The sequence below is a fragment of the Pimephales promelas genome, chromosome 23 (genome assembly GCF_988280905.1).
Source record: "Pimephales promelas chromosome 23, fPimPro1.hap1.1, whole genome shotgun sequence".
In the NCBI taxonomy this organism is placed as follows: Eukaryota; Metazoa; Chordata; class Actinopteri; order Cypriniformes; family Leuciscidae; genus Pimephales; species Pimephales promelas.
In genome coordinates, this window is record NC_142791.1 from 21966045 (window position 1) to 22092791 (window position 126747).

Sequence of the window (126747 nt, forward strand, 5' to 3'; positions counted from 1 at the left end):
CCTCATCATCACACAAAGCTCACTTTATGGCTTTGGTTACTTTTCTACCTCACAAGCAAACCACAATGAAATCAAATATTGTTTGTTCAGATAAACACACAGTATATAAACCACAGTATACATTTCTGAGAGAAAAGTTTCTAAACCACACAAACTATTCAGAGATTTACGTGAGAACAGTCATAATCATAATATCCCACAGTTATGAGTAGCATACTACTTACGGCATCCTGCACAATAATCTCACAATAACACCGTGATTTTGCTTAAGACTTTGTTGATCCTGGAACAACATTCCTGTCAAAAAATCTAGTCATAACCCATAAAAAATCCCTAAAATCAGAGAGAAATGATAGGTATGAGCACTTAAACCTGGTTATAAGCCTAAACATAAACTGTAAACTTGTCCCTCAAATATGATTGGATGATTGGGATGTTGATCCAGGAACATGTTGTACTTGGTGAGATCAGGTTCAGCTCTCCGGTCAGTCATAAGATGATCTTCAAATAGGCCTACTTAATTCAACGATCAAAGCTCTGTAGTTCTTACTGTGGGGGGCAAAACATATAATGCGACACAATATAGTGATGGTTAAGAGATGGGACAAATAAATATTCCTCAAAAGCCTGATGTGCCATATTTGATAGTCACATTTTACCATGTCTTTTCACCCTAAAAATGGATGTCAAGTAAACCTAAGTTGCTTCAGTTCAGTATGTGTTCATCTTGACATATAACCGAAAATTATTCTTGTTTATAAAAATCAGTAAGACATCACAGCAAAAAGCATTTTTGCATATTTACAATTATACTAAAAATGGACTGTGTGCAAGTCTTCTGTTGTTCTGATTATGATTCAGAGGTCTTAGAAATTTGCATATCAAATGTGATATAGTAGGCTTTATAGGGTTAAGAAAGTAAATAAGACCTCAAAATGACCTCAATGATTTTTTTATGAAAAACAATCCCCCCAGAGCTTTTGCCAGGATAATGTCATAGTGTTTAACAAGAGTCAACATTTGAGGCTGACTTTTACGCAACAATGAATTATATAATTTAGTTTGTGCACATCATGAGTGCCAGCATTTCACACACACCACTTCACGAGCCCTAATTAGATAAATGAACACTGTCAGCGTGTGTGATACTGGCTCTATTCAGAAGATCTCTGTCGCATTATTCAGCCAGTCATCACATGCAGAGTCCTCACCCACCAAAAAACACAATGCAGCCTTTAGAAATAACTTGAGGTTTATTAGCTATGGAGTCTTAGGAGAGTCACACAAACAGGGTTAGGAACAGGGTGAGGTGGTGGTACCAAAAGAAAGAAGTCGAAAAAATAAAATAAAAAACAAGAGAGAAGAACAGAAAGCAGTAATGAAGAAGAAGAAGAAAAAAAAAAAAAAAAAAATCAAACTCCTAACTACCAATAGATTGAATTGAACTAAAACTACAAATTGTATTTTGTCAAGTACGGCTTTAAAAAAAAAAGGAACCTTTATACATTTGTCTTTTATACAAGTAGCAACATTGGAGAATCACACTGAAAAAAAAAGCAATTTACAAAAAAATACATTTTTGTTTAAAAGAGAAAAGCAAAATAGAGGGGTGATCAAATATTGACCAATAATCATTCCTTTTCATTCTATCTTAAAAACTTGGTCTAATATCTATAAAAATGTAAAAACAAAGCAATATACAGGTGTAAAAAGTTTGTTTTTTTTTAATCAAAATTTTTTCACTCCACTGATTTGGTGACCAAGGAGAGAGGTTGTGTCTGCAGCAAGGCATGATGGGAATGTAGGGCTGCCTGGTGGTAGGGTGAGGATGGGGAGAGTAGGGAGGGAGGCAGGGTGGTGAACGGGATGGGACGGGAAAGGAGGCTCGCCGACTGGCTGTGGAGAGAGATGTTCGGATGAGAGGAGGTGGACGAGGAGGAGGAGGAGGAAGAGGAAGTGGAGCCTGAGGCTTTCCCTGGCAGGGGGAAGTGTGAGTGGTGGGATCTCCCCTCCGGTTTGGTGGTGAGGGACAGGGGCTGCGCCTGCTCCGAGTGAGTGGCCGCGGGGGCCGCTGGCGATGCCAGGGCGGCCGATGGCGTGGCGGGCGAGTCCAGCATGCTACCGTGCGAGGAGGTAGGGCTGTCGCACATTTTCTCGGACGGCAGGTACGGCATACACTGCTTCTTGGGCTGGGGCGAGAAGTTACCTGCAGATGAGGGGGAGGAGGGTTAAAAATACACCCAAATTGTGTCAACCAAAATGTGATTTGGATGCAAAATTGAACTAGTTAAAGTAAAACACTAAAACAGTAAAAAAAAAAATGTTAATACATATTTAAATTGGTGGTGTTATAGCCAACTAAAACTGTTCCATTATCGTTGATTGAAATAAAAGAGTTTTTTTAAATTATTATTTCAGTTAGTTGTCAAGGTAATTTTTTAATTTACAAAAATAAATTAAAAGGTAAATATATAAAAAAAACTAGCTCAAAATACTAATATATTCTACTTAAATTAATATATAAAATGTTTGAATATTTAATTGAATTAATTTATTTTGCATAAAATATTTTTAATGACTTTAAATAGTGATTAAATGTAAAGGATATTTTCATAAAAATATAAAAACTAAAAATGACTCCAAATTGCTCATAACTGTTGAAAACAATGTGACCATGAATACATACATTTTTACTTAAAAAAAAAAAAAAAATCCAATATACAAAGAAAAACAAAACCCCAAAACGTTCACCATCGAGTCAAAACTGAACTGAACATGATCTATGAGCCGAGAGATCGGACTAACATAGGTGCTGGGGAAAAAAAATCTGCTCTAGTTCACATACAGAAAGTGAGAAAGAAATACAGATGGCCAGTGACACTTACACTCTGGTGGGGAATCAGGTTTATTGTCTCTCTTCCGTTTCTTCCTCTTTCCCTGTGGAGAGACATGATTTGGAGCAAATTAGATGTGTGTGATTAAGCAAAACTCCCCTGGTCGCCAAAACCAATGGAAGAATCCGAACCCCACAAGATATGCGTTAAACTCTGCATTCTGGGCTTACTCACATAGTTGTCTCGCGCAGACCAGCCCGGATAAAGCTGAGAGTGCAGCTGCCGTTCTTTCCTGGCGAGTTCGTAATATTTGGCCTGTTCCTCACGTGAAAGAGAGTGCCACTGCGGGATAAAAGAACATATGGTCAAAATTCCCTCTTGATAGTTCACCAAGATATTTGCAATTTCAGTCATGTCATTTCAAACCCATATGTGTTTATTTCTTGTGCACAAAAGAAGAGATTTCACGCAAACCACTTTTATGATATATATGTGTCCTTTTTTTACATTTGAAAGCTTCAATGCGCATTCATTGTAATTGCACGGAATAGAGCGACCAGCACAATCTTCAGAATATCTCCTTTTGTGCTTCATACAGGTTTGGAATGACACGAGTGTGAGTAAATCACACCAATTTTCATTTTTAGATGATCCGTTCCTTTAAGACAAGATGAAGAGAAACACACTAATGCATCTCAGCTCCTCTCATAATGGGAGTTGTAAGCACTCACCCTCCTGCCCAGGATCTGGTTGATGGCTGCGCTCTCTTTCAGGGTGCATTCGGCCACTACTTTGGCCCTCATTTCCTTCATGTAGAGCATGAAGGCATTTAGGGGCTTCTTGATGTGAGGCTTCTTCTCTTCCTCTTTCTTCACATGCATCGGAGACTTTCTGTACGGACACAGATGACAGATGTAAAGATGTCGGTCGCAGAACAGCAGAGGAATGTCTGGGAGAGAGAGACTCACCCGTGTGTCGAGTTGCTGGCGTTGTCGCCGCTGGGCTCCTGTTTGATGGCAGGCGACACAATGGCAGGGTGAGGGATGCCCGTCTGGTGCAGGCCGTGAGAATGATGAGGCACCATGTGAGGAGAGAAACGACTGGATACCAGACTAGAGAGAGAGAGAGAGAGATCGGTTCACAGTCAGCGATAGATGGTAATAAACAGATGGACAAAAAAAAATGCAGACAGAACGATAAATAGATGGATGACAATACAACAGACAGACAACGATAGACAGATAAATGATGAATAGACCAAATGACAGAGATAGACAGATGTCTGTCTGACAGAAAGACAAACAAAACGATAGATGGATGGAAAAATAACAGACAGATAAATAGATACTATAGACAGATGGAAGGATGAATAAAATGACAGACGGATAGACAGATGACAAAAAGGAAGAAAGACAGACAGACAGAACAATAGATGGATGGAACAAATGACAGACGGATAGATAGACAGACAGACAGAAGGACGGACAGACAGAGGGATGGATTAAACAGCAGACGATGAGATAAAAAAGATGGAAGAATAGATAAAATGACCAAAAAACAAATAGATAGATGTCTGTCAGAAAGACAGAACGACAGATGGATAGATAGACAAAATGACAGACAGATCGACAGATGTTTGTCTGACGGAAAGACAAACAGAACGATAGATGGATGGAAAAAATAACAGACAGATAAATAGATACTACAGACAGATGGAAGGATGAATAAAATGACAGACAGACGACAAAAAGAAAGAAAGACAGAACAATAGATGGATGGAACAAATGACAGGCGGATAGATAGACAGACAGAAGGACGGACAGACGGAGGGATGGATGAAACAGCAGACAATGATAAGATAAAAAAAGATGGAAGGATAGACAAAATGACCAACAGACAAATAGATAGATTGATAGATGTCTGTCAGATAGACAGAACGATAGATGGATGGAAAAAATGACAGACAGATAAAATAGATACTATAGACAGATGGAAGGATGAATCAGATAGACAGATGACAAAATGAAAGACAGACAGAACAATAGATGGATGGAACAAATGACAGACGGATAGATAGACAGACAGATGGATAAAACAGCAGAAAATGATAAGATAAAAAGATGGAAGGATAGACAAAATGACCAACAGACAAATAGATAGATTGATAGATGTCTGTCAGATAGACAGAACGATAGATGGACAAAAAAACAGACAGAAAGTCAGACAGACAACGATAGATGGATGGATAGACAAAATGACAGATAGACAGACAGACCGACAGATGTCTGTCTGTCAGAAAGACGGAACAATAGATGGATGGAAAAAATGACAGACAGATAAATAGATACTATAGACAGATGGAAGGATGAATAAAATGACAGATAGACAGATGACAAAATGAAAGACAGACAGAACAATAGATGGATGGAACAAATGACAGGCGGATAGATGGATAGAAAGAAAGACAGATGGATAAAACAGCAGACAATGATAAGATAAAAAGATGGAAGGATAGACAAAATGACCAACAGACAAATAGATAGATTGATAGATGTCTGTCAGATAGACAGAACGATAGATGGACAAAAAAACAGACAGAAAGTCAGACAGACAACGATAGATGGATGGATAGACAAAATGACAGATAGACAGACAGACCGACAGATGTCTGTCTGTCAGAAAGACGGAACAATAGATGGATGGAAAAAATGACAGACAGATAAATAGATACTATAGACAGATGGAAGGATGAATAAAATGACAGATAGACAGATGACAAAATGAAAGACAGACAGAACAATAGATGGATGGAACAAATGACAGGCGGATAGATGGATAGAAAGAAAGACAGATGGATAAAACAGCAGACAATGATAAGATAAAAAGATTGAAGGATAGACAAAATGACCAACAGACAAATAGATAGATTGATAGATGTCTGTCAGAAAGACAGAACGACAGATGGATAGATAGATGGACAAAAAAACAGACAGAAAGTCAGACAAACAACGATGGATGGATAGACAAAATGACAGATAGATCGACAGATGTCTGTCTGTCAGAAAGACGGAACGATAGATGGATGGAAAAAACGACAGACAAAAAATAGACAAGATGTCTCTCAGTCAGAAAGACAAACAGAACAATAGATAGATAGATAACACCAGGAGAACATTTCATTTTAGCTACATCTGGAAAACTGTTCACCGTGTTTCCAAATTCATAACAGCTAATACAATAGCAGCATTATCATTTTCACATTTGATAAAAAAAAAAAAAAAAACTGTTCAAATCTGTGATTTGCACACTCTTGTTAAACACATATTTCCACTGGACTTCAGCACTTTACCGTGTCACAAAATGAACACAAGCAGAAAAAGATCTCTCTCTTGCTACAGAGCAACAAAAGGTGCACAGTCATAAGACAACCATGAAAGCAATAGAGGGAGATTAAAAGCCATGGCAATTTCAGGTTGATGTGCGACAACTGAACTCATCCAGCAATCTTATTTAATTTTAAGCATTGTGTGAATGGAAAGAATATGATAAAATCATGCATTAGAGAAGTTTCTATTCAATATGAGTTTTAGGATGTGCTACTTTTTGTATAATGGCTAGCATATCTACAGTAAAATGGTAGAAGGGTATTGAGGTAGAGGTATTGTTATCTGCAACAATACCTCTAGATAAATACAGGTTTTTATCCAACTGAAATAAGTTTGGTCAGGTTTCCTTGCTTGGAAGTTTTCCGTGTGACATTTGGATAATATTAATAAAACATATTAAAATAAGACACAAAATTATTCTTCCCCAGATCCAAAAAGTTCCAAGTTAATCAGATAAGCACCATTGTAATTGCATGGTATTTTTAAAATGATCCTATACATTTTTTAATGCCATGCTAAAAACATTTCAGCCGTTTCCTGTACTAACTCTTCTCTGAGCCTTCAGGGAGGAATCATGCTGTTTGCTTCTCATGTCTAACAATAGACGCGAGTTTAACTTTAAACCAACATGTTAGTGCAGAGGGAGGGTTCTGCCCTCCGTTACATACCTAGACATGGAGGCGTTCATGGCGAGTGCAGGGTAGGGGTGTCTGAAGCCCCCAGGAGGGATGGAATACATATGCTGGCCTTGCCTGAAGATAGAAGAGTAACAACTCAAACAACTTGCTACAGCAAAATCAAGGGCAAACAGATGGTCTTTTCCAAGGAGAACTTACAAAAAAAATAGCTACAAACTTGATTATGCCATCTGCATGGGTAAAATAAGGTTGATGTTATGTATTCTAAGGCCACGTAATTCAGACTTACTGAGGAACCAACCATCCTAGAGGGTGAGGGATCTGTCCAACTGCCCCAGGAGAGAGAGGGTAATATGGGGACAGCTCTGAAGGGTGAGGGGTCCTTGGTATGCCTGAGGAAATAATTGTTGATTACGAAAACTGAAGATGACAAATATAAACATAAGTCAATTTAAGGGTGAAGTATGTAACTTCTGCGCTGTTACTGGCACCTAAATGAATTGTAAATGTAGTGGCTGTCTTTAGAGGGGAAAAAACAACACTCCAGACTGGCAGGGCTCCAGACTGCGACCAAATAGTCGCATTTTGCGACCAAAATTTGAGAGTGTGCGACTGAATTTTACATCCAGTCGCACATGTGCAACCGGTAAATTTGCCACACGTTAAACGCATGGTAAAGCGTGGAAGGGACGCGTCAATGAATCCGTGACAAGAATAGCGCGAATAACCGTCTGTGGGAAGGAGACGGAGACAAATATCACAACCTGCAATGTGCGTCTGAGCAATAAGCGATCTATCGCCACGTTACCTAGCAGCGAATACAAACAAAATGAAAGTGGAACTAAAATACGCAACTCATGGACGGACCGTTAGCGTTTTTATTAGGTTGGACATAATAGACAGAGCTGTCAGAGCAGCGCATAGTGGAGCCCCCCCGAACCACTGACAGTAAAGCCCCGAACTTGCCAGTCGCGGGCCGATCTCGATCACGCGACACTGTTACTAGCAGATCCAGTGAATAAATCCATTGAATTCACCTCAGAATTAATAACATCATCGCTACGAGATCCAGTGAGAAACATTCGATTCGGCACAGAGTTCTGTTATAAACCACAGATATCAGATCAAACAGCGCTGACGTGGAAACCGGGAGAAAGACTTACAGAAGGCTTTCAGTCCACAAATCAGCAACATTCACCATGAATTTAGGCTAATGTAGTAAGTTAATTCTAACCATAAATATGATGTCAAACGCTTACAACGTAGCCTACACATCTTTGTCCTGCTCTTCAAAACGATAATATCATATATAAATGTTTTATTTTTTGTATTTTTTTTTTTGTGATGATCAACACATTTTTTTGTTCATTCTTCAAAGATTGTCCTAAAACGAAAAATTTTAAGATGTTGGAAAACTCTTATTTAAACATTAAATTATTATTATTATTTAAAAAAAACAAAAAAACATTGTAAACAGTAAGATGTTTATTGGCTATTTTCACTCCAAGTCCTTATATGCATACATGTTTTCTCTCCTTTTGTTTTTAATTAATATTAAGACATTATAAGTGATAATAACTAAATTAATCTAAGTGATTTATTGTCAGCCCCAGTGCTACCAGTTTTTTTTTTTTTTTTGTATAACTCGAGTTCTGATTTGAGGTGGTGCTGCCTTCAAATTTGAGTCTGGAGCCCTGTGAACTTAAAATAAAACAGCATATCATAATGTTAAGTCTATTTATTATTAAAGAATTTGTCAGTATTACAGTTATGTTGGGGGAAATTTGAATAATTGCATTGCGAGCTGATTTAAGGTGTGCCCCTAAATTTTCTGCTTGCGCTCCTAAAATTTTCAGTCAGGGGCAACAGCACTCCTAGTAAAAAAAGTTAGTCTGGAGCCCTGACTGGTTTAGTTGCAATTCCATTTAGTGCCACTAGCTGCATCAAAATAACACGCTTCACCTGTAACTACATCCAATAAACCCCATCAAAACAATGAAGTACTCTACGTTTCTGGATTGCATTAAAAGCTCAAAGCGAATGCATCTCAGATTGCTGAACCAGTTGGTGGCGCTTACCTGTCTTTGGGTCGAGAATCTCCGGTGAGAGGTGAGAGGGAGGCGTCCCCGGGGAAAAGTGTTCATTGCTGTAGGTAATCAGCGGTGTGAGGGGATGAACGTGATGGGGGTGTTGTACTACCGGCACCTTATTGGACTGGAAAACAAAATGAGAACACAAAAGAAGTGAGGGAGGGGGGGAATGAAATGATTATGCATGTTTAAACAACCAAAAAGGCAAGCGAAAAGAAGAAAATAGACATTAAACCTCATTACTCATGAGCGGCGCCAGAGTGTTTTAAAGAACAATGGGTCTCAGCAGCAGGGTTTACTTTTCCCTACTTCTACCAAAGGAAAATAAACACCAGTTGGGCATTTGACCGGCTGTGTGGAGAGTGGGAGAAATAGCACCTTACACCCCTAGCAGGCAGCGTTTCTCTCGTTTTGCACACTAGCGACAAGAGAGATGATTCCAGCTGCCACTCGCCATAATTGACGCTAGGAAAGGCCTGGCATTTGAAGGGGAAGTGGCAGTCACTACACTCTTAGGGATCAAGAAGCACCTGTTGTAACAAATCCTTCAATGCTTCTTTTGGCAAGGTGGCAAATCAGGACTACATCTGCTAGGCCAGGGGTAGCAAAACCTAATCAAATACACCATAAGCAGCTAATCAGGGTCTTCAGTATTACTTAAAAATAAGAGGCAGGTATGTTGGAGCAAGAATGCAAGTGAAGTCTGGAGGAAGGTAGCACTCCAGGAGTAGGGTTGGATACCCCTGCGCCAGGCTAATGTGATTGCTAAATAGATATGCAACCTTTGAGTTAAAACCTAATGACTTTCTGAAGAGTGTTGCCTAAAAAGTTCCCTATATTTAACCCAAAACCAATCATAATGGCTATTTCAGCTTTTTTTAATGTAAAAAAATACTCTATGCAAGTACATGAACACAACTGCTAAGCTAAGCAAGCTTAATTTCATGTTTCACATTCTAAGAATTCCAGCATAGGGTGCGCTACACTAATGCTTGCTGCATTAGCATAAACTGTCTAGTCAGGTGAATTACTGTCATGGTAAACCTACAGTTTTAAGAGAATCTCACCAAACAAAAGTAGTTTAAGTTGGTCTGACTTCAACTCACCAATTTTAAGTACACAGTCCCACCCCCACAATACTTAGGAACTTTTATTAGCATATAATTTACTAGCAACCCCCAACTACATAAATATAGCAGTAGCACTATAATAATATCAGAAGCAGCACTGCTGTGATGTGTACATAAGCCAATGCAAGGTGGTGAGCAGTAGACTGAATGGGGTACTTGTTGGCTCAGGACGTCACAAGGGAGCGAGAGTGGAGAATGCCGTCTTGTTTCCTCCATGCTAACCTTCCCCCCACCTCTATGTAGGCAGTGGGTTTGACCTCTGCTCCAACCAGCACTCTGTGAACATGAACAAGGCTTGCATTGAGACAAGACTAGCTCTCATTTCCCACAGTCCAAACACATCCAGATCTCTGGGTTGCCTCTCTATTCCTCGGCTATCTGTCTGACTGTCTGTCTCTGTGTTTGTACATAGTTTAGCATTGCATTTGCAGAGACAAGCTGTGCCTGACTTCTGGAAACCCTGCAAGGTCCATCAAAGGATTGTTTTAAAGATCTGTCAGTAGGTTGATTGAGAAAGAAAGGAATAGGACAACTTCCACTTATCCTTTAAGATGGTGTATGTCCTCTGCACTATGATATTAGCTGTTGAGGCTAATGGTCTCTCTTTCCCACTATCCTTCTGCCAAGAATCCCTGCTGTGTCAACACGCCAGCCGTTTTGCCTCCAACACCACCATCCCAAGCATAGAATGCCGCCAGACTGGGCCCCTCGCCTCCATTAAAAATGGACTGGATGGGACTGGCTGACTCCAAGCATCCCAAGGATCCATATCAGCACCTGGTCAAAGTACTCCTATTTGTTGTTTAAGTGGGTGCTTTCCAGCTAGCGGAATGGAAGTATCCACCGGATTAACCCAATTTAAGTCTTAAATGAGGAACTGGGGGAAAACACAGTGTGACCACAGTTCGGTGAGCTTTGAAAATATATGGAAGCCGAGTCACTGAGTTTAAGGACAATGATACAGCAACAATAGCACTTTCTCAGCAAAACATTCTGGTTGCAATTTGCTGGAATCAACCTTTAGATGGCAGAAATGGGTTCTTCTTCAAATGTGGTCTGTTAACAGGTACCTGGCTTTTTTACGTTTTGTCCAAACAAGTACTGCAGTTCATCAAGGGCAAAGCCTGATAAATCTTCCTAAATCCACTTTAGTAAGTTGGCCTGTAGGAGGAGAAGACGCCTGACCAGCAAAACAGTGAAAAACAGCTGACAAAACACCTCTCCAAACAGAAAAAGTGCGTCATTGTGTAAACATTGTTCCGCCTTTTGTATCACACAGTTGCATTACATTGACTCAAGAGTTCTCAAGCACATATTTACCAATTGTGCTAGGTCAGACTTTCATTTAACGGACATTATTTTGAGACGCTTAGAATTAAAGACGTTCAAAGACGTACAATGTTATCTTCAGAATTATTTGGAGTGACTTCTCCACAAGGTGTTGCAGCCATTTGAAAATGTCAAAAGTCACAACAGTGCAGGGTCAGCGCTCTACACCTGCTGATTAATCTGTTGCTTTTCTCCGCCTGCTACCGAAGGAACCCGCCCAAAGACGACTTCTGGTGCCACCACATGGAGCTGTTAAAACTGGAGCTCTGCTAAAACAAGCACATTGTGGCATAAGAAGCAAATGTGGCCTGTTTTTTTTTCTTCTTCTTTTGGCTTCACCTCCTCCATCTCTGACTTGAGTTACTGAGCAAACAGGCGTTTGAGCAAGAGGGATCAAGACACAATGAACCGCTTTAGTGCTGGAAGAATGAGAGGCTAAACACAGATTCAAATGAAGGATAATAAAATAGTGCAGAGGAGAGGACAAGCCAAAACTAGCAGTATAAGCCAAACAGTATGATCCCTAACAATGGGGCACAATTTACAATAATCACCATCTAGCGTCTAAGGGGTACAACATGGTTTTGAATTACATTTTAGCATCTCCATTAAGTACAATTTTATGTATTTTAGCGATTGTGTTTCACATACTCATACTTAACCAGGCATTGTAAATGGAGGCCACAACAGCTTTAATAGAGAAACTAAAATATGATCATATGACACATCCATCTGGTTTTTGCATGAACATGTAACTTCCCATCAGCAAAAACATCATGCCTTCACTAAGACATCAATTGTCAATGTCATTAGCAGGCAATTTGAATGGAATTTCCATTTGTAATCCGATTTTTGAAAACAATTTGAAAATGGCTGGTGGACTCATGACTAATAAACTTTATTCGTTTATAATAAAGTATTTAAACCACAATTTCTTGACTAGTCCAAATGCCTTTGAGACAGACAACGGCTAAGGTGGGGGCTAGACAAGTGCGATTGCCCTGTCGACTGTTGCTAATGTAAAGCCCCGTTCACACTACATGCGACCAAGCGACGCGATACCATTCATTATCAATGGTGAGCGGGCGACTTCCGGCGACATGCGCGACCGTTGGGGCGTGTACAGCGACGCGACAAAGTTGAGAAATGTTTAACTTTATGCAAATGAAGGGCGATTTTCACGAGCGACAACCAATAGGAGTGAAGTCATTGGAGCGCGTCACTCTTCAGTGCTGAGTCTGACCGAGGCAAGTTGAACGAGAAGCTAATTTTAGCAGTCAGAAACTGTCCTATAATTCATGATATATCTCCGTGTACATACAGTGGTGTTCATCGTACTGACTCCGTGACTGAATGGTTTCAGGGAACCCAGATAGGCCGGTATTTGCCCGTTTGCTGCAGTTAAATTGCCGCGATGGCAAAGAGCACTCACTGTTTCTCGTTCATCTTTAATATTATGCATTTTATGTACCGATTCCATTTATATTTAGACTTTTCCTTACAAAATATTTGTTTGTAGCGGCAATAAAATGTATTTGTTGTCTAACATATAGAGTAACTTCCGTGAATGTCACTCACAAACATTACTAGGCAACCAGTGGGGAACGCCCTCCGGCGCAGCCACAGGCGACCTGCAGCGACAAAGTCGCGTGTAGTGTGAACGGGGCTTAAGTGTAAATACAGTGACTGAACCTGGGTTTTAAGAACCAGGGGCCGGATTCACAAAACATTCTTAAGAATAAAATTACTCTGAAGTGAAACTGATCGATCATTAAAACAGTGATCAGATTAACTTGGCAAGTTGGCACAATACATTAAAAACAGAATGCTGAGCAATGGGCTATATGCACGCATAAGTTCCGCATTTGACGTAAGGATGCTCGTCCATTTCCGGTTGTGTAGATTAAAGCGGAGGAAAACCGGAGAAAACGGGATTATGGCAGAGTCTTCAATATTTACTGTCCTCTCGTCTTTGAAACGAAACGTACATACGTTTAGATGTAATTTTATATATAGTTATGTTTATTTAATATAATTTTAAAAAGAAGCATAAACACAACGAGGGGTGTCTGTTTTATCTGTTTTTGTGACTAACGTTTCATTAGTATAACCATGGAGTATAAAATTCAATATAAATTCTCGGTATTGCATTGGACTCTATGATCGGCGGAAGTTATCGAGCATCCTTAATCCTTCACCGGAAATAACGCCGTGCATAGAGCCCATAACTCCGATCAAGACAGTCCCGACTAAAATAGTCTGCGCGCTTATGATAACTCCGGTAATCTGCAGGCAAAAAGCAAATAGACAGGTTTTGAGTGTTTTCATTCAGCGAGTCTTCAGCAATACCCAACTCTCAATCAAATAACACCAACACCTGTCATTTTTTTCTAAAGAAAATGAAAAATGAATGAAAATTAATGAGAGCTACTGAGGAATTTAAGAATTGCACAATTTTACATACTTTTTGTTATTGTTTTCTTTCTTCTGAAGATTTACGAAATAAGAACTTCTTTCTTAAGATTTTCATGAATCCGGAAAAGATCTGATACAAAACGGAGCTTACAACACATTATGTTTTTTTTTACTGTGTCTAAGTTCGAGAAACCAGAAATGCTAAAACTAATTTAATTAGACTACTCAAAAAAACACTTTAGGAGTCTGGGGGTAAAGAAAAGTACGATTGTATTACCATAACAGACACTGTGTGAAAATACCATGGTTTTTGGACTTTAGAATACTATGGTATATATGAATATGCAAATCAAATTGTACCAATTGTGTTATACTTCAAACTACTATTGTATTACTATTTGATACAAGAACTATGGCAATGTCACAGGATTTTTAGATCGAATTTAACCAACAAAAATCTCACACACAGCTTACAGAGGAGTGGACAAAGCTGAAGTTCCCACAATGCCTCACACATCACCTGTCCCTCTGTTCTGGTTTGATGTATTATTCATGTAGCCTGGGTCCAGATGCATTGTATGGCAGGCAATGTGAAGAGGTGGGCTTGGTGCTGCAATATCAAACTCACACATGCTCAGAGGGATGCCACTGGAATGCTAAACAAACCCGGTTCCTGAATAATTGAGCCTTTCGGACCACTCTGGCTCACCCTATTAGCATGTGTGCCTTCTGGACCCAATCTGTGCAGCCACAGTTTCCACAGGTCACTCACACACTCTCTGCAGCCTGGTGTGAATTCAGCAGCCCCTGCCATTCATTAGAAACACAATAAAACCTCCTGCATGTAACCTAATTATTTACCGACTCTAATTAATCCTCCAATCACAAGAGATTCCCCAAGATCTACATGCCAGATGAGGTAGCGAAGTCTGTTTTCCTGGCGGGAGAACAGTAGCATTCAGTGTTTCTTCGTTCTGTCAGGACAACACAATACTGAGTGTTAAAGCAAAGTCAGCATCAACAGGCTTCAATGGTCAACTCATCTCCGTATAATTGGATTGAAATTCCCCCGCTGCATATTTGCAGTCTGTCTGGAGTCCCCAAGCATGATAATAGGTGCTTTATGAAACGCATGCTAAGTAAATAAAGACAAGACGGCAGACACAACAGACCCAGTGTACCGGTGCTATTATCAGGTCATCGTAATCTTTGGCCTGAGAACTTTAAATTGGATTCTCATTTAGACAGAACTGACCCAAAGGTCTGTTTGGGAATCTCTTGGGCAAACGCTCTAATCTTCCAGTTAGGACCACAGTCAGTGATCACTTTGTCACCGTGGCAAAACCTCATTCGTTCTGAGCTGACTACCTCCATGTTTGGAGGGTGAAAAAAAAAAAAGTGTCTCCGGAATGGATTAGCTGCCATTTGGAGCGAGCATTCCTGAGGTTCTCCGCCGTGGTGTCTGGAAAGGGCAAAGCAGGTCAAAAGTTGGGTCGCATGAGTGGCCGGAGGGGGTGGAATGGCAGGAAAATAAGTCTTTAGCTTGTTGACACTTAGTACGACAAGCTTAAGCCCTTGGCCTTAGCCAGGCTTCGGCTAAAAGCTAGTCGTGCTTGTGTGGGCAAACATATTTCCGCTTGTTCACTGTGAAAGAGTGTACCAATGTACCTTTGCTCTGAAAACTAGTTAAACAAACCTAGTGAATTAAATCTCAGTACAATGTTTGAATGGTTTTAGATCATAATGTTGCCTTTCAAAGTATTTGTTTCCCAAGATCGCATATCACGCAAGAGCACAAGATAATGGACTATTTTCACAAAGGTTAGTCTATACCCAATTTATCTTCAGACTTTTTTGATTGCATTGTGTACGATACAGAATATGAAGTTGCTGGTGGACTTACTAAGTGCCCTGGTGTGGGTGATCTGGAGTCTTTGAGGGCCGCAGCCCCAGGAATGTCAAGAAGAGGCCATTTCATTTGTAGATACTGCAGAGAACAAAAGAGAAAATCACAATCATTAACACATTTGAAAGGTGGTCTACGTCATTGCATAACCAAAAATACTCCTATTAATCCAAATGGATATAATGATTTTAAAAAGTTTCCACCTTCAACGGGCGGGTTGAAAAGGTTTTTGTACTGCATTAAAGGAATAAACCAGGATATTTTATTTGCCACAGGAAAAAATTAAATCGGACACCTTCAATTTATGAACTTGGTTGAAAAGTCCATGAAGGTACAATTGACTATTAAGTGTAGCATATAGACTAGTATTTCTATACACAAACACAGATCTGTTTTTAATCTGGAATATTCCTTTAAATTGGAATTAGTCTGGTAGGGAGATTCAATGGAAGAAAAGAAATCAACTGAATGGACCAATGAGTCATCAACGAGTTTTAGCAATCCAGCTGTTCTTTGTCTTAATTCATTTGAAAGCTGTAGAGATGAACTTCGAGTGCTGTTTAGCACCTGGGAGCGTTAGCTGGAACAGTTTGCAGGGCCGAGACAAGAGCAGTCCGGCCCAGGGGAGGGGAAAGTTAAACATGATTTGCACTGCAGGTCCCAGCATAGTAAATGCCCAGCTGGATGGATAATATGGGTGTATGTTAGTTTGAGGAACAGCTGGGAGGAAATCCCATAACGTACTGGGAGAATAGGAAGGGGCCTTACAGAATGCATAGAGCAGAATCAGAGATCTGCCTTTGTCGAATTTTACCCATCTATAAATCAATGAGTGTGTATGAAGAACGCAAAAGCGATGCTGCTAGGGTGAGCGAGGTATGGAATGAGAGAAGGAGCATGGAGGAGACACACAGTGATGAATGACTGGACTTCCTATACAGTGGGAGACATTTATTGTGCAAGCCCTTGTTGCTCAGTGCACTTGTCAAAGTTTGATGCCTTTCAGCTTTTCTGGGGCCCCTCGCATCCAGCGCTTATGATTTTCAGGAGCAATTTATAAAATCGAGTTTTTCAACCCTTCACGGAGCAACCCCGCCTGGCTCGGTCATCTGGTTTGTGTAGAAGTCAAACCATATCAGATGTTCCTGTGGAGTCATCATTCCTGTATCTAAGCTCTTGAGTCTAGGGGCTGAAAGCATCTGGGGTTATAGTGAACATATACCTCAAAAACTCTTTCCAATTTATAGTTCTCCTTAAGGGACACCATAAATGTAGACAAATCCTTATACATCGACATCCAAGCATATATACTAGGGGTGGGCTATGATCAACATCTCGTATCACAGTCACAGTTATTTTTGCCTGAAATGCAATGAATTATTAGCAGTAATCTCTTGTATAGGCATAAGTTGGATATTATCCAACATCCCAACACCAAAACTCCAGCAGAGTCCATCGTTAAAACAATAAGATATCATAGTAAACAATACAGAGCCGCTGCAAGGGCTGTGCGAACTGTGCAACCGCACAGGGCCTCGCGGGTTTTTCATAGGGCTGAAATCTCCCAGTCAATTTATTGGTCGAAACGTTCCGGATCAACCAAAATTCTGATTGGTCGTTTTTTGACGTGTTAATTTCATCAGGTGGAAAGCAGTAATTGCTAATGGGGGTGTTTTCAGAGCACCCCTGTCTTCAGAACACCCTCCTTGTTAACACTTTTTTGGATTAGCCCAATCTACTGGAGACAGATTGAAGAAAGTATAAATAGCTACAAATGCTATATCACCTAAAAACGGTGCGCTAACTTGTCTGCGTTAGGTTGCCCCGTCTGTTTTGAATAGGCTATATGAATGAACATATAAGAATTGGCCTAAACATTGAAATATTCCAATTAGTAATAATTGTTTTTATAACTGTAGACACACCCGCATGCAACGACTTTATTGGGCAATTGAGCTGTATATGTTTTGAGCCAGTAAAAAAAAAATAAGTTAATGATCTCCATACGGGTGATTATCTGCTTATCGTTATTTAATCTACTTACGAACTAAATTTACACTCTATTCAACAGATTTCAATGTACTACCTTTTAAAGCAACACCAAGGAACTTTTCCTCTGCGGTCACCCTACAGGTTGGAAGCGGAATTGTCCAATTATGTTGCATATTCCTCAACAGTTCTTGTGCTGATATCACTAGTTGACAAAGTACTATTTTCGGAAATCATAGGCAGTCATATTGCGCAGGTGCACGTGATGCAACGCAGTCAGAGACGACAGAGTGTGTAATTTCAGTGCCACATAATTAAGTCAGAAACGATTTAATATACTGCAAATAGCCTATTCGTTTTTATGTTTATCTAAAAATAAACATTTATCCTTGCTTGGGGGACCTTACATTTCAAGTTTGCACAGGGCCTCGCACCCCACCTGCGACGGCACTGAAACAACCTAAACATGTTCTACAACCAACCATTGTGGTACATAAGGGGTTAATAAGGCTTTGTTTCTCCCTTTAAACTTCATTCATCACAAGTGGAATTGTTGTGAGGATGTTTGGTTAAGACTGTGGGCTAAAAATGGAAAAGACATTATGGTCCGGTGGACGGGGTTGCAGGGTTAGTTGGAGCGGAAAACAAAAGTAGTTCATGAGCAAGGATTGGTACAGTTTCCTTACAGCTGGCAGGATGAATCGAGACCTTGTGCCTTGTTTATTAAAGATGTTGGTTCACTTTCACCTTCCCTTGTCTGTAGTACAGTTGATAAACGGCAACTGTAACTAAGTTCAACTTCTAATTTGGCCAGACAGTCAAAATGAATGTCCTTTAAGAGACAACTGACCTAAAAATGAACTCCTCCTTGCGTTTTGTTCCAAACCTGTATGATTTTCTGTCTTCTGTGGAGCATAAAAGATGATATTTTGAAGAATTTTGGGGTCCAAGCAACATAAAAATAGTAATTCCCATTTGAAATGCGTTTCAGTAAATAATGACAGAATTTACATTTTAAGGTGAGCTATCCCTTTAAGATCATGGCCTGCTTTCAGTGCGCATCTGTGAACGGTTCTTGAGAGGAACCACTCTGAGAAGCATCTAGTTCTTGTCCGAGGCCTACCAAGTTTCTGGTATTTGCAGCTGCAGTTAAAGTGGACGGATGACTGAAAAAATACAATCTACCTTCCCCATCATAACCGCCATCACTTGACTGAAAACTTAACATACTATCTTGAAATACAATCTCAGTTTTGCCTTCCCACACAAACACACAGACTACCGGGCTGCAGGGACCTGTGCCCTGCTTTTCTGGAGACACAAAGGGAGATCGGCCAAAGTAAACAATCATGGGGTCTGGGGATTTGTATTTGAAAGCCATAATTCCAGGAGCAGATGCTTAGCAATATGCAACATTGACTTCTTGTTGAGAAGAGAAAAGAAATGGTGCGCAGACATGAACCCCTCAAAATGTATGTCAAATGAGGCGACGACCTGCTGACCAACATAATCAATCAAAGCCTCACGAAGAAAAACATCACAAACAAATACTATGCAAGAAAAATACATTCTATATCTGCAAACTGTGGTCGAAAATATGTGGTCAACCAATAATAGTTTCAACACATAGTGGCTGACATGCATGATATTTATTTATTTAAATTTTTCTACTCTATATTTAAATTTATTTTATATTTATAAATGCATAAAAAAAACTGTGGATCTCAAAATGGCCAAATATCCACAGAATAATCTGCCTGGCTGATATTTAAAAAAAAAAAAATCTTGAGCATGCATACTGATTATTAAAAATACTTTAAATAATCACGATTAATCGCATCCAAAATAAAAGTTTGTGTTTACATAATATATGTGTGTGTAGTGTGTATAATTATTTTGTATATATAAATACACACATATGCATGTATATATTTAAGAAAAAGATGTTATTAATATATCAAATATTTATTTACAATATTAATTTTGTATAAATAAATATAAAGTACATACTTGCAAATATTTCTTAAATATATACATGCATGTGTGTGTATTTATATATACAAAATAATTACACACACTACACACATATATTATGTTAACACAAACTTTTATTTTGGATGCGATTAAACGCGATTAATTTTTTCACAGCCCTAGAAAAAAGATACTGAATTATTAAAAAAAAAAAAAAAAAATCAATGTCACTCATTGCCCTAGGCAGGCTAAGCCCGAAGACATACTTCTAACCGGGTTCATGCGGGGGTTTAATTTCATAAACACACCTAGAGTGGGTTTGTAGCTGTCTACTTGATGTCAAGAGGTCACAGAGAAAGATTGAAATGCTGTTTAAATACTTTCTGCACCGCTGAGCGAAGATGATTTGGATCTTTAACAGGATTGTGACAACTTAAAACTTCACAAATACACTCTTGACAGTCATATGCTGAATGAAATGAAGACGACACATCTTTAAGGGGATATCTCTCTGGAAGTCTCAACATGTGTTTCTGCAACCGCAAGCTTCGTTTTGGACACCGGGGATTTTAAAACGCTGTACCTCAAACAGCAACAGCTTCCAATAGCACAATGTTCTTGGGGGGTGGGGATTGGATAAATCCTGAGTGGGGCGGAGCCAAGTAGGTCATGTCAATCACTCAAAGCATGGCCTACATTTCCCCCCAATGTTTTCACCCATTCCACACACACCCTCCACTAGAATGGAGCAGGACGTTGGCGGAGCACAAAGGAATCCATTACATCTTAGCATCAGAACAGTCAAGACAGACAAAAGCTCTGGATTACATGCATGTATGCCTATAGGGCAGTGCCCTGATGCGGCCAGAGGGGTCTGACATCACCTGACTCATTTATTTACGCGAGCGACACCTCTTGCTGCTCTTTTCACTTGCTGCCAGAGGGAAAGACAATAGAGACGGCGGTTTCCAGCCCTCCCTCACCGCAGGTTGGCATTCAGGCCTATTGTTTGTTTAAGAGCTGCAAGAGTTTCCGATAATTAAGTAAACAATTCATAGGCAAACGACACCCCTATCTGTGCTAATTGGAAATTAATTTGCAGGGAAAGGAGAGGAATTCTTGACCGCCTCCAAATATGAATTAGGAGATCTGAGCCTTTCTATTGATGGGAAGGAGAAAAAATTTGAACAACAAAAGCAACATTAATAAGCAAACAATTATGTAATTATGAAGTCGGAGTTGTTCAGAGATTAAACTCTGGAGGAGGAGAAGCTCATTAAAGCAGACTTATCTTATTACAGGAACATTAATCGGATGGATTGCAGTAATTTAACCAACAAATCGCCTATTCATCCACCGATCACATTAGGAAGTAATTCAAGGTTCTGGGAACTTTCATGTACAAGGGATCAGCAGATACTAATTTTGTTTCAGGAATTGGATCCAAACCTGTGTGCATATAAACAGCCACAGCGTAAAATAAATTTCTTTGAAATAAAATATTACTTTGATCAAAATAATCTGCAATGTCATTTTAGGGCAAATAAGTCATTTTTATTTATTAGGGATGCACAATATATAATTTGGTAGAGGCCAAGATTATTATTATAAATGATCAGAATCAGTTTATTTAGGCCAATTTTCTTCTTTTATTTCAATTTAAATAACATATCTCTGGTTTAAACTGAAGAAAGGATAAGATATATATTTATTTTTATATTTAACATATATAATCATTATTTATTAGTCTCATTTGGACAGTATAGTAAGGTTACAAAAGTACTAAAATATTTTACATACTCTTGTAAATTGTGATTTTCTTAACTGTCAAAGTGTCAATACAATATACATCTATAATATTAGTCACTATATCAATTATAGGCCATATTTTAAATTAAAAATCAGCTCTTAAATTTTAAATAAAATAAATGTTTAAACAGAATACAATTTTTCTACACCATTAATATCAGTCAAAACACAAAATTATCTGTTATTGGCAACAACAACAAAAAAAAACCTTCTCTTATATATAATAAAAAAAAAAATAAAAAAAAAAATCAAAGATTTGTTCCAGTAGTTCAGTGGCGCTGACTGACCTGCCTACATTCGAAGCGTTAAAGTGCTTCTTTTCATCAAGCCAGTGTCTTCCACACAGAACTGGGCAGGAAAGACTCATGACTGACAGTTGCTCTCCGAGTTCCCATGGATACTATTGTGACCTCACTGATAACACTACTCCCTCCATTCACTGCCTACTTAAAGAACTGGTTCAGAGGTCAGCCATCCGGAGACCAGGGGTTTCCATGGCAATGTGGCCCATTTAGGGACGGCAACAGAGACCAAGTTTGTATTCATCAACCGCCCGGTCGCAAAAGAAAAAAAAAAGGAACTACCTTTGGGAGACACCTTCAGTTTCTGATCACAAACACACACTTTAGGCTATCCACATTAATCAGAATCATTTTGAAAACGCCTTTTCATTTCAAAACACTCTCTTGTCCACACTGAAACATCAGAAAACGCCAAATTCGCCTTACTGCGCATGTGTAAAACCACATAAAAGCTCACTGAGGCGATACATAATAAAGTTCTCATGCTATTCTTCTGGCAGAATCATTTTATTTAGCACGACATATCTCGGCATTATATGTTTGGTCTAAAGCGTAACCGCTCTTATGTTTTGCCGCAGGACAGCAAATGCCAGTAAATATTCTATCATCTTTGCAAGATTGCGATATGAAGAGTGTACAAAGTAACATGTTTAGCAACAGAGTGAAAGTGAATAGCACATAACAGTAGGGCTGGGAGATAAAAAAAAAACAAGTAAAAAAGTAACATCTCGATTTGTTTGGAACAATTGACTGATTCAAGACTTACTAGTCAACTTAAAAACGTAACTACAATATGATTCAAGTACTCTTTATTAACCATCTGGTTAAAAAAAGTGATATTCCAAGTGCACCACACATGAAGTGATCAACGGTGTAAATGTAAAACAGCATGCAATATTGTACAAACTCATCTTAAACATAATATCTATATACTCAGAAATAATATAAAATAAAATGCTAAGTATTTCTAAACAAAAAAGTAATAGATAACACCAGTAATGTTGTTATTAATAATATTATTATTAGGTAAAGCCTTTATCTACAATGCATGTCATTATCATGCAAACATGAAATATCAAACATACAGTAGCCTGGTTATTTTATAGGTTTTTGCATTCCATTGCGCTATTTCTCCTATTGTTTTTATGTTTAACGCACATGTTTGGCTGTTCTCGTGTCTCGAGTCTTTTGCAGCATCTGAAATGGCATTTCTAAAAACGTGAAGATGACAAAATCATGTGTAACTTTGCCATTTTCCCCATAACAATGCCCACGTTTTTTACGTTTTTTTTTTTTCAACGCAATACCGCATTTCTGTGAACAGCTGCTTAAGATTAGGACACCACACAAAAGCGGTTCATCAGGCGTGCCATCATATGTTGGATCAGTTGGATCATTTTCTTGTCAACTGTTGTTAACTGTTACCATTGCTGAATTGTCAACATTGCATAATTTTTACGTTTGTTTACATTTTATTCAAAACCGCGATTTCTCGATTTAAAAATAATAAAATCATGGCACAACATTAAATTTGAATTAATCATAAAAATCGCCCAGCCCCACATAACAAGCACAATAGCGGTATAAGCATACATATCTATCAATTTAATATGCATCACAGTTTTCGCAAGATCAAAAACGCTGTCTCAGTGTGAACGGAGAAAAAAAAAAGGTGCCATTTCAAATGAAAACATTAGTGTGATTTGATTTTTCATAATAAAAAATTTACAATATACTTGTATTGACAAGTACTATTTCACCAGATAAGCAAAAACAAAACTTGACAACAGAAGGAATAAGAGCGTTATTGTGGCGCAAGACAAAACAGTAGGTCAAATAAAACCCAACACATAATTACGACCACGAGAAAGTAATAAGCTGTCTGTTGAGAGTTCTGTTTCTGCAAAGGCAAAATGCAGCCACCCTTCTTAAAGTCAATTACAAGACAGTTATGCGGTTTCCAGTATTTCGGTATCTGGTTACAACACTGCAGACCAAACTACTATACCCAGGTTTACGATGAACAGCCTGGGCTTGTTAACCCACAAGCAGCCAAGAGGGATAACAAAGACATTTTATAACCCAAAAATGCTCGCTGTAGTAATCTACAACTTTCTAGGCACCCAACTTATCATAATAACTATACTTTGCAATAATAATAATAATATAATTTGACTGAAACAATGGAGACTGTAAGTAGGCCTAATTAAATAAGACTACTAAAATCGAGATGCACATGCATTAAAGACAGTTGAAGATAAAATAGAGAAACCTTATTGTCTTTCTCAAATGCTAAGTGCATAATGAAGACAATGGGCTTATTGTGTCCTCTTGGTAGACTACCACCCCCCAGCACACACACACACGCACACGTACACACTAACTCAAACTTCACCCCAATATACCCCTCCTGCTAAAACACAACCAGTCCAACCAGTGTCAAAAGAGTAAAAAATAATAATAATAATCATGTCACCCGATTGCAAAACGTTCACACAGCAGCCACTGCAGTTTTGCTTGTTTAAAGCGGATTTGTTGATAAGCTTCCCTCCATATGGAGACCTAACTCGAGGCACAACAAATAAACAGGGATATTTTTTATAACCTGTTGGCTGCGAAGGATAAAACTTGAATCTACCACAGAGAGGCCCGAGGGAGCGAATTTCACATTCAGGAGGGGGGGAAAAAAATCCCTGAGCAATTAAATGCAGGAGAGGAAATCATGCAGATTTTTGCCAAATTGCACTAAATGACTGAAGCGTTATCTTTAGACCATTTACAACTGCTATTGTGCAATAATAGTCCAAGGGGGGCGATATGGAGGCATGACACAACATACCTGACTCACAATGGTGACCGCCCTGCCTAATTTCAAAAACTTTCTGCCTTGTCAAACCAGTTCCCTCCTGCAAACAATTAGTGCCGGACCACGTACCTCCGGAGCGCGCGCGTGTGTGTGTGTGTGTGCGCGTCTGGAAGGGCAGGAGGCGAAGAAGTGAAAGATGGAGAGGGAAAGAAGGGGGGAGAGAAAGAGTGAGGAGAGTGGAAGGGGGCTTGGAGTGCAATTATAGTGGGAATTTATGGCCTGAGAAACAATTTATAAATCACAGTGCATGGGCTAACACAATCCAGATTTCACTGCTCGCAGCTGTAACTGGCTCTAAAGTACACACAGCGTGTTTGTGTGGTTTTTCACGAGGTTGGGTCTAGGAGCAGGGCGGCTAGGAGAACGCACCATCGACATTGGCCATGACAAACTGTGGGAGTGTTTCAGAGAGGGCGAGACGCGATGCTAGGAATTGTTTACAATCGCAGGCAAACAGTATAAAACCTAAACAATGTGCTAACTGGCGCCTGGGTCGCACAATAAAAAAAAAAAAAACAGGAATATTATTGATCATGAGCATCATACTTCAACTTAATTTCACCAACTGGAGGAAGAATTGTGATTGACGACAATGTCAACAGAGCTACGTCCTCCAGCTTCTCCAACATAACTCTTTGTTTGGGACGGATTATGACGAGGCAATGTCCTAGGCAAGGCCCCCCTAGGTTGAAATAGAGCTCCAGGGGGTCCCCACCCCGGTTGAGGTGTTCCCATCGGTTGTTTTCACTTTCTTTTGGGTGCCCAACAAGGGCCCCCCTTTGGTTTAGTGCCCTTGGTATGTGCCAGGTAGGCCATTGCGTCGGTTTCTTTTAAAAAGGTTGATCTTGGTAACCATTCCAACTGCCACGTCATTAAAGGTTGAGGACATAACTGTTAGATAAGTTATTACTTTCAACAACTCTATAAGAAACCTAAAATCGTGTCCAAGTTTTGGTTGGTTGCCGCATTAACAAAGTTGGGAGAGAACTGCTGGAAAAGTGAAGGGTTGGAAAACGTTGGAAACATTTTCTTCAGTTTCATCCTATAAACTTTCAAGCAGTTACATCCCCTAACTTTGGTGACATTGTAGTCAACAGAAACACATTCTCCATTTTGGGGTTGTTATAAACTTAGTTATATAGTCAAAAGTGATTAATGTTCCAACAGTTACGTCTCCTAATGAGTTTTGGTTGACAACATAGTCAACAAAGTTAGAAAACTTACTAACTGCTGGAAACAGTTACATCCCTTAAATTTTCCAACAGTTTACCTGAACCAAACTGGGAGCACCTGGTAACCATTACAATTGCTGCGTCACCAATTTCAATAAGTTTAAAAGTGAAGTATTGGTTGACTATGACGTCTATAATAACTCAAAATGAAGTACAAGTTTTTTGGTTGACAACAGAATTTAAAGTTAAGGGATGTAACTGTTGGAAAAGTTAAATGTTGGGATTGGGAACATTTTTTTTGGAAACCTACAGTTACACCCCTTAAATGGTTACATTCCGTAACTTTTTTGACAATGTTGTCAAACAAAACATGTTAGGACATGTAACTACTGAAATGGTTATTATCACCATCTTTTTATAACAAGTTTATAAGAAAACTGAAATTAAGAACTAATATCAGTTTAAATTCTGTCATTAACTACTCACCTTCATGTCGACCAAACCCGCAAGACTTTCGTTCATCTTCAGAACACAAATGAAGATCTTTTTGATGAAATCAAATCAGCTTTCGGTCCCTCTATTGACAGCTTCACAACTGACACTTTGACGCCTCAAAAAGTTCATAAAGAGATGGAAAAACTAATCCATATGAATTGGGTGGTGCACTCCAAATTTTCTGAAGAGACTCGATTACTTTATATGATGAACAGATTGAATTTAGTCTCAGTTGTGTAGCTGTCTATGGAGGGATTTAAAAGTTCTCCGATTTCTTCATTTGCGTGCCGAAGATGAACAAAAGTCTTATGGGTTTGGAACGACATGAGGGAGAATAATTAATGACAGAATTTTCTTTTTTGAGTGAACTTTCCTTTTAAGCGATGTTTGGGAAAGGTGACCATTTCCGCAAGTTTATAAGAAACCTAAAATGGTGCACGAGTTTTGATTGATTAAAACGTCAACAATGGTAAAGGATGTTACTGTTAGACAAGTTTATAAGTAACACAAAAGTAAAAAGTTCAGAACATTAAAAAAAAAATCAGTGCACTCCTGTTCAGTCGATTACAATGAGGTACTCATCTGGAGAAATGAGGAAGGCTCAGGGGGTTTTCACAAGCCCTCAACTGCGCCTCTGGGCCCAAACTGCAGCTGTGCGCGGGGAGGGGCGGCCCATGCCCTGACCGACAAGGCCCAGCTGGATAAGACATACACTCTCACGTACGAACAAAAAAACACACACACACACACAAAAGCTTGTGGTCCAGTGTGAGCATGTCATGTGACAATGGAGCCGCTCTCAACCTTGTGGTCAGGGTGAGAGCAGTAGAAGCGCTGCGTCTGTGGCGGACCCCCCAGCGGTACACAATGCGCATTCTCCTCCAATCACACGGCTGCTCTTTTGTGCCAGCGGTTATGTCACTTCCACTCCACCAATCTGAATGATCCAGACTGTGGCGGGCCAATGAATGTCTGGAGCCAAAAGAACTGAAGCAAAGGTTTTGTTTTGTTCATCTTTCTAATTAATCATCACGCCACGGACCATCGTTTTTTGAGAGGAAGTGAGCGGCAGGGTGTGTGTGAGGCCTCCGCTGTTTTTTACGCTACACGTTGTCTGACAGCTCCGAGCAAATCCGAATGGAGAGTTTAGAAAGGGAAAGAGGCGGGAGAAAGGAGCGCAACGACGACCCCCCTGCTGGAATCTGGGATCTTTGGTGCCCACTCAACTGTGAGTCACGTCAACAGGCTGTGAACCTTGACCTCTCACCCCTAACTGAAACAATGTGTAGATGTATCTCACTGTCAAACGCATGGAAAAACCAATTAAATCTAGTGTACAGCTTCCCACAAAATATCAGCATCCATAGTGTTTGAATAGGATTCCCAGACCTACAACAAATCCAGCATTTTGACAACCATAAGCCTCGTCAATTGAACGCCAATTATGGTGTTAAACTTCTCGAAGATTTGTCAGCCGTCCACTTTGTTTACGTGACAATCCTTGAATGCATGCATTTGGAATGGCTGATGTCTTAGGGATTACGACTACGCCGCTGCAAAGTGAAGTGTTTTGTGGATCTACCGTGTAGCTCTCAGTCGCCACCCTCTAGGCTTTTGTTCAGCCTTTCAGAGCCATACTGAACGACTGAAAGGCCCCTATTCATAAAAGCTCCCATACACTCCCTGCGCCTCGGCCAAGAGTCACTATAGAGCATCCCTCATTTCACACGAGAATCAGGGCTGCCTGCCCACCCCCAAGCCCCTGCCCACAAAGAGCTTCTCCACCGATGACTCCTTAAGACAAGGAAAGGCGCTCAATATGGGCGAAGCTTGCGGCTGACACCATTACAATAATACATGCACTCATTGCTAATGCTAGCAACTCCCTTCAATGTTTGGACAATTACTTGTGGGCTTAAAGGGTTAGTTCATCCTAAAATTTAACTTCTGTCATTAATTACTCACCCTCATGCACGTTCACATTCGGAACACAAATGAAGATATTTTTGATTAAGGCCTTGTCCACACCCACATGAGTAGGGATGCACCGAAATGAAAATTCTTGGCCGAAACCGAAAACCGAAAAAGAGGAAACCAAGGCCGAAAACCGAAAACCGAAACACCGAAAGAAATTATGCCAATTATTAGTATCATTGCATTATGGCTATGACTGTGTACAAACTTTACTAAAATCAAGGCATTGCAATTGTATAAATTAATATAACATTTTCAAAGAATAGATCAATTACAAATTATGCAAATATTTACTTAGCACAATGCACAGTATAAAATAAAATTCAAACTAAAATGTTTAACTTGACCCCACTCATGTGTACACTAAATAATAATCTACTGGCCTGCAGAAAGGTTTTAAAATGAAATGTTTTCTCAAAAACAAAGCCAAGCGCAAACTTCTCATCACACCAGCACCCAGTTTGCACGTCTAAATTAGTTACATTTTAAAAATTTAGCATACAATAGCATAAAAAGCCTTTTTAAATGAACAATGGTCCATGTTTAATACAAATGTACATTAAACTTAATGAAACATGTTTAGTGAATGTAGAAAATATTCCAGAGAGCATTAATTTAGTTCTATACATACATGTTCCCATATACATTATTTTTTGTAATGTCACAAGTAATAATCTCAGGGTTTACTGGGTTTTACATGATTATTTTTGTATTGGTGGTGGAATACTAAAAAATAAACATTGTCATGTATTTATCTGTCTTATTCTCACCGATTCCTGATGGTTAGAGGACAGTTACTTGACGACCCTGTCGTTTCAAGGAATAGTACAACGGAGAGCGCGTCAAGTATAAACGCCTCGACCGCTTGGAGCGGTGCGCGCGCTGTCTGTGGAGACGCGCGCTGCCTTGTTTACTTTCGCCTGCCTCCGCAGCGCGAGTCTTATTTATAATTTTTAATTGTTTCATCCACCTATATCTGCTCTAAACTAGCGGGTCAAGAGCGATGTGCGCGCTGTCTGTGGAGACTCGCGCTGCCTTGTTTATACTTTCGCCTGCCTCCTTAGCGCGAGTCTCCACAGACAGCGCGCGCACCGCTCTTGACCCTCTCGCAACCGGAGTCGTCGTCATGGCGGCGCGCATTGTTTAGAGCAGATATAGGTGGATAAACAAGGTTTCCGTCTCATCGCGGGTTCAGATACACTGAAATACGTCCACACCACAGACATGTTGCTTCAGACAAGCACGTGCAGGTCCCGGTTTCTGTTTGCGTCATCACAACATTTCGGCTGTATTGTTTCGGTGATAAAAGTCTTTCGGCCGAAAACCGAAAATGCACTTTTGGGCCATTTTCGGCCGAAAATTTTCGGCGGCCGAATATTCGGTGCATCCCTACACATGAGTATTTTTATAACCAGAGTTTTTCCTCCAGCATTTAAAAAAAAAAATCCCGTCCACATGAAAACGCAAAAACGCGCCATCAAGCGCTGTCAAGAGCATGCCACACCAGCAGGCGGCACTATAACCCTAACCGTAAAGCCACGTTGGCCAATCAGATGCCTAACAAAAAGTTATTACAGGTTCCGGTAGGTGGATAACGGCACAGCGCGGGCGCACACTCTGACGTCGCAAGGCAAAAACCCCGGTTTTACTATCTACATGACAACACTGTAACCGGCGTTTCGGAAAATCCTCACCCTTGCGTCTTGATAACACGTTGACAGCTGCGCAACTGACACTTTGTTTGATGCTTCAAAAAGTTCATAAAGAAATCGTAAAACGAATCCATATGAATTGAGCGGCTTAAGTCCAAATATTCTGATGAGACTCGATGGTTTTATATAATGAACAGATTTAATCTAGATTTTGATATTTTCATAAATTGATTGTATGTCTTTTTTAATGCCATGTCAGCAATAAGGTAAATGATACAAGATTTACAACTTACAAAACATCTCAACATAATACAAGACAGAAATTCGAAATTGTTTGTACTTAAAATCACTACTTACTACAATGGATATTAATTATGTAAAATGGATATTCATTTTGAGATTTGTTTTTATATATATATATAATGAGAACAATGATGGAATCGGCCCTTAAAAATATCAGCCAATCACTTATCAGGTTTTGTGTGTCAGACAACATGCATTCCTTGTACTAAAGGTAACATTAGGGAGGGAAAGACAGCAGTAATTAAAAGCACAGCACAATAACCATATCATAAGCAACTAATCACAAAAGGAATTAGCTTACATTCTAGCTTAGTACACCTCACCCTACAAGAAAATCCTGAGGCTGCTGATATCAGATCTCCCCTAGGCCTTTTCAGCCTAGCATGAAGCAGCGGGCACAACAAGGCCATGTGAGACCGAAGAGGGCTGCGATGAGATAAGTTATCGCAGCGTTCACGTGCTTCAACCAAGTCAACAGGACGCACACACACACTTACACATACAAGCTTCCTGGCTACATGCCCACTTTCTCACCCACCTGGCACCCTCATCCCCACAGCTTGCACCATTTTTTTTCCCATAATGCTTTACCCCTAACTACCCCCCTGCACCCCGCTCCCTCCCTCCCTCCCTCCCGAGGCCCCAGGAAGCTCTGACTGCGAGGTAATAACTGAAAACAGCTGTTAAAAATACCAGACTGATGAAGCCTGAAGCCCCCCCACCCCCTTAAACTTTATCCCCGGCACAATCAAGTTTTATTAGCATGGAGTGATGCATGAAGTCAGTACGAAGCTCTGAGTGAGAGCTAGCTGTTTTTTGCGACTGAAAGGGAGGTGGGGGGTCTGTGAAATTCACTGCAGGACATGCAACCGAACATGAAGTGGGTTCTGATGAGCGCTGACCACTGCCAGCGCAATCTTATCAATGGAAAATGACGTCAGCAGCTCACACACACTTACTAAACCAACAGAGAAATTCCAATCCATTCTGCCTCAGAAAAAAAAATATGCTGTTATATTCCTCCCAATGGAGGACGTCCCTAAAAGATCATGCGAACCGCCTTAATTTTAGATTCCAGATTTGTCTTCGGACGCTGGTAATCATTTTGAATAGTTTTCAAATATTTCCTGAATAATCATAAAAGTCCCACAAGGAAAAATCAATGTTGCAGACAAATGAAAAGATTACTTTGAAGAAGGTAACACACACCTGAATATCGAGGTGAAAGTTACAAATTGTATTAAAAAAAGACTGTATAATGCCAAATATTCAAATAATAGGCTTATTTATTTAACAAATCAGTCTTTCCAAGTATGAATACATAAAGCATACTATTATAAACTAATACTATACTAATTATACAGTAATACTTTCTTTTCTTGAGACAAAAAAAAAAAGAAATAATTCTGTAGCAAAAAAGAATTCTGTAGCAAATAAATGACTCAACCCCCATTCTGTCATTGGTCATTCAAACAAACAAACCTCACACCATTGGCTGAAACATTGCTATGCCGGGCAGGTAGAAATGTTTAACAAATATTCAGTGTTTTGATAGCACCACAATGTTTACACTTCACTAACTTACCAATGGCTTACGTACAGTTTTCTCGGCAGTCGGCATAAAAAGAAATAGCGTAAAATTGGTTAAATATATTTTTATTAAAAAACACACACACACTTTTTCAAGGACTGTATAAGTAACAAGCTAACTATTGGCAAAGAGTGTTAAAAAAATCTTGAAATAAATTGCAGATGCTGTAGACGGAGCTACAGTTCTGCTTCATTACAACAAAAACAGATTAAAACTGCAGTGTAATGACGGTGCTTTTGCTATCTACACTATATTGTAAACACTGGGCCATACGAAGATAATTGGCCAAAGAGATAAAGCAATCACAAAAAATAGAGCAGATTCTGAATGAGTCCATTCGACCAGCGCAGGACGTGATATGATCAACAGGAAAGAGATCTGCGTTACGACTCTGGCCTTGGGAACAGCTCCCTGCATTCCTTTATCTACTTCCTGTTGCATTTCTTCAGCCCCTGTGGTTTGCCCTCACATACAGATCCATAAACCACTCTCCTTTAAGGAGGAACGTTTGTAAATTAGGGCTTTATTTTGCCTGGTTCAAAAAAAAAAAAAAATCAGACGTCTAGAGCGACGCCAAGCTTGTGTGGAAAACCAGAGGAGGAAAATAATGTTTGGCTTGACATTTCTTACTTTAAGGAACTGCCTGGTTTTAATCTCGGTCGATAATCAAGTTACCAGAGAGGGTCTTCGGTGGAACGCGTCCAACGGCAGGAACGTTTTTAAACCGTCGCCTCTTGAAGAAGCAGTAACATTAAAAGAGGGAAAAGCAGAATTGGTTTATGTCTCATAATTCCTGGCCTCCTAACAAGACACAGCATTCATAGCGCACACTTCTTCAAAACAGCAAAAGAGAGACTGAAATATGTCTAAATTAATTTGGATTTGTTTAGTTTATCCTTACAGGAGAGAGAGAGAAAAAAAAAAACATCCTACCCTAGAACACATTAACTCGGGATAAAATTGTAAATCTTTGTTTATTCGGTCATTTGTGCAAACATTCGTACACCGGTTTTCAGCTTTCCTGAACCGTCTTGCACTACAGGAATGCTGTCTTAACTTAAAGGCCTGGACAATGTCCCCTCTGTAGCTGAAGACGAGGAGGTGGGACGGGCTGGAGGGGGGTGCCTGGTTTCTCTCTCGCCATCTACCCCCACCCCGTCTCCGAGTGCTGAGTGTGTGGAAAAGGCTTGGGCTGTTGACAGGGCCGCTCTCCTGAGCACTGTTTGTTTATGTAAAATGAGGCCCTCTTGTACGCAGGACAATTCCTCTGTTTACTTTATATTGTCTTCTGGGTCTTAAAATACCATTGTGGAGTAGAGAGTTTAAAGAGTGGAAGAGAGATGGACGCGAAGAAAACGCCAGTCATAAAGGGCTGACGTGCTCTGACAGCGCAGTTATGCGATCAAGGGCTTGCCACTTACTCGCTAGTACTACTTTGTGCAATAAGTGCACTTTAGTTTAATTAATATTGAGGGAAAGTGTGGCTCGACACTCTACAGAAGTGGATTCGCAAGTGGGAAGTGCTTCTAAAACAATGATTTGCTTAAAAATTGTTCATTTGCTTGCTGTACCGTTAGCGATTTGTAACCAATCAAGTGCAATCATCCAATCCCATAATGCAATGCAATAACAATTGTACAACCAATGTACACTCAACCGCACTCAATGGCTAGAGAATACCCATAATGCACTGTTACGGTTGCACCCAATTAAGTGCCGAAGTTATGACGTCAATTTGTAGGACAACTCGGAAGCTAGCGGCGCATGGGTTCCCTCGATCGAAAAGCTATGCATTTTCCCCATAGACTTTTGGAAAAATCGCAAAAAATAAGATCTGTGTTTAATAAAGAGTTGTGACCCTTACACGTTTTGTCCATCAAGATAATCTTTACAAGTTAATCCAAAATGTAAACATTTTGAAGCCTGTATAAAGTTTTTCCTATATAAATCAAAACGTGAAAATATTTCGAGGTGTTCACCACAGACCTTATTTCAGGCGATTTAGCAAAAACCCATTCAAAAATCCCATAGACTTTAGAGCGAGGGAACCAGTAGTGCTAAAATGCTAACTCACTTCCACGTTTTGGCCTACAGAGTGACGTCGTAACTTCGGCACTCTATGAACTCTCGTCAGAAGACGGCGTCCGCAGCTGAATCAAACATCCATTGCTTTTTAAATGATTATTAAATTGTTGAATTAAGGTTTATATTCCATGACAGAGTTCAAAATAATACTTCTGATAACCACTGGAGCTGCAAGTTTGCTAGGTTTCAAATTATAAAACCGCAAGCACAAACTAGGCAAAAGGGGCAACCCTTCCAGTGCGCAGTGTCCGAATTCAATCAAGTGAACTATATTAGTGGAATAATGTAGGGGATAGCGAATGAGGATATAGGCCAGGGGGCAATTTCACACAGCCTAGGAGTATTTAAGATGCCATAAAATATGTTAGCATCTAACAAACTTTAGCACACCAAATTAATAAACAAAACACTGCAGTCAAGATTAGCTTCACAGCGCTAACAACAATTTACTGACTAATCTCCACACAAAAGCATTGGACTTTTACCCTGCCGTTTGCACTCACTAGAATATAATTAAATCAATTATGAAACATTATTAAATAAGGAAGTGATAATTAGCAAACAAAGGGCAATGCTGTTAAACTGATGGGGATGTTGAAAACTACAAAAGTGCTGAATTAGCATTTATGAAAAGAGGACATTGTGGAAGATAAATCCTTAAGAAACTTCAACCTGGGGTCAAAGCAAACCTTGTTAAAGCCTGCTAACTCGGTTAAGAAAAAGTATATGAAGGACCTTTATAACTGAAAGAGAGAAGCTATTATAGAATAGCTGTTTTTCCATCGTACAAGCTAAAACAAAACAAAACTGCTGAGAGAAAATAAAGTTCCTCGAAAAATCTTCACATAGCAGGTTGTGTTTACGTTGGAAACCCAGTGCCAACAGTTACTGTAAACAATTTTCAGCTTCGGTTCAGTAACATTACATGTTTTTTTTCCTCATAGACTGAGTGGCGCTTCACTAACTTTTGTACTCCAAAGCTATACACAACCTTGCTATTGTACACTGAGGAAGACATGGTTGACTCAGTTGCCTTCAGGCTCGCTCGCACACACATAAATCCACACGAGTAGGCCAAAAGTCAGATGTTATTATCCATCTTATCTACTAGAATCACAGTCGCTCTTTGTTACAGCTGTTAAAGGTAACCTGTTTTCCTTAGTCAAACCACTCATGCGACAGCAACCCTTCTCAGCCTATAATGCTATTTGACGAGTTGAAAAAACCATTGTGCTCCAAACAAGCAAACCTAATGCAACATCTAATATCCAAGTGCATGACCAACAGATTCAAGCATTCTCACGAGTAAGCAGCACAATGAACACAATGAACAAATGTTTATCGCCACAGGCTCGCTGAAATATTTCCACAATGACATGTTGGCCTACGTTCGCATGCCTCATCACTTATACATTGACAGGGCAGCTTTAGTGAGCAACAGGCAAACACTGCTGCACACAAAAAACACTCCAGATATCCTTCAATTAAGCTAAATGGAGGAAGGCAAACATATGCAGCAATTTGCCTGCGATTCAAACACCTCGGTGGGGGCTTGCTACTCAGGTAGCCAAACCACCCCCCTAGGTGAAGATGTCATTAAGATAATGGGCATCCAGTAGAGACCTCAGACAGGGCCGTCAAGCGGTAACTAATGATAACAATAGTCGCCTAACTGCCCTATAATTGAAAGACAGTTTCACTGATGGGGAAGAACTTATATGGAGCTTATCTAGAAAATCTTGATATGGCTCAAATTAAGTCAAAGGTCTTTATGACATCAGCCACAAAAACACGCAATCCGAATCTATGCGCCCAGTCATAAACGTAACTCTCTAACCCAGCAACATCCTATCACACAACAACAAAGGGAGTAAAGACACATTCCTGACACCAAAAGCTGGATGAATCCTATCTGCCTGGGCTTGCCTCCAGTTTGTCGCCTGTTATGATAATACAAAATTAATTGTGCAGACATTTCACTGGGAAAAGTCCATTTTCGTGCCATTGGAGGCGGCAAATAAAGACTTCTTTTGTGCTCGGGTGAGCCCAAGTAAATGACTTATTGTGCAATGCACCAGAATGGCCTCCTAATACATGCATGCTCCAGACTCAACAAGTGGTTCCCCCCAAACTACGGTCAACTTTTGAAACATGAAGCTTGCTTGGTTATTTTGTAGTTGTGAAGTATTAAAAGGGTTTCTAAATAGAAACAAAGGAAATACTGGGGTTTCTTAAAGCGCATATGGCGCAATGAAAGGCGACTTTTGAACAACTGAAAAAAAAATTCAGAGTGCAACGTGACGTCATGAAGGTGATACTACTAGCGTTTAAAGTGAAATGGCACGTACCGTTCGTGTGCTGGGAGATAGGGATCCGTTGGAGAGGTATGGGTTCGTAATATCTGGGATCATAAGAAATGGATAACCATAATGGGGTCCCTTGAAAAATCCTCCATCTTGTTGTCGTCTCAAAGCTTTAGGGGCGAAAGCAAACGAATACATTAAAAAAAAAAAACACTCACACAAAACACACGGAATACGTCTCGAAATGTTTTACCTTCCGCAAAGTGTTCTCTCTGTTTCTCATAACTTTCTAGTTCTGGTCTGGGTCGAGGACGCCTGTCTGTTTGCTTGCATTTGGGAAATAAAGCATCGGTTTAGTTTTAGCACTACCTATTACCACTCAATATGCATGCATTAGATGCCGAGGGCACTGAAATGATATAGTGGGCTACAGAACTGTTGTGCTTACTTCGGAGTCTGATGAGCTGCTGTTGTTCTCGGACTCGTTCACTAGAGAAGATTTCACATCGTCCAGATCTCTCTCCGACGACACGTTCTCGGATATTTTCTCCTCTTGCTCACCCTCATCTTTGAAGGAAATAAGTTCATCGTTTGCTCCCAGGTCATCACCTCCTCCCCCGTTTAGTTGAGGCATGTTGGCACTTAAAAACCCAAAAGTCTGATTAAAACGAAATGTTCTTCTCTTAGCAGGACCTGTAATCCGAACTAACCCCAAATCTTAGAAGCGCGAATGTGCCGAGGCTAGAAAAAACGAGACATTCCCAGTTTTCCCATGATCAGATCAAAAGCCCGTGGGTTGGGGATTGGGGTTTTCTTCCAACTAAACCGCACTGAAATAAACCCCCAAAACAGTCCATCATTTAATATCCATTCGCGTGGCTGCTGGAATCTTCCGATACTCCTGCACAGGACGAAAAAGTCATGCACGAAAAAAAAAAAAGTTTCGCGAAACAAAGGTGTGGATTCAAAGTTTCAGGCAGTCCCGTTCCTTCAGAGTTTCTCTTCTTCCAAATCTCTCCGGGTGTCAGTGTGTCAGTCCCATGGTTTGATTGAAAGCGCACGAACTCCCCGACTGTGTGTTTAATATTTATAATTCAGCTCCGATGACAGACTCGAATGTGGATCAAGAAACATTTGTATCCCTGGATGATAGAAGTGGAGCGGGGCAGCCGCAGAAGGAAGAAACACCCTCACGGACTGAAGGAGGAGGAGTCTGAGGTGTAAACCGACACTCTATTCACACGACGATCCCCCTTAAAGAGACAGTCAACACTTCTGAAAGAAATACCTCCTGGATTGAAACAAGTGATACGATTCATTACAACTAGCAACCACACACTAATACTACTATTAATAAGAATAATTCTATGTAAAATGATCATAAATAATAATATGAAATATACTGATTGAAACAAATGCTTCATCTATCTATCTATCTATCTATCTATCTATCTATCTATCTATCTATCTATCTATCTATCTATCTATCTATCTATCTATCTATCTATCTATCTATCTATCTATCTATCTATCTATCTATCTATCTATCTATCTATCTATCTATCTATCTATCTATCTATCTATCTATCTATCTATCTATCTATCTATCTATGATCTTAGATGCATGTGTTCAGATGTTGCAGGAACTCCAACGCCACTTCAGCCCACGTCTTGTTTTGTGCGGGTTTAGGCTACAATGCGGGACGTTTTCCATGTTTGCAGATAAATAGGGGAGGAGGTGGTTGATGAACATACACAACACAACTTTATATAGAAACAAACAGTTTTACAATGCTTGATCTAACTTGCAACTGGTCAAGCTACTTTGTTTACCTGCATACTTCAGTGGCTGTCAAACCTATGAAGCAGTTAGTTTACAGAAGTTCATATTCTGTCTTTATTTAACATTCTCTTTTAATCATATCCTGTTTTGAACTGTGCAAGTAGTTCATATATTAATATATAGAGGAAGCGCCCACTCCCACCCTTCGTTCTTCCATCTTGTGGGGGTTTTGTCTCCCACAGGTGGCTTAAGACTATATTGTGAGCTTAAACTGTCCATGCAAGCATGCAATCCACAATCTTTGTATTTTGTAATATGTTTGTCTTTGATTTAGGCTCTATTTAGCCTTGTATGAAATTTTGACTCTCCTGGTTTTCAATATCCTCCTGTTCATTGGCTCCCGAGCTCCTCTTCAGAGGCCGCCGGTGAGAATCCTCCAGACTGTGTCCATGTTTGTTTTTTCCATCAACACGGATGGCCTTTTACATGTAGTCTATGGCCAAGTCAGCCGCCCATAAATCATTCAGCGGCAATCCGATTGAAATGAATATGAAAGTACTGAGAGACTCGGATGTAGATTGTCAGGTAGAGAGAGAGAGAGAGAAAATAAATAATTCAAATGCGGATATATTAAATCATATGAGCAATGAATTATTGACATGTTGACTGTGTGGTTATCAGTGACATGGGAATTTTCCCGCTTAGATTTCCTCTCTGTTGACCAAGGATAAATAACACATCTTCAGCCCCATCTCTGCATCCAGCCCAAAAATTTGAATAGATTTGAAACCAAATAAATAAAATGAAAAGGGGTTAATAAAAACGAGCTCAGTGAACAGGTGCGTGTTAAACAGTTGCATGACTGGCAGAACTCCTGAATTTAATATACCAGCTCCTGAATAACCTCAAGCAACCAAAAAAAAAAAAAAACTACATAGACATAAATTATTATTTTGGTAACATTTTACCATAAGGTCTCATTTGTTAAAGGAGAACTCCGGTGCTTTGTGTGGGTGTGGGCTTTTTGTGTTAGTGTGGGGCTATTTTGAGCCTTGTTAGTGGTATAAGTTAGCGATTGTTTTTTACTATAGTAAATGCCCCCATTACTAGTGTTATACGCTAAACGGTTTTTAGAAATAAAACTCTTTACACTCGATTATCATGAAAACAAATCTCAGAGAACGGTTGACTAGGTACCGATGTTTTATTAGACCAAAGATTCATTTTGCGCCGGAGTTCTCCTTTAACATTAGATAGTGCATTAGTTAACATAAACTATAAGTATGAGCAATTTCAGGCAAGTTTACATGACAAGGATGTACTAAAACAGAAAAAATGGTCCTTTGCATTTTTGACATGTAGACGTCAACGTTATCAAAGCGATCCCGTTCACACGGATCCGTGAAATTGATTTAAAATGCTGTATTCTGCTGGCCAGTAGTTGGCGATGTCTCTTTGTAAGAAACACTGTCTATAGACTAAACACTTGTAAATACGTGTCACGTGTAGACATGCATGACGTCACAAATTTGCGTTTTTGTAGTTTACATGGAAACAATAATGTATTGTTTTAAAAAATGTACACTCCAAGAGCAGTTTTCAGTCCCCAAAACACCATTGTCATGTAACGAAAGGCCAAAATGTGTAAAATGTTTTCAGTTTTTAGTTGAAACTGTGTTGGGACTGATTACACACTTTTCAACTAAAAATGGGGGAAAAAAATATTTTGAATGGTTATTTACACAACAACAGCGTTTTGAGGGCCTGAAAATCAAACTTTTGAAAACTTTTTTCACATTTATGAAAACACTGACGTCATGTGCATGTGTATTACGTGTTCAGTCTAGGTGCCATAGTGTTTCTTTACAAAGTGGCATCGCCAACTACTGGCCTGCCAGCAGAATACAGCATTTTTTATCGTTTTCGCATACGTGAACTGGTGAACTGGGATCAATTTGACAACGTTGTCGTCTGTACGCAGAACTTTTCAATTATGTAATTCATTTTCAATTCATTTTTGTTACGTTAACGTATATGGTTAATGCAAATACAACTGAGTATTGTTGGTTCATATTAGTTCAGTGCATTACCATTAACAGATACAACTATTAAAGAGACAACTTTTTAGTAAATGTATAGAAATTAATGAATAAATGCTGCAAGTATTGGTCATTCTTAGTACGTTACTTAAAGGGATAGTTCACTTTGAAATACATTTTTGTTATGTTTTAGCTTACCTCAAGGGCATCCAAGAAATAGGTGTCTTTGTTTCCGCAGTAGTTTCAATTTTGATATTTTTAGGTCAAACCGTTCTTGTCTGTCAGTCATATAATGGAGGTCTATGGTCACCACCTCAAAGAGAATGCACAGAGAAGTCCAAATTAAACATGATTTAATGACTCGTAAATGTAAGTAGACATTGATGGCCCAAGACACGAAACGAGTGGTTTGTGTGAGAAAACGAACAGTATTTATATAGTTTTTACCTCTTGTAACCCACAGCCACAAAGCACCCGCACCCTCAGATCACTTGGACTGTGGTAACAAGAAGTAAAATAGATATAAATACTGTTCGTTTTCTCACACAAACCGCTCATTTCGTGTCTTGGGCCATCAATGTGTACTTACATTTACGAGTCATTAAATCATGTTTAATTTGGACTTCTCTGTGCATTCTCTTTGAGGTGGTGACCATAGACCCAATATGACTGACAGACAAGAACGGTTTGAGCTAAAACATCCTTCATTTCAAACTGAACTATCGCTTTAATGTTAACAAATAGAATCGTTTGAGTGTTACCATTATTTGATATACACATGGTGAAAAAAAAAAAGTTTTATTTAGGATTTATTTTGAAACTATTTTCACTCAGAAAAGGCTAGTAAATTTCATAAATAATTTAAACAAAATTTGAAGTAGAAAGTCTGAAATAATATTTTCTTTTAAAACATACCCCAATAATCTTTATTTTATTCAATAGCCTACATATTAATATTTTTACATTGCATTTGCATTCATCACAATTTGGTCTATTTCATACGTTGAATACTGAGCTCATCTGAAAATGGCCTACAAAATGTGCATCCTCCCAACAATGACACGCCAACATTCTCCGGACAATATGCTTGGTTGTCGTTCAATAAGCTTTAAAGGCAATGTGGTTATATCAATTACTTTTGATGATCAAAGATGAGTGCATTAGTGCAAAGCAAGGAAGCACTTCATTTCAAGATCAAATATGTTCCTCATTTCAATCAGTGTCACATCTCTTTTTCAAGAGGACCTGGACACCCCCTGATACAACGCCACCACTTTCATCATCTCAGGTTTGAAAGAGAAGGAGCCAGCGGATGCACACTCAGGGTTAACCGTGGACGTCTTTTCACCACATCAAAGAGCAGAGAAAGGAGAAGTGCATCTACTTGATTAAGCCACATCTTCTCTCTTCTCTCAAAGTACAAAAAAACAAAAACTTGCCATTAATGCACCCATCCTCTTCCCCGAGAACTAAGACGACGGGCTGGGCTCAGATTCTCCTCCTCTAATCATGAGAACTAAAGGGAAATCTGCCTCGTGCGCATGAATATTGCATTACCTGCCATTTCTTCTCTCTCTCATCCTAGCCTACTTTTTTTTTGTGCCGCAAAATCCGTGTGCTTTCATGTTTTAACACCTTCTGCCTGAATGTGTATTTCTTCCCTTTTGTTGTGTAATCAAAGCCAAATGAGAAGTGATGAGCCAAATCAGAGCAGCATGAAATAACCCACGGGAGATGATTCTCGGTTTCGTAGGGCCGACAAAATTCGTTTCCCACCAGCAAATTGTTGACTGTTATATTTTGAATAATCCAAGAGAAAAATGAGGAACTAGTTACTATTTTAAGGCAATCTGAAACAAAGCTTTCCCTCATTCTGCAAATGTGAGAGGTCAATCCTGGGTTCAGTTCTGGCTGCTTCCGCTTTCATCTGTGACCCGGCCTTATGACAATACATAATCAACTTTTACAGTTTCAGCTGAGCTGTCACATGATACAGTACTAGACATATTCTATTGCTCATAGTAAGAGTTAATGATTTGAACAAACCTCTAATTACAAGTACTAAAAAAATCATGTAATCATCCTCATCATGTAAAACATATGTCCATATATAAAAATAACCCTAAAATACATTGCTAATACAGATTTTAAAATATACTGACGTAAATATTTTTTTCTTAAATTTAGTCATTTATATATTTATACATATGCTATTAGATAGATACTAGTTGTCCAAACATATTTTTAAAAATATTTAGCATAGCATAAATATTTAAAATATATTTGAAATGTATTGTGGCTTATTATTTTTCTTATAAAAAATTATACATTTTAAAAACTATATTATATTTAAATTAGGGCTGGTGTGTTTACATAATATATGTGTGTGTTGTGTGTATAATTATTTTGTATATATAAACACACACACATGAATGTATATATTTAAGAAATAAATACATGCATGTGTGTGTATTTATAAATACAAAATAGTTATACACACTACAGACACATTATCTAAACACAAACTTTTATTTTGGATGAGTTTTATTCTTCGATTAATCGCGATTAATCGTTGCCCAGCCCTAATTTAAATATATAATTAACTTCGCCCATTTATATGCTTATTTGCCTTACATATTGTTTAATACTGTTTTTTTATATTACTTTTAATATTATATAATAAAAGTATTACAAATAATAAATACTATCATAAATACTAAAATGTTAACATTACATTTAAATATATAATTAAATTGATATAAATTGATATAAGTAGGCCTATATGCTTATTTAAATACTATCTATAATATTAGCAAAAATAATTAATTAAATTAATTAAAATATTTATATTTAGATAGTAGCTAAAAATAGTATCAAAAATAATAAATTATTAAAAATGTAAATTATAGTAGAAATATTTTAATATCTAATTAAAAAGGTTTCTACAGAAAATGTGAAAATTCTGTTTTCATGAATTATAATTATAAATATTTTTAAGTGCATTAACCCTTGAAATGTGCCCCTATCTAATTAATCAAGAAAGATTAGGATATAGAAGGCAAAAACTGATCATTCATGCAATCAGAAATTCTTACCTCTATTTATATATGCCACATTTAGTGTTTTTGTATCAAGTAAGTCTGAAAAGCTCAGATTCAGTGTTTGATTATTGTGAATCGTCTGTAGATCACACTAAATCCACACTTTTGTTTTGCATTGCTGTTTTGTATTCCACTTAGCTTTTCTGCTGTTGATCCCCACTATTAGATCTAACCGTTCAAACGGAGACATTGTGTATACATTAACCATCTATCAATACCACCAATGAGAACTGTTCATCACTCAAAACATGTTTCGTCATGCACAATCCGGGCAACTAAACAGCGGAAAAAAGATGCAAATGCTCTAAAGCGTTTGCACACGTGTTGAACCACCTTTTTGACATAATTACCGTCACTTTCTAAGCAGGCCTCCAGACTCGGGCCAATGTATAATTAACATAATAAAACTTTCAGCAGCACGTGGGAACAGGCACATTTTTATACGAGCCATAAATAATGGAGTGCAGTTTCACCTGGACAGGATGTAAAAAAAAAAGCCAAAGCTGTAAAAAACACAAAACAGCTAGATCGCAAAAGGGAATAATATTCATACCATCTGTGGATGCTGCAGTATAATATTTTACGCTTAGGACACTTTCCCCATTCGTAAGGAAGGTGTGTTTGCAGAGTCTTTGGGTAACACCATTTTGAGATGTTTATAGGCAGTGAATGACTCTCCAGGCCTGACAGCATCAGTTGTAAAAGTATGAATGTGCCGTTTTCCTAAGAAGTATTTGCAGCGAATTAATTGTAGATGAGATAAAATCAATACTTGTTTATAATGGGACACGTTTCTAAATAAAAAAAGGAGAATGTTGGATATAAGACCTTTTATTTTATTCACTGCAAATTGATTGGTTCATGTATAGTGTTGTATAAAATAACAACAAATAATTTAGTTAAACTGCAAAAATTACTTGAGTTGTTAATGACTCTTTATTGTTTTTCAGTAAAAAACAATGCAAAACAAATCTTTTTTAGTGTTGCTTCAAGTCTCAAGTAAATCCATCTTGTTGTAAGGATCTTTATCTGATATTGAGCTGAGCTAAAAAAAGACAAAAACATAAATAAATAAAAGTGATCAGTTGATTTAACTTAAAAAAGTTATGGAATCTAAAAGGATTAAGTAAATAAACTTCATGTGTAATAGAAAAAATTAAGTTATGTGGAATTGTCAAGTTCACATAACTTAATTTTTTCAAATGAAGTTTATTAAGGCAATGGATTTCCTCACTTACGTTAAATTTAAGCTAAAGTTCAAGTTCACTTTTGAAAAAACTTTTGCTGATTTACTCACCCCATGTCATCCAAGATATCCATTCTCTCTTCAGTCGAAAAGAAATTAAGGTTTTTGATGAAAACATTCCAGGATTTTTCTCCATATAATGGACTTCAATGGGAACCAAATGGTTCAAGGTCCAAAAGACAGCTTCAGTGCAGCTTCAAAGGGCTCTAAACGATTCCAGACAATGAATAAGCGTCTTATCAAGTGAAACGATCGCTCATTAAAAAAAAAAATAACAAAGTTTAAGTTTTATAAGCTCAAATGCTCGCCTTGCTCTGTTCTGTGATGCGTGTTCGTGACTCTCCTGTTCGAACTCGTTCTTAAAAATGAACAAATCTTTTTTCGTGTCATTTGTTTCATTCAACAAACGAAATGTACGAGTTGACTCTGGAAAAGATTCGTTCATTTTGATGAACGAGTTTGAACAGGAGAGTCACGCATCACAGTACAGAGCAAGGCGAGGATTTGAGCTTATGAAACTTAAACTTTGTTATTTTTTTTAAAATGGGTGATCGTTTCGCTTGATAAGACCCTTATTCATCGCCTGAAATTGTTTAAAACCCTTTTAACAGTTTGCAGTTTACACTGAAACTGTCTTTTGGACCTTGAACCGTTTGGTTCCCATTGAAGTCCATTATATGGAGAAAATCCTGGAATGTTTTTATCAAAAACCTTAACTTCTTTTCGACTGAAGAAAGAATGACATGGACATCTTGGATGACATTGGGGGTGAGTAAATTATCAGCAAAAGTTTTTTTAAAAGTGAACTACTCCTTTAAGTCAACTCCTCACATTTTACAGTGTATTTGTTAACATCATAGCCAATGCAAAGTGATGTCAGCGCGAAATGTCATTGCAGAGCAAGTACACAATAAAACATTGTGATTAAAGGTTACAAAGATTGTGCACAGATGAATCATTCACACTAAGACCAGGAATGTGCATTGAGGAAGTAAACAGGGTCAGGTTTGATTTTAGAATTTCACACTCACTTCTGACCTACAGGACACATTTTACAGGAAAACATAGAAAAGAAAAACCTCAGAATGAACAGAAATGTACTGAATCCGTGGATTAAAGTTCAAAGGCGTAGATGTATTTTACAGTGGTCCACTTCTCATGTGGTCTACTTTGAATTGGATTAACATCTTTAAGGAATTCTAAGCCTTATTAAAACAATTAGTCATGATATCAGATTATTTTACACTTCAGCGCTCTTTACTAATCGCATGTACCATGTGGTGTCTTTTTAACTGCCCGTCACTGTTACTGACTTTAGATATTCACAAAAACTCATTTCCATGTTAGTCTAAGCTGGTTAATGCTGGTCTAGGTGGTGAATCAGCATTTACAGTACTCAACCAGAATGGTTTTTTATGGCGAAGCTGGTTGGCCAAAGACAGTACTGTCACACTAGTTAAGTATGTCAGGTATGTTAGTCAGCAGTTAAAGTGCACTGCAATGGCTTCACTTTAATCAGCTTGTACAGTGGTGGGTAAAGTCCAAACTGATTGCTAAAAGAAGATTAAAACCTTTTCAGAGGAACAAGAAAAGCATAACCCCTCACTCCCATTTAATATTGAAATTCTATTATTTATTATTTTGTATAATATATATATACACTCACCTAAAGGATTATTAGGAACACCATACTAATACTGTGTTTGACCCCCTTTCGCCTTCAGAACTGCCTTAATTCTACGTGGCACTGATTCAACAAGGTGCTGAAAGTATTTATTTATTTTTTTATAAATGTTGGCCTATATTGATAGGATAGCATCTTGCAGTTGATGGAGATTTGTGGGATGCACATTCAGGGCACGAAGCTCCCGTTCCACCACATCCCAAAGATGCTCTATTGGGTTGAGATCTGTTGACTGTGGGGGCCATTTTAGTACAGTCAACTCATTGTCATGTTCAAGGAACCAATTTGAAATGATTCGAGCTTTGTGACATGTGCATTATCCTGCTGGAAGTAGCCATCAGAGGATGGGTACAATGTGGCCATAAAGGGATGGACGTGGTCAGAAACAATGCTCAGGTAGGCCGTGACATTTTTTAAACGATGCCCAATTGGCACTAAGGGGCCTAAAGTGTGCCAAGAAAACATCCCCCACATCATTAGACCACCACCACCAGCCTGCACAGAGATAACAAGCCATGATGGATCCATGTTCTCATTCTGTTTACGCCAAATTCTGACTCTACCATCTGAATGTCTCAACAGAAATAGAGACTCATCAGACCAGGCAACATTTTTCCAAATCTTCAACTGTCCAAATTTGGTGAGCTCTTGAAAATTGTAGCCTCTTTTTCCTATTTATAGTGGAGATGAGTGGTACCCGGTGGGGTCTTCTGCTGTTGTAGCCCATCAGCCTCAAGGTTGTGCGTGTTGTGTCTTCACAAATGCTTTGCTGCATACCTCGGTTGTAACGAGTGGTTATTTCAGTCAAAGTTGCTCTTCTATCAGCTTGAATCAGTCGGCCAATTCTCCTCTGACCTCTAACATCAACAAGGCATTTTCACCCACAGGACTGACCCATACTGAATGTTTTTCCCTTTCACACCATTCTTTGTAAACCCTAGATGGTGGACCAGGACCACACTCCTAAATGCATTGAAGCAACTGCCATGTGATTGGTTGATTAGATAATTGCATTAATGAGAAATTGAACAAGTGTTCCCAATGATCCTTTAGGTGAGTGTATATAGTAAATAAATGAATTTAAAAGTATATAAATGTGTAAATGTATAATTATATATTTAAATGTAATTTAAATTAATATATATATATCATTGCTTCACCCACACACACTTTATACTCTCTTCCACCACTGTCATTTTCATTTTCAATAATGTCTCCATACTAATGACATTGTAGCCATTAAAAAAAAATAAAAATAAAATAACATTGCGTAATACTTTTTGGTTCACACACTCTCAATTCCACTCAGTTCTGTGCACAGTAGAAGTATGCCTGACCAGCTGGTGGAAACTCGAACCCACACTCAGTTATCTCCACTGGCATCTGCACTACTTCCTCTAGCCGTGCTCGGCCGGGGAAGAATTCACCCTTTGTCCTCAGTGATGTGGGCCTCACATGAATCCAGCGGTAGACATCCTCATTAAATATCCTGAGATGGATGTCATGTTGTGGCTTGGAGACTCTCCTCATCTGGGCCGTAGACAGAAACATTTCCCAGTGCTGTAGGTACCCTGATTCAACAGATGTGTTTAAACTCCAGTACCATGACCAGCTGATATGGCTGCTTTCAAATGATGGTGGTCTGTTTAGCACAACTGAGAACAAATAATGAAATTAAAATCATGCATAATCATTAGGACAACATGGATTCGATTGCATTGAAAAGGTATATCATAATCCAGGTTATTTTTGCTGATCTGCTGTCATTATCGTGTGCTAGCTCATAAAAAAACACAGAAATAAAAGTGTAACACAATGGCATTAAACATACATGAAAGCCCCTCCTGCGCACACCACAGCACGTTTCTGGGCACGCAGGAGACGTGAACATTATTTCTGCACAGGCACTAGTAAAAACTCTAATGAGACAGAGAAGGAACAGTCAGCACAACATGACTTCAGACTCGATCGTTCGGATTTATTTTTAGCTGTTAAAACTTTAGGGTGTTGCACATATAAAAATGCTACATAAATTTGCAATGTTCTTCTCTGGCTGAAACAAAATGACAGCTGATTGTGTGTAAGAAGCATTATGCATTTTATAATCTCAATCGTTTTTTTTTTTTCAGGGTAACATTTATTTTCAGATTTTTTCAATGATATACTATACATGAATAATCAATAAACAAAGTATATTTACTTTTTGAGTATCTGTACTTTACTTGAGTAGCCTATTCTTTTTTTTTCTGGAAACAATTGTACTCTAACTTCACTTCATTTTAACGACCAATATCATACTTTTTACTCCACTCCATTATGTCTTGGCCCAAGGAGAAAGTTGTAATGTCAGTCAGAGGGTGATTTTGGTTGGAAATGAAAGTCGGGTTGACGTTAGAACCCGACGTCGGATTGATGTCAAAACCCGACTTATGTTGCTTTTATAAGTCAACCCGAATTCCAACGTTGGAGATTAACGTCAATCTGACATTGGATTCTGACATTTTTAACGTTGGGTTTAGTCTTCTAAATGCGAATTGTGTCATTGTTTTGGAGCACACTAGCGAAAAGTAAAACAGTAAGGCTAACAAATTCATACTAAAAGACAAAAAACTTTAAACACTATTTGAGGGAACAGCCATCAACGTTGTTGAGTACACTTATTCAATCTCACATTCAAGTCATTCATTCAGGAATCAGACTACACAGGTGGTGGTTTTGCAGTATTTTTCATTCACTTCATTCAAAGAACCAACTCATAAGAGTCATTGATTCAAGAATTGGACTACTCTGGTGGTTGCACTGTATGTTTTTGATTCAGTAAAAATAATCAATTCATAAGAGTCATTGATTCGGGAATCAGACTACACTAGTGGTTTTGCAATATTTTTCATTCACTTTATTCAAAGAACCAACTCATAAGAGTCATTGATTCAAGAATTGGACTACTCTGGTTGCACTGTATGTTTTTGATTCAGTAAAAATAACCAATTCATAAGAGTCATTGATTCGGGAATCAGACTACACTAGTGGTTTTGCAATATTTTTCATACACCGAAAAGATTCACCAACTCAGAAGAGTCATAGTTTTGTGATTTGGACTACACTGTATGTCCATTTGCTGTATGTTTCTGGTTCAGTAAAAATAACTGATTCATTAGAGTCACTGGATGCACTGCATGTTTTTGATTCAGTAAAAAGCATCGATTCATTAGACTCATTCAATCGGGAGTCAGACTACACTGCATGGTTTTGCAGTGTTTTTTATTCACTGACTCATAAGATGCATCTGTTCAGGAAATTCACTACACTTGTTTTGTTGTATGTTTTTGATTAAACAATGATGAATAAAAACATACAGATTTTATTTTCTTCAGTGTTAGATTATTGTGATATTATCTATATGGAGGCGCCTGACATTGTTGACAGACAATGTTTATTCTGTTTATGGAACATTAAGGTGTATTACTAATTCAAAAGCCCTTATCCATCATTGTTTACTCTCGTCTCAGATTGGATGGCACACGCTGTCAATAGACTCAGCAGGCACTGGTACATTTTTATATATGCAATTATTATGGGTTTGCTTCTTTCTTATTTACACCAGTATATCATTCAAAAAAGGTGTAACAAATTACGGTCTTTGTTCTCAAGATTATTTTCTTTTAAACATCCCGAAAGTCATGGGTAAAAGGGCATTATGCTGCTCCATTTGATTGGAATCAATTACAAGATAATTTTTTTTTTTTTTGCTGATAATTTTACTCACTACAATGACATCCAAGATATCCATGTCATTCTTTTTCAGTCGAAAAGAAATGAAGGTTTTTGATGAAAACATTCCTGGATTTTTCTCCATATAATGCACTTCAATGGGAACCAAATGGTTCAAGGTCCAAAAGACAGTTTCAGTGCAAACTACAAACTGTTCAAAGGGCTTTAAACGATTTCAGACGATGAATAAGGGTCTTATCAGAAATGATCGTTCATTTAATAAAAAACAACAAAGTTTAAGTTTTATAGACCATTTCACAAGATGTAAACAACACTGGTCCAGAAGCACTTCCTGTTTCAGTTTTTTAACACTACATAAAAGCTGGGATAAAATACAACCAACAGAACATTTAAAACTGAACCAAAAAGTTAAACAAACATCTTTAAGATGTTTTCTTTACATGTGAAATAAAGAAAACAGTTACAAACTGAAACAGGAAGTGCTTCTGGACCAGTGTTGTTTACATCTTTTGAAATGGTCTATAAGCTCAAATGGTCGCCTTGCTCCGTTCTGTGATGCGTGTTTGTGATTCTCCTGTTCGAACTCGTTTATCAAAATGAACGAATCTTTTTTCATGTCATTTGGTTCATTCAACGAACAAAATGAACGAGTTGACTCGGGAAAAGATTTGTTCATTTTGATAAACGAGTTCGAACAGGAGAGTCACGAACTCGTATCACAGTACAGAGCAAGGCGACCATTTGAGCTTATAAAACTTAAACTTTGTTTTTTTTTTAAATGACTGAAGTTCTTTTAAAAGTGAACTACTCCTTTAAGGGTGTTTCAAATGACTTTGTTTTGGATTGATATGTGAACATTTTTGTATATGTAAATTAATGTTTAAATGTTCTCATGTTTAACTACAAGTGTGCTGCCTGTCTTGGCCAGGGCCCTCTTGTAAAAAAATAGATTTTAAATCTCAAAAATGTGATTTCCTGGTTAAACAAAGGTTAAAAAGAAACAACTCAAGAAATGATTCATCAGAGTCATTGGTCTGGGAATTGGACTGCACTGAAAAAGACGTGAGTTACTCATGAGTTTATATATATATAAAAAAACCTCTGAGCAATAAAACGTTCCTGTGGGATTTTTTCTGTGCTTGATTTATTATCTTAAGTACTTAGGAATTTGTAACATGTTTCTTGATATAAATTGTCCTAAAGCTCTCAAATGCTTGTCAGATTAGAACATATAACATTTCGCAATCGCAACAGCACATTAATGTATGCACAGTATTCAACAGACCAGCTCTGATTGGTTATCACAGAACGCGCCCCCCCGGGAAAATGATGTTCTCTAGTAAGAAACACATCTCTAGACAGATTGGCACCATGCAACCGACACTTGACATTCAAATAAAGCTCTCCAGTCATATTCATGTTGCCACAACATTACACAAATATTGCAAAAGCACCACATGTGGAGTCCTTATGTCTGACAAATATACAGCATAGATCTTAATAATAGCTGCTAACAGATCACTCTGCTCAGGCCTGGGCCGGGAATCATGTACACCTGATCACAGACACGCTTTTCCTGTTCATGAGACTGATGGCATCAGTTGCTTATCACACACCTGATGACAGCCAAGTAACATCAAATCAAAAGTATGAATCTGTGTTTTTAGGAGCCATTAAAGTATGCAAGCCATGCAAAAGGTCTGTTTCATATCATTGTGGATATTTCTGTTCGCAGAATGCACGGCGAATGCAGCTGGAGTTCGGCTCTTTAACACAAACCCACAGCTGCTTCGAAACATTGTGAGAAGAGAATGTTAATCCTTTAGGGTATTTTTTTCCACACAATCTCTCTGCACACTACGAGAAGATGGAACAACATGTGGTGATTAATTCCTACAGCATCATATAATGTCCATTTTCTAGGAGATTTTCATATTCTGGGTTGTTCTCCAGCACCTGTGAGACAGGAATAGCATGGATGATGATACGCTTTGCGACAGTGGGCTTTTCCCACCCACGCTTTCTGCACTTATTGTGGAAAATCAGCAAAAATGTCTGGAATGGATTTAAAGTCACGATAAAACGATTATCACATTTTTTAATCATTATGTGGTAAAAAAAAACGTGGGGGTCAAAAAATGAAAAATATGCACAGATTAAACGTTCACAATAAGATCCATAATATGCATTTAAAAACTAATAGGGTGAATTTTGTCAGAATTGGGCGTATTTCCTACTCAAACAGGAAGTATCAAAGGGATCCCTTTTTAAAATAAATTGCCAAAATATTAGACATGCCAAAATATTGGACATGCCCAAACTTAATCAAGTAAATGTGTCTAATCTAATAGTCTTGCGACCACACCAGCATTGTGAAAAATACGAAGAACCTGATAAAGCTAACAAATAGAACTTGACTAAAAGCAACAAAATTCCAATTTGAACATGGTAAAAATGTGTTAGATAGGGCTGAGAGTATACTACGCATATCACTAGCTAAAAGCATTAGCAAATTATCTAAAAAAGTTAATTAACTATTTTCTAAATGCATGCTATTGATCTTTATCTGCCTCCACTTTTGAGTGCCACGCCCATATCTCAACATCCAATCAACAACCGACACAGAGCTAAGTCCTGAAGACATACATTTTCAACCAGATCCGGCCTATAGATCTAGTAGAATTAGCCTGTTCTCATCCCAAGACGTCATATAACTGACGCTTTTGACCATACAGTACGTCAACATCTGACATTGTCAGTTAGATGACTCTATCTAATCCTAACTCTACCCCAGACCTAAACCTACCCGGTACCCGCATCATCTAACTGACGCTAAAGGTAAAGCGTCAGTTGGATGACGCCCTAGGATTGTCATCTAACTGACATTAAAGGGTACCCTAAAACATCGGATGTTGACATATGGACAAAAGCGTCAGTTAGATGACTTCTTGGGATGAGAATGTGTTGGTGGAATCCATGTGGGCTAGATGTGGGACGGATCTGGGCCAGTGCTACACTGTAAAAAAAAAAAGTGTTCAATTTACGGTAAAACACCGGCAGCTGTGGTTGCCAGAAATTTACCGTATAAAATACGGTAGCAAGAATTTACGGTAATAAGGTTTTACAGGCTTAACTTAAAATTTACGGAAATAAACCATATTTAATTATCTGATATACTGTTAATTTATAGACCATTTGAAGTGTTAAAGGGTTAGTTCACCCAAAAATGAAAATTCTGTCAGTATTTACTCACCCTCATGTTGTTCCAACCCCGTAAGACCTTCGTTCATCTTCGGAACACAAATTCAGATATTTAAGATATTAAGATCGCTCCTGCATACAGTCCATAGGCTTCTTGAGGGACTGGCTCTTGCTGTCCCCGAAAAGTCATTAAAGACATCGTTAAAATAGTCCAAGTGACTACAGGGGCTCAATCTTAAGTTTATCAAACGACGAGAACACTTTTGTGCGCAAAAAAACAACAAAAATAACGACTTTATTTCAACTATTCACTTCCTTCTCCATGAGCCTGTAAGTCAGTTAACGTAGTGTGATTGCGTAGAGCTACGTCACACGTAGGCTCACTATTGGCCGACGCTGGTCATGTGTGTGTGATGCGTGTGACGTACAATAACAGAAGCTTACGCTATTAAACTAGTAACCTGACTCGCGCAGAGGGAGAAATAAACGAATAGTTGAAGTAAAGTCGTTATTTTTGTTGTTTTTTTGCGCACAAAAGTGTTCTCGTCGTTTGATAAACTTAAGATTGAGCCCCTGTAGTCACTTGGACTATTTTAACGATGTCTTTAATGACTTTTCGAGGACAGCAAGAGCCAGTCCCTCAAGAAGCCTATGGACTGTATGCAGGAGCGATCTTAATATCTTAAATATCTTAATTTGTGTTCCGAAGAACAAGAAACTTAATGTTAACATATAGAAGCGGCACAGTGTCATTCACTCAAACATTAAACACCATCATGGTAACACACATAAAGGCAATAAACATTAATTTAACAACATTAAATGTCACATAAAACCCTAATGTACCTAACTGATTAGAAAAAGACTAAGCAAACTATGAAGAAACAAGTTATTTAAACAAAAATACATCAAGAGTGTCACGCAGGGAATTGTGGGAATGTCAATTTACGTTTTTTTCACTGTAAATTATACGATGAGTTCATTTTCACTTTAAAAACTGTAAATTTAACAGTATTTTGCAGTAAAATTACATGAAATTTACCATAAGATCTATCACAGTTATTTACTGTATATAGTAAGGAAAGATTCTGTTAACCAACAGTTTTTCAATGTAGAATTTTTACAGTCTTTTACTGTTAAAATCACGATCATTTTTTTACAGTGTATGTTGCTGTCTGGGATCTGTTACACTGAATGAATGCATGTCAAAATACAGAAGAAAAGATCTGTGTCTACCTCTGTTTTATTGCGCAGGGGAGTGTAAAATACAAAGACCTTTGTAAATGTTGTCAGTTTGAAATCTTTCTACTGATTTCTATATACAGTATATTGTGTCCATGAAGACAAGTACGGTTGAGTTTCAAGGGCTGCGATGAGCAATTACAGGTCAGACAATCTCATTTCCAAACAGAACAGAATCCCAGAATTTGTATTTTTGCTGTTCAATTCTTGTTCGTTTTGGCAGCAATGATTAATTGTTTTCTGCAGCGTCTGTTATGCTAATTTCACAGTGGTCGTACATCTTGAGAGCCAAGGTGTCAAATCCGAGTGAGTTTTATGCACTGAAAGCATACAGGCATATGGAAATTTGAACAAAACTCACATCTGGAATGTAACATTGAGTAATTCGCTCACTGTCACAAAAAGTGGATCCAAATAGGGAGGATAACCACATACCAAAACAGGCAGTGACATTAACCTAGACTCGATGCCAACTGCTAAAGACAAAGATTGATGGAACATTTTGAAGCTATTAAATCTTTGAGGTTTCACTCGTTGATGACTAAAAGCAGAAGGAAGAGCCCACTTTAGCAAAAAAAAAAAAAAACGTGGTTCCTTAAAACAAATGTAAGACAAAGCCTTCATCATAGTCTCGTACGATACTCACAATCCATGAAAAGGGAAGGTGCTATTTATAACAGGGACAGTGAACACAGATAGATCTCTAAATCTAGTAAGGAAGGGTGTAGTAGAGCAAAGACAGACTTATTTGTTAACATGACATGGCTGCAATTAGGTCGAAAAATGAGCTTGACACAGCCCAGTTTTCAATAGATTTAATATATGTGACCATTACGTCCCATTAAACTAAAATTAGCCATTTTATGCAGCCTGTACAGCAGCTGATCTTGACTAATGACTGTTCATTGACTAATAAAATCAGAATGTTCTTATTTTAAGATCAGCCTACGCAGTGACATCATCACAACTGGCTTTAATCAAAGCAGAATTTACTTTGCAGATTCTATACTTCAATAGTTGCTTTTAGGAAATTAAAAGGAGACATAATTGTAAAGCCATTACCTCTTGTATATTGATCATATCTAAACATGGTACAGTCACAGCTAGAGTATGTCAGTTTATGTTTAGCATAATTGTGATAAAATCAGCTGTATTGCATCTTTAAAATTGGTAATGCAAAACTAAAATGTATTGCAAGGTAATAAAAAATGGCTAAATTTACACACTTTTGAAAGGGATTGTTCACCCAAAAATGAAAATTCTGCAAGAACCAATGAGGTTCATTCCCGTGTTATGCAGCACGTTTGAGCTTCTACAAGAACCAGTGAGGTTCATTCCCATGTTACGCAGGACATTTGAGCTTCAGAAAGAACCAATGAGGATCATTAGTGTTACGCAGCACATTTGAGCCTCAGCAAGAACCAATGAGGATCATTAGTGTTACGCAGCACATTTGAGCTTCAGCAAGAACCAATGAGGTTCATTCTAATGTTACGCAACACGTTTGAGCTTCTGTAAGAACCAATGAGGTTCATTCTCATGTTACGCAGCACGTTTGAGATTCAGAAAGAACCAATGAGGTTCATTCTCGTGTTACGCAGCACATTTGAGCTTCAGCAAGAACCAATAGCCTCTATGCACGATCGCTTCCGGGTTTGTCTCAGCACGGCCAGTTACATCCTGTGTCATAATATGGTCAGAAGCCGGTTTTGCGTTAGGCGTAGATAGTGTCAAATTACACTTGCTGTTTACAAAAATGTCCTGCGGTTATCGTGAATGATGTTAACAACACTGTGAGGCAGTTAGCTGTCACACAAGAGTAAAAAACAGAAGATATTTAAATTATATATTTCAAGCTACATCAACAACTTTGAGGGTTAGTATTCTCTCATATCGTACGAAATTCGACTAGCGAATCAACGTTTCTAAAATCGTTGTCTCCGTTTCTGAGAAAATGGATTTTATTAAAGTTTTGCCACTATACACTTGGCCTGCAGAACGCGCTTCCGGAAGTAAAGACGCTGACTGAGATTCTTTCGGACACACGTCAGGAGGGTTCGTGCATAGAGCCTATGAGGTTCATTCTCATGTTACGCAGCATGTTTGAACTTCAGCAGCAACCAATGAGGTTCATTCTCGTGTTACACAGCATGTTTGTGCTTCAGAAAGAACTAATGAGGTTCATTCTCGTGTTACGCAGCATGTTTGTGCTTCAGAAAGAACTAATGAGGTTCATTCTTGTGTTACGCAGCACGTTTGAGCTTCAGCAAGAACCAATGAGGTTCATTCTCGTGTTACGCAGCACATCTGAGCTTCAGCAAGAACCAATGAGGTTCATTCTTGTGTTACGCAGCATGTTTGAGTTTCAGAAAGAACCAATGAGGTTCATTCTCGTGTTACGCAGCATGTTTGTGCTTCAGCAACAACCAATGAGTTTCATTCTCATGTTACGCAGCACATCTGAGCTTCAGCAAGAACCAATGAGGTTCATTCTCGCGTTACGCAGCACGTTTGAGCTTCAGCAAGAACCAATAAGGTTCATTCTCATGTTACGCAGCATATTAGAGCTTCAGAAAGAGGTTTGTTCTTGTGTGTCAAGCAGGTTCGCTTGAGCTTCTGTTTATGTCCACTGATCAATGATTATATGTTAATTAAAACGCCAAATTCAATCTGTTCATCACATAAATTGATCATGACTTTTTGGACTAAACTGACCAATTCATATGAATTAGTTTTACAATTTCTTTATAAACTTTTCGAAGCGTCAATGTGTTGTCAATGGAGGGACAGAAAGCTCTCAGATTTCTTCAAAAAGATTTTCATGTGTTCTGAAGATGAACGAAAGTCTTACGGTTTTGGAATGACATGATGATGAATAATTATGACTTTTATGTAATTATGAATTATTGAATTTTACTGACACTGACAACTAACAATTTCAGGCAAAGGTTATATCTTACTAAAGTTCCAATCTGATATTAGTGAAACTTTGGACCTGTTTGTCTTCATCTCCCAATTGTGACCTCTCACCCATGCTCTATGCATGTAACTCCAAGAGGCTATTAACCTTTAACCTCACACAGTGGTGAAAGCTCTCAGTCCCAGTGTGCAACGGCTGGTGAGTGCCCATTGTATATAAATACAAACCCTCTGTTTCCCCGTTCATCCCAGCGGAGGCCATAGTCATATCCCTTCCTCTCCATTTGCTGACCTCACATTCCAGTGAGCTAAACTTGTGCCACTAGCAGAAATATGACTCAAACAAACTTCACTGCAATGTTTGCTTATAATGATGTCTGTGCATTTTTGACACAAACAGTAAACCGGAAAAACGGTAATATACGTTTCCCATCTGCCACAAGTGTAAACACATTATTTACTGCAATTAATTTGAAACTTGTTACAAACATTTTAAGGCATTCCTGTAGCTAAAAATGATAGAGCATGGCTTTTGCAATATCAATATTGTAGGTTTGGATTCAAAATAATAATAAAAATCTGACAAATACTGTACATAAATGTGAATGGTTGCACAGTGTACGTACTGAAGGAAGTAATGGGTATTATAAGATAACTACATGTGTTAAGGTTAAGTTTAGGTGTAGGTTCAGGGTTGGTCCCGAGTTATTACGCAGTTATTGTAATTACTATAATAACTGTATAGTCTGTACATGGACAAAGTGCTACCATGTAAAACAGGATGAAAAATCCAATGTGCATAACAGTATCTATCAACTAGCAACTATGCAAAATATAAAAGCAACACACTAAAACCACTCATAAAAATCGAAATATTGATTTGAAAACTGACACAAATGTAAAAATGATGGAATCTATATCAGTTGATCTGAATCTAGGCACTAACTTACACGTGGACAGTCTCCAACAGACCATTTTTATTCTATTAGCATCACTGCAGTTGACATGTAAGCTTTAATAACCGATTAGAGGCACAAGTAGGTATGTGTCCTGCGAAATATTCACAGCCAGGAGTTACCTGATCAATATTTATGAGCATAGCGTAAAAGTCAGTGTCTGTGAAATGACCACCTATCCCTCACACACCCTACAGGAAGTGGAAACCGGAGTGGAATTATGTGGACTGTAGCAGTTGGTCTTGGCGCTGGGGGAGGACGGGGCCACGGGGGCCCCACAAGCTCCGCTCTCGGGCTCTTTGTGTGCGTATTCAGCTCTTCCAATGAGACCTGCAGTGAACACGGAAAAACTAAACCAGTCACAAAGCTTCTGGTATACAAGACTGAATCACTGCAATTAGATTACGAACTGGATGATGGCAGAGAGAGATCGAAGGGGATAAAAACAAAACTGAAGTAAATCCCCATCACCTTGTCTCGTTTTGTCCGTCAGCGGTCAGTGGGCTAATCTGATGAGACAAGCATTTAACGCAAAGACATTCTATCTCCCGTTATAACTCCCGCCGTTTCACTCCTACTCATCCAGCCACGCCATATATCAGTCCAAGAGGAAATCCCTCTTTTGTTCCTCAAGGAAACCGAGAGAAGGGGTGAGGCGGAAGGATGTGTCGGACAGTATTTCAAACAGCTGGAGAGTGCCTGCCGAAGCTGCTGTGTGATAAACCTGTTTGAATAGGGCCAGGCCACTTGTTGTGTCAGATCTCCTGAAGAAAGCCACAGATCAAGTGGGTTCCTCACGATGTCGTAAAGGAACAAATGCTCTCCAGAAAGTGGATTTAGGCCACTAAACACAACCAGATAGCCTTGTCTAATGGAAGTGTGTAGGATCTGACTTTGATTTCTGTTTGAACCAGAGGCTAATGATTAAGAGGACGGGGGGGGGGTCCTGGTGTGCTGCATGCTGTTTGGACTGACTAATGGATGGGAGGGGAAGGGTTCAGACTAATTGCCACCATGTTGAGCTCCCTGGGGAATCAATGGGTCAGTCGAACAATGGACAAGAGGTCTGACCACCAGCACACTTCATGCTTGATTTGATTTATCCCCACATCAGATTTTGCCCTCTGAGACCAGGAAGAAAAATGCCCCTGTGGACCATAATCACTGGAATCATATTACACCAATTAAGAGTCATATAAAAATATGATTGCATTATTACCTTTAAAATAACCCGAAGTAAGTATTAATGTAATCTATTGAATATGTCATTCTCAAGCATCAATATCAATACAAATTAAAATCCAGTGATTTCTTTTTTTAAAAAAAAATGTGGTTACCAGAAAACATATTTGTACTTTACAATATTACTGTAATATATATATATATATATATATATATACACTGTAAAAAATTGTGCTGTAAAATAACAGTAAAGAGCTGGCAGCAGAGACGCCAGCAGTATACCGTTTTTTTTACGGTATTCATATGTAAAATGACTTTACGGTAGTAGTCTGTAAACCAGAAAAACTGTATGTTTCTGTATTTCTATAATTTACAGTAAAGAGCTGGCAGCAAAGACGCCAGCAGTATACAGATATTTTACAGTAGTAGTCTGTAAACCAGAAATACAGTATATTTCAGTAGTCACACTGTTAAATGATTTCTAATACAGTAAAAAAAAATGCTGCACATTTCTGTGATTATTTGGAACTTACAATAATATTGTTTAGGTTATTACTTTAACTTCTAAACAGTTACTGTATACAGGCACAATAGATAATACAATAACTAAATGTATTTATTTATTCAATATTGATTGCCATGAACTTCATTATTCTCTATGGACAGATTCTTAAGATATGCATTATTGTGAATATTATGCAAAATAAGCAATACAAACATCAAAATCAAATACCTTTATTTCAAAGAGCAATGTCAATATTAACATGAATACAAAAAATGGAGAAAAAAAAATAAAATAAACCCTGTTTGACGACACCTGAGATGTCTAGTAGCAACAGAAACAGCCTACTGTCTGCTTCAGACTATTGGAATAAACTTAAAGACTATGGAACATTAAAGGAACACTCCACTTTTTTTGGAAACAGGCTCATTTTCCAAATTCCCCCAGAGTTAAACAGTTGAGTTTTACCATTTTCTATCTCTGGGTCTGGCGGTTGCACTTTTTGCATAGCTTAGCATAGATCATTGAATCTGATTAGACTGTTAGCATCTCTCTATTAAAAAAAATGTCCAAAGAGTTTCAACAAATTTAAAAAGTGACTTTTCTGTAGTTACATTGTGCACTGAGAATTCTATGAATTCTCTAGGGCGATATGGCTATGAACTATAAACTCTTTCCAGCATAATAATCAAGGTGCTTTGCTGCCGCACCATGGGTTCAGTTGGCGCAATGATATTACGCAGCACCTGAAAATTGTCCCCAGCTGCCAACGTGACAGTAATATCATTGCGCCTGCTGCACCTATGGTATGCCAGCAAAGCCCCTTGATTATTACGCAGGAAAGAGAGTATTGTTCCTAGCCATGTCAGCCTAGAAAATCTAAACTTTTCATTTTCCGTCGGTCTTAGTACACGATGTAATTACAGAAGAGTTTGGTTTTTTTTTTGAGAGAGAGATGCTAACGGTCTAATCAGATTAAATTATCTATGCTAAATTAAACTAAAAGTGCAACCGCCAGACCCAGAGATCGACTGAATGGATTCAAAAATGGAAGAACTCAACTTTTTAATTCTGGGGGAATTAAAAGTGTTCCTTTAAGACCTTTTTGATTACATTAGTAAAACCATTCATCATGAAAGCATCTTTGACACATTTTTTCCCTCTTAAAATAGTACTGTGAGTTCAATTCAATTTTCCTCAAAAGTCAACTTAAAAGATTTACATATGTAATCTGCAATGTATTATCTGCTGTCTGTAAACATTAACATATGCAGAATATTGCAACATTTCTAAAACAATCTTAAGAACATTTTGAAATTGTAGATTAAGGCCATTTTGAAACTATTATAGTACAATAGAACATTTTGACAATATGCATCAAATGCATACATAAAAACATTTAGGGATGAAACTGTAAACTGTAGGTAGGCACCTGTGCCACTGTAAGCTAGACTTGCAGGTTACCTCTTCAAATAGTCCTGTGAGGTAGGCTTGTTTATACATCTTAGTACTTGTGGATCCAGGAGAGATGACCATCACTTTGGTAGCTGCTGATCCTCTCTGCAGCATTGCTCCAGTGTTGCCACTGTCAAACAACAACAAACAATCATTATCATAATAATACATAAACTATACAATCATGAATGTACAGTTCATATACACTCCAAGCTAATGTTTATAAAGTCATAATACCAGTTCTCTTGTGGCTTAATGTGGCAATGCCAGACTGTCAAAACAAAGAGAGTGGGATGAAAGAGCTCACCGATCTATATGAAGTTCCAATCAAAATCAAGAAGATTCTTCAGTAGCATGGCGACATGTGTATTGACTGCAGAAGACTTCTTCTGGACGATCACACCTTTCTTCTTAGAGACAACCTTGCCCCTTTTGGCCTTTGTCCCTCTCTCTGGATTTATACCAATGAAGCGCCTGAAATCAAAGTAGTCTAAGATCAGAGTGGGGTTGCAACAACATACTGTTTTGTGTACATTCAATGAAATATTTTGTCTTTCTTCATTGCACAAATAGAGTGGACTTGAATGACATATAGGAGTGACATCAAATGGAATTATGATAAAGCATATAGCACAACAAAATACCCCCTGTGTGTGTGTGTGTTTGTGTGTGTGTGTGTGTGTGTGTGTGCGCGTGTGTGTGTGTGTGTGTGTGTGTGTGTGTGTGTGCGTGTGTGTGTGGGTGTGTGTGAGAGCATGCGTGTTGTGGCGTGAAACGTACAGTACTAATACCATTTTATGCAAACAATACAAACACATTCATTTAATTGTATATATCCAAATAATGATGACAAGGAATGAAGGGGTTTTACCTCTGAATGAATTCCAGAGTACAAGCTGCCTCATCCTGATATTGAAGGTTGAATATATAGTAGATTGCAAACACAGCAGCAAGTCCAGTTGCGAATGTTGGTGTGATGCCCTCACAGATTACACGGCCCTCAAAGGTGATCATCCAACCTTTAATTGTGACTTGCCCTGCTGCACCTGAAACTTCAAGTCATAGCAACATGAGAATGCATGTTACCTTGTATATACATTTGTAAACTCAAGATGATTGACCACAATGATAATGTGTCTATCAATAAATCTAAATGAAATGCATACCAGGCAGTATCAGGCGAGGACTTGCAGGAAGACTGAGAGTTGTCTCAACGTCAGCTGCAGTGGCAGACATCTTTAGGGAACAAATACATTATGTTTACCATATTAAGATTTTTTAAGAAAAATTATGAAAAGGTCAATAATTAGTAAACACTAGGTGAAAATAACCTATAGGCAAATGAGATAGGCTTCTGAAGTGCCTACAGTCAAACTGCTAAATAGATGTGGTATTCAAAATTTAAAGGGTAACAATTTTAATTTTACAGGTCTGAGGGAGTTCTACTGTAAATGTCTAAAAAGTAGTATGAACCCTTTTGTGGTTCCAAAGGAAACTGCACATAATCTGATAACTTGCCTCAAGTGATGTCACTCAGTGTTCGAGTTGCATTGTGGATAATGTGGCACTAGCTTTTGAAAAGGAAGAAGAATATTTGGAATAAAAATATATATATTTCTGTTTCTGCTGTATTGATTTGATAATTTGCTTTTAAAACGTTCAACAGTGTCATAGTAGGGCACTATTGTGGCACAGTTATGGCAACAAATCTGACAGGGGAACATATTGTTACTGCTCGATTAACATTAGTCTTGATTACGGCTGACTGCTTTTTAGTGAACCTTTATCAGTCTTCACGGAGAAATGTTTAATCTTAACCGAGTTACAATGTTTAGATTGTGAAATAAAAGCCATTGATGCAAAACGGTTTGGCGAAGTAGGCTGTGTAAAACGCGCGCGACAGATAAATAAACAAAATTCATTCCAGAAAGGCATTTTTTTTTCACACCAATATTCCGTTTTAACAGAAAAATGCAAAGCCTTGAGGATTCAAGTGTTCAACCGAGGCTTCAACCGAACCGTTTGTAAAACACACTGCAATAAAAGTCGACACAAACAAAATAGAACTCACCGAAACCATTTCAAAGACGATGTTCCGGTTCGGTTAAAATAAATCCTTAATCGCCGGGCATCAATGCTAATTATTCCAGTATTCTAATGATATTTTCCTGCTGCCTCCTACTCCCTCCATCTGCCGATTGCCTCTCTTACCAGATAACAAGCGTTGCGTTCCTCGATCGGATGCAAACTTTCGGCTAATGTTACCAAAATGAAACACAAAACCACCAAAAAGTACAATTGTTTTTGACATTCAAATCTAACCCTCGCTGACAAATTACATGTTCAACTCCCTATCAGCATCAGTTTGATATTAAACATTATTGGCAATATGAATAAGATTTTAATTACCGTTTAATTTGTAGATGCAAGACCCGATGGATGTTGTTGATGAAGAACATTCGATGATGTGTTGCATCCATGTCATCTAAATTGTGCGTCCTCTTCTGGAAAAAATCCTATCCAAATGATGGTTCCTGAAGTCCCTCCAGGAGTTGATGGCAAATTATTTATGTATTTTATAAAGAAAATTCACCAAAACAAAATTATAGCCTCAATGTTGTAACAAACTTCTGACCGTGCTACAAATTCCCCATGTCACGCAGTTTCTAAAAAATACTGTAGTCTCCTGTAATTTAAAACATTAGCATACTGTTTAGGGCCTCTGTCCTGTTGCTCCAAATTATGCAGCCCACAATGCATTGCAAACTACAGTACTGAACTGTTTAACATGAAAACAGTAACTTAATGTTGAAAATTGGCTGTAAATATACAGCAATTGCTTACAGTGTATTCATTCTTCGACTTTTACTTAAAATATACTGAAAAACTAGTAATTATATATGTATATTATATAATTATGTAATTATATATACCAATTTTGAGTCAAATATAAACAAACTCAAACATTGGGTTAAAACTGTAATGAAAAAATGTAACCCAATGGCTTGGTTTGTCCATATTTGACCCAAATTTGGACAAAGATGGACAAACCCAGCCACTGGGTTACATTTTTTCAAGTAGTGTTCATATAAAAATCTTTATGTTTTTATGTGATTAGTCGTTTTGACAGCACTCATGAAAAATTTCCTAGATGTTCCTAGAGTATTTTTGCATTGTGGGATAAGAAACTAGGAAAACCATTTCACTACATTGCATCACATGTATATGTACATGTATGTGACAATTAATAAAGAACCTTGAAGCTTCTTGTATTGTTAAATTGATTTTTTTTTTTTTTTTTACTGTATATAAGTTCACTGACTTGCTATAGTACTTTTACATTAATGACATTTAGGATTACATTAATGAAATTTAAGAGCCATTTTTTTTACAGCATAGCTCAAGATTACCCTTGACATGTGGACAACAGAGGTGTTATCTGAGGTGTTTGGCTTTGCCGTGCCATCAGTTTGCTTCTGTTTTGGTCAGCCTATAGTGTGGAAAGGAAATGAGGTACTATTAGGACTCTCACTATAAAAAAAAAAAAACAGCCAGTCTCTCAAAAACAGCCTCTTCTCAGCACACCAAATAGACCATTAAATGCTGTGGCGACTGCACTAACCACAGTCAAAGCAAACAATGTTGTTTAGGCCACCGCAACCCACAGGTTGTAAAAGTCCCCTGTGAAATGTGTCAGACCGAACCGAGGTGAAGTTTACGCCCCAGGAGAGTGCACATCAAGACTGTGTGATACGGTCACAGCTAATGGACACCACCAGAGTGTGTCTGACAACAAATCACAAAGAGCCGAACACTGTAAAATCACACATTTGGAAAGGTTTTGCTCAAAATAAATCTGCAAAAAATATTAGTGTTATATTCACAAAGCATTCTCGGAAAACAAGTCTTATAAAGTTTCAGTTGTGCTTTGCATTTAATACAGCACTGAGAATCATTCTTTTGGGACCAATGCAATACCAATAATGTCAAAATGTGTGGCATTTTAATAATGAGAAAAATATTTTTGCATTGCAATAATGAGAAATGATGGTAAATGTGCTTAATTGTCATGAAAATAATGTCATGTTGTATCAAAGCAACGTCTTTTATGCTAAATGTAATTTTAGAGTGAAAAATAGCTTGATCATTTTTTGATAGATTATTATATCAAATTATATTTTACAAAAAAGAGGATTTATCCTCAATATCTGATTTAACAAGAACATGTAGGCCTATTAATTTGTTAAATACAATATTCATTTTCCTCATAAAAAAACAAACATTTTACTGCATTTGCTTGTTAAAAATAATATATTTTTACTGTAAACGGGCAAATTAACCAACACTGTAAAAAATATTTTTTAAGATTTGTTATCACAACATATTTTCTTTTGTCAAATCAACTTTATAATAATTTATTTAGTTGAGATAACTTATTATTTTGAGTTTCTGATGGTTAAATTAATCTACTTCATTGTATTAACTCACTTTTTCCAGTTTAATCAACTTAAAATTTTAAGGCAACCCAGGTTACTTACTTTTTTAAGTTAAACCAACAATATTTACAGTGCTAGTAATCACATTTTTTCTTTTGTCAAATCAACTTAAATAATTTATTTAGTTCAGATAACATATAATTTTGAGTTTCTGATGGTTAAATTAATCTCCTTCATTGTATTAACTCACTTTTTCCAGTTCAATTAACTTAAAATTTTAAGGCAACCAGGTTACTTACTTTTTTAAGTTAAACCATCAATATTTTTTTTTTACAGTGAACTCATTAAAATAAATAAAAAATCCAAATAAATTAAACAAAGTACAACAAATATTATTGTATTATATTAATACTTTCCAATTGAAGTTATCTAATGTTTTCTACATTTTAATGATAATGAGATTTTTTGCATTACAATAATAAGAAATAGCAGTAAATGTGTTTGATTGTCATGAAAATACTGTCACATTGTGTCAAAACAATGGCAACATCTTAATAGTCCTAAAATAGGATTTAACCTTTCCATGTGAAAAATACGACTTAACAAGTACTGTGCATATATCTCCTGTTGAATACAATTTAGAATTTCATCATAAATTAAAAAAAGTCCCCCCCCAAAAAATATTATTTTTGTCTTGTTAAAGATATAATTGAAATAATTGTTTTACCGTATATATAAGAAATAATTGTTTTACTGTATATAGTAAGTTAACCAAATTAAAATCAACATAAATTAAAGGCAGGGCAACAAATATCACAATAAATATGTTTAAATAATGTTATTTTCGCATTACAATAATGAGAAATGGGAGTAAATGTGCCTAATTGTCTTTAAAATATAGTAAAAAATAGATTCAGTCTCTTTATGGAAAATATGATTTAACAAATGCATGGATCTCTACCATAAATTGAAAAAATATATTTTAGCATTTTACATTTCTATCTTTTTAAAGATAATGTTTTTTAATCAATTCAACTCATTTCTCCTTTATTTGCATAGCGCTCTTCACAATACACATCGTTTCAAAGCAGCTTAACAAAAAATGCATGAGTCCACATTACAATTTAGAGTGATCTGTTATCAGACGTAAGTTATGCATTATACAAATCACGGTTAGATAAAAAATGTAAACAATGTAATAATTGAAGGCAGAAACAATGAGCTCATTGAAGTGATGAATGCTTGTTTGTTAACAAATGATATTGACATTAAGAAAAATGTTATATTGGTGCGTGTTGATTCTGAGTTGAACTAACCATCTCATTAAAGCATTTCCATTAAAATGACCAACAATTGTATAATTTGAAATGGCCACCTAAGTGTGCATGATCAATTATAAAGCAACCTAGGTTAAATGGCCCATGCAAACGCACTTGACTCCAAATGAATTTATGTGCAGGAAGCAGCATGAATTCCAGATGATGTGCTCCACGCCACATTATCAATAACTCACTCTGTACCCCGTCTCACTGTTTCCTACTGGATGGTTTACATTTTTCTCAGATGACCAGGGCTGAAAGCTCACGGCTGAGGTAATTAGAGCGCACCAGCTGTATTGTGCTGAGAAGTGCTATAGCAGCTGTCCCAGAGCAAAGGACACTCTCCTCTCTCACTTCATCATCTGTCAGAATTCAATATTACTACAGCCTTTATTGGCATGGCAAACAAAGGTTTACATGGCCAAAGCATTAATAAACATTACATGCCCACAATGTACACAATAAAGCGCCTCTCTGGGTCGCTCTGTTTGGGCTGCACGTGCAGGCGGGCCGGGGGGCTCAGGGCCAGCATGCTGCACTCCGGCCAGCGAATAAATGTGCGCATTGCTCATTCAAGCCTGACAGCAAGGGGTCTGGAACCCGCCGAGCCAGCCGGCTGAAAGGAAGGTGTGAGAGGGAATGTTAATGGCTCTTAATTAAGGGTGGCTCTGATAAGGAGGGACGGTGAGGTTGGGGGGGAGCACTGAGGTTTGACTATCAGCCCTGGAGAGATGTTTGCACCTGAGGAGCATTTCATCGATTGTCCTGGCAGGGGGGGACTCACTAGTTTGCCATTCATTTACTAACATGATGTGTATCAAATCAGATGCTAATGGGACTGTGTGTGTGTGTGTCCGTGGGAGAAGTAAGCAATGAGAGGGGGTGGGCGATTATTTATTCTAAACGTTTGAGTGGGGAAAGAGGCACAAACAATCACACATTAAACAAAAAAAGCCCCCCAGGCCCTTATGCCGTTATAGGTTTGAAGCGATCTGCCACTGAAAATTCAAATTAAAAGTCCCCGAGTCAGTCTGGCATCATACAACACTAGAAGTGGAATAAATCTAAGAAAGTATATCGAAAAGCCTTTTAAAAGTTTAAATTGAGCTTCTTTCTCGGTTGTGTGAGATACGATCCCCCAGTTGACTGCTAATGTTGACACACTGTCTTAAACCAGTCTGGAGGAAATGGAGCGCAAAGCTGTGTTTGCACAGCAGATAATGCAGCTCCTAATTTAGAAAAATCCCCCCCAAAAAAGGGTTATAAGGGCAAAACACGTCTCGACAGGAGGTGAAGCACTTAGGAAAATCTAATCAAAACCGGAGAACTGATAAAGAAAATGTTGGAATCAAACTTTTTTTTTTTTGTAATATTTTGTCTAATTATATTTTGAAATAGTTAATTATTGTATTTAAATTTAATGTTATAATTTTTTTGCAAAGCTGTATATTTATTTTTTATTTGAATGCAAAATTGAGTTGATATATAGGTTGTTAAATGTAATATATGTTTAGGGGCTTGTATTATATAATAAATGCATCAAAACAAAAAAGTTTGACAAATATAATTTACAAAAGCAGCCCTATAGCAGTTGGGGAACATTTCCCAATAGAAATATTAAAATAAATAAATATAAAATATAAAGGGCTGGGCCTTTATATTTACGATTAATCGAATAAATCCAAAATAAAAGTTTGTGCTTACATAATACATGTGTGTGTACTGTGTAAAATTATTTTGTATATAAAAAAGTACATAATGCATGTGTTATTAATATATAAAATATTCATATTTATATTTAATATAAATTATGTATACAATATATACATGCAAATATTTTTTAAATATATACATGCATGTGTGAGTATTTAAATATACAAAATATTTGCACACACATATATTTCCCAGCATATAAATTATATTTTGCATTTTTTTATTTTAAATATATATTAGGGCTGTGCAAAAGTTAATTGCGATTAATCGCATCCAAAATAAAAGTCTGTGTTTACATATATATTTGTGTGTGCTGTATATAATTATTTTGTATATATAAATACACACACATGCATGTATATGTTTAAGAAAATGTGTTATTCCTATATAAAATATTTATATTTATATAATATAGATTATGTATTTATATATATATACAGAATTTAAGAGCAAATAATTCTTAAATATATGCATGCATGCATAGGTATTTATATATACAAAATAATTATATACAGCACACACAAATATATTATGTAAAACAGACTTTTATTTTGGATGCGATTAATCGCAATTAACTTTTGCACAGCCCTAATATATATATATATTAAAATTATATTATATATATATATATAGATATTAAAATTAAAATTAGGACTAAGATCTCCATTGCAATGTAGGCCTATAGTTTAACAGCAAAATATTTCTTTCTACTGGTTTTGGGGAGAAACATGATCTGGATAGTTTTTCACGAGATTCACCTTTTGTAAAAACAGATTCACTCATGCAAACCATTTTGCATTCATGCGAGCAACCACTACTCACGTTAAACTGACAAATTAACACAATGTACATGAAATATTTGAGCCTGTTGAGCTCAAAACTGAAAAAGAGGGAAAGTGAAACCCGATTACAGTTTCAAGGACAGGCAATTAATTTTGATTACGAGGGATTGGCCTCAAGGGAGAAATTTCAGAGTTCTGTGAGGCACATGGCTTAGTAATGCTGTGTGTGTGTGAGAGGAGAGAGAGAGAGAGAGAGAGAGAGAGAGAGAGAGGGAGAGGCTGGGGGTTGCTCGTAAACTCAAACCTTGACTCCAGCCTAGCCATGACACAGGAGCCGCGGCCCTCCCAGCCCCACGGCCGGCCCCTAGGGGCCCCGCTCCCATTACGATCTCGCACTCAATTGTCTGCTGTGTGTGAGAGGGCTCTGGGGGCAGATGCACTCTATATCATACCTGTCAACAGGCGCGCTTAGCACAGACCTGCGTACACAGACACACACGGCCGGAGCCTGCAACACGACACCGACGGCGAAACTGGGCCATCTTAGCCAGACAAAGACTCTGGAGTTGACAGCAGGAGATGAAATCTGCCCAAAAGGCACTGGCAGTTCCATATCACGAACAGTCGGACGCTGGGAGGGTCATAATGATACCCATGACCGTTCTGTATGGAAAAAAAAAAACACATGAGTTACTCAAATCACTTTAAGGATGGGAAATGGGAATATGCTATTGAAACTCTTACTGAAGCCAAACGCTGACGTTACAGAGCAGCACAGTTCCCCTTTCACATCGAAGGCTGCGTGACACAATCTCAGCACTGCTAATCATCTGTTTTGTGCCTTCATGTGAGAAAATCTGTGATTAATTCATTCAAAGATGATCTTGGCTCAAACCACACATGTGGTCACACAAAATATTGCGATTTAATTGCACACATATGATTTTCTCTGGCATACTATTAATGTGGTTGAAATTCTGAGGTATACACTGATTTCGAATCCTTCGAGAAGACTGAAGAGAGTTAATTTGTTTCAAATGTATAGTGTAAAATAGAGAAGATTTGGAGACCACATGGGCAAAACATGTGGGCTTCACTCAAATATCTTTTTACAATATGATGGCTGAAGATTTTTTCCTCTACAAACTCTCCCTTTTCCCCCTTCATTTTTGTTTTAATAAACGGACCAATTGCATAATGAGTCTTCTGGCATGATCGAGGTGAGGGGCCAAAATCGTGAGAATAGCGACATCGTGCGGTCAAAATAATAACCGCAGCTATTATTCATTTAGAATAAAATGGAATAGTCAGAATATAATGGAATGGGATGGATGCATGTTGCTAAAACAAATGAAAAAGGTACATTACAATTTAATTTAGCAAAAGCATTTGCAGATACAATTTCCATGCCAATATACCAAAGGTTTGGATTTGTTTTTGAATTAGAACTACATGGAAAAATATAACATCTGGTATACAAAATGGAGGCACTATTATCTATAATTACACTAATACAGCACAGCATGACTCCCATTATATGCTGAATTGTGGCAATTTTGGAATTATAATGGTTCATTTACATGAACTGCTAGTACAAAAGAATGTTCAACACATGACATTGGTATGTGAGATCGTCCAGTTTCTCTTGCTCTGTCAGTTTACAGCTACAAACTCCGAAGCAAAGCATAAGCATTTCATTATGTTTAGTCTATGCTTCATGTGATTGCAGAAATGTGATTTTACTAGTCCAACTAGTTCCAAGACCTTCCTTGACATGCCTTCAGATCAATATGCAAGTGTTTGATTCGCGAACAGACGTTTATTTTAAAGTGATTCAGTCCAACCGATTGTTTGTATGGTGAATTTGTTTAGCAGTAAAACTAAGTCTGCGTTGCCATTCATTTAGATTGTTTACATTACTGTTTGAATAATAAAACAACTTATTTGAACCAATCTATCGTTTTAAAGTTAAAATGGTGTGCGTGTTACACTTTTGACTAAAAAGTATCAGTGAATCGTTTTAACTGTTTCAGCGAAAGGAAACTTCCGAACAAACCGATTCGCTAAAATGATTCCCAATTGTTGACATTGATAGAAAGACATAGGCTACTGTAATATATTTCGCCTAACCACATGTAACATATAATTTGGTTTATTTAAAGAAAAAAATAAGTTAGGGCTATTAACTTACACTGTTGTTGGAAAAATACAAGTTCTTTCTCTTCCTCGTTTCAATTCCCAAAAAACTCGCAGAACCTGATCTCACCGGAGAGGTGCGTATTTAACACGACGGTTCACAGGAGGAGGAAGACGGGGTTATGATTACATCTCCATTTGAAGTTATCCACAAGTTCTTGCAAATTTCATGACCCACTATGGCAGTAAACCTGAGTAAAAACGGACCCGCGCTTACAGCCGCATACAATGACGTGGTGAACGGGAAAACGGACACAAACTGGTAACGTTAAGACGTCTACGTATTAAGATTCGCAAATCATATTATCGAAAATAAATGAATGAATGAATGACAATTAATTAATTGTAGGCTAAACCTCATATTTATTTACGATACTAAATATGATTCATAACATTAAAAATTAGCGAGGTCCTTTTACTCTTTTACATAACATACAAATTAGGCTACTTTTCGAGACCTGCAAGGTAGCATTTTACATAACTCATATGCTCAAAAGATACAACTGTATACGGGGGTATTTTGTAACTATTTTTGTGCATCATAGATAGAACTTGAATAGAACTTGTCAGTTTTAGTGGTTATCTTCACTCATTTTGAGAAGGATCCTGCATACAAATGAACCATATTTGTTGATTATAGGGTGTTGTTCACATACGAAGGAAACAGTAATGACATTCGGGTTGCAGAAAAGGGAGGTGAGTGAATGCTTTAAAATCAGATAAGAATGCCAACAGAGTGATGTCATTCTTTTTGTCCTATTTAATGAGTCAGCCGTCAACAATGCCTGGCTGTTACTTGTTTGTTTTCCTGTAAATGTGCCATAGATGGTGGGCTTGCAGAAATGGTGGAGGAACTGAACAGCGGTAAAATCATGTACGCCTTCTGTAAAGTGCTGGACCCCAGTTCTGGAGTCCCCAAGTTTGTGCTCATTAACTGGGTATGAACAGAACACAAATAACCAAATGTCCATTCTCAACATCCATTATAGAAATAATCTTTGTATACTATTAATTGGTTTCAGACGGGCGAGGGAGTCAAGGACGTTAGAAAGGGTGTTTGTGCCAATCATATTCACTCAATGGCCAATTTTCTGAGGGTGAGTGCAAATTAGAGCCTATAAAATGTGTTCATTAGTTTAATTAGTTAAATTTTTGTTACATTAGGGTCCATTAGTATGTAAGCTTAATTGTGCCATGGAATAAAAAAAGAAAGAAAAGCAAATTGTAATGTTTCATCTCACACTTTTTTCCTTTAAAATTGTAAGATATTAAAGGTATAGCTCATATGTGCTGTGTAACACGAGAATGAACCTCATTGGTTCGCGCAAGTCAAGTGTAAATGCTTGAGCCTCTGTTTACCACAACATGTGTGAGTTGATGATGATCATGTAAGCAATTGTGTCAAATGGCAGAATTGTGAGATAAAAAGTCACAATTTACCTTTTTTATTTTTTCATTCCTTGCCGGAAAACTAGCTTCCATATATTAGAGACGGGCAAAATATAATTCTTCATTTTGAATTTTGAATGTGTATTTTATAAAAGGGTGCCCATGTGACCATCAACGCTCGATCAGATGATGATGTTGAACCGGCTGCCATCATGGAGAAGGTAGCCAAGGCCTCGGGCGTCAACTACAACATCCACAAAGAGTCTATCCAGAACAATAATTCTGAACTTATTGGACGTGTGGTCAGTGAACTGATGAATTACGTCCATATCTCATATTTAAAGGGCTTTGAATATCTGCATGTTTGCCTTCTGAATTACTCCAATGCCTCTGTTCTCACAGGGTTCGGTCTATAAAAAGATCAGTGCTTTAGATGAAATCCAAGCTACGATAAGAGAAAACTTCTGGGCTCAGGCTGAGGTGAGGAAACGTCACAGTAAAACGCAATTCTTTTATCTTCTCATCTGCTCTTGACATGTTCTCTCCCATCTTCTTTATCAGCAAGATGAAAAGAACCGCCGGCTGGAGGAGCGCAGGAAAGCAAATGAGGAGAGGCAGCGTCTGGAGAAAGAGCAGAGGGAACAAGAGGCTAGAGCGGCAGAAGAGCGAGAGCGAAGGCAGAGAGAGAGAGAGAAAGAGATCAACCAACAGAGGTGATTTTGTGTTTGTCCCATTCATATCATCAAATAGAATCTCCACTGATGTTCAAAAGTTTGGGGTCAGAAAGATTTGTACACTTTTTTTTCAGCAAGGACACATTAAATGGATCAAAAGTGACAGTAAAGACAGTCATTTATAATGTGTTTTTTATTCAAATAAATGCAGTTATTCTTCAAAGAATTCTGAAATAAAATGTATCACAGTTCCCACAAAAATAGTAGCACAACCGTTTTCAACATTGATAATAATCAGAAATGTTTATTGAGCTGCAAATCAGCATATTAGAATGAAGGATCATGGGACACTGAAGACTGTAGCACACTGAAGACAGTAAGTATTTTTGATCATCCTTGGTGAGCATGAGACTTCTTTCAAAAGCATTAAAAAAATCTTACCGACCCCAAACCTTTGAACTGTGTATATCAGGGGTGTGCAATCCTGCTCCTGGAGGGCCACTGTCATATATACATAACCCCCAACCTCAGTTAAACACGCCTGAAACCAGCTAATCAAGGGATTACTAGCAGAAATGGGCTGTGTCCAAAATATCCCCACTATACCCTCACTCACTGTTCCTTACATTAGTTCACTAATATGGTTCACTTGAAGGAGTGATCTGGTCTCCTTCCCTGCATACTGCAGCATTAGCATACATTACAGTTTTTTTGCTAATCTTGGAGGGTGGCTTCGTTTCTAGGCAGACTACAAACTTCCAGGCCGGTGTGTTAAAGCAAGTTAGAGTTAAACTCTGCAGGACAGTGGGCCTCCAGGACTGAGTTTGGACACCACTGGTGTATATAGTTCACCAAATACTTAAAAGTTGCTTTGGATGTACATGTCTACTAAATAAATACCTGCTTGGTGTCTCACAGGCTGTATGAAAAGAAACAGGAGGCAGCAAATAAAGAACAGGAACAAGGAAAATGGGTAAAATGATCTCATATAAATATACATGTGTGTTTGTGTGTGTGTATACTGTATTTATAATGAATTGTTAGTCACTCTTGATTGCCTCATTTGTTGTTAAGGAGAAAGTGGAGAAGGAACACCAGTCTCCTGTGAAAGCAGGAATATTGCGATCTGAGTCTGTGCAGAAGGCCAATGTGAGTCTAAATAAATATAGCACAACTGAGAGCACCCATAATGAGTGTCCTTGGACCTTGAAGACTATTATTTATTGATTTTCTCCATAGAGATTTCAAATGATTTTTAGTAAAGAGTTCTAAGTCATTTACAAATCCTCAGATGAATCACTGGTTCGAAGCAAAAAGTATGTGAAAATCATGTGTAAACAGTGTAAACCAAACAAGAAAACAAGACTCCATCCTGAATGAAGGCAAAGGGCATTGAAATAGACAGGGTGATGATCAAATGAAACCAGACACAGCTGAAACAGAAACTAATGAGCAACGGATTCTGGGAAATGAAGTCCAGGAAAAACAGAGTCTCATGTAAATGGTGAGGGACTAGGATGCCATCAGTTGGCACATGATGGCATCTGCAGTTGACAGATGTAACATAGGCCCCCCCTCAAAGTAGCGGCTTCCATTAACTCAAAAACAGGTGGAAGGTGGAGCGGAGGCGGTAAGGTGGGCCAGGACCATTGAGGGGAAGAGGACCTGAAGACTGTGGCAGGACAGGCAACCAGGGCGTAACAGGCTGTGCAGGCAGCCATGGCAGAGATGACCCTTTTGGGGACCAGGGTTCAAGGCTGCAGGGCCACTGCCATCACTGAAAGCACCGAGGAAGATGGGATGAACTCTGGGATTAGAGAAGCGTCAGCAGAAATATTCTATGAAAGCGGGTTTGAGAAGCCTGCTGTTCTGACCATTCTCAGAGGTAGATCTGCCAACTTGGATATCAAGCCCCAACGTGGATAAAAAGCTTTGGCATCCACAGGAATGGGGTCCATGACGGCTAAAGACTGAAAGGATTTTTTAACCATAAGAGGCCTTGGATTGTTGATCTTGACCACCGAAAATTCAGGCAAGGTTGTGCTGGCAGTTGGCGTGATTATACTGGTGACTGGCGGCTCTAACATGACTGCAACAGCTACTGCTGGCTTTGACATGACAGTTCTGGCTAACATTGTAAGCACTGGGGTATTCAGCAGTAGAGTGGGCACAGATGGAAATTGCTGGTGAAGCTCCGTGGCCATTGGAGCTTGTCTCAAGTGGCCACCATCTACCACTCCCACTGTAAACTGGGACCCGCTCCACAATAATGCATAGTCCAGAGAGTTAATGAACAAACTTCGAGGTGCATCATGAATTCTTGCACGTGAAGTGAACATGCTTGAGCTTTTGTTTACCACGACTGATGAGTGAGTTGATGAATGTTAAAAAAATGTTACAAAAATGTTAGAAGGTTAAAAATTCAATCTGTTCATCATATAAAGCATCATGTCAAATGTCAGAATTGTGAGATAAAAAGTCAGAATTATGTTTTAAATTTTCTCAGTCCTTGCCGGAGAACTAGCTTCCATATATTAGAGATGGGCAAAATATAATTCTTCATTTTAAATTTTGAATGTGTATTTTATAAAAGGGTGCCCATGTAACCAGCAGCGCTCGATCAGATGATGATGTTGAACCGGCTGCCATCATGGAGAAGGTAGCCAAGGACTCGGACGTCAACTACAACATCCACAAAGAGTCAATCCAGAACAATAATACTGAACTTATTGGACGTGTGGTCAGTGAAGTGATGAATTATGTTCATATCTCTTATTTAAAGGGGCTTTGAATATCTGCATGTTTGCCTTCTGAATTACTCCAATGCCTCTGTTCTCACAGGGTTCGGTCTATAAAAAGATCAGTGCTTTAGATGAAATCCAAGCTACGATAAGAGAAAACTTCTGGGCTCAGGCTGAGGTGAGGAAACGTCACAGTAAAACGCAATTTGTTTATCTTCTCATCTGCTCTTGACACATTCTCTCCCATCCTCTTTATCAGCAAGATGAAAAGAACCGCCGGCTGGAGGAGCGCAGGAAAGCAAATGAGGAGAGGCAGCGTCTGGAGAAAGAGCAGAGGGAACAAGAGGCTAGAGCGGCAGAAGAGCGAGAGCGAAGGCAGAGAGAGAGAGAGAAAGAGATCAACCAACAGAGGTGATTTTGTGTTTGTCCCATTCATATCATCAAATAGAATCTACACTGATGTTCAAAAGTTTGGGGTCAGAAAGATTTGTACACTTTTATTGATCAAGGACACATTAAAGGTACAATATGCAAGATTTTTCGCCTAAAAATCGCTAAAATCGAGGTCGCTAACCTCTTAAAATAACGAAGGCGTATATTGATGATGTATATTCTGCATTAAGCGGAATTATGGATCTTGTCGTCAAGCTAATGGATCTTTTATGGATGAGTGAATACATGTACTGTGGTATGAAGTAGTGCGTGATTGCTAGGCGTATACCAGTGGATATAACTCGAGTACCGTGGATATAAAGGAATAATGACATTTAATTCTACCAAACTACACGCAAGTGCTGAATTACTCACACAGGTCAGTTTATTAGACGAATTAAACTTGAGGTAATGCAGCACTACTTCACTTGCTCTAACAGTTACACTATCACACTAAACTGCATTTGAGTGTGTTGAATGTTGTTAGTTAGGTTGTTTGTCAGCTGTATGAGACTAAGCTACTTTAACTTTGATTGATTAGCTTGCTCACCATGCTTAACATTTGCTCACCTGTTTAATAAAGTAACATGCAACACGCACCTCTGTCAAATCAAAGTTAGTCGTGGACGTGGAGCCGTCGGCATTTCGAAAGATGTTGATCTTCGTTTTAGTCCTCTTTTTGTCTCAAAGTCTGCTTGCCATGGTCCATAATGTTTGAACAAAACAACAACAGTGTGAGCGTCCTTCTAGGCATAACGGGCATGACCGACCCAATTGTCAACATCTGTCGCCATGGTTACTATTGCAGTACGATGTCAAACCTGGCGGAAACTGGAGGTAACATGTATATGATGCCATTGACTGGCGACTCCTCACCCCTGCTCACACGCCCCGTTTCCTTGGTTAAAATCGCAATTTTCTCACGATTTACAAATAGTTGGAAACATTTGGGATATTGTAAGTAATCAACTAAACCAAATATATAACATTGTCCTAGTTTTTTTTATATATTTTACTGCAAAAACCCTGCGTATTGTACCTTTAACTGGATCAAAAGTGACAGTAAAGTCATTTTTAATGTGTTTTTTATTCGAATAAATGCAGTTATTCTTCAAAGAATTCTGAAATAAAATGTATCACAGTTTCCACAAAAATAGTAGCACAACCGTTTTCAACATTGATAATAATCAGAAATGTTTATTGAGCAGCAAATCAGCATATTCAGAGAAAATCACATGATTTATGAAGTATCATGTGACACTGAAGTCTACAAACAGTTATTTAACCAAGTACAAACAGTTATTATATTATTTCACAATATTACTTATTTTTGAGTTACTTATTTTTACAATATTACTTATTTTAAGAGACTTCTTTCAAAAGCATTAAAAAAAAAATCTTACCGACCCCAAACTTTTGAACTGTGTATATCAGGGGTGTGTAATCCTGCCACTGATATATATACATAACCCCCAACCCCAATTAAACATGCCTGAACCAGCTAATCAAGGGATTACTAGCAGAAATGGGCTGTGTCCAAAATATCCCCACTATACCCTCACTCACTGTTCCCTACATTAGTTCACTTGTATAGTTCACTTGAAGGAGTGAATGAAAACGAATTTGGACACTGAGTGCGCCGGAAGGGCTGCCGGTTCTGCATAGTTTGTGCTTGCGGTTTAATATTCATTAGAAACTAGCAAACTGGAAGCTCTAGTTGCAATGAAAATATCTTGATCTCTGTCATGGAAACTATGTATAAACCTTAATTAAACAATCTAATAACCAATTGCAAAGGCATTTATACCTGTATGATATTATTAAGGTTGCACATTGGACCAGCGTTTTGGAAAATAAAATGATTGAGCTGCGGCGCCATCTTCTTGTCAGACACAGGAATTAATTAGGCGCGACCTTCACAGTATTATGGGTATTTTCTAGCCGTTGAGTGTACATCGGTTATACACTCATTATTGCAGTGCATTATGGGATTTAATGAGTGAATTTGATAACGTCCACTATGTATTGTGAAAAGCGCTTGGTTTCAGACACCACTACAAATTGCTGTTCCGTCAAATAGCCCTGTATTTAAGGGTATAAAGTGCGATTTTGCTCCATCCCAATTGGCATACTATCCATCCTAAATACTATTCGAAAATAGAATTACTAGAATTTACTAGAAAATTGAATTAATAGAAGTACGTCCCAAATCGTAGTGTGTTGAAATGAGTGTTCCAAAGAGACCCGGATGGTCTACTATTTCCGGTCAGAATTCGAAGTGCAGATCAATGTAACCCTATCGATGTAAACTCTGACACCTAAAATTGCCCTGTTGGACAAGGATTCGATTAGAACTACAACCACGAGTGAAAAGTGTTAAAAAAAAAAACTACTGACATGGAGGACGCCGCGAGTCCGGCGATTATGTAGAGAGGTTTAGATAACGGAGTTTGAGTGATTTATTATCAGTATCTAGCCTGACAAAAATGAATTGATTCAATTTTTGTTCACATTATATTTAATCTGCAGTAGCATTGTGAACTTTTGTAAAGATACGTTTAGCCATTAACTTTTAAATGCATCATTATATTCAAATTGCAAACACATGAGGAGAGTCTCCATGTGAAATACCCTCGACTGGCAGATCAATGTGCTACAACATTTCTCTCTGAAACGGTAGGAAGTTAAATTAGATTGAATGGAGGATCTTAAAGGGTTAGTTCACCCAAAAATGAAAATTAAGTCATTAATTACTCACCCCCATGCTGTACCAACCCCGTAAGACCTTCGTTCGTCTTCGGAACACAAATAAAGATATTTTTGATTAAATTTGAGAGCTGTATAACTACCACATTGGCTCCTAAAGGACTGCCTCTTGACGGCCCAGAAAGTCTATGAAGAAAATGTTTAAATATCCCAAGTGACTACCGTGGCTCAACTATAAGTTTATCAAGCGACGCGAATACTTATTGTGCGAAAAAACAAACAAAAATAACGAGTTTATTCGACTATTTCTTTTCTTCCTTGTAGGCCAGAACGAGACTTCCTTAGATTTCCACGACGCATGCGCGAGAATTGCGATCTGAAGTGGTGTAAGCTGATGTGAGCAGATCGCAAATCTCGCGCATGCGTCGTGGAAATCTAAGGAAGTCTCGTTCTGGCCTACAAGGAAGAAAAGAAATAGTCGAATAAACTCGTTATTTTTGTTTGTTTTTTCGCACAAAAAGTATTCGCGTCGCTTGATAAACATATAGTTGAGCCACGGTAGTCACTTGGGATATTTAAACATTTTCTTCATTGACTTTCTGGGCCGTCAAGAGGCAGTCCTTTAGGAGCCTATGTGGTAGTTATACAGCTCTCAAATTTAATCAAAAATATCTTCATTTGTGTTCCGAAGACGAACGAAGGTCTTACGGGGTTGGTACAGCATGGGGGTGAGTAATTAATGACTTAATTTTCATTTTTGGGTGAACTAACCCTTTAAAGAGACCTATCATGGATTTTTGAAAATGACTGTTCATGTAGTGTGGAATATAGCTCTCAGGGAATGAAAACATCCTGCAAAGATTTATATCTGAAAGTGCACCATATATAATATAAAGTTATTGTCTTTCAAAAGTGAAAGTCGACTCTGAGTCTATGAAATGAATTGTTTTTGAAACGAGTCATTAGCTGTTTCGTCGTGACGTAGATACAAAACATTAGCTCATTGGCCGCTCCCAACAACTGACAGGGAAGTGTAAACTTGAAGTGACGTTTAGAACACATTCAAATACTTCAGCTGAATAGCGTCATGTCGAGAAGACGCCGAGTTCTACATTGCAAAGACAGTTCAGCCACTTGTTTTCATTGCCCAGGGACGAGCATGTGAAGAATCAGTGGTCAGAGTTCATATTTGCAACGATACCACAACAGTATAGCCCGAACCTTGTGTTCTCATCATTTTAATGACGAATCATTCAAAAATATAAATGAATATGTGGATTCGCAAGCCGGTTGTTCCCGAAGGAGGGCTCAGTATCCAGTGTATATGGATCAGGTTCGTCCTCCTCCGAATCACAATCTGTAAGTATTATTAATAATGTTAGCTGTTATGTTTTCTGTAGCATGCACAATAAAGTTATATTGTGTTGTGTATACTCCGCGCAGCTTCTAAGCGGGGTAAAGTTAGTTTTGTTTTTGATATTCACCAGACATTCATTGAAAAATGGCAAAATTACATCCTAAACGACTTAGCCAAATATGACTTTGCTTTATATAATAAGCACTGCCCCTCAAAAGCCGCCGCAATGTGAGTTTCGCCGGGAAAGCTCGCTCTTGACGGACATGCGAGTAAGGGACCGTTTGGAAAGTGCACTTTTTCTGACACGTTTGTTCAAACACTATATACAATTTTCAACACTTGACAAGCTATAATCCTGGTTATGGGCGTTCCGTTGCCAACAATCTCTGCCTACGGTTTACCAATAACAACTGACTGGGTCATTTGACCAATCGCCGCAGATTCGCGTCACTCAAAGGAGGTGTTTGGGAAAATGAATCGTCGAACGAATCGTCATTTGGGAGTCGTTGAGCAAATCGGGTAAAAATAAATGCCTATTATAAGACAAATAAAGTGTTTTTTTATCCTTGCATGCACGTTAAACTGTTTTTGGGAACTCCCAAAACAAAAATAGAAACATTTCAAATGCTATGATAAGGGCTCTTTAACTGTGAGGAGATGATTGACAGGGCAGTTTACGGTGACAGGATGCACGTGACAGATCTGTCCGTTAAAGATGACGAAGTAGTATTTCCCAATGCTTGCCTACTATTTTGCTACACACTCAAAAGTGTGTACTGTTTCTTCACAAAAAAGTACATACTTTTAGGGCATAGTTTAAGTAGGCGAATTGGGACACAGCAATGGTCTTATTACTTGGGAGATCAGAGGGTCCATAGTTCTACTATTGGAGAGAGCTAACTTTGATCATGTGTGCCTTGATAGCCAATCACATTAAAGCCTTGACGTCATTGAATTCAGAGTTGTTAGACAGTTAATCACTGTTTGTGCATATATGAGAGCGAATAAGTAAATAACTACCTACTTGTTGTCTCACAGGCTGTATGAAAAGAAACAGGAGGCAGCAAATAAAGAACAAGAGAAAGAAAAATGGGTAAAATTATCTTTCCTGCAATGAATCTGAACATTTTAAAATCATATAAATATGTATGTGTGTGTGTTTGTATACTGTATTTATAATGAAATGTTAGTCACTCTTGATTGCCTCACTTGTTGTTAAGGAGAAAGTGGAGAAGGAACACCAGTCTCCTGTGAAAGCAGGAATATTGCGATCTGAGTCTGTGCAGAAGGCCAATGTGAGTCTAAATAAATATAGCACAACTGAGAGTGCCCATAATGAGTGTCCTTGGACCTTGAAGACTATTATTTATTGATTTTCTCCATAGAGATTTCAAAAGATTTTTAGTAAAGAGTTCTAAGTCATTTACAAATCCTCAGATGAATCAAAAAGTATGTGAAAATCATCTGATCAAAGGACCTACACTTCCAATAAAGCGTTGGGAAAGATAATAGATTCATACAATAGTATAATAAATATAAATATGAATATGGATTTTTTATGAATAGAAAGTAATTTTTTTTGAAAGTTCTTCTTTTTTCAAAAAAACTGCATTTATTTGAAATAGAAATCTTTCGTAACATTATTAATATCTTTAATGCCACTTTTTAATCAATTTAATGCATCCTTGCTGAATAAAAGTATTAATTTATGAATTGGGAGAAAATTGGGAAATGGGATTTTACTTCTAGAATTCTAATATTTTCTTCTATTGTTTGTTGAAAATAAAGTAAGACCAGTAAGAAAGTAAGGTCATATTAGACATAAAAATAGCATATTCGTTCTACCTTTTTTCCAGGAGGCGGCGTCAATCATCTCTCAGCGTTCCATCAATCCCAGGGAGCTGTTCATGAAGACGGAGAGAAGCTTGGTCGAAACTGCAGCGCCCTCTTCACCTTCTCGACCAGGTACAAAAAACTCTTATCTAACAGTTCATCACACAGAACATCCGACAAAATCTTATAAACATGCAGTTTCAAGCCATTAATCTCAATATTATTTCATTACTTGTGTATTTTCCCCTCAGGTCAGCTGAGAAGCCCATTTTTGTCCCAGTCAGCAGTCAGTGCAGAAAACCCTCAGAGTGAGAGCAAGTCTCCAGTTCGCCCCACCTCAGTTTCACATGTACCAGTCTTCTCTCCTGTGCATGAAACACCGGCTTTCCCCGGAAAAGATGCAGGTGAATAAAAGCAACATTCCTTTAATGTGTCTCTGGTTATGACAGTAAGTTATAAGTTGCCTTATTTTTGCCTTTTAGACCCCTTCTCCGATGATCCATTTGTATCGGAACAAGCTGAGGAATTTGAAAATGAATGGGATGGTATATTTTCTCTCAATAATGCTTATTAACGTCAGTCAGTGCCATATTTATGTCTGAAATATGACTTACTGTGTATCCTGGTGCAGATTCAGATGAGGAAGAACTGAGCGCCGTTGCCGGGAACCAAGAAAATGAAGATGTAAACAGCATCTATATGAACGTCCCCTCACATCAAAATCTCTATGATGAAGTTGGCCAGGTTGGTACCTTGTCATATGCATCATCCAAACCATGAGACCGTGACCTCTTTTGACATTTTTAAGAATACTTTTCTGTAGTAATTATAATGATTTATCTGGGTTTAAGATATTGTGTATTATAATAAATGATTGTGTCTCCAAAATCTATTATTTGAAGTATATCGAAACCTCTGCTGGCGAAGATGAGACTGGCCATAACCAGAACATCTGTGCAAGAGCATTATATGACTACCAAGCTGGTGAGTGCTTGAATTTTGCTGTATTATCTAAAAAATCATGCAATAAATGATCAATATGCAGTAAAGTCTTGATCTCTGCAATGAGCTGTAATATCTGGACTGGAGCTATTGCTCTAATGATCCCATATAGCACAAGCTTCGCACAGACTTCAGGATTTAGCATTAAGCTTTGTATCAGTAGAAAACCAGTTGTATTTTCGAATTACTGTGCTTGCCCCCCTCATATCCCCCTGAAATGAGAGAAAAATTAATTTTTAGTCTGCAAAAAATCCTCAGATGACGCAAAAAACGTCATTTTGCATCATCTGAGGATTTTTGGGCCAGAGGCTAAAGACTACAGCCAGTGTTCCGCATGTTTTCACCACGCCCATATGGGGCGGGATCTCACTCACAGAATGTAAAGATCGTGTCAGCCATCTTTCTGTAGAAGCTAAGCTAACGGGCTCTTGCCTCTTGGTCTGTGTAGAAAGTTTGTATAGTAGGCTAATCACGATGGTGGAAGATAGTTTTGAAGTTGAAATGGCAGAAGGGGATTTCGAAGATCTGTTGCGAGAATCTGATGCTCGCGGCTACCTGTACAAGGCAGTTGCGGGAGATAGAGGAACAAGAGGCGGCCGGAGCAAGACCTGAGCCCGGCAAACTCGAGCTGGGGCGGGCGAGAATCTGATGCTCGCGGCTACCTGTACGAGCCGCAGTACAGCGAAAACAGTTGCGGGAGATAGAGGAACAAGAGGCAGCCGGAGCGAGACAGACTCGAGCTAGGGCGGGGGAGAATCTGATGCTTGCGGCTACCTGTACAAGCCGCAATACAGCGATAAACAGTGATAAAAAGTTGCTGGAGATGGAGGAACAAGAGGCGGCCGGAGCGAGACAGACTCGAGGTCAGGCGGGGGAGAATTTGATGCTTGCGGCTACCTGTACGAGCCGCAATACAGTGATAAACAGTTGCGGGAGATGGAGGAACAAGAGGCGGCCAGAGCGAGACAGATTCGATGTGGGGCGGGGGAGAATCTGATGCTCGTGGCTACCTGTACGAGCCGTAATACAGTGATAAACAGTGATAAACAGTTGCGAGAGATGGAGGAACAAGAGGCGGCCGGAGTGAGACAGACTCAAGCTGGGGCGGGCGAGAATCTGATGCTTGCGGCTAGCTGTACGAGCCGCAATATAGCGATAAACAGTGATAAGCAGTTGCTGGCGATGGAGGAACAAGAGGCGGCCAGAGCAAGACAGACTCGAGGTGGGGCGGGGGAAAATCTGATGCTTGCGGCTACCTGTACGAGCCGTAATACAGCGATAAACAGAAACAGTTGCTGGAGATGGAGGAACAAGAGGCGGCTAGAGCGAGACCTGAGCCCGCCAAACTCGAGCTGGGGCGGGCAAGAATCTGATGCTCGCGGCTACCTGTACGAGCTGCAATACAGCGATAAACAGTGATAAACAGTTGCTGGAGATGGAGGAACAAGAGGTGGCCGGAGCGAGACAGACTCGAGGTCGGGCGGGGGAGAATCTGATGCTCGCGGCTACCTGTACGAGCCGCAACACAGTGATAAACAGTTCGGGGAGATGGAGGAACAAGAGGCGATCAGAGCGAGACAGATTCGAGGTGGGGCGGGGTAGAATCTGATGCTCGTGGCTACCTGTACGAGCTGTAATACAGCGATAAACGGTGATAAACAGTTGTGGGAGATGGAGGAACAAGAGGGACGGCCGGAGTGAGTAAGACTCGAGCTAAGGCGGGCGAGAATCTGATGCTTGCGGCTACCTGTACGAGCCGCAATACAGCGATAAACAGTGATAAACAGTTGCTGGCGATGGAGGAACAAGAGGCGGCTAGAGCGAGACAGACTCGAGGTGGGGCGGGGGAGAATCTGATGCTCGCGGCTACCTGTACGAGCCGTAATACAGCGATAAACAGTGATAAACAGTTGCGAGAGATGGAGGAACAAGAGGCGGCCAGAGTGAGACAGACTCAAGCTGGGGCGGGCGAGAATCTGATGCTTGCGGCTATCTGTACGAGCCGCAATACAGCAATAAACAGTGATAAGCAGTTGCTGGCGATGGAGGAACAAGAGGCGGCCAGAGCGAGACAGATTCGATGTGGGGCGGGGGAGAATCTGATGCTCGTGGCTACCTGTACGAGCCGTAATACAGTGATAAACAGTTGCGGGAGATGGAGGAACAAGAGGCGGCCGGAGTGAGACAGACTCAAGCTGGGGCGGGCGAGAATCTGATGCTTGCGGCTAGCTGTACGAGCCAGCAATACAGCAATAAACAGTGATAAGCAGTTGCTGGCGATGGAGGAACAAGAGGCGGCCAGAGCGAGACAGATTCGATGTGGGGCGGGGGAGAATCTGATGCTCGTGGCTACCTGTACGAGCCGTAATACAGTGATAAAAAGTTGCTGGAGATGGAGGAACAAGAGACGGCCCGGAGCGAGACAGACTCGAGGTCAGGCGGGGGAGAATCTGATGCTCGTGGCTACCTGTACAAGCCGCAATACAGTGATAAACAGTTGCGGGAGATGGAGGAACAAGAGGCGGCCAGAGCGAGACAGATTCGATGTGGGGCGGGGGAGAATCTGATGCTCGTGGCTACCTGTACGAGCCGCAATACAGCGATAAACAGTGATAAACAGTTGCGAGAGATGGAGGAACAAGAGGCGGCCGGAGTGAGACAGACTCAAGCTGGGGCGGGCGAGAATCTGATGCTTGCGGCTAGCTGTACGAGCCGCAATACAGCAATAAATAGTGATAAGCAGTTGCTGGCGATGGAGGAACAAGAGGCGGCCGGAGCGAGACAGATTCGATGTGGGGCGGGGGAGAATCTGATGCTCATGGCTACCTGTACGAGCCGTAATACAGTGATAAACAGTTGCGAGAGATGGAGGAACAAGAGGCGGCCGGAGCAAGACAGACTCGAGGTGGGGCGGGGGAGAATCTGATGCCTGCGGCTACCTGTACGAGCCGTAATACAGCGATAAACAGAAACAGTTGCTGGAGATGGAGGAACAAGAGGCGGCCAGAGCGAGACCTGAGGCCGCCAAACTCGAGCTGGGGCGGGCAAGAATCTGATGCTCGCGACTACCTGTACGAGCTGCAATACAACGATAAACAGTGATAAACAGTTGCTGGAGATGGAGGAACAAGAGGCGGCCGGAGCGAGACAGACTCGAGGTCGGGCGGGGAGAATCTGATGCTCGCGGCTACCTGTACGAGCCGCAATACAATGATAAACAGTTGCGGGAGATGGAGGAACAAGAGGCGGCCAGAGCGAGACAGATTCGAGATGGGGCGGGGGAGAATCTGATGCTCGTGGCTACCTGTACGAGCCGCGATACAGCGATAAACGGTGATAAACAGTTGTGGGATATGGAGGAACAAGAGGCGGCCGGAGTGAGACAGACTCGAGCTGGGGCGGGCGAGAATCTGATGCTTGCGGCTAGCTGTACGAGCCGCAATACAGTGATAAACAGTGATAAACAGTTGCTGGAGATGGAGGAACAAGAGGCGGCTAGAGCGAGACAGACTCGAGGTGGAGCGGGGGAGAATCTGATGCTCGCGGCTACCTGTACGAGCTGCAATACAGCGATAAACAGTTGCGGGAGATGGAGGAACAAGAGGCGGCCAGAGCGAGACAGACTCGAGGTGGGGCGGGGGAGAATCTAATGCTCGTGGCTACCTGTACAAGCCGTAATACAGCGATGAACAGTAATAAACAGTTGGGGGAGATGGAGGAACAAGAGGCGGCCGGAGCGAGACAGACTCGAACTAGGGTGGGCGAGAATCTGATGCTTGCGGCTAGCTGTACGAGCCGCAATACAGCGATAAACAGTTGCTGGAGATGGAGGAACAAGAGGCGGCCGGAGCGAGACAGACTCGAGCTAGGGTGGGCGAGAATCTGATGCTTGCGGCTACCCGTACGAGCCGTAATACAGTGATAAACAATTGTGGGAGATTGAGGAACAAGAGGCGGCCGGAGTGAGACAGACTCGAGCTAGGGCGGGGGAGAATGTGATGCTCGCGGCTACCTGTACGAGCCGCAATACAGCGATAAACAGTGATAAACAGTTGTGGGAGATGGAAGAACAAGAGGCGGCCAGAGCGAGACAGACTCGAGGTGGGGCGGGGGAGAAGCTGATGCTCGCGGCTACCTGTACGAGCCGCAATACAGCGATAAACAGTTGCGGGAGATGGAGGAACAAGAGGTGGCCGGAGCGAGGCCTGAGCTGGGGCGGACTGGTGGTGTGAGTGCTTTTGCTGTGTGCCTATGGAAACAGATATAGAGTCCTATTTCTGTCGCGAATCTCAGCGATGCCATTTTCTTCTGGTGAGATCGCTGAATCCGCAGAGCTTTGAGTGTAAAAGTGTTAATATGAATTATTTTTTAATTAAAACTTATAACTCACATTGGTTGTGGTTCTTTTGAATAAACATTTAGTGTTAGTAGAGTATGGATTAGCCTAGATAATGTATTAGCATGTTCATAAGCAGAGCTACTAAGCTAGTCTGTTGACATTGTCCTGCCATCATATTTTTAATGTGAAAGTCTAAGTTGTGTTATACAGTATACATTAGGCTAGTACACCCCGGTACAATGCAATTTAGCACCATTTCGATGGAAATATATCAAATAACTCATGATGTATCAAAGAAAGCATAGTTGTATCCATTTTTTGGATTCTGCTGCCTGTAACCGGTAGGCATGGTTTGGGAGTGGCCTCGTAAGGGCAGCAAAGCAAGTGCATTCTGGGAGTTGTCGTCTTTCAGCCATGAGTGAAAAATACATTTTCTGCCTTTTCTCAATCTAGAATGCTTAAATTTCAAAAATACTTTCACATTTCTACTATATAAATGACCACTATTAAATACACATTCAACTTCCCAGAGGTGAAGTATCCCTTTAAGAGCTCTAGACTCTGGAATTCATTACCATCTGACATTAAGGTCATATCTGACTTTAAAAAGTTAACTTCCAGGATTGTGGCTAAAGGCAAACCAAAACTGTAACCATTTTTAACTATCGTTATTTTTCTTTGTGTGTGTGTGTGTTTGAAGAAATGTGAATGTTTTCTATTTGTATACGTACCTATTTATAATGTTCTTAGAAATGCCCAACCAATGTTGAAAATTAGCATTAGCTACAAACACTATATGCTGTGCATCAGTTACAGGCTTTGTATTGTAAGTATGTTTGACTGTATGGTCCCCGTTAAACAAAATAAAATAAAAATGATGATAATAATAATTATATCAATGAGGCATGAAATATACAAATAGCCTGGTTAAAGCGTCAATAACAACAACAAAAAAAACTAGTGATTCACCAAAGTGGCCATTTACGATATTTTTGTACATTTAGAACTTAAGAATATTCCATACTCTTTTATGATCAATGAAGATATGGTGTTGAAAACGTATCAATTAATGCGTTACATTTTCTCCCCATTTAGCGGATGACACTGAGATCTCCTTTGACCCGGATGATATCATCACAGGGATCGAGATGATCGATGAGGGCTGGTGGAGGGGCTACGGTCCTGATGGGCACAATGGAATGTTTCCTGCTAATTATGTGGAGCTTCTTTAAGTCTACAGTAACCAATCAGACGCAATGCTATGTGACAAAAAGGTTGTGGTTTTTTAGTGTGCTTTAATGATGTTACGAGGCATTTGTAAAATCTAAATTCGTACTTTGTCTATATAATATTCAATAAAAGTTTTATGTCTCTTTAATGTTCTTTTCATGTTGTTTCAAATAAGCCAATCAAACACAGAAAATAAACACCAGAATTGTAATAAATGAAAATATTTCTATCCACAAGTTTCCTACGCCCCATGAGGCCTTGCGTCAAAAGTGGGCGCGACTTCCGTTTTGAAGTAAACAAAGCGCGATTTGACATGCTTGACACTCGTTCATTCAACAGTTGACAGTCATTAAAGTTATAGCGATCCAAACTAGCTAACGATGTGGGAACACAACCTCAACGAAATTCAAAAGGGTGAAATAACAGTACCTTTACCCTCCGCAGTAGTTGATTGGCAGTATTATAATAACATTATTAATAATCAATACTCATCAAGGCATGGTGACAGACAGTTGTGCGAGCTGACAAACAATTAAAATAAAAAATACACACTTAGTCATTGTGCTTTGGAGTTTATTCAAAATTATAAATGAATGTGCTGCTTGAATACATTAACTGGCACATTTGGTATTCTGTCAACTCAGGCTTTGATCCTGAGTTTAGGTGTAACATCAGTAGCGAACAGCCAATCACATGCTGATAAAACTTTATAGAATATTAAGAATTTAAACAAATGTACACAGGAAGATTCGTCGTCTTTTGGGAGGTGATGGAAACTACAGTCGTTGGCAGGATCACTCTGATTTCGTTTTCAGCTTATGTTCAAAAAAATCACGTTTAAGCCACTGAATTAGTTTAATCCGGTTATACATACAATCGCGAACAGCACATGTTGTCCCTGAGCTCCGTAACGACATCTCTCATAAAGATTTGCGTCTTTAAATAGTAAAATAATTCTCCGAAAAACAGCTAGCCTCTTCGCTAACTAACACACAAAATACCATTGGAATGCTACTTCCGCCGCGTCACCGGAAGTTTCACCCACTTTATTTTTTACAGGAGCGCCCCTCGGAAACTTGTGGATACGATACCTATGTCATGATTCTTCCATCATGTCATTGACTTTTCTAGTCTTGTGGCAGGATCATGGCAGAACCATGTTTTGTGTGCAAGCGCATGGCCTGTTGTTTGGGCCATGTGCTTGTGTTGTCTTGTTTAAGACCCCGCCCCCTTGTTATCCTCATCCTGTCATTATTACTTAGTCTGTGTCACCTGTTCCCCTCATTAGTTTCTCCCTTTATAATCCCCTTGTGTTTGCTGTCCTGTGCCAGTTCATTGTAAAACTTTGTCACTTTGTGAGATTCTTCCTGTGAGTATCTTGTCTCAGAAGAATGTTGTGTATTTTCTGTTTGTTAATAGTCTAGTTTTTTGTCAAGTGTTATCTAGTTTAGTTATCCCTCGTTTGTATTGTCTCTGTTTTGCCCCCTTGTGGGTTTTGTTTTCCCCTGTTTTCTGTTATAATAAACCTTGTGTGTTAGTATACTGTCTGCGTTTGGGTTCATCTGTTATCCTCATAACAGAATGAACTGCCCAAAACTGAACCCAGCAGACAGTATGTCCTCCCTGCTCCTCCGTCAATCTGAGATTCGTAGACAATGCTGGTTGTCGGCTCCCACCAGCAGTGAGAGGGGCGAGCTTCCTTTGCCCTCCCAGAGTGAGTGGGTCCTGAGGAACTACGCCCAACTCTGGGATCGTTTTTCCCGGGAGGAGCTGCAAGCTTTGTCCGCGAGACCTCCTACCGCGCTGCCAGTGATCCAGGAGGGTCGTGTCTTAGCTATCGTTGCGCTTGGAGACCAGGCTCCCTCCATTTCGACTCCCGAGGCATCATCTGCACCCACCGATCTCCATGGCAAACGAGAGAGACGGCTGTCGTGGGAGTCTACTTCGGAGTCCTCTTCCTCTGAGACCACACTTCCTGCTGTGCTTCCCCAACCGGTCACAAGCCCGGCTACGGCCTCTGCTCCGCGACCCAAGAGGAAGAAGAGGGGAGCATCTGGTCCGCCATCTCCTCCTGAGTCTGTGAAGGCTTTCCAGCCTCCAGCAGGCGCCGTCCATGAGCCCGCTCCAGCAGGTGCCGTCCATGAGCCCGCTCCAGCAGGTGCCGTCCATGAGCCCGCTCCAGCAGGTGCCATCCATGAGCCCGCTCCCGCAGCTGGTTGCCCGGTTACAGAATCTGCTTCTGTGAGAGCTGCGGCCGATCAAGCTGCAGAAGCAGTCCTGCAAGCGGTGTCTGCTCGTAAGAGGATGCCTATCATTGTTGCTGCTGAGACTCTAGCAGACTACCTTGCCAAGCTTGTCAAGATCCTCGATGTGCCCGTCATGTCTTGTCTTGAGCCTATAGTGTCTGTGAGCTCTATTCCTAAGCCTACCACTGTGAGCGCTGCATCTGATCCTGTCCCTGTGAGCACTGTCCTCTGTAATATCTCATGCCCGGACTGTTTCCCCCTGTCACCACGAAACCCCGGACTGTTTCGCCCAAGTCCCGTCCTCGTGTGTCTTCCTCCAAACCTCCCCGGATTCCTCGTTCCTTGCCATTATTCCATGGACCTAGGACCCCCAACACACCCATCCACCCTGGACCACCCCCTCTGTTATTCCTCCACCTCCTCTACCATGTTTATTGTTTTTGTTGTTCCATCCCGACCCTGTTATTGTTTTCTCTTCTATGCCTTTGTTAGTTTTTGTCATGTATTTTTGGTTTGTGTCTTTGGTTTGTGTCTTTGTCTGTCATGTCCCGTGTTTAATGTCCCCTTGAGGAGCGTCTGGAAGCCGCTCCTTAAGGTGTGTGTTCTGTCATGATTCTGCCATCATGTCATTGATTTTTCTAGTCTTGTGGCAGGATCATGGCAGAACCATGTTTTGTGTGCAAGTGCATGGCCTGTTGTTTGGGCCATGTGCTTGTGTTGTCTCGTTTAATACCCCACCCCCTTGTTATCCTCATCCTGTCATTATTACCTATAGTCTGTCACCTGTTCACCTCCTTAGTTTCTCCCTTTATAGTCCCCTTGTGTTTGCTATCCTGTGCTGGTTCATTGTAAAACTTTGTCACTTTGTGATGTGACCTGTGAGTACATTGTCTTGAACGTCTTGTAATTTGCTGTTAGTCCAGTTTTTAGTCACGTGTTCTCTAGTTTAGTTATCCCTCGTTTGTGTTGTCTCTGCTTTGCCCCCTCGTGGGTTTTTGTTTTCCCCTGTTTTCTGTAAACCTTGTGTTGTAGCATACTGTCAGCGTTTGGGTTCATCTGCTATCCTCATAACAACCTAAAAACTTAATTACTTAGTTTCCTCACAAACAATCACTAGTGTAACATTAGTTTCCACTAAAATTACAGTTCATGATGTCAGATCAAAAGGTACTGACTCATTACTATTTATCTAACATTGTATTTACAAGGTACTTGCCAAAACCATGAAATATAAAAGAGTATTTGTTACTACATCAAAACTGGTAATTAACCACTACTGACCCTACTGAAAAACATTAAATTGCCTAATTATTTTGTTTTAAGAACATCTCAAATTATTTGTATGATTATTAGGCTATACAGTAACAATAGCTGTAGCAAATGTGTAATTTGGACAAAGCTAAAATTAAAATGTAACATTTCTGTATCTAAGGCTTTTCTGTCCAATATTCATCGCTATCCACTTCAAACCAATTTCTTTTAAATGCTTGAAGAAAACCACTTCACACCATATGGTATGGAATACATATGGTGATGACGTCTAAAGCACGCGACTCGAAGGTTACATAACCGCCTCTTCGACGTCATCATCCTGATTCTGGTAGTTTTGGGGAAGTGGAAACATGGCTGCAAGGTTACTGCTGAGAACCGCCGTAAGGGCCGCGACGACATGCAGGCCGACTCCAGTGACCGCTCTGAGCAGAGGGATGGCGGCGGGAGGTCAGTCTTTTATCTCAGGCTGTTTTTAATAGCCGAAATGAGCCGTAGCATCATTTGAGAGTCAGTTTGAACGCGTGCCAAGGACGCAATGCCTTCCGCGGAGGTCGATGCGCTGACCGCACCGGCAGTTTAAACAGGAAAACAGTTGTTTAGTTACGATTTCTTTAAGAAATTGTATTGTTTTAATGCTTGTTCTTGACATCTGTGTAGTAATCAATAAATCGCATAACGTTACATGTTGAATTGGCATTTAGCAGTTTCCAAACACAAACGGAACTAACGTTACTGTGAATTGCTGGTCTGTAACGTTATTTGAGTTTTTAAAAGTCTTTAAACTTAAATGTGACCTTTTTTCTTGCAGGTATTCCATCTGACGAAGAGCAGGCAACTGGACTCGAGAAGAAGATTATGCATGCTCTAAAAACGGGCTCAGTATGTATTCTAGTCTTATTGTATTACAGTCAAAGCTGTCAAACGAAATGTTTATGCTTGCAGTTTCTTAGATATAACGTTAAGGATAAATTAATCTAAAAATGGAAATCTGTCATTATTATTCTTGATCCAAATGCATGCTGTTCAAATTCCTCATAAAAAGTGAGTTTTGAAAATTTGTAAGTTATTTTTATACAACTAGTTTCATGGTCATGTCTGTCATGCTCCAAGAAAGACACAAGTTGTCCACTTGACTTTAAAATACGTCATATTTAGATGGTCTCATCATGTTCGGCTTAATGTCATTATGAAATTACATCATGGTTCTCATGGATGAACTTGAAGAAAGACGTTCTGGTCTAATTGATATTAAGTTGAAACGGTTAATACACCAAACATGAAAATTGTCCCATAATTTACTCTTGTTACCTAATTTACATAATACGGCATTCTTCTTTCAGCCGAACACAGTTTTACTACAAATATCCTGGATTTTCCCAGCTTTATAATGGGAGTAATGGTACCTTAGATTTCAAAGCTCAAAAAAGTGCATCCATCTGACTCCAGGGTGTTAATAAAGGCCTTCTGAAGCAAAGTGATTAGTTTTTGAGTCTAGTTATGGCGGAAGAGTGACCTCTGACCCGAAGCATTACTTAAGAGTAGCGTAAGCTTAAGTGAGAGTAGACGCCTCTTGCAGTTCAAACAAATGGAGCTGGGCAAAAAACTCAAGCTCATCTTCTCTTTTATATTATTATCATCATCTAACTTGATAAAAATATAAAATAAAATGTATGTTCCTGGTATATGGAAAATGGATGCGTTCAAGTTTTTGTATCTTCTTTCCTCTCCCAGGATCCTTATAGCATGCTGAAGCCCAAGGAGTATGCAGGGTCAAAGTCAGACCCCCATCTTGTACCTTCAATCACCAATAAAAGAGTTGTTGGCTGTGTCTGTAAGTTAGAACTCTAGATTCTAGACTAGGGATGGGCAGCTTCAGTCTTGGAGGGCCACTCTCCTGCAAGAGCCTAGCTCTAATCCTATCAAACTCACCAGCCTGTAGCTTCCATGCCCTAATTCACGATTCCCTATATAAATTCACTAATACGGGTCCTTCTAAAAAAGTTAGCATATTGTGATAAAGTTCATTATTTTCCATAATGTAATGATAAAAATTAAACTTTCATATATTTTAGATTCATTGCACACCAACTGAAATATTTCAGGTCTTTTGTTTTAATACTGATGATTTTGGCGTACAGCTCATGAAAACCAAAATTCCTATCTCAAAAAATTAGCATATCATGAAAAGGTTCTCTAAACACGCTATTAACCTAATCATCTGAATCAACTAATTAACACCTCAAAAGATTCCTGAGGCTTTTAAAAACTCCCAGGCTGTTTCATTACTCTAAACCGCAATCATGGGTAAGACTGCCGCGTCCGACCTGACTGCTGTCCAGAAGCCGTCATTGACACCCTCAAGCAAGAGGATAAGACACAAAGAAATTTCTGAACAAATAGGATGTTCCCAGAGTGCTGTATCAAGGCACGTCTGTGGGAAGGAAAAAGTGTGGCAAAAAACGATGCGCAACGAGAAGAGGTGACCGGACCCTGAGGAAGATTGTGGAGAAGGACTGATTGGGGGACCTGCAGAAGCAGTGGACTGAGTCTGGAGTAGAAACATCTAGAGCCACCGTGCGTGTGCAGGAAACGGCCTACAGGTGCCGCATTCCCCAGGTCAAGCCACTTTTGAACCAGAAACAGCGGCAGAAGCGCCTGACCTGGGCTACAGAGAAGCAGAACTGGACTGTTGCTCAGTGGTTGCATGTCATTCGGAAATCAAGGTGCCAGAGTCTGGAGGAAGCCTGGGGAGAAGGAAATGCCAAAATGCCTGAAGTCCAGTGTCAAGTACCCACAGTCAGTGATGGTCTAGGGTGCCATGTCAGCAGCTGGTGTTGGTCCACTGTGTTTTATCAATCTTTTATCTGCCGAAAAGCTTTACGGAGATGAAGATTTCATTTTTCAGCACGACCTGGCACCTGCTCACAGTGCCAAAACCACTGGTAAATGGTTTACTGACCATGGTATTACTGTGCTCAATTGGCCTGCCAACTCTCCTGACCTGGACCTGAATAGAGAAATGTGGGATATTGTGAAGAGAAAGTTGAGAGAAGCAAGACAACACTCTGGATGAGCTTAAGGCTGCTATCGAAGCATCCTGGGCCTCCATAACACCTCAGCAGCAGTTCCACAGGCTGATTGCCTCCATGCCACGCCGCATTGAAGCAGTCATTTAAGGATTCCTGACCAAGTATTGAGTGCATAACTGAACATAATTAAAGGTTGACTTTTTTTTGTATTAAAAACACTTCTTTTATTGGTCGGATGAAATATGCAAATTTCTTTGAGATAGGAATTTTGGGTTTTCATGAGCTGTATGCCAAAATCATCAGTATTAAAACAATAAAATACCTGAATTATTTCAGCTGGTGTGCAATGAATCTAAAATATATGAAAGTTTAATTTTTATCATTACATTATGGAAAATAATGAACTTTATCACAATATGCTAATTTTTTGAGAAGGACCTGTATAGTTCACTTGAGGAAGGGAATTAAAACAAGTGAGTGAGTTCGGACACGGAAGGTCTGCCACTTTTGCATAGTTTGTGCTTGTGGTTTAAGAATCATTTGAAACATAGTAAATTAGGAGCTCCAATATTAATGTAAATAACTCCGTCATGGAAATTATGTATAAACCTAAATAAAACAGGAATTTATAGCTGTATTATATTATGCTGAAGCCACATTGGACCAGCAGTTTGTAAAATGAATGAGCTGGTGAATGAATTCACCTGTGGGCGCCATCTTCCAGTGTGACAGGATTTAATTTGTCGTGACCCTCAGTGCATTATGGGTATTCTCTAGCTATTGAGCATACAACGGTTGTACACAATTTTTTTGCGGCGCATTATGGGATTGAATGAGTTCTCTCAAAAATGTCCATTATGGTTTCGGACACAACTACAAATGGCTGTCCCCTCAAAATAGTGCCCTAATGGGCTCTATGCAAGGCGGTATTTCTGGTGAAGGTGTAAGGATGCTCGATAACTTCCGCCGATCGTAGAGTCCAATGCAATACCGAGAATTTATATTGAATTTTATACACCATGGTTATACTAAAGAAACGTTAGTCACAAAAACAGACACCCCTCGTGGTGTTTATGCTTCTTTTTAAAATTATATTAAATAAACATAACTATATATAAAATTACATCTAAACGTATGAAAGTTCAGACTGATCTCATGAAGTAGCGTGTGTATGACACGCCAATCGTATTTCCATTTTTGGCGTGCTATCAAGACACATAATCGCTTTTCAGCGTGTTTATGACTTAACGTTATTACTGTATATATAAATATATGACTTACCTCAACCCCGTCCCTAAACCTACCCGTCACTGGGGTTAATGGCATTTATGATTGTTCCCTTAGCCCGTGTGTCCACCAAAGCATTTTTCCACGCGCCTAGCGTGTTTTCAATTGTTTTCAATGGGAGCGCCGCGTTTTTTTAAACGCCATGATCGTAACAAGGCGCTGAGTGTTTTTTTTTTCACGCTGAAGCGCCGAGCGCCCGGCGTTTTTTACTGGTCGCCAAGAGTTGAAAAATTTTCAACTTTGGATAAAACGCAGCGCTCATCACTGTCACTTTTTACCCAGCCGTCCAATCACAGTGGAGGAGGGGCGGGGCTAAACCACACTGACCAACTGTCACAACATTCAACCTGTGCTGCGGATATTCTGTATCATAGCAACGAAACGTCTCAACAGAAAAAATGCTGCGCTGCCAAAACGCTCTCAAGCGCCCGTCTTCAGCAGAGCGTCTAGCGTTTTCAGCTGGGTAAAAACGCTTTGGTGGACACACGGCCTTACCATCCTAGGAAAGAAAAAAGATTGCTCCCCAGATGAAGATGTACATTTTGCTTAGTTTTACTCGGACATTTGACTGCGTGTACAGACACGAGGAATGACGCAGACGTTAATGGCGTAGACATACACGCGGATAGCTCAAAATGCGTAGAGATTGACTAGAAAGTGGCGTGTATGTTTACGCAAAAGTCATGATGTCATGTTGGAATGTTTCGTTTCAAAGACGGGAGAGCGGTAAATTTTGAAGACTCTGCCATAATCCCGTTTTCCACGGTTTTCCTCCGCTTTAATCTTCCCAACCGGAAACTGACGAGCATCCTTGCGTCAAATGCGGAACTTATGCGTGCATATAGCCCATTAAGGGCATGGGGGCGTTTTCGGACTCAGCGGAGTAATCCTAAAGACATTGATTAGCTTGTTCAGGTGTGTTTGATTAGGGTTGGCGCTAAACACTGCAGGATAGTGGCTCTCCAGGACCGAAGCTGCCCATCTCTGTTCTAGACACTTCACACCATAGTTTTTTCTTTGTTGGAGGTTGTATTAAGCACATGCTTGTGTCTGTCCAGGTGAGGAGGACAACACTGCTGTGGTGTGGTTCTGGCTCCACGAGGGTGAAGCCCAGCGCTGTCCCTCATGCGGCTCTCATTACAAGCTAGTGCCCCACGAGCTTCCTCACTGAGCCAATGTGTCGCATCCCAGAACCCCAGAGACGTGGTGACCTTGTTTATTCATGTTTGTCTTTTTGCAAAGATGTACAGGGGGTGTAACCTGTCCTCCTGGTGTGGGACGCAATATTTTAGCAAACAATTTCCGTAAATTATTGGAGTGTACGTTTTGCATTTAGTCCGGTTCCACCTAATAAACATGCTTACTCTGACTTTGCCTCTTGTATTTTAATTTGGCTTCATTCAATTCTCTGTGCACCACTGGTCACAACTGGATTTGTTTTCATGTGACCTTAAAAACCTATGAAAACTGTCTAACAGTCTTAGATTTAGTTAACAATAAAATATGGGTCTAAACCTTTGACTGGATGTTAATATTCTTAGCTTCCCCTTTATTGATGAGACTATTTGTACAGTTTTATTTCACAAAAGACTTCTAGCTTTAATTTACTCTTTGAGTATTAATTAAACTGCTAAAATCATGTCTCATACAGTGGTCTGACTTCCCACTAGGAAGTTTAGCTGTTATTGTGATTTCTTCACATGTCCACAAGGGGTCACTTGTTTGTAAGAATAAGAATAGCAGAACCTTTGGGAAGAATGCAAACACTGGAGTTGTTAAAAAAAAAATCTCTATTCTAACATTGCCTCAAATGTTCAAGATACAACTACACTATTTTATTAAACTGCTTTATAAATGTAAAATTATGAACTCCTACACGATATGGTTCTCATGTTGCTATTATTTTCACATAGTGTTTAAGTCTCGTAGTTTCTGGTTCTTAATCTTCTACTAATTAAAGTAGGTAATTAAAATGCAGATTGCACATTATTGAATTACATCTATAAGTCTATGCTAATATTTAATTTTAGAATGGCTGAGCAAATTGGCTTTTGAACCAAAAAAAACAAACAAACACTTCAGTCTTGATTACCTAATGGTTATTAGCATAATGGAAATTCATCATTCATTTCTAAGCTGTCATTTCCTCTTTCCTGTTTACTGCAATCGTTTAATAAGCATTGCAGGCACCCGTTAATTTGTTTATATATATATATATATATATTGAAAGTCATTCTAATCAATGCATCACAAGATAAAATATTTTTTTTCATGAATGTGAAAAATGGTTAAGTGGGTCATTTATGCCTTCTGCATGTTTTTTTTTTTCTCTCTCGTCATTTCTCTGACAAGAAAGCCAGAAAGTGAGCTGTTGTGAGCAATTTGCACATAATTGCTGACATTTGCTGAGGCAGACTGTGAAAGCGAGGAAAATGCAACACAGACATTTGAGGGCGATCTTATTTTTTGCGCATCGCTCCAATGAGTTATTAGACATTGTGGCGTTGTGGAAAAATACCACTGCAGATATTTTGTATTCTGCCAGTCTGGGAGTCATTTATATCTGCAGTTTAAAATCGTTCCTATTTTTCCCACTTATTTTAGGTGTGATGCAGCCTGAATCATAATCGCACCGTGTTTGTGTTTCTCCCAACGTTTTTTTTTTCTCCATTATATCACCTGATGGAGTTTGGGGTCCTTGCCACTATTGCCTCTAAGTTGCTTAATTGGGGACATTTATTATTCAACAATATTATTAATATTATTGATCTGACTGTATTTTTTGCATGATGAACTAATTTAATATTTGATGATCTTTAAAACAGAACTGAATCAACACTGAACTGACTTCAGCTGAAGTGCATTCTTTTCCTGTTCCATCACTGTAAAGCTGCTTTGACACAATCTGCATTGTTTAAATCCCTATATATATAAAGATGACTTGACTTGGAAATTTAACGAAGGTCACTGAACTGTACAAAAGGGATTGAGTTAAAAGTTAAAAGTCAAGGCAACATGATGCACTGGAATTTTTCATTTCACTCAACAACTGTCTTAATAAATTATTCATGTGGAAATGCATGCTTGGTGCTCACAAACACAGCAACATTTTTGTTTGCTCAGACCTCTCAGACAACAAATAAACTTGTTAGAACAATATTTTAGGGAATATTGTTTGTCTGACTTGTGTTTTTATGTAGATTTAAAGTAATCCTTTGTCTGTGTTGGAATGATAATGGACTTAATACTGATGGGGACGATACCGCCTATGCCGAGTCCGAGTCAAGACAGAGTCTTTGAAGGGTTGAGACCGAGTCCATTGGTTTTCAAATACAGTCGAGTCCGAGTCAAGAGTCAAGACCTTTGAGTCTTTGACGAAGCAAGTCCGAGTCGAGATTTTGTCTCGACGTGTCAGTTTTGATATTCATAATTTAATATTACCCCAGTTAATAATCAACAGTTAGGCCTACAGACTAAGCTAGATTGGGAATTGTTTAGAGGAGCAGTCTTAATATGGATAATACTTTTACTATCGATAAAAAAAATCCCTACCACATGCTATTCTGCCTATTTTTCTAAAATGCTTCAACAGTGGAATTTTGCTCTGTCATCATCAGCCTGTTAAGCCCACCCTGACTTTTTTAATCGTAGTTTCATAGTTGAATCAAAATTGACTACTTTCCAATTTTAAATATTTTGACAATACACTCGAATTCAGTAACTTTTAAAACTTTATTCCCCCAAAACACACACAAACATTACATAAACACAATAGAGTGCCGAAGTTACGACGTCACTCTGTAGGCCAAAACGTGGAAGTGAGTTAGCATTTTAGCATTACGGTTCCCTTGCTCTAAAGCCTATGGGATTTTTGAATGGGTTTTTGCTAAATCGCCTGAAATAAGGTCTCTGGTGAACAGAGCCTCTAAATATTTTCACGTTTTGATCTATGACATAGAACACACAGTTATAACCAGCTTGTGTTTTTTTAAACTTTATTGTGTCTGATTGTGTTTTTTAAAATCTTTTTATAGGCTTCAAAATGTATAAATTTTGGATTAACTTGTAAAGATTATCTTGCTAGACAAAATGTGTAAGGGTCACAACCCTTTGTTAAACACAGATCTTATTTTTTGCGATTTTCCAAAAGTCTATGGGGAAAACGCATTGCTTTTCGACCGAGGGAACCCATGTGCCGCTAGCTTCCGGGTTGTCCTACAAAGTGACATCATCACTTCGGCACTCTATAGACCATTTCACAAGATGTAAACAACACTGGTCCAGAAGCACTTCCTGTTTCAGTTTTTTAACACTACATAAAAGCTGGGATAAAATACAACCAACAGAACATTTAAAACTGAATCAAAAAGTTAAACAAACATCTTTAAGATGTTTTCTTTACATGTGAAATAAAGAAAACAGTTACAAACTGAAACAGGAAGTGTTTCTGGACCAGTGTTGTTTACATCTTGTGAAATGGTCTATTGCACTGTGTAATTCTGTATGTAATTACAGTTAACACGTCAGCAGCGTCATTGGAATCGTGAACGAGCAATGACAACAGAACCGGAAGAGAATACAATGCTGAATAAAGTCGTTGTTTTTGCTATGTTTGGACCGAAAAGTATTTTCGATGCTTCATAAAATTCTAACTAACCCACTGATGTCACATGGACTACTTTGATGATGTCTTTATTGCCTTTATCGACAAGGACAGTATAAGGTACATACATTTTCAATGGAGGAACAGAAAGCTCTCGGACTAAATCTAAAATATCTTAAAATGTGTTCCGGAGATGAACGGAGGTCTTACGGGCTTGGAACGACATGAGGTTGAGTCATTAATGACATAATTTTCATTTTTGGGTGAACTAACCCTTTAAATAGTAATAGTGAAGCTGATGCTGATGCTGGTAGGTCACATGAGAGTGACAACATGGCGAATGTAGTAGAATTACATATTACACACACTATATAGATCAAAATTTTTAACTGCCGTGAAGTATTGTACTTATTAAAATGAAGTACCTACTCAAGAGAGTATGCAATTTTGGACAGCAGCCATTGAGTAGAATCAGGTTATTGTCATTTTTTTCATGATTAAATTTGGAGTCATACCATCTGGTGGTCCAAATAAGAAATTGTTCACATTAAGTGTTTCAGAATGGAAATGGAAGGTCAAGTTATATATATGCCACACACTCAGCTCTGGCTTGCATACTTCCCTACACTGTAAATGATTTCTGTTGTTTTCACAGGATTATACTGTTTTTCTCAACAGTTTCTTACTGTATAATATATGTACAGTAAGTTACAGTAGATTTAGTTGTTTTCACAGTATTAAATTGTTTTTTCAACAGTTATGTACTGTGCACACAGTTGACAGTATGTTACTGTAGAATTGCAATGCATTCTGGGAAATTATCAGTTACTGTTAATCTAAATACAGCAGTGCAATTGACCGCGAAAAAGACCACACACAGTTCCACGGGTAAAATTGCTAGCCTACTAATGTTATTCTTACATTTAAAATAAAAATGTAGCACTGGTTGACCATTAACAGTCATAATTTATGACATAATTTATGTCAGTGGGGTGTGCATGAGAGCATATTTGACTTTGGAAGAGTTTCTCTGTCGTGTCAGTGGTGCTGCTGTCTTTTCTGCCGACCTGCAACTTCTTCATCTGGTAAGTAATAATTCTTATAATGTGTATGCAAACGGATTCTAGCTAATAACTTTAAAGTTATTTAGAATAGCTGACCACGATTTCTATATTCAATTTAATATATTCTAGACATGTTAATATAATATGTATATGATAGGCTACTCTTCAATGTAGCCATTTGGGATATTACTGTAAATTCAAATACATTAGTAGGCCTACGAAATGACCGCGAAAAATAACCACAACAAGCTGCCATTTTATGAAGAACTCTTCAGTTCCCTTCCCTCTGTAAGAACACGCAGGCCGTGCATCGCGTCGCTGTCGGTCGGCAACGTTTTCGCCATACATCTGGTTAGTAATTCATATTTTTATGTTACTTACGTTAACGTTAGAAAGAAGTGGCCGCGGAATGTTCTACGTCTGTATAAGTCAGACGCGGATTTCTTTTATGTTGATAGCCTTACTTGATTAAATGTGATTTTATTGACATATATTTCATATGTAACCTCTTATACGGTCAAAATGGTCTAATCATTTTGTTATTTACCACGTTAAGTCGGTGGAAGCGCCTGCACGTTCATTATTTTATGACTTACAGGGGTTAGGAATTGCTAATCGATAAATGTATCCTGAAATCGGACATCCAAGGTTAGGATTCGGATTTATTGTTATAAAATTAAAGTGCCGATTCCTCTTATTGATTTTTTCACGCTTATTTTCGTGTAAATCCTGACCTGGCGTTCCGCCATTTAACGTTAACGTTACTGCTAACTTACCTCAGTGATAACTGATGGACCACGGAAAGCGCCCAGGTGTATTTTTGTCCAAAATACAAAGCTATGTGTGACTATAATATCATTGTTTTTTTTTGTTTTTTTTTAACTATGTGTAAACTGACATGTAGCCTACTCATTTGAAGGGAACGATGCCTTGTCAATCTTTTTTTAAGTCATGTATCACACAAGCAAGATTTAACCTACGTTTTCACGTGATGTTGAGTTATGTTTCAGCTTGCGTTGCATTCAAAAGAAAAGAGTGGACGATAGAGATGAGTTATCTTTAAGGCCAATTTATACTTCTGCGTAGGGTGCGCGCAGTAGGTACGGCGTACCATACGCACAGACGCGTCCCATACCGCGTACCCTTCCGCGTTGCCTGACGCGCACCTCTTCAAAAATGTAACTACACGTCGCGACGACGCGGACCGCAAGATCGGTGATTGGTCGGCTTGGTAGCATCGTATTTCCTCATACGCATTTCCGCACGTACCTTCTCACGCATTTACACACGTACTATCTTCTCCGACGTCTTCTCTCATTTCTGCCTTTCAGTTTTAGTAATTTCACTAAAATGAACTGTTTTTCCACCCCAATAAGCTCCAACTCCAACATTATCCACTCTCTTTCAGTCGCTATTGCTTGTAGTAACCTAGCCGCGAGGAATATAAACACAGTGGAACATTAAAACCCTCCGCCGCCTCCTAGCGTTTCGGAGCAGTACTGCAGAGCAACCAATACTTGAACGCAGAAGTATAAATGCTCACAACGGCGTCGCCTACGTGCGAAGCCAACGCCGTATACTACGGCGTACCCTCGACGCAGAAGTATAAATTGGCCTTTAGCCGTTCTTGGCATATTTATTTCAGCTGTTGACACATCAGTCTCACGGTCGAACTAACAGCACAGAGAGTAATGAAGATTCTCTCAGTAATATGATCCTCTTAACTACGGTAAATCAACTTGGACAAACATAATAATAATACAAACGCATCCTCCATAGCCTATACTTTAGTGCCCTCTTGTGGCATAAACATATGCACAACACTGAACAGTATAGCATTGTATTATATTACACAGCATACAACCGAGGACATAATGAACATACTTTAACAATTGATTTTAAACAACAGTCCAACAAACAAGATTTTAGTATTAAGTGAATTACACTTTAGACATCATTTTGTCTGTTTTTGCTGTTTAGCCAAAACAACAACAACAAAAACGTACTGTATTTTAACTGTCTTGTCTGTTCTCCTTTTCCACAGGTGTGAGCTGTGCATGTTAAGAAGACCCCTATCCATCTTGATAACCGATGAATTGTAAATCTAATCTAATTTAATTATTCTATTTATCTAACTACTACTACTATACCTTGGTCCAGTACTGACCCACTGAGAACATTTTAAACAGATTATTATCCATCTGTGAATTTTGTCTATCTGCAAGTTGTTAAGAATTGTTGTGTGAAAATAAATTTTGTTGTACAGTTTAAGGTTTAATTGCATAAAAGCTTGGATAGAAAACTTCCTATTGCAAAAGTTAGAACATAAGTCTGCATATAAATGATTATTAATACCGTAATGCAAGTTTTTCATGGCACATGTGCATGATGAGGTTGTTTTGTGTTTAGTTTAGTTTTTTTAAAGGACACTGGATAACTTGTCATTTTGTAATACTCATCTGGATTGGTGGTTTACTTGTCAAAGCTAGTTTATATGTGTCTCCCAGCCCTGCAAATCTGGTCCCTTAGATAGAAAGCAGCCAAAAACCCTTTAAAATCAGCAACTGACCAGTTAGACAGTCTATCTCAAACCAATAGACAATCTTAGACTATTTAAGCTGTTTTACCCCAGCAGGGAGTGGGTGGATGAGTTGTTATGAACTATCTTTTTAATAGATTGATCAGATAGCACCCCTTTAATCTTTTCTATTTTACCTGTTCATGATAATTTTTGCATGTATTTATGCATAATTGTTCATGATTGTCATGCATGATTTTTATTGTATTATATTACATTTTTATTATTAATGTATTTAATTGTATTAATGTAGTTAAATGTATATTATGTAAATGTACTAATGTGTTTGAAAATACACAATAAACCTTGTGCAGTTAAAGCTTCAATTGTTCTTTTTTCTATTTCCCATTAACAGTTAAAATAATATTTCTACGGATTTTCTACAGGTTACACAGTAGCACTATAAAATAAATACAATAACATTTCATACTATACAGTATTATTAAAAATTAACAGTGTAATTCTGTACTTTAATATGGTAAGAAATTACAGTAAAATAATGTTATTTAATTTGCAGTATGCTTAACAGTACTGTAGTTAGTGTTACGGTAATTTTACTGTTAAATGAAATACAGCAAGTACTGGATAATTGTTGCCAGTAAGTTACTGTTAATTTGACAAGAAATTTTTTACAGTGTAGTATACAGAAGGTGAAAAGCAGAGTAATATGTCCGAATTCAAAGTATTCTTAAAATATGCGAAAAGTATAGACCTTATGCACCAGAGAAACGTGGGTGCCGTCATCTTTAGAATATTGTCTTTGAACTTCGAGGAGCTGTCGAGGAGTAATTAGCTGGTGAAGTAGATTTACTTATTGTAGAGTTCACAAAAGTTATCATGAGCATTGTAATGTTTATCATAAGCATTGTAAAGCAGATGTCTTAACAAATGTCGACCGGGATTTTTTTTTGTTTTATGAGCAGTTCATTCATACCTATGCAAGATCGCTGTGAAAATACAGACCGGAAGTCAAAAGACAACGAGTGCAACGCTGAAAAGGGGCGGGGCTACATAAGGTCTACTCAGATTAATACTTCCTGAACATTTTCTATCCCATGAGGCCATGGGAGAGGATTTATGAATGGCAGTGAAGCGAAGCAACTAATCACATGACAGTAGCCGTGTTGCCATTACAAATTTGTGCAAAACTTTTGCGAAATGACGCCGTTTTCATAAACTGATGTTATGCGAGTCATTTAGTCATTCCAAAAATCATGACAACTGGTGTTACTTGGTTTAAGTATATCCCAGCCACCGCACTACCCATTATTTGTAATAAAAGGAGCTAGGCGGGTTATCCAAGTATTAATGGCAAGGAAAGCCTTTATACTGGGAGCAGCACTTAAGAGGTGTTTCTCCCTCCTGCTTCAAGGTCTTGATAAATTGTAGCATTTCTTTGTTGTTTATACAGTAATACAGTATTCCTGTAATTCTTTTGTCTTCCTGTAATTCGAATTTGATTTGCTGCACATCACACATTTTGGTGAATGTAGGTTATGTATTGTGTGCATGTTTCCAACAAGAATGTTTACTATACACAAAAACAGTGTTTTTTTTTTACAGTGTTCATATAGCATTGTTGCCTTTTCAATTTTCCATGCAGATGAAGTCAAAGTTACACTTATATTTTTAAGTGTTTGAAAGGATCTTGTTTTTCAGCGGGGTCAGAAGTGAACTATTCTTTTTCAGTTTATCCTTTTAGCCCCTTCATCTACATAATGTGACCGTCCTTGCAGCGTTTTCCCATTGGATAGTGACCCACGACACGTAATGAAAGTGATGAGAGATGTAATGAGATAGATGAGGACGCTTTGCTCCCTCTGTAGTGGGCTGCCCATCACATCCGGCCTAAATGATTGAATAATACCTCTCAGTATTCCACAGGGCCTGCTACATGTTCCTGCAAAATGACTGAAAAAAGCCAAAGCTCCAGGCGGTCTGAGTGTGTTGTGAGATTACAGAGAGTTGAAGATGAAATGATGTGAATGTCATGGGGACGTGCAAGTTTAATATCCTTCCTTTCTCTTTGAAATCATTTTTAACATCCCTCTTGCCTTGTCAGTGTAGCTACAAGAACTTGCCTTCAATAACATTAAAGAAAAAAAAAAGTGTTGAATGATATTGGCATTCTAGCAGTGAAAAAGCATCTATTTCACAGACGAGGAAACTTAATCATGCCTAGCCTTTCACAACTGTGTAAACAAGGTTGTTCTTTGTGATTCGAATAACTGCATTCAATATGATGACGGTAATGTTATATAATAGTGCTTTCCTGAGCCATCCTAACAACAGGTGTACAATGAATCTCACAGAGAATATGCTAGGTGTGTTTCCAGAGGATATACTGTGACGTATATATACGGATGTAGATGTTTCATATGCTAAAAAAAAACCACCCCCTCAGATATACACTGTCTTTGATAGGCTAGACTGCTTTTAATCATTTAAAAGCTGTATTGTTTTCAGGCCAAAAAGGGCTCTCAGTGTCCTTGCTTTGCACAAGTCATCTCTGCTTTTCAATTCTCCACTTCCTTTCTGCATTTCTGTGGGGTCGAGAAAAGAAAGCAACTGCTGAAGGGGAGAATTTTAAGGATGGAGGGATTTAAATGTACCCGAGGAGACCAGATATTTGGCAGGCAGGGTCCGTCACACAGGGGCATGGGAGACGCACAATGCGTTTCAGGACAATAGTCTATGATTAGCACTGTGCTTATCTGAGCAACGCGGCCTGCCATTAGTGTGCTGCAGGGGCGCTGTCTCCATAGCAACCAATCTGCCTGAAGTCCAAACCCCAGTTGTGCTTGTCAAAGATCCACTCAAAAACCTCTATTCACCGTTTTCTGCCTTGAAAGCCCATTTAAGGCTATTATGGCCATTGTAGGTGTGGGTGGGTGTGGGGGATCACATAGATGTAGACATGGCTGTAAAACCTCACATTAACTTGATCCATTCACAGAAGATTAATTAACCCAAGTGACCAACGCATAAATGTTTAGATGTGAACTTCACTTAGCCTGACACTTACTGCCATTTTATATTTCCAGACCCACCTATGAACGAGGTGGAATAGTGAGGCATTTCTCTATTTCATTATTACTCATACATCCAGTTATTGAATTAAACAAACCCCTAGCTAACCCTAAGTATTAAACTTTGCTATATAACTCAACCCACACCATTTGTGCTAAACGGACATGACTGATACCTCAAATCACATAGCTTTTTGAGGAGAGAATGATGTACAACTGGTTTAACTGACCAGATGTATGATTTTAACCTGGCAAATGATACAATGTGGGGCTGGATATCGACACAAATGTAACGATTCGATTCTGATTCAATTCGACTTGATTCAATATTGATTATTTTTTTACTAATGCTGTAATTACATTTAACTATGCAGAAAGTCAGTTGGTAGCCTATTACTATAATATTTAAGGTTAAATTTACTTATACAAACACTTAAATTACACACAATGTATTTTTAAATAATAAAGTTTTAATTAAATTTACTCAAAGATTTACTCAAAGTCAAACATCCATTAAAATACTGAAAAACAGTAAAAATAGCACACAGGGCATAGGAAAATGCTCCTAGTTTTTTGAGAGTTAGTTTTTTTTCTAGCCAACGGGTTTATGGTCAATGGCTTTTCTGAGGTAAATGCAACATTACTTGACATAGGCCTATTGTTTAGAAGCTGTTTTATTGAGTCTTACCGTGGTTACAGGGCTGCCATCTTTCACCTCTCTGGCATGCAGCTCCAATCTGGCTCCAATAATCTCTTTGAATGGGGAAACATCATAATAAACTGTTGTTTTTGAAATCGCCAATGAAATCTGACTACAACTGTATCCTTAATGTGTTTTCTAAGCCTTTTATAAAAAAAACTTTTCTTTGAGGCTACAGCCAATGCGCATGCGTAGTCATAAGCGCGCGTCCGAAGTGTTTACAGCAACCGGAGCTTCTAACGGCAACCTGCAGTCACTAGATGACTTGACATTATGTAGCCTACACATACACATTAAAGAGCGCCGAAACGGTTTTCATTGTTTAAATTTCGTAATAAAATTGACAGAATTTGAAATCTGAGACTTTGCTTCTTATCAAAGTATGATTATAGTTGGCTATGATTTTGAGAACCATTTTCATACTGAGGAGGACAGCTGAGGCTGACGGACTTGATATGCAACTATTACAAAAGGTACAAACATTTACATACATATGACATACATATATCTTTCAATAAAATAAGAATTTTACATTTTACAATTTTTCACATTTTCATAGTTTTTGAAAGTTTTCACGGTTTCACGTGTTTCCTTCTAGCATCAGTGAACCTTTTTTAATAGTTGTGTTTGTGTCCCTCCTTCAATTGTCCTTGGTGTGCATGGACCTCAAAGTCATAGATGCTGGAAAGGGTTTCAAATATGCAAAAGATGCTGGAAATCTGAAGAATTTGCAGAACCTGGAAGATTTTTCTCAAGAACATTCGCCAGTTTAACTGCTCAGGACAAAGAAGGGAATCAAGAACAACCATCAAAAAAAAAAAAAAAATCAGCCATCTATCATCAAGCTAATGACACGCATTAAGAATCAACTGTATGTACACTTTTGAATGGGGTCGTTTTTATAAATTCAACTTTTATTTTGTCTTGTGGCGCAATATGTAAACTTGCCTGGATGCCAGCCGAATTTAGCCCCGCCCACAACATTTTAGGATGGGTTCGGTCTGGTCTGGACTTGATCAATTGTGAAGCAAGTATACCCGAACCAAAGCTGTTCGGACCAATCAAATTGTCAGGGTGGGCTTTATACGATGATGGACAGATGATCAACCGTATATGTAATCATCCACGTCACCAAAGAGTGCTTGGGTTGAATTCGTTTATAACAAAGAATGGCTGCCATTGGAGAATTGAGATAGATTCAGCCATCGTGTCTGTTATAAAAGATGTAGACGGCACATTCATTTAAAAAGAGGAACAGAGACATCAAGGCATTTGTCGATCCAATTGAGTGCAGAGGAATTTTCTTTCCTGGTTCGGTTGAAACACCCCATAATCACAGCCCAATGGAGCAGACTCACATTCTGACTGGGTATGACGACGTCAGGCTATATGTGATCTTTTTTTAATGTAAAATATCTTATTCAGGACAGTAGGCCTATACTAAATAAAAAATAAAATGTATTTTGTACGATTCCTCCAGTTTTATTAAAATAATTAACATCTTGTAGATTCTGCAAGGTGTTTGTAAAATTTGAACACAACTGTATATATATTATATATGTCTCCATATATTATATATTTACCAACGTTTGTTAGATTTGAAAGCACAAAAAAAAACCCTAGCAACAGCAAAGCAACGCACTTAAAATCATCCAGAACACCCTGGCATTGTGGTGATGAGTTTCACACTTCCATGATGTTCGTAAAATGTGAAAATGTGGTTTTAGCTATAATGCAGTTTTGAAAGTGTATTGTTATCACACACTGTTCATGTCTATTCTTGCTGCGCATTCATTATTCCGTCTCTTTGAATCCTCACACAGGTCCCGACGGCACGGCACGGGGCTGGCTGGCGCTTGACTTGCAGGTTGATTCATCTCACATTAAAGTACATTCAAGTCGCATGCCCCAAAAATGAGGATTATCAAATGCAGACTCACAGCCTGTCTCCTGCTCTAAGGGCACCTGTGTCTTTGCAAGCTCAGGGAGAGCCTATTCAGACACATCTGGCCTGCCGAGGATTTCTGATAAAGACCAGCGTGATTTCAAAGGGAGATAAAACCCCTGAGAATTGCAGTGCGATTAAAGACCCGACAGTCCTCTTTACCCCCAGGGTGACTTCAGCCCGGGAACCCGCTGTCACGCCATTATGAGAGGAGATTCTTTATAATTGCCCATTCCAGAAAAGACAGATAAGGTGTGTGATATAAATTGATCGGACAACTTTATATTTGACCGGAAAACCTGCTAGAAAACGAGTCTCTTCACATTTATGTCACACCACATAGCCTAATGTTATCTAGACTATATTGTTGGAGTTTAATTGGCAATTAAAGCAATGCTATATCTATTCTCCATTTAAATGAGCTTTTTGTTTTTGAGTAATGAACTTTTTTCCCACCACTGATGGAATTTTCCGTCATTTATCGCAACGCTTCCCTGCCATCAGTGTTGCCCTTTTAGGGACTTAAGCGACTTTTCAGACGCCTGTAGCAATTTTTTCAAAAAAGCAACTAGTGACAAACAGTATTTATTTTTCGTTACAGTACTTAAGTACATTTTTCAAGTATCTGTATTAATGGATAACTTTATTTACTGAACTTTTACTTTTATTTCACTACATTCTTCTAAAGCATAACATCATACTTTTTACTCCTCTAAATTCCTAAAAAAAGTAATAATAATAATGTCATATGCTACATGACATGACAATAGTGTTCGATTTGTGAATGAGCTGATTCTTTTCAATGAGCCTGTTAAATCGGCACACTTTGGCCCCTTAGTGCCAATTGGGCATTGTTTAAATGCCTCGGCCTACCTGAGCATTGTGTCTGACCACATCTCAACCCAATAGAGCATCTTTGGGATGTGGTGGAAAGGGAGCTTCGTGCCCTGGATGTGCATCCAACAAATCTCCATCAACTGCAAGATGCTATCCTAGGGGCCAACATTTCTAAAGAATGCTTTCAGGACCTTGTTGAATCAATGCCATGTAGAATTAAGGCAGTTCTGAAGGTGAAAGGGGGTCAAACACAGTATTAGTGTGGTGTATAATCCTTTAGGTGAGTGTACATACAAAAGCAAGGTATAAATCCAAAAGAAACAAAGAATAGAAGATTGCTGATGCACATGCAAGTTCATCAAACATACAGCAGCATATAAATCAAAACTGCCTGATGCGACTGAATGAAATGTCGACCCAGGGCGAGCTAGGACTGTGACGCTTTGGGGGTGTGGATGGACTCGCTCTACTGCATCTGCTTTAATCATCGTTCTGAATCCGATCTGGATGTATAAGGCCTATATAAGGAGTAACAAAGGAGGAAATAAGGCGTTTAGACCAGCCTTTCTCAAAGTGGGTGCCGCGGCACACTGGGGTGCCCCCTAGCTGTGTCAGGGGTGCCGCCAAAAAATTACGTAGGCTAAAAAAAATTTGAAAAAAAAAACCCCAGAAAAAAAAACAGCTGACATTTCATATATAAATATATTTGAATTTACATTCTTCTTTTTAAACATATGAACATATTAATAAAATTCAATAAGTAAATTCATTTTAGATAAATATATAAAATTAATCATAAAAAATCCGTCTCACAAGACCGAAGCAAGACACACACAACTTGACGCAAGTGACGCAATCCATAGCAACGCGTTATAGCAACACCTCAGACTGACAGAAACGTAAAAATAAACGTGAATTTAGGCCACTTTAGTTACAGCATTATGGATCGTTTTTTGAAAAGAAAATCCCCACAAGAGCCGGGGATTTTTATTTTATTTTATCTGCATCCTGCACTTCATTTGATTTCTTCTGGTCTGGATTTGTTATTGGGTTCTTGTATTGGGCGGTCCACCTCTTACGGTTTTATAGCATTTGTGTCTCTGATTAATTATTTTGTGAATTACTTTCCAAACCTGTGTTTTTAAAGGTGCTATAAAGTTTTTATTATTGTTGTTATTTACAGTTCATATTATGCTCTGTTCATTACTGTTCTGTCTAACTAAACAAGACATTTGCATTTAAATTTGGGTTATGCAGTGTTTTTAAATTATATTTTACACTGGGGTGCCTTGAGATTTTATGCACTTTTGAAAGGTGCCCTGACTGAAAAAAGTTTGAGAAAGGCTGGTTTAGACGGTTACAATAATCTTAACTCTTAACATGCCTCAACGCCAACACCCTCTTGGTCCTGGCCAGGGATCGAAAAGGTAGCAAGGAACGCTATGTTCATTCGTACAACAAAATGTTCTGGGGCATTTGAATTTATTATTATGACTTTATCATTTAATTTTCCCTACAACTGCTCAGCCCATTCTCACCCCCAAGGCGTCACCTAACTGACTTTGTGCTTTTCTCCTTTTGGGGGTTCAAAAATAAGTTATTTTAACATAAGTTATACATTTTTAAGTCAATTTATTTCATTAAAGCAGTTCAACGCATTCTCACCCCAAGGCGTCACCCTTGACCATGCTTCAATATTTGACACTTTAGGCGCCCTTTAGCGTCAGTTAGATGACGCCCTAGGATCGCGTGTAACCCTACCCCTACCCCAGACCTAAACCTACCCGCTTTTCCTTTAGCGTCAGTTGGGTGACGCCGTAGGATCGCATCATCTAACTGACGCTAAAAGGCGCCTAAAGCGTCAAATATTGAAGCATGGTCAAAGGTGACGCCTTGGGGTGAGAATGCGTTGAAATGCTTTAATGAAATAAATTGACTTAAAAATGTATAACTTATGTTAAAATAACTTATTTTTGAACCCCCAAAAGGAGAAAAGCACATACATTTCTCTAACTTAAGTAAAACACATGCTTGAGCTGAGAAAAATGTCAGCTTTATAATTTCAGCTTTGCTAAATACGGGTCAACATTTTCTTTGTGGCTAATTGGAATGCTAAATGTGTGCGTACTTGAGCACTTGCTGACCTTTCCTTTGAAGAGGTTAAAAAAAAAATTCCACATGAATGAACACATTCGAAGGGAATTAACTTTTAAAGGGAAAGTTCAAACAAAGATGAAACTTCTGTATTAATTTACTCCGCCTCATGTTGTTCCAAAAACTGTATGACTTTCTTTAGAAATGTCTTTACTGAGACTTCAATTGATTTCCACGACGCATGCGCGAGAATTGCGATCTCCTTCAGATCTCGCGCATGCGTCGTGGAAATCCAACACATTCTCATCCCAAAAAGTCATATAACTGACGTCTTGGGACGTATTTTGACCATACGTCAATATCCGCCTTTTTAGGGCCCCCTTAAACGTCGGTAGATGGCGATCCCGGGCCGTCATACAACTGACGCTTTACCTTTAACGTCAGATGACGGGTTAGGTTTAGGGTTAGGTTTAGGTCTGGGGTAGAGTTAGGATCCCATAACCTCATCTACCGACGTTTAAGGGGGCCCTAAAAAGGCGAATATTGACGTATGGTCAAAAGACGTCCCAAAACGTCAGTTATATGACTTTTTGGGATGAGACTGCGTTAGGAAATCGTATGGAAGTCTCGTTTCAGGCCAACAAGGAAGAAAAGGAATAGTCGAATAAAGTAGTTATTTTTGTTTGTTTTTTCGCACAAAAAGTATTCTCGTCGCTTGATAAACTTATAGTTGAGCCACTGTAGTCACATGGGATATTTAAACATTTTCTTCATTGACTTTCTAGGCCGTCAAGAGCCAGTCCCTTAGGAGCCTATGTGGTAGTTATACAGCTCTCAAATTTAATCAAAAATATCTTCATTTGTGTTCCGAAGACGAACGAAGGTCTTACGGGGTTGGTACAGCATGGGGGTGAGTAATTAATGACTTAATTTTCATTTTTGGGTGAACTAACCCTTTAAGGTTACATGTATGAAGTGTGGCTTTAAAACAGACAGTTAAATAGTTTACAGTTGTGACCTCATCAGCTGGCAGCGCGGGGCAGCGTTGGATGCTAGCGTCATATTGGTGTTGGTGTGACACCACGGGGCGAACGTGCCAGGGTTGGATCCCCTCCCACTCAAGTGGCAATCAACCCTCCATCATCTCCTGCCATCTGGCCACCCATTAGATCACTGCAGTTATTCTTTTTTATTACAGTCTTTCTTTTCCCACTGAGTCTGAATGCAACTACCATCTTTTTTTATGTCCTCTTTCTGATGATATTGTCCAGCACCACGGGACTGTTAAATCTGGCTACCGAAAAAATGGCTTGTGTATAAAACCTGTGAAATAAATCATGTGGCTTAGTGTGGCATCTGACAGGATGCAAGTGACTTTGAGGTTTCTGAAGCGCAAAGAGTTGAAATTTACACAGGCTGCCCACTATATGAATAAAATGAACAACATTCATACAAATGTTCAAGGGTAAACACATAAACTGCATATGGCACATCTGAAGAGACGTGGCAGGGGCCAAAGGGATCTCTTATGATTAATTATGAGGCTTCTCAAGCATGAGGCAGAAATAAAAACACATGAGAGGAGTGAACTCGGACTGTCAGACTCAACACATCTCTGCTCTGTTTAAATATAATCATATAGGCTATGGAAAGACATAAGAGTCATCTTGCAATAATACACAGCGTGTGCCATCCCTTTCAGCTTTTCCGTACTCTTAACAATCATTTTGTTACTATTATATTCAGTGCTATATTTTTATTTATTTATAATAATATACACTAATTGTATTAATGTGCAGACCATTTCACAAGATGTAAACAACACTGGTCCAGAAGCACTTCCTGTTTCAGTTTTTTAACACTACATAAAAGCTGGGATAAAATACAACCAACAGAACATTTAAATCTGAATCAAAAAGTTAAATAAACATCTTTAAGATGTTTTCTTTACATGTGAAATAAAGAAAACAGTTACAAACTGAAACAGGAAGTGCTTCTGGACCAGTGTTGTTTACATCTTGTGAAATGGTCTATATATATATATATATATATATATACATACACACACACATATATATATATATATATATATATATATATATATATACAATTCTGATGAATAGAAAGTTCAAAAGAACAGCATTTATTTTAAATAGAATTTTTCTAACAATGTAATGTTGCTGTGCTGTCACTGTTTTAAGCATCCATTCTGTTTTTTTTTATTAAAAGTAAAAAAAATATATAAATACATTTTTTTCATGTGTATGCACTTCATCTTGATTCCATTTCTTAGATTCTAGATTGAATGATACATATAAAAATAAATAAATAAATATAAGTCAACCCTGTTGCTGTAATTTTCACCTTTTTAAGTAATGAAATATCCCATAAAGAAAAATAATCACCCTCTCAAGATGTTTTATTGAAGTCTCCTTATACATGCATATATATATATATATATATATATATATATATGTATATTTAATGTTTATCAGTATGCAGTGACCTTAAAATGTCATCCCTGTTACCATCAACTGTTCATTGAAATTTGCTAGAAATAGCAGCAAAATGCAACTGTGTTATCGTCAATCTTTGAAGGCCCCAACATATATTACTGTAAAATGTACTCCTGGTGGCACACTGCATTTTATTTTTATCAACACATTTTACAGCATTATAGAATGTTTACAATTTAATACAATTCAGCTATTTATAGGCTATCAAGACTGTCGTTCTGACATTTTCCATTCACAATTTCTTCACCCAAACAAATCAAATGTTGTGCAAACAGTGAGGTGAATGTTAAGAAGAGCCATACAGGGATTACATAAATGTCAGAGACACTCCGTATTTATCATCGGTTCACAATAGACTAGGTGATGTAAACTTAAAGGGATACTCCAGAGAAATGTAATCACACATTAATTCTCCACATACTGAATATTTTGAATAATTTAGTCTGGTATTGCTCACAGAGTGGGTGAATTTGTTTTTTGGCTGAGCAATTTTTTGACCAGGTCAAGACGAGCAAAAGAAGCTTAGCGATCGGTTCTCTCACCGAAATGTGTTTTCAGTTGAAGACCCTTGAGAGAGCCGCAAATGTCACATTTATGCATTTTTAAAGAAGCTTTTCACACATGTTCTGTTCTCTCTTTTTACAGCATAGAGACAAACAGGACCCAATGTCCCAGAAACAGTTGCTATATACCTTATGATGGGTATTGTGAATGCAGAAGTTCTGGCTTAGTGAACTCATTTCAGAGAGAGATTTTCCAGGGATTTCTCCAAGACCGTGTACGACTTTTAAGCTTTTCACCACTTAAGACTCTAAATTGAGATGCTTTCAATTTCTCAAGTGCCAAATAGAGCTTCAAGAAATTACAGAAGTGGCATCCTTTCACTTTATCTCATAACTTAACTAAATGAAGCTGATAAATAATATTCTTAAGTGTTTATTGAACTGGGGTTGTGACAGAAAAAGGCTGTATCTCAACAGTTATATTAACAGTACTGTATATTAACAGTTTTGAGCCAAAAGTTCAGTTGTTTATTTTACTTCATAAGTTGTATGTTGATTTTAAACTGATATCCTCTAAACTAAATCCTCCAAACACTTAAATCATGACAACTCTCCAAATGAGGCTAATAATTTGACCAACATATTTTGTCTTTATTATTCTTCCTGTTATTAATTGTACAGAACCGAGGCTAGTTGTTGCATTGTGAAGAGCTGTATCTAACTCATTAAGTTCAGTTACACAAATGCTTTCTTTTCTTCATCAGTTGTTAATGATGTATAATTAAATTATAGCTGTGTATTACTGCCATATGGACATTATACTCATATCTGGCTGATAACCGAATACTTAAATTGTAAACAATAAAACAAGCGTTTTCTGTAAAGCTGCGTTGCATTTTGAAATCTTGAACTGAACAGAATTTTCAGTTTGGACATATTTTTTAAGTCATAGGTTTGATTATTTGGTTAGTTAACTTCATGTTTTCGGTTAAGCAGTGACATTACAACTTGTAAAGATTACAATATCAGGATAATATAATATTTTAAAGTTTTGTGTGTTGATGTTGATCCAAAATTGCCATCATCTGAGAAATAAATTTACACTGACACTATTGGATGAGGCCAAAATATAAACTGAATTAAGCTAAATAACAACACTGTTTTCTGTAGAATTGTTTTGTCGCTGAATCGACTTTGTTTCATAGTTGACGAATTTTGCAAGGCTGACATATTGAACTGAACTGAATCAACATTGAACCGACTCAAAGTGAATAATGACACTATTATCTTCTGCTTATCTGAATTAAAATAATTACATGATGATGAACTTTCCAGTTACGGAAGTGAACACTGAACTGAATTGAATTCTTTTTGGCATTATTATTTTCCTGTCCCCTTTCCGCCCCTTGTTATCGGTTGAAAAACACTGATCGGACAATATTATATATGACGAATATACATTTCGGTAAGTTGCGTGAGAAATGATGTGTGGCGTAAGAGCGTGTGAAAAGTGAAAATTGCGTGAGTCTCACGGTCAATGCGTGAGAGTGGGCAGCCCTACTTCAGGCAGTGACTGGCAATGAGTCTGATCTTCAAAAGAGACAAGTTTACTAATATTAGTGTCGAATGATAGTCCCGGCTGAAGATAAACGCTCTGCTATGATTCTGTAATTCCCTCGAAGCACTGGCAGACACAAGTGGTTTTCTTGCTACAGGTTTATTTGAAGCTTATTCTCCAAGTTCACCGTGAAAACTAAACACAGTGTAACGAAAAAATAAAAAACACATTAGCTTGGAATGAATATGCAATGACATGCGTAGCATGTAAAATAACGTTCACCAAAGTAAAATACAGACACAAAACATACCTCGTTGGCTGCATGCCGTACACAAGGGAATAAAGAGTTTTCTTAGATAGCTGACATCCACTTATAACAACTTTAACACCTTTATCAGAGCATTAAATTGTCCGTGCTTCACTTGCTGTTAGCTTGCGACTCTCACTCACGAGTGTCCCAAAAGGCCTTGCGAGCGCGGAGACTTCAAAATAAAGGCACTTTACTCTTACCAAATAAAATCACTAAATGATACTAAATGCAATTTATAATTCTAAATTATAACATTGGTTGAAAACAAAGTGTACATTATTATAATGTTGCGACAATTACAGATTCTGTAGATGGACCGTTTTGAGAATACACGAAGCAGAGTTGAAGGGATTGGCAGCAGAAATGTAAACATTGGATGAATTATATAATTTAGGACATCATCAAAGGGGTGATGAACTGAGAAATCAAATTTTCCTTAAGCTTTGGACATCTAAGAGGTCATCATAAGAATATCCTGTAAGTTTCAGAACTCAAAACGTCCTTATTAGTCCAATAAAAGCTTTTATTGACACCAGTCTCAGCAAATGACTCGTTTTTCAAAGTGGGGAACTATGACGACAAAGAGGATAAAACACCACCCCCACAGAAGAAGATCAACGCCTACTTCAACACGGCTGGTTTAGCCCCGCCCACTGATTCGTGCATTGCATGCATAGCTAAATAACATAGATCCCACCTCGTGATGACAAACCGGACAAACCGTGCCATTTTACAACATTGGATGTTTTCAGAACAATTTCCTCCAAGTGCATCGACCAGCGCAGTCTCACCCCAAAAAGTCATATAACTGACGTTTTGGGCAGCTTTTGACCATACGTCAATATTCGACTTTTTAGGGCCCCCTTAAACGTCGGTAGATGAGGTTATGGGATCCTAACTCTACCCCAGACCTAAACCTAACCCTAAACCTAACCCGTCACCTAACTGACGTTAAAGGTAAAGAGTCAGTTGTATGACGGCCCGGGATCGCCATTTACCGACGTTTAAGGGGGCCCAAAGGCGAATATTGACGTATGGTTAAAAGACGTCCCAAAACGTCAGTTATATGACTTTTTGGGATGAGAATGTGTTGCATCGACGGGTGAGTTGAAACTCATTATAATATGCAAAACTGTTATCCACTCACAGCAGTGGGCGTTTACTTCCAAGTCTTCAGTGCGAGACGCCCATAAAAACCGAGCGTTTTTCAGCTAGGCTCAAAACTAGAGTAGAAAATAGCCTATTACTTAATCATTTTGATGTTTTTGAATGCAAAAACCAAGCGAACGTCATAACTTGACCTCAGACAACAATATATTAAAATTTAAAAAGCCAGTTCATGACCCCTTTAAGATTTTCTACTTTTGACGACACAACGTTCACCCGCTACAACCTAAACACCCACAAGAAATCGATACAACCCTACCTTTTGCTGTAAATCTGGCAGCACAACCCCAAACACAAGTTTTCATCATTGATTCAACTTTGATCAACAACAATGTGTTTAACTATGGAACTGTTACAGTAGCCGACTGGATGTCTTCAGTTAGTCAGTAGAAGCCGCTCGCGTTCTGCCACCCAGAAGTATCGCGGTGACTAGGGGAAAGCAGGGCACAACCTAACACTTTTTGGTTTTGGCTCAATTAATTAAAAAATAATTAGGTTAGATTAATACTTTTTTTTTACACAAGCAACATACACATCTCTGCTACAAATGAACACTTAAAGTTTTTTTCTAAGACCTACCATTTTCGTACAGTTGCACTGAAAGTGACAGAAGTGCAAATGTTACAACTTGTTAACATTAACAGATAGAGGGGTTAGTTGTAACACTTGTGTGTAACACACATAATTCAGTACTATTTGTATAGTTTGATGTTGTTTGTGCATCTGTATAGACAGATATCCATACATCCATCCCTCATCCAATCATCCTTCTATTGTGGATCAATATCATGGATAGAGACATAGAAAAGGGCTGCATAGTTTTGCAATAAATAATAATAAATAAAATGATAAATATTGTAATTTCAATTAAATTAGATTTGTGTGTGGCAGCTGCATGATGTACAATTATTATTATTATTATTATTAATAACAGTAATGATAATACAAATGAGCTTAAAATAAAAATTTAAAGGGTTTATTGCATTAATAACAGGCCATATTTTTAATAAATAAACAAGTTATCGTACAGTACACTAAATTTTAATCATTTTAAATTCCAACATTGTTTGTGAAAGTCTAACAAAGTTAAATGTAAACTCAAACCTGAAAAGTTGTGTGGCTCCGTTTTCATTTGATTATCACTTGGAGGCTTAGTTGAAACACTCTGTTACAACCAACCCCGCTGTGTATTACATATTTTAACCCTAGCTAACAGTCGCTAGGAATTGCTGACAAGTTTTAAAACGGTGTTATGTTTGAGCCAACAAGACAGTGATTAAGGCAATATAAAGTTAGATTTGGAAACTCAGAAACCGAAAAAAACCTATGATGAAAAAAATTACTTTCATGGTGTCAAAACACTCTTTGTCCAGTCTCTTCACGAAATATAATCAAAATTTTCCGCAAATTCGCGGGAGATCGTCTTCTGGCAGCAAGAGAAAAATAGCAGAAAGACGTACGGCCGGCTTGATCCTGACGAACTATGTAAACGGTCCGTGTTACATTTAACCCCGGGTTAGGTTGTGCCCCGCGCTTCCCTACTGTTTACAAATATTCTGAAATGCCGTATAGATCCTTTTCTTCTAAGAGTGTAGTCTGTCACCTGTTCCCCTCATTAGATTCTCCCTATTTAATCCCCTTGTGTTTGCTGTCCTCGTCGGTTCTTTGTGTATCATACTTTGTGTGAAACAAAGCATGAGTAAGTGTAGAGAAGTGTTTGATCCTGTCAGTTAGTTTACTGTCTGAGTATTAGTCTAGTACCTGTCTTGTTTGCCCCATCGTGGGTTTTGTTTTCTGTTTTTGTCATTAATAAACCGTTGAGTTATTTGCTTTCTGCTATTGGTTTCATCCTTCATCCACATAACACCAGTATTGTTAAAAGCACTATAATAAAAAGCTTACATACTTGACTAATATTCCCTTTTAAAGAAGAAAAGAAAGCAACAACTGAAACATCCCTTTGCTCAAAACAGCAGCATCACCTGCTTTTCTTGTGCAGGCTGCTCAAGATCTGCACTTCAAAGCCATTGCCTCCTGAAGTACTTCTGAGAGTGGTACTGACTGCTGAAGTACATTTGCATTTCAATAGCATTGGTTTTGTATCTTAAAAGACCAAACACCAAGTTTTGTCTCCCAGCAAGATCTGCTTTACGTCATAGGCTAAGCCAAAAATAGCATCTCTGCAGTAAACCAAGCAAGAACCAGAGTTTAATATTTTCCATGCTCGGTTCACACGTCAAGCCGTCATCGACTACACCACACCTGCACACCGAAGTAACTCAAACTCCCACCGCACATCTAATCAAACATTCGGTTAGGCAGCAGACGGCCTGCTCGTTGCGGTTTCTTTTCGATTTTTCCTGAGATGAAAGAGCGATATTCGAAATGACAGTTTCTTCTCCGGCCGGCTTTCTTTGTCTTTCGTGCTCTGCTCCTTTTATTATCTTCTGTCTGCAATCCTTTTCCCAGGGCCTGAAAACTCATTATTCACACAAATTGATGTGATTACCAGTTCTCAACAATACACCCCAGTGGAGATTTCTTGGATTTCATTTGTTCTTAAATCATACTGTCATGTTCAAATGGAGCCTGAGGAATTAATTTTGACCCTTAATTATGTCAAGGAAAAAAAAAACTAGCCTGCGTTGAACATTTGTTTGACTGTCTAATCTTTGAAGGATATATTTTGTGGTAGTTGGATGGCTTGTGTGTGAACGACTTTCTCACTGAATATTAAGTGAACTATAAATACTTTTCTTCTCACCGTCTTTTCTCAAAGTTTTCTTAATTGTGCAGTATAATGAGATATAAGGTTGTTGAATAAATGGGAGTTTAGATTAATCATTACCGGAAAATAACCTTAAAGTACATTTTATATAACTTCGTTACATAACTTTATATAATGGTCGGAGAAGTACAGAATAACATTTCTGTTTCAATGTACAATCAATGTGCATCGTAAAAGGTACAAATGCAGATGCTATCATATTGAGCTTTTTTATTTTCTTTAATTAACGTTGTATAAATTCATGCAATTCTGGTAACCATTCTGCGGTGTGACACATATAATTTAAAGTGATTTGAATTCAAACTCATTTTTCTACAATAATTAGACATGCATAATTTATAAGTTCATATTAACTGAGAGGCCCATGCAATGCTGACACGGATTAATGCATTTTGTTCTGGGTCTGTTAAAGGGTCATGAAACCCCAAACCAAATTTTCTGAGATTTTAACAGAGGTATGTGTGTTAAACACCACTGAAGACAATGTTAGCATCTGTTAGATTTAATAGTAGGGTAAGGTTAAAATGGTTAAATTGGAGTTTTTTTCCCGCTTTTTTCGTCTTCATTGTGTCCACATCACAGGCTGTGACGTAGCCGTGCACTGCGAGTCTGTTGATGACTCATCGGTGTCTCATAATTATTAATGAAACTGAGTTTTCATTTCCTATAAAAGCACTGTCTCTTAATTATTCATGACACCATGTGGATCTTTCCAATGACAGACATGTCAAACTGTGATATCGTGTAGTAGATGAGAGAGGCCATCATGGGACGCAAGTGTTTGTTTTCATGCGAAAGTTATGTTTTCCTGCCAGGGCTAGATTCTGGCTCTGGACGGTTGGTTTGCCATCAACCACGGACACATCTAAACAGTCCATGATCTAAACTACTGTATAGTAGGGCTGCACAATTAATCGAATTTGTAATCGCGATTACAATTATGGATGCCACAATTATGTAATCGTTTAAAGGCACAATTATAAAAAGTCCACTTACATTTTTCTGTGTGCTTAAAATGTGTTTTTTCCCCATTGTTTTAATTTTAGTTAGTGTAACATTATAATTACCATTAAAGCAACACTATCTAACATTGTTTACTAAATAATGTTTCCAAAATCTTATCAGTGGTTCATCAAGTCGTAACAGGGTGAAAGGCACTTCTGCCGTCGCCTGATGGGGTCTGTTTCACTTTTACTGGCACTATGTAACTTCGGGGTTCGGGTAGGAACCCGACCACAAAAAGAACTACAAAATTCGACTGCTCAACACTATCTCACGACCAATTCGTACGAATTCGACGCATGATTAAAAAGTGTCTAATTCGTACTAATTCGTACGACCTCACTCGTACTAATTCGTACGATTTGTCTAAACCCACGTGATGGTTAAGTTTAGGGGCGGGGTAAGGGGTAGGTCATTCGTATGAATTCATACGAATTGGCCAATTCGTAAAATATGGACGATTTAGCAAAATCGTATTAATTAGTACGAGTGAGGTCGTATGAATTGTTACGAATTAGCCACTTTTTATCATTCGTCGAATTCGTACGACTTGGTCGTGAGATCAGGTTGGACTGCTTTACATCAAGCACTACAATAGTCATTATTTCGTTTTTTCTTTGTTTCTGATGTCGCAATACATCATCCTTTCATGAAATCATGTAACATACTCTACCTTGTCTGTGGACATCGCTCATTCTAAAGCAGGTGCTGGATAAACAGCGAGCGTGCGTGCGACGGTAGGCTAAATTATTTATGACAGCGGCAATGGACAATTTCGTTTCCAACCAGTAGGGCGACCGAAGAGGAAAAGTTACTTGGTGTTACTTCAAACCATAAAAAGGAAGTTTTTCAGGAGTTTTCAGGCGTTTTATTTTGATATAACAATTTGCATGCAGTCACTTCGAACAATGGCATAAAGCTGTTCAAAACATCATTCAATGTAAATTGTGATAATCATAATTAATAATCGCAATAATCGACAATTATGATTTTTGTCATAATCGTGCAGCCCTACTGTATAGTGTGTGCTGCAAACATTTTCTTGAGAGAGCTGCGAGAAGTGGAGAATGGTGGACTTCGCCATGTTGACAACCAATCCAAGTTGCGTCTTGCGAGTGATGTGGTATGACTCCCGACGACTTTTCTATCCCTTCAGAGTTGTGTGTGTGTGTGTGTCTAAAATGAGAAGTCATCCACCTCCGCAGAGCCATCTTTATTATGGGGATTCAGGGGGCATGTAGATCTAGGCCATGAACGGAAAATGTATAATTTTCAAATGCATTTATAGTGTCTATATAAACACTATATATTTTATAACGACATTATAATTATACATGTAGCCTAAATTAAAGGTACAATATGCAGGATTTTTGCAGTAAAATATCCAAAAACCTCTAGGACGATGTTATATATTTTGTTTAGTTGATTACTTACAATATCCCAAATGTTTCCAACTATTTGTAAATCGTGAGAAAATTGCGATTTTTAACCGAGGAAACGGGGCGTGTGAGCAGGGGTGAGGAGTCGCCGGTCAATGGCGTCATATCCGCGTTACCTCCGGTTTCCGCCAGGTTTGACCTCGTACTGCAATAGTCAGTGTTGGGGAGTAGTTAATTACAAGTAGCGACGCTACTAACTTAACTACATTTTTCAGTAGCTTGGCAGTAGCTCAGTTGCTTTTTAAACAGTGTAGCAGTTTCAGAGTAGCTTCCCCAACACTGGCAATCAGTGGCGCAAAAAGTGGGTATGCGCTATATGCGGCGCATAGGGGCGCAGCACAATGGGGGGCGCCAAAGCGATGGTAAAAAAAAAAATATATATATATATATATACAGTTTATATATATATATATAGGCTATATTCTATTACTATATGTAGCTGCTGTTGTGCGTTTCTAAATCATTTCTGCATTCATTCAATGTTATATAAATTTTTAGAGGACTAACAGCCAGGCTAGAGTAGGCGCCCTCATGGAAAAGGGGTCAGGTAATATCGCGAGCAGGCGGGGGCGCCGTGAGCTCTAAGCGAGCAGGTACGAGTAGTGAGTTGTCGTCGAAAAAGATGGATAAAACAAAATGCTGTGGGGCTAAAAATAGAAAAAGAAAGAGAGAAAAGGAGATGGCATGTCAATTGATGCGACAGCAGCTAAATAACTGCATGCATTGCTGAAAGCCAACAGGTAGGATTTAAAATGTGACATCCAGGCATGTAGACTATCTATCTCTCGGTGGCCATCGGGACTGCACACCGGGAGATTCCCGCTGGGCCGACGTGCTTTTTCAGCCGATACATCTCATCCTTTTTTTATTTATTCGTCTTAACGGCCCACAAAACTCATACATCGGCGGCCCATTTGTTTGTTGTTTGTTGTTTGTTTTTGGCTTAATTGGGGGCGCTGTGCTGGTGTAATGCATTGGTCAAAAAAAGTCAGCTTTAGTTTTTTGCTGCATTGTTTGACATGTAGCCTAGGCCTAGATGACTTTCTTTTTGTGGGGCTTGAATTCAAAAAGACTGAGTGGCATAAATTTTAATACTTACATAAAATAAAATACAAATAGCTGAAGTAGATTAAAAACAAAATTTTATCTGAAACTGTTTGTCAATTAAATAAAAGCTAGTTGGGCGTATATGGTGCTGCTGGGTGTAACCAGTGTAACGGGAACCACGCAGGCAGGAAGCCATTTTTGTCATGGGAAGAAAGTCGATCAGTGTGTCTGTCAGCGAAGTTAATTCACTTTTTTTAAAAATACATATTTCGACATTTGATATAAAGGCGCATTTTCAACAG

General features: G+C 38.7%; 3 protein-coding genes and 2 long non-coding RNA genes across 7 annotated transcripts; 2 read left to right on the forward strand and 3 right to left on the reverse strand.

Annotated features, from left to right (window-relative positions):
* Nucleotides 1–1234: 1234 nt before the first annotated feature.
* tcf7l1a (transcription factor 7 like 1a) lies at nt 1235–37576 on the reverse strand. Its single transcript, XM_039664339.2, has 12 exons — nt 36689–37576; nt 36494–36566; nt 36286–36410; nt 15726–15809; nt 8937–9072; nt 7148–7250; nt 6889–6972; nt 3803–3946; nt 3566–3725; nt 3069–3176; nt 2886–2937; nt 1235–2206 (listed from the first exon to the last, which is right to left on the reverse strand). Exons 1-12 carry the CDS (start codon nt 36872–36874, stop codon nt 1740–1742), a joined length of 1722 nt encoding a protein of 573 aa, XP_039520273.1. The 5' UTR covers nt 36875–37576; the 3' UTR covers nt 1235–1739.
* Nucleotides 37577–45114: 7538 nt separating this feature from the next.
* Nucleotides 45115–71859, reverse strand: LOC120474206 (uncharacterized). The gene is made up of 4 exons (XR_005621740.2): nt 71724–71859; nt 70277–70373; nt 69985–70195; nt 45115–47748 (listed from the first exon to the last, which is right to left on the reverse strand). It is a non-coding gene; the product is annotated as an uncharacterized LOC120474206 (long non-coding RNA).
* LOC148969460 (uncharacterized) lies at nt 61104–64132 on the reverse strand. The gene is made up of 4 exons (XR_016149456.1): nt 62449–64132; nt 62154–62334; nt 61590–61756; nt 61104–61412 (listed from the first exon to the last, which is right to left on the reverse strand). It is a non-coding gene; the product is annotated as an uncharacterized LOC148969460 (long non-coding RNA).
* On the forward strand, nt 71854–89579 carry dbnla (drebrin like a). 3 transcript variants are annotated; one of them, XM_039664336.2, is made up of 20 exons: nt 71854–71990; nt 72369–72424; nt 72554–72666; nt 72751–72825; nt 73273–73419; nt 73520–73597; nt 73679–73830; nt 74710–74764; nt 74866–74940; nt 76385–76531; nt 76633–76710; nt 76792–76943; nt 82066–82120; nt 82248–82322; nt 82884–82992; nt 83112–83264; nt 83343–83405; nt 83492–83604; nt 83763–83844; nt 89297–89579. In XM_039664336.2, the coding sequence occupies exons 1-20, from the start codon at nt 71908–71910 to the stop codon at nt 89431–89433; spliced, it is 1998 nt and encodes a 665-aa protein (XP_039520270.2). In that variant the 5' UTR covers nt 71854–71907; the 3' UTR covers nt 89434–89579. The 3 variants fall into 3 exon arrangements, with proteins under 3 accessions (XP_039520270.2, XP_088982411.1, XP_039520271.2); XM_089126285.1 differs by having other exon boundaries at nt 82251–82322; XM_039664337.2 differs by lacking the exon at nt 74866–74940.
* A 3659-nt stretch (nt 89580–93238) lies between these two features.
* Nucleotides 93239–98634, forward strand: cox5ba (cytochrome c oxidase subunit 5Ba). The gene is made up of 4 exons (XM_039664334.2): nt 93239–93396; nt 93758–93828; nt 94681–94780; nt 98324–98634. Exons 1-4 carry the CDS (start codon nt 93300–93302, stop codon nt 98434–98436), a joined length of 381 nt encoding a protein of 126 aa, XP_039520268.1. The 5' UTR covers nt 93239–93299; the 3' UTR covers nt 98437–98634.
* Nucleotides 98635–126747: the final 28113 nt, after the last annotated feature.

What these genes read in the sequence shown, in the direction of transcription:
- tcf7l1a (XM_039664339.2), bottom strand. Translation starts at nt 36,874, where the DNA reads ATGCCTCAACTAAACGGGGGAGGAGGTGATGACCTGGGAGCAAACGAT. An exon ending in CTAGGATGGTTGGTTCCTCA is followed by an intron (nt 6,973 to 7,147) that starts GTAAGTCTGAAT and finishes TTCTATCTTCAG; the next exon opens with GCAAGGCCAGCATATGTATT. An exon ending in ATGAACGCCTCCATGTCTAG is followed by an intron (nt 3,947 to 6,888) that starts GTATGTAACGGA and finishes CTCTCTCTCTAG; the next exon opens with TCTGGTATCCAGTCGTTTCT.
- dbnla (XM_039664336.2), top strand. Translation starts at nt 71,908, where the DNA reads ATGGCAGTAAACCTGAGTAAAAACGGACCCGCGCTTACAGCCGCATAC. An exon ending in TCGGGTTGCAGAAAAGGGAG is followed by an intron (nt 72,425 to 72,553) that starts GTGAGTGAATGC and finishes AATGTGCCATAG; the next exon opens with ATGGTGGGCTTGCAGAAATG. An exon ending in ATTATATGACTACCAAGCTG is followed by an intron (nt 83,845 to 89,296) that starts GTGAGTGCTTGA and finishes CTCCCCATTTAG; the next exon opens with CGGATGACACTGAGATCTCC.
- cox5ba (XM_039664334.2), top strand. Translation starts at nt 93,300, where the DNA reads ATGGCTGCAAGGTTACTGCTGAGAACCGCCGTAAGGGCCGCGACGACA. An exon ending in ATGCTCTAAAAACGGGCTCA is followed by an intron (nt 93,829 to 94,680) that starts GTATGTATTCTA and finishes TTCCTCTCCCAG; the next exon opens with GATCCTTATAGCATGCTGAA. An exon ending in AAGAGTTGTTGGCTGTGTCT is followed by an intron (nt 94,781 to 98,323) that starts GTAAGTTAGAAC and finishes GTGTCTGTCCAG; the next exon opens with GTGAGGAGGACAACACTGCT.